Consider the following 109,758-nt stretch of genomic DNA (forward strand, 5'->3'; position numbering starts at 1 on the left):
TTTAAGTTTTTATCATCTGATGTGTCCCCCCGCTGCTTAAAACCTTTCAAGGTCAAAACAACTTCAATGTGTTCAACTGGTCTGAAAACCAAAACATTTAAAAGTATTGTTTTCAATTGCTTGACGGTTATATTTAAAAAATAATTCACCAGAATAATTGTTCTGCAAGAAGAGCCACCTTCCCTTTTCTCACGAGAGTTCAGCTGAGTATGGAGTGTTTTTGGAGTCCTCCACGTCACCAGGCTCAGGCATGGCCCTGCCCGGGTATTCTCTGAGAAGGCTGCCTGCTTGCCAAATGTAAATGACATAAATAACCCATATCGTAGTTTACATTACCATGAGCAGAAGGGCATTTTACCTGCTCAAGGCTGTGTGCTAGCTCGCCTGTACATATGTTTTGGTCTGTGCGGGAAGTGATGTTACTCTATTTTTTAGATTTAATTAATTTGTATGATCTATATAAAAGCCTTTTACCAATGTAATATTTAACATGTTGAAATAAAATATTTGCTAAAAATGTGTGGCTCTATGTATGAAAATTGTCTGTACTTGTATGAGTTGCTGTGAAATTAAAGTACCAGTGGTAGTTTGTAATTAAATGCTGGTCAGTTTTAGGTAGAAATGGATCTATTATGGTTCCTAATAATGTTTAATCATACAGTTCACTCATATTGATACAGATCCTGTACAAACAGAAACAGGGTCTGTAACAATATAATAAAACTGATCAAACATTATTCTGAATTTCCATGCTTCTACTTTTACTACTTATTTATTATTATTATTATTATTATTATTATTATTATTGTTGCTGTTGTTGTTGTTGTTATTCAGTGTTGGTGGTTGTGATAGTGTTGTACAATGCCATGCAGGCTATGGGAATAAGGTTTTGCTGCGCGTTTGCTGTGTCATCTGCACTGTCTGTTCTGTTTTTAGCTCCTACTGCACATCAGCAGGACATGCGAGCGAGACCCTGTGGAGATTTCACCGCTTCTTCCAGAATATTCCGCGGGCGTACACATGCCCTGTCCTCCTGCCTCCGCGATTGTGAGGGCCGGCGTGAAACGGAAAGGAAAAATCGGAAACCCGACGCTCGGAGGTTAACTGTCACATTGTATGTTTGGTCTCGCCTTGTTAGCTCTTCTCCGCGACATAGATTAGGCCACTTGTAATGCGCTACGAATGAGCCCAGTTACGCCGGAGCGGGAATACGACACCGACACTGACTCTGCTGCCGTACGTCCTGGAAGCATAGCCCACATTTCACATCGTGAAGAAAGAGCACCATAGAAAATGAGCCGGAGATGTTCCTCTCAACAACAAAATGGTTTGAAACATGGAATTAATGTCGCGCTTTTCCGCAAAGGCTATGTAGGGTGAGATTCTCAAGAGCGGAGAACCAGAAATATAAAAAAAGGGCGAGGGTTTGGTGCAGTAATTGTAAATTGTTTGAGTGAAATCAATGCGTTTCATTCAGCAGATGACACTTGACCCCATCCCATGCACAGCGTTTGAGTGCCCCCCCCCCCCCCCCCCCCCCGGCCTTCTTGGATGACGGCGCGGTTAGGGAGGGGAGTGTCTGGAAGCCTCCGTGGGGGCTGGTTCTGCCCGAGTTCCCCGCATTCAGCCGGAGTCAGGGGTCAGCAGCAGGCAGGGGCCTGGGGAGTGGCAGCTCATGTGCCGTATGCGCGACTGGACCCCCCCCTCGCCCCCCCACTGACCCCCCCCTCGCCCCCCCACTGACCCCCCCGCCCGACCAGCAGCCCTGCATGTTACTGGGGTCAGGGGTGGAACCAGGGCGTGACCGGGGGGGGGGGGGGGGGGGCGGGGGGCGGGGGGTGAGACGACACTTAGGCAACAGTCGGGCAATTAAACTGCTATAAACTAACATAACAGATTCTGGAAAAAGAACCCCTCACTAACCTAAAATATAACTGTCACACAAAGAGATGGCACTTACAGGTTCCTTGCTGCTGTTTGCCACTGAGAGAGAGAGAAAGAATGAGAGAGAAAGAGAGAGAGACATAGAGAGAAAGAAAGAGGGTGGGAGAAAGAGAGAGAGAGAGAGGGAGGGAGAAAGATAGAGAGGGAGAAAGAGAGAGAGACAGAGAAAGCACACACCAACACGAAATAAATGATGAAACTCCTCACCCCCTCCTCTCATGGGTTCCTGGCAAAAATAACGAGATGAAACAGAATGAAACACGGAATGCAGAGGAGCTGAGCGGAGTGGCAGTGTTTCAGCCCGCGGCTCTTCAGGGGTCCCTTCCGTCCTTCTGGCGCTGACGAACACGAAATAAAAACTCTGGCGCTGTGGAGACGGGCGCACTTTACACACCTGGCCTGAGTATTCACGGCAAACCCAGGTGTGGGACCTCCCTCCACCAGCAGGTGGGGCCGAGACAGTCCGCTTCTCCACCGCATCGAATCTCACGCATAACATTTTTAACATTTTTAAAATTCTGAAAAATGACAAAGAAAAGAGGGCATTTGTTTTGGCAAAGGACTGCTTGCATTGCGACATTAACATGCTAAAGATTAACGTAACCATGACAACAGGCCATTCGACAGCAAAGCTTTTTTCCTGCCACTTTTATCCTTCCACTAATGCTTACGCATGGTCTGGCCAGCTCAAGCTACGTCTGGGTCAGGATGTAGCTGGTCAACTCAAGCTGGCCATAGCTGGATTTTGCAGCAGGGTAGCTGGACAGTTAGCCTGGTCTGGTGTAGTGCGTTAGGCCTCGTCCAGCAGCGGGGGGAGGGGGGGGGGGGGTGAGGCAATGTTCGCCCTGTCAACACGCAGATTCTCAGCTCTGACCCACGACAGCTGTCCGACAGCCGCAACACGAGAGCGCACAAGTGCTGTGATTGGAGGAGGAAGCGGGGAGGACAAAGAGCTCTGAGAACGCTCCCTCCGGAGGGGGGGCGGGGGGGCGGGGGGCGGGGGGTGAGGGGTGAGGGGTGAGGATTAGCTGGTTATGGGGTTAAGTTGGGGGGTGAGGGAGGTGAGGATTGGCTGGTTATAGGGTTAAATTGGGGGGTAAGTTAGGGGGCGGGGGGGTGAGGATTGGCTGGTTATGGGGTTAAGTTGGGGGGTAAGTTAGGGGCCGGGGGGGTGAGGATTGGCTGGTTATGGGGTTAAGTTGGGGGGTGGGGGAGGTGAGGATTGGCTGGTTATGGAGGTAAGTTGGGGGGTGAGGGGGTGAGATTTGGCTGGTTAAGGAGGTAAGCTGGGGGGTAAGTTAGGGGGCGGGGGGGTGAGGATTGGCTGGTTACGGGGTTAAGTTGGGGGGTGGGGGAGGTGAGGATTGGCTGGTTACGGGGTTAAGTTGGGGGGTGGGGGAGGTGAGGATTGGCTGGTTACGGGGTTAAGTTGGGGGGTGGGGGAGGTGAGGATTGGCTGGTTATAGGGTTAAGTTGGGGGGTGGGGGAGGTGAGGATTGGCTGGTTATAGGGTTAAGTTGGGGGGTGGGGGAGGTGAGGATTGGCTGGTTACGGGGTTAAGTTGGGGGGTGGGGGAGGTGAGGATTGGCTGGTTATAGGGTTAAGTTGGGGGGTGGGGGAGGTGATGATTGGCTGGTTACGGGGTTAAGTTGGGGGGTGGGGGAGGTGAGGATTGGCTGGTTATGGGGTTAAGTTGGGGGGTGGGGGAGGTGAGGATTGGCTGGTTACGGGGTTAAGTTGGGGGGTGGGGGAGGTGAGGATTGGCTGGTTACGGGGTTAAGTTGGGGGGTGGGGGAGGTGAGGATTGGCTGGTTCAGCTCCTCTCTCCAGGGCCCCAGAACAAAGATTCCTGGCGCGCCTGAAGAGCTTCTGGCTGCAGGTGGCTCTTCACATTACATTACATTACATTACATTACATTAATGCCATTTGGCAGACGCTCTTATCCAGAGCGATGTACAGTTGATTAGACTAATCAGGAGACAATCCTCCGCTGGAGCAATGCAGGGTTAAGGGCCTTGCTCAAGGCTGTGCGGATCTTATTGTGGCTACACCGGGATTAGAACCACTGACCTTGCGTATCCCAGTCATTTACCTTAACCACTACGCTACAGGCCGCTCCTTACCAAAGTGACAGATGATCACACCCTCGCAACCCACTCAGAGCTCAGTACATTACTCTACATTATACTACATTATACTACACTGCACTACACTACTCCACATTACACTACATTATACTACACTGCACTACACTACACTACTCCACATTACAATACATTATACTACACTGCACTACACTACTCTACATTACACTACATTATACTACACTACACTACACTACTCCACATTACAATACATTATACTACACTGCACTACACTACTCCACATTACACTACATTATACTACACTACACTACATTACATTACACTACATTAAAACATACTACATTACACAATACGTCACCCAGCATTACATTACAACACATTACGATACATTACAATACATTATACTACACTGCACTACACTACACTACTCTACATTACAATACATTGTACTACACTACACTGCACTACACTACTCCACATTACAATACATTATACTACACTACACTACACTACTCCACATTACACTACATTATACTACACTACACTGCACTACACTACTCCACATTACAATACATTGTACTACACTACACTACTCTACATTGCAATACATTAAACTACACTACACTACACTACACTACATTACATTACACTACATTAAAACATACTACATTACACAATACGTCACCCAGAATTACATTACAACATATTACGATACACTACAATACATTATACTACATTAGAATACACTACAATACATGACATAACATTACAACAGATTACATTATATTTCACCACTAACTTTCTGTAAAGTGATCAATCACAGAGAACTTTCTGGAAAGTGATCAGTCACAGATCATTTTAACAGCCAACTTCTTTACATAAATATGACTGTTTTTTTTCACAACTTCCAGAAAAGTAAGTGTAATATGTGATCATGTAAGAAGGCTTTGTGAATGAGACACACACACACACACACACACTCTGTGTATTCCTCCTGCCTGGCAGCTGATCTGAGACCTGTGTTTGTTGCAGCCCCCTGTCCCTGCTGCTGCATCCTGCCAAAATTGTTTTGTTATTTTTTTAGACTCAGCAGTACAGGCGGAAGTAACGGTTTCAGATGTTAATGGGAGGTTATGTGACCGGACTCTAAAATAGTCACGCGTCTAAAAGAGAGACTACATGCTAACTTTGAACTTCCAAGAGGAGGTGGGCGTGCGTGTAACAGAGACCGTTGTAACTGGAAGTCCGTCACAACCCCGGACTATTCAGGGAATGCTTCAGAAAACCTCGGTCGGGCAGAGCTTCTTGAAGGTGCTCGTGTTCGGTCTCCAGATCGACTAGGAGGACCCGGCCTCTGTGCTCGACCGTTTCTAAATCATGACCGCGGGCGACGGAAATGCCTCCTCAGTTACCCCCGGGGGCTATTATTTTATGGGCAGACTTTTTTTGTCGACGCGTCCGTCTGGGTATAAGCTGCTCCTCTTCCGGCTTCCGAGGCCCCAGACGTGGAGGTCGGCCAGTGAATGCCGCGGGCCGGTCGTCTCCACCGGCTAAACGCTCCCCCTGACGGCCCCCGCCGAGGCCTTCCGCTCCTCCACGAGGCGATCCACACCCTCCCTCCTCCTCCCCCTTCCGCTCCTCCACGAGGCGATCCACACCCTCCCTCCTCCTCCCCCTTCCGCTCCTCCACGAGGCGATCCACACCCCGGCGTGCGGGGCCCGGGGCGGAAGCAGGGTCCTGCGCTGAGCTCTTTTGATTTGAGGCGTCCTCCCTCGACGCCGGCTCCAGTGACACCTCTCTCCTGCCCCTTCCATTTTGAGCTCTTCCCGGTGCTTCAACACTTCGTCAGATGAGCCGCCCGAAGACAAACGTCATCACTTCATTTGTTCCACCAAGCTCAGCGCAGCTGTGCTGTGTTCGTCTAGTGGCTACAATAGGTCATTTACAAATTCTAACGGTCAAGAGAGGAACAGCAGCAACAAACACCTTCAAACCGCAACACTGTTGATCCCTCCCCCTTCTCTGTAAATGTACTGGCATTGAAACGGCATTGGCTGTGGCAATTAGAACCAATTTTCATCCAATGAGCTTGAATTATTGCACAGTTATACAATGTTTTGGTATAGAGTGTCGAGCCATCAACTGTATGTCTTGAAACCCAAATTTAAGGGCTACAAACACAGGCAGAGGGTGAGTCAACATGTTAGTGAGCCTTTTTCAATGATAGGAAGGGATTTACAATGGTCTTGTATCAATGATTTAACACAAAAAACACGTAACTATTGTATCTTTAAGCGATAGATCGGTTTAGATATTTTAAATTCTTGGTTTGGGAAACTGGTGTGCTGTCCAGCCTGTCAGTGTGGTGTTTTTAAAGCCTTGGCAGTCAGGTGGTTATCAGAGTCCACAGCCTCAGATCAGATCCAGGCCATGCTGCTGTGTCTATTATTATTATTATTATTATTATTTATTATTGGCATTTGGCAGACGCTCTTATCCAGAGCGACATACAGTTGATTAGACTAAGCAGGAGACAATCCTCCCCTGGAGCAGTGCAGGGTTAAGGGCCTTGCTCAAGGGCCCAACGGCTGTGCGGATCTTATTGTGGCTACACTGGGATTAGAACCACCGACCTTGTGTGTCCCAGTCATTTACCTTAACCACTACGCTACAGGCCGCCCCCCTAGTGGCCCGCCCTCCCTCCCTCCCCTGGTGCAATGCAGGGTTTAAGGGCCTTGCTCAAGGGTCCAAATGCACAGATTTTAGAAATATTCCTGTTGGTAAAAAAAACCCATCCCTGAAGCAATTCATTTTTTATGTTTTATATTACACCTAAATTCTTAGATGCAGATGAAAAGTTTGGGGGTATTGATTTATTATATATTTGTGGAGTTTTTCACCTGCGGTAAGCAATCATTTAATCAACTAACTTTCTTTGTATCTTTTAGCCTTGACGATTGGTACTAGTTGTTGTCTGTACAGAAAAGATAGGAGATATTACGCCAATAGATAATAACGTGGCCATTTATACAGCACCTCTATCCAAACACTGTACAATTGATGCTTTTCGCACACACACACACACACACACACACACACACACACACACACACACACACACACACACACACACACACACACACACACACACACACACACACCTTTGCCGATTGGCTGCCATGCAAGGCACCAACCAGCTCACCAGGACCATTTGAGGGTCAGGGACGCTTCGACAGACCCAGGGAGGGGACTGCTCTTACCGCCCGAGCCAATGTTGCCTCTCTTGCTGTCTCTCAGCCCCGAATGTGCTCTCAGCTTTGTGAATGGCGTCTGCTCATTGGTGTGGAGAGTTCCGGAATGGGACCATTCCGGCTGTAAGGACCAATCAGAACAGGTGGAATAATTTACGCTTTGCATTTTCTGCAACCAACAGAAGAATGCTGCAGTTACTGTACGCTAAACAGCTACGCCTCTTCTATTCCCGCTCAAAAGCCCACACTTTGGCTTCAAATCAGTTACCATTTGTCCTTTATATTCAAGGAATAATACTTTGAAAAAACATGTTATTGTTATTATTATTATTATTATTATTATTATTATTGTTATTTATTTATTTATTTGTTTGTTTGTTTGTTTGATTTTCGTTTTAAATTTTTAAGTTCCATCTGTTCTATCACCAAAATTCACGCAACTGTTCTTGTGGAGGGAATAACATTTGTAATTATTCGGATGTCAAAATAAAAAAAATGTCCAACTTCCAATAATGAGCTCACAAGTAATAAATTCTGTTGTTTTTGATGAAGCAGTTAAACTGTATGACACCAGTTGATACCCAACAGAACCATTGTGACGTTCATTTCTGTACTTTGGACACCCCCTGGGGGCCAAGAAGAGAATTACAACTGGTCAGCCATCCCAAGGAGACAACGGCCATTTCCGAGTGGACACACTAGCCTACATTACATTACATTACATGTCATTTGGCTGACACTTTTATCCAAAGTGACTAACAGTTGATTAGACTAAGCAGAGACAATCCCCCCTGGAGCAATGCAGGGTTAAGGGCCTTGCTCAAGGGCCCAACAGCTGTGCGGATCTTATTGGGGCTACACCGGGGATCGAACCACCGACCTTGTCGAGTTGAGAAGTTGGTGAGCTTTTAGCCGCTTTTCACCCAAAACTTAAACACCTTTTTTTTTACCTCAAGAAAAAGTACAGTACGTTTTCTTCCCCTCTTCCAAATTTATATTATGGTGGAAACCCCCTTTATAAGGAAATATGAAAACAACATATTTGGGTGTGGTCATTCTCACCACTGCACTAAAACGGTTGAAATTCCCAGAAGCCACGACTCTAGGTAGAGACGTTTACAGCATTTACAGATAATTTGCAGCCGGGCAGTTTTGATCCCGAAGTGAACGATGTGTAACACGGGACCGGGAAGAGCATTTACTGCTGTGCGCGATCATCTAACTGTGCACAGGGATGGAGAATCCAGGTCGAGGAACTACGATTCCTCTTCAGTATTTTGTTCCAATCACCTGGATTTTCTAATCGTATTATTGGTTAATTATCTCCTTATAGAGGACAATAAAATCGTTCTGCTCACTGCTATCGCCATACAACCATACCGCACATTACATTACATTTACAGGTAGGGGAAATAGATAGAAATGACAGAAAGCCAGTATGTTCAATACATACCATTATTTTAATAAAGTACAAAAAAATGTTATTATAAAAATATAAAACTCAGGTATCTTCTGTAAATTCCACCCATTTCCCTGTCCTGTAAATGCACAAGATGTCTAATAATATACACTCATTTTAGGTATTTATTACACTTATGTCTTAGACTGAAACCTGCCACCAACAATCATTCCACGGTCAAAGTCACTTAGACTTTTCCCTATTCTGATGGTTGATGTGAACATTAACTGAAGCTCCTGACCCGTATCTACATGATTGTGTGCATTGCACTGCTGCCACACAATTAGCTGATTAGATAATCACATGAATAAGTAAGTGTAATAAAGTAAATATGTTCCTAATAAATTGCTCGGTGAGTGTATATATATATATTTTTTTCTTCATGCTATTTAATCTGATCCTAAACACAGCTGTTTGAATTGGTTCACAAATGAATGAGCTATCTTAATGTGTAACATAGCTGATTGGTTTGTCTGTACTAGCTCAATCATTTTATCAGTGTGCGGGAGTCTGTAATCAGCTCGTCACGAAGTGCATTGAAAATCTGTGTCAATACATTTCCATTTTCACGATGTTTCACGATGTGCAACAACTTTGAACAAATGTTGTCTATTGCCGATTCTATGAGAAATGAATAATAGTTTACTTGGTTTACGAGTTTTTATGCTTAGCATTAGTTGGTATTAAAACCGTCTGGGCCAATCAACATATATTACTGTAATATCCTTCTGAAAACTAAACTCTAAAAACCCGGATATTGAACTAGGCTATTCCTTCACATTGATATAAAAACGTTCCTTTAACCTCATGTTATTTGCTTGGGTTAATAATTGGTGTTGTTGAAGATATAAAACCGTTGCATTGTACCATTTTATTGTGGTCTAATTTACAAGTGAATCGTTCACGGTTCATATGGCTAGTTAGTTGATTGACCCTGGTGACAGCAAAAAAAAAAAAAAACACACGGGTCCTTCAGGACTGCATTTATATGAACCGATTGAAGAAGAAAAAAAAGACGGTACATTTTCTGATAAAACAACGATAATGACGCTGCTACACACAACCGGCTATTTTCGCTCTTTTCGTTAGACTGCGTAAGTTACCGCCACAGGTCAGCCCGCGCGCTGGGAAACGTCACCCGGGTGGAAAGCGGTGACACGATGTTATTGTTAGGTTACACGGCCGGGGCTTGCCGCCCTTCCGAACAGGTCGAGTAAACAGATCAAATTCTGTTTTTCGCCAGCAAAGGATTAATCCTGCTCTGACATTTGGATCACATCTGCTACCTGGATGCTGAATATGGAGCCTTTTAAAACAGGATAGCAGCCAGGGGGAGGGGGAGGGGGGGAGGGGGAGGGGGGGAGGGGGGGAGGGGGGGAGGGGGGAGGGGGGAGGGGGGGGAGGGGGGGGGGGGGGGGACACTCTGGCTTGTGATGTAAAGATGAATCACCCCACCATTTTGCGTCTTTCACGGTTATTGACGCATTACCCTTTATGGGAGAAGCAGAGTGTGTGAGTGTTTAAGAGAGCCTACAGTATGTGTGTGGTGTATGTATGTGTATGTGCGTGAGTGTGTGTGTGGGGTGCACACAGACTGAGAATCTCAGTGGAAAGGTGGATATGTTCACATGCACTAATACCCTCATTTGTACAGTTTTGGCGATACTCTGATTAATGATTTGGTGCATCGAGTCACCTTACTCTGATTCCTTTTGGCATTTTGAAACTGTACGTCAGGCGGAAGTCGAGGTGTCTCCACTGAGCATACAGTGATTATGGAAGGAATCCTCCAAAAGTGGCCATTGGAATGATCACACTACTCATATCCATGTCTGTGCAATAATCTGACCATTTGCTCACCCTGCTGAAAATAACAGCCCAAGCTAGGTTTGGAAACAGCTGGTAGCTGGTTGACCAGTTCAGACCAGCTCCCAGCTCGACATGGTTTAGCTGGTTGATCAGTTCAGACCAGCTCCCAGCTCGACATGGTTTCGTGGGTTGACCAGTTCAGACCAGCTCCCGGCTTGATATGGTTTGACCAGCTCAAGCTACGTTTGAGCACATGCTGGTTGACCTGCTCATACCCAGCTAGACCAGCTTCATGACCAGTTTGGCCAGGCTGGTTGACCAGCTCATACCTAGCTAGACCAGCTAGATCAGCTGGCATAGCTAGATCTGACAGCAGGAAACAGTGCTTTTTCTGCAGCAGGTCCAGGCCACTGCAGGTGACAGTGTGTGCTCCTGAAGTCACCATGGCCCTGTTTTTCGCAAGGCAGGACAACTGAGTTAGCTGGATAAGTGCACTCAGTAAAACCCGGAGCCCTCATAAATGTGGCACATGGACTGAAGTAAAAAGAGCGGTTCCGGACTTGACTCAGCTCAGTTATCTGGCTAACTCAGTAATCCAGCCTGTAGCGTAGTGGTTAAGGTAAATGACTGGGACACGCAAGGTCGGTGGTTCTAATCCCGGTGTAGCCACAATAAGATCCGCACAGCCGTTGGGCCCTTGAGCAAGGCCCTTAACCCTGCACTGCTCCAGGGGAGGATTGTCTCCTGCTTAGTCTAATCAACTGTATGTCGCTCTGGATAAGAGCGTCTGCCAAATGCCAATAATGTAATGTAATCCTGCTTTATGAAATGCTCCCCCGGCTGAAATCTTTTAAAATGCTCCTCAACGAAAGTAATCCATGTAATTGGTTTTAGTGCAAGCCGTTTTGAATGAACCGTCCAACGAACAGATTACTTGTTGTTTCGATTACTTTTCGTTGCTTGTGTAGCTATGTAGGTAGTGTGTAAACCTTGCTTTGCACTCAACAAAGCTGTGGTATTTATTTATTTTTGGATTAGGGGCAAAGACTTCCCTCAAAATCATTGAAAAAAAGAGTTGGACTTTGGCTAAAAAAATCTTCATACACTGGTCTGTTTTGAGGAGTACACGCCATCACCTCTTGAATATATTCAGCGGGCAAGTGATATCAACATTTGTTTTGATGCGTAATGCGCTCCACAAATGCATAGAAATCAGGTAATGAGAGTGAAGCTAAACGTATTTTAAAGAAGAAGAGTAGACCACATTCTCATGTTTCCGATAGAGTGTATTTATTCAAACCTTACGGCCGTATAAATACAGCCAGCGACACCAGAGAGTACCAAACACTATCGAACCTGCAGAGGAACAGATACTCAGCTACAAATCCAGAATATGGCATCAGGTGAGCGAAGCCGGTCTCACCCCGTTTGGGATGGCTGCAGGGAGCTGGTCACAGTGCGCGGGCTCAGACTCTTGCCGCTCCAGGGATTGTAAAGTTTTGAGGAGGCACCAGGGACACCGTGAGAAAAACAAAAAACCACGAAAGAGTCCACACGGCGATCGTCATTTGCACCTAGTTTCTCAAATGTTCAGATGTTTTATCCGGAAAACCGGTGAAACTTTACAATGAGGTTACGTGAAATGCCATTTACTAATGTAGTTGTTAACTAACTAACTAACTTCTGAGAAATGTATGATTAATATGTTAATGCCAATATCATGTTGGAATGAAAAAACAGATGGGTAAATTACGCGGGTGATAATGTGACGGAGGTGCTGTTTGAGAAGGCGGCTGGGGGAGACTTCTGGCCGCTGTTACGGGTGTTTCTAACGGCGTCTCTGCTCTTCGCCAGGTCTTCTTCTGTGGCCAGTGCTGCTGGTCAGCCTCTCGGTGAGCGCAGTGGAGCCCATCTCCCTGTACAACCTCTTCACCAGCGCCGTCAGCCGGGCCCAGCACCTGCACACGCTGGCGGCCGACATCTACAAGGAGTTTGTAAGCTCAGCGTCTCCTCCAGGACAGGGGTGCAAGGAGTAGATCGTTTTACATCGTTTCAGGTTATGGGGTTAACACCCTCACTGTAACATGAATTATAAACTATTGACAAAGCACCTTTCACGAGAATGCATCTCAAAATGCTGTACAATACAGCACAAAAGTAATACAGTAATAAAAGTCATAAATATCTTAAAATTAAATTTAAACAGTACCACAATAACTGAAATAAATAATGTTAGAAATATGTTTTCGGGGTGCTCCTTATGGTTGCTTTGATAGGGAAGATATTTTACTGTGATTTTTGTTTAAACACAGGTGAGAGAGTGTGGTTTTTGTACTGTTTGCATACAGGTGTGTGTGTGTTTTCTGTTCTCGTTGTGTACAGGTGTGTGTGTGTGTGTGTGTATGTGTGTGTGTTTTCTGTACACTTTATGTACAGGTGTGTGTGTGTGTTTTCTGTACTCTTTGCATACAGGTGTGTGTGTGTGTGTTTTCTGTACACCTTATGTACAGGTGTGTGTGTGAGTGTGTGTGTGTGTGTGTGTGTGTATGTGTGTGTGTGTGTGTGTGTGTGTGTTTGTGTATGTGTGTGCGTGTGTATGTGTGTGTGTGTGTATGTGTGTGTGTGTTTGTGTATGTGCATGTGTGTGTATGTGCATGTGTGTGTGTGTGAGTGTGTGTATGTGTGTGCATGTGTGTGTGCGCGTGTGTGTGTGTGTGTGTGTGTGCGTGTGTGTGTGTATGTGTGATTTTTATCCTTTGTTTGCAGGAGCGGAGCATTCCTCCAGAGGCCCACAGGCAGCTCAGTAAGACCTCCCCGTTGGCCGGGTGTTACTCTGACTCCATCCCCACTCCCACGGGCAAGGACGAGACGCAGGAGAAATCAGTGAGTCAAACCTTTTTTTCAATGTTTTACCTTGTGTAGGACAAAAAAACAAAACAAAAAAAACATGTGTAAGTAAATGAACATTCAGGAATTGATTTTATCCTGGTTAAGGATTGATGTTTTTTTGTTTAAACTGGACTCGCTCGTAAGTTTGTCGCCCTCTGCATTCCAGGACGGGTACTTGCTGCGCATCTCCTCAGCTCTGATCCAGTCGTGGGTGTACCCACTCAAGACCCTGAGCGACGCCTTCTCTAACAGCCTGATGTTCGGCACCTCCGACGGGATCTTCGACAAGCTGGAGGACCTGAACAAGGGCATCAGTGAGCTGATGAAGGTAAGGACCAGCCGATATCTTCTTTCGTCATGTACTGTGAGTCTCCACAAATAGGTAAAACCATTCAAAATAAATTTCAGCAAACTTCAGTAAAAAGAAATGTATTTTCCTCATTGTTTTCTTTTAGTGAAAGAAGCATTTGTAATTTAATCTGTTATGACAAATTAGTCCATATAGGCCCTGATTTACTCTGACCTTTGGCACATGCCAAACCTTTTAGCAAATGCAAAATCAATAACATGACCATTACTTTAAATAAGGTGTTAAACAAATATAAAACAGAGGTATGATTATTAGTGTGCATGAAACGTTTTGAACTTTTTTTCTATTCTATTATGTTTTGTTTTTGTATAGACTGAACCTAGAAGTGAAAAGGTTGAATGTGTGAATATGTTATGTAAAAAGGGTAGGTATAATAAGCTAAAGCTTCAACCTATACCTTTTTGGTCAATATTGTTATTAATTATTTATATGTTCATTCATTCTGTAAAATTGTTACTAAGGACCGAAATAAATAACTACGACTACTACTACTACTACTATTTGGTCATGGTATGTGTTTTGCACCAATCATTGGTTGTGTTCTCCATTTTTCCATATGAAAAACAGTATATTGAAGTTTACAATTTTATACTCATTATTTCATACAGTTACTTATTACAATTGTATAAAATTATCTTGGAATACTTGAAGTATAATTAAAGCATATATAAAGTACATTATTTTGTGAAATGGGTTGCACATGCTAAAAGATTTTGCATATGCTCAAGGTCTTGTATTGTAAAGAGTAAACAAGGCCTATAAGCTATGATGTGTGTAATCCTATCACATCACATATGTATAAATTACATAAGTTATCAAACTGTGTGAAATTGTATCCCCCCTAAACTGCAAGATACAAACACAGTTAAAAGCATATATTACAAATGTTAAAGGGACAATAGGTAAGATTTTTGTGTTAAAGCATTGTTACAAGACCATTGTAGATCCCTTACTATCATTGAAAAAGGCTCACTGGCATGTTGATTCACCCTCTGCCGGTGTTTATAGTCCTTAAATTTGGGTTTCAAAATCCAGTTGATGGCCCGACACTCTGTACCAAAACATTTTATAGCTGTACAATAATTCAAGCTCATTGGTTGAAAATTGGTTCTAATTGCCACAGCCAATGGCGTTTAAACATCAGCGTGTTTACAAAGAAGGGAGAGGGATAAACAGTGTTATGGTTTGTTGCTGCTATTCCTCTCTTGATGTTAGGAGTCCGAAATGACCTATTGTAAATAAATAAATAAATAAATAAAAATCAAACCTTTTCGGTCGTAATGAAGCCCAGACTGCAGGATCCCCATCATAGAGTGTTCGACCTTTGACCTCCCTCCTCCAGGTCGTCGGCGATGGCGGCGTTCACGTGGAGGACCTGAGGAAGCTCCGCTACGAGAACTTTGACGTGCAGCTGCGGAACGACGTGGCGCTGATGAAGAACTACGGCCTGCTGGCCTGCTTCAAGAAGGACATGCACAAGGTGGAGACGTACCTGAAGGTCACCAAGTGCCGCCGCTTTGTGGAGAGCAACTGCACTCTGTGAGAGTCCCCTGAGGCCTGGGGACACCCCCCCCCGTGAAGCCTGGGGACCCCCCGCTGGGCCCCGAGGCCAGGGCAGGGCCCACCATCAATGACCGCACACCACTAGTTTCGCTTTCTCCTTGCCCTCATCAACTATCGCACGTAGAGTTTTTGTTTGTTCTGCCAATCTGGGAGCCAGCTTCATTTTGAAAGGAAGTTCAAAATCAGATGTATTAATAAATGAAGACAAACGTATTTGCCGTTTATTTTTCTTTTTGGGAACTACTTTTTAATATTGGCATACCTGATAATTGAAAAACCCCCCCTGAAGCTTATGTTGGATATAGTTTCAGGTCATATGAGGTTTTGATCTTGGCTGTATTATTCATAAAAAATGCTTCATAACCAATCACCTAAATATACAACAAGATGTCTGGGAAACATTATACTATATTGGTGAAATGTTTCCCTGCCAGCTATTTGCTCTAGATATTACATTTAAATGTTTAAAATGTGTGACTGTCCTTCCTAATAAGGTCAACTGGCTCTCTGATTTGTGATTGTAAATATATTTAAATTTATTTTCGTATTGTGTTTTAATTTACGATCTGATCTGACTTTCCCAAAGGAATTGTTACTCTTTGTATCATTGTGTCATGCTAATTTTCATTAAAGCTGTTGTATACTGCAGAAAATGTGTTTGAATGGTGTTTTTCTTCGCCCTGTGGCTATACAATATCAACAAATAAAATATCTAATAATCTATCTCACAGTTGTCTGACAGACTAGAAGGATTATCAAAACTCGAATGCTATCTATCAACAAGCAACAGAAGGGAATACAGATATAAGAGTAAAACAATATAATCTCAGAAATATCAATAATAACTAATATTTTGATAAAATATTGAGATGATAAAATAATCTGTGGATAAAACTCAAGAGATTTACTTTATTGTCTTTCCACATTTTTATTGGCTAAGAAAGGATCCATCTGTTTAGCGTATGACGTATGTAACGCGGCCAATCCAAACTTGAGTCGACGTGAGACGTGCAACACGCCGGAATGTTGGGTGCGCTTTAGCTTGCAATAAACTGAAATCTTTGGTAGGCGGTTAGGTATGGACATTGAAGCAGTTGTTATCGAATTTAAAGTACCGAGTGAAAACAATATGACGCTGTTTATCTGGGATATTCTCCTAACGCTTCCAGAGGCTTTTGTTTACGTGAGTATGACCGGCAACAGCTGCACGACTAGTTATACACTCTTTACACTTTACTAGGTATACCTATAAACCAGCTTGTTAATGCAAATATTTAATCAGCCAATCATGTGGCAGCAACTAAATGCATGAAAGCATGCTGGCCTGGTCAAGAGGGTCAGCTGTTTTTCAGACCAGTGGATAGGCGACAGCAGCAGAAAACCAATAAGTCTAAGAAATAGGTCCTCTTTGCACTTGTTCTTGTGTTTAATTTGCACTTTGTTGTAGGTCGCTCTGGATAAGAGCGTCTGCTAAATGCCATGCAATGTAATGTAATGTAATGTAATGTAATGAAATATTACCTCTCACGTATCATATACGAAGTTAATTTGCAAAAATGGATAAAAGCCTCTCACAACGAATAAACAAACAGCTGTTTGATTGATGCTCCCTGGAGTGCCCAAAAAATATGATTTAGGATGATAAATATAAACGGAGATGTTGTAAAATAATCCCTCAAATATGTAGACGAATTGTTAAACAATACTTCATGTTATTAAATGTATTCTCATAAATAATATGGTGAACAGTCGGACAAATTACGCTGCACTGATGCCGTTTACAATGCGTCAGTCGGGCAGATACGAGTGCATAGTTTCATATATTGTTATCATATTCATAGATTATGTTTTATAATGTGTTTATTGTTATGGATTTTTGTTCGTTTTATCTCTTAATTGTGTAACTGTGTTTTCAATGGTGCTAGACAAATAACGTGTATTACTATTATTATTATTATTATTATTATTATTATTATTATTATTATTATTATTATTATTATTATTATCATCGTCATCGTCATCATCACATTCGTTGTGCAGAACTGTTCGTCATTTACAATCAATCAGGATAATTCCCACACCTGTAGCTTTTCAAAGGCAATCAAATGGCTGAAATCCCTTTTCTTGGCCTTCTTTTCAGCGTTTGCCATTGTCGTCTTCGTGAAATGCATATTCATTAGGGTCAGTCTTAACATACTTAGTTTATTGCAAATATTCTCAAACACAATAAATCACATGCAAGTCCAGAATCCATAAAATAACAACTTGCCAGACACGCCTTCATGAACAATAACGAATTAGCGTAGATAGCAGCAAGTTTTTTTTCCCCTAAAGTGCGTTATATTGTGAGACATGCGTTTCGTTTGGAGCAGCATACCGGTAGGCTCTCAAAAGATTTTCGCTTTGGTTTGGGACTGTGTGATTCTATTGCTAAATGTTGGGACTGATGGGCACTGAAATCTGGGTGGTTTTTGATGGTTCACTGTAAAGTTTTATGTAGTTGAAAGAGTGTCGGGATTTCCACCCGTCTGTTTATTGCGAGCCAAGGCAGCCGCTTTCATTCATTCATTGAACGTGCTCAGTGCTGTAAATACGTGGAAACCTTATTGCGTAGCCAAGTAGCCTAAATTGAGTTAATTTTTAATTTTGCCTGATTTACTTATTATTAAATTCGTAGGCTGGAATGCCTCGCGGCAACAATTGTGTTTAAATGTATACTGCTTCAGCCTTTGGCAAGCCTTTTAGCTTGAGAGCAACGTGTTGGAGACCCATGGTGTAGGACAACGACTTTTCATTGGCAACAGTATTAAACCAACCAACAATATAAAATATTAAGAAGAGCTCTTTTATTTCATTGAGTTAAATCGAAGCAATGTCTTCTAGTGCTCATGGACTGATTGCCCTACTGGTAGGCAATATTACCCCGGCTTGTATTTTTGTCCGAATCGGCTATTATCCGAGGCCCGGCTTCAAATAGAATCCCGGACACAATTTGATGATTTACTGTACTAGCGTAAGCATTTTATTTGAGACGCGCGATGACATCGCGGTCATCCGTGCCTTATGATATGGACTATTGATAAATTAGCCTAGTTAAAAAAGAAGTAACGTTCAACCACAGCTTAGGTGCTTCTATGACCCAAGTATTGCTGTGGGTAAATAATATTATGGCTGTTATAATCGCGCAAATTATGTCGTGCTTAAACAATAGACCGTCTAAACATCTTGTTTATTATTCATTATTTTAATTCTTTATCAAGTTTGCTCCCGGGAATTTCCAAATCAGACATCTCCCTATATCATACATACTATTAAATAAATGGCAGTAGGGATTAATACATTCAGCTGCTGTTCGTTATTATGACCAGCAGATGGTGCTCTTTCACTGCTGCGCGCCAGCGGCTGCCTCATGAATTAAGCATCGTTTCTCCGTGAATATTCCGTGTGATTTTACGGAACCTTGCATGGTGACATTGTCACTCAGTATCTTGTTAGGTTGGAGTATTGTGTTGTGTAAATTTCTCTTTGCGATGCTCTGTTTTATCAACATTTACCCACGCAGTTTCTTAGCAAAGGGACTACGCACACCTGTCATTATAAGTGGTTTGTTGAAGGGTTAGTATTCAGGCTGCTGTGAAAACCAGAAGCAGACCACAGGCCTTGGACGTTGCACGAGTGTGCGCTTGTTTTGATGATGGTTATGCGGTCAGCGCACACAGCCTGCCTCTCAGTACCACAGGGCCTGGAGCACTATTAATAACAGGTGAGTGAGAGAGTGAGAGAGTGAGAGAGTGAGAGCTCTGCCTGCCTCTCAGTACCACAGGGTCTGGAGCACTATTAATAACAGGTGAGTGAGAGAGTGAGAGAGTGAGAGAGTGAGAGCTCTGCCTGCCTCTCAGTACCACAGGGTCTGGAGCACTATTAATAGCAGGCCAGGGTGAATGCGCTCAGCCTGCTGGGTCCCCGTTTGTTGTACTTTTCTCACTTTCTCGTTTCGTTTTTCTCTCTCATTCTCACTTTCGAGGCAAGTTCGTTGGATGGCGCGCTGCCTGCGGTTATGTCTAAGGGGGGGGGGGGGGGGGGGAGGAGGGAGGAGGAAGGAGGATGTCAGAAGCATGACTAACACAGCGGATGTTGTGGTTTACACTTTTATGATTTCAGGAACGGTTTTTAATCTTACTATGAAATACATATTTCCATATTGTTCCATTTTATATGTTGTATATTTCTACATTTGTTGTTTTCATATTTGTTTAAAACAAATAGGGGTTGGACACAATTATGAAAACACTTAATAGTAACTAAAGTAACTAACAAGGTGAATGTCCACTCTTCATGTTCATAACATCTTGAAGCCTTCTTGGAGTGCTCGTTCTGAGCGGTGTGTCGTGGGATATTGGATCATTCTCCAACAGGAAAAGATTCCAGTCCGAAGGATGAAAAAGGGAAATGCACATCACTGCTTTTTTTTTTTTTCCCCAAGTATCAAAGTTATGTGCTCCTTAGTCCAGGTTGTGTCCTTGTGCATTAGCCTGTGATGCACAGGTAGTTTTATTGGTTTTTATAATTGCTTTACATTTTTAAATTCTTTTTCTTTTCTTTTTTTTAAACACACAATAATCATTTAAACAGGGACTTAAACTAATGAGAAAAGGACATCAAAAGAATGAAGAAAAACTTTAAGAAAAAGTGATTACAAATATTCCACAATAATAACCTTACAGAGCTAAACAAAATCTATTTCTACAATAAAGAAACTTAGGTGAATTAAAAGACAAGAAAATAGTAAAGAAAAAAGTCAATTTCACTCAGGTTTAGTTGTCCCGAGAGGCTTCTGTGTCTCTTCCGTGTCCCTTGGGGGGGGTGGACTATATGATGAGTTCAGTGGTCCACCCCCCACTTCTCTCTAGCCAGGTTCTTGCTGCTGTGCATGTCCACCAGAATGCCGTCCTGGAGGAGGTTTTGTATCCGGAGAGTGACCAGGTCTACAGATGTTTTCTGGTAGACCTTGATGCTCCTCGTCTCCCACAGGACCTGCTTCACGGTGTTTATGATCCTCCACTGACGCTGGAGCACGGTGGTCTTACATCCCCCCGGCGGAGGGACTGCGATTATGAGGTGCTGAAGGTGTATTTTATTTACAGTGATGAAAAAAAAAATAATAATAATAAACTAAGAAGGAAGATTTTAGAACAAACAAAAGAAAATGGTAATGAAAATGGTGTGTACTTGTGGCTGTGCCGCAAACCGTTGTCCCATTACACACCACACCCTCTCCATGTCTCAAACAAAAAAGAGAGCCCCCTCAGCTCTCTCCCGGAGCTATAAATGGGCATAGCCCCTCCCACCTGGCACCTTCCATGCACAAAAAATATATATATATAATCAATTAACAAAATAAAACAAAAAATGATCAAACAGAACATAACACACATGGCCATAACAAGAATAACAAACAGCTAAACACACAAGAATAACAAGGGGGTACTAAACAGAAATGTAAACAATCATTCATGTACGATTCAAATTCCCCCCTTGTCTAAATTAAACAGGTGGTAGTTCCCGCTAATCACCCTTCACCTTCATATCACCTGGTCCCCTTCACTTCCTGTTTGGTTGTGGGACCAGGATTGAACAGACCCAGGTAAGCCCTTTGTTTTATGTGGTAAAACGTTTTTAAAAGCACCCGCTGTGCGTTGTTTACTCAGTTTAAAATGTGAAGCGTGTTGTGTTGCGGTGTTTGTGTTCGATGTCTGTAACCGTGTTAGTCTCGTCGCGGCGCTAGTCCTTGACATTCACACTGCGTCTTGCAGTTTTTTTCCGCCCATAATTTTCATACCCCTCCCAGGAGTGTATCGTTTCGAAACCGGAAACCAAATGAGAAATAGAAACTGAAAGAGGAAACGTTATATGCAATGCGTAAAATATATGCAATAAACAAAAAGAAAAAATAAACACATTTATTTTTTAATATTTTTTTTAAAGATATGCGTTAAGATTTACCCCAATTCAAGGAAACGTACCGAGTGTACTCCGCAATTTTGCGAAGACTTGTGTGCTACAGCCTCAATTTTCAGCCTATTAGTCTTTCAGAGGTTGACGTCCGAGTTTGTCAAGGTAAAGACGTGTTGGCCTACTTTAGGTTGAGATTTAATAACAAACATTATTTCAAACTAGCGGGTACTTCCCATCGATCATTAATTATTTGTAAGCATAATGCATGTACAATATGTATGTGACATCATGAAATGTGTAGATCCTGAAAAATCGGCATTTAAAAGAGTCTATAAGAAGTCATTTAAATGAACCTAATCGCACGAATTTAAATGTCTCTCGAAAAGTCTTGATTTAAACATTTGCAATTATATTTAATGTAATTTCAGTGATGGTGATGCTGAGACTTATAGGTCAAGTATGAACAGACTTAGGTTATTTTATGCATGTTTTTTACAGACCGCTGATTATGAGCTGCTTAAATTAATTGTGATCATGACAGAAAAAATGAGTGACAATTTGAGAATGTCCTTCCGCTCTCAAAATGGCATCTCTAGGCTGTCATACAGGCATGAGCTCATGTTTCCGCTCTGCAGGCAACCGCACACCGTGAGAACAATGACAAAGCAGGCTCTTCACAATGAAATTCATGCACTTTATTAAGTTTAGGAAATATAAAAGATTTTGCAAATAAATAAGAAATAAATAAATACAGTAGAAAACACGTTTTACATTCATGTAAATAAATATATTAATACAGAAGAAAATATATGTTTCGCATGTTTGTACGAATAAATAAAATAATACATAAATCAATAAATAAATTCATAAATATTCAGATTAATACTGAAGGCACTGTCGATATCAGATCCATGGAGCTCATGTTCTTTTCGGCCAAAGCAAGCTGTCTGACTTGTGTTCGAGGATGAAAAGCAGGGTGCGGACAAGCTCCTTCCGCACGACTTCCCAGGCGCAGAAAGAGTTCTGAGGAGAGAGGAGAGACCGTTAATATTTTCTGTATCACTGAAAAACCTGAAACGTTGGATTGACGTTATTTTTCGTGTGCTCACATCTTAAAACTCGAATTGGACTCAAGTTAGTTAAATTGAATTTAAAAAATGAACGAGTATACGTACTTAAATGGAAGCTAGTTGTCTCGGATGAAAGATTTTAAATGTGGCCATTGAACACTCTCAAAATGCATTTTCTACACACTTGTTGTGTTACTATACTCTTCTGCTCCTTGAAACACATTTTGTGTTAAAGTTACTACTTGTATGATACGAATATACAATTCACGTGTTACAAATTGAATTTTTAACAGACTGTGTTGAAAGCAACAGAAAATGTGTTGTACTTATGTCTAGACACGGACGTGTGTTACAAAATCCCACGTTGTTCTGTTTTCAGAGTGAATTCGGTTTTTTCAAGTTGATCTCCAACCCTGATCCTGGAGGGCTACTGGGTCTGCTGGTTTTTGTTTTCACCTTAAAATCAGCACCCTTTGACACCCAGGTAACCAGGTGAGGTGAGTTAATTAATCCATTAGAGCAGTTGATCACAGTTAAGTGCAGGGTAACAAGAAAAACCAGCAGACCCAGTAGCCCTACAGAACCAGGGTTGGAGACCCCTGATCTAACGTCTCACTTTTTTCAGTGTAACAGACTGGTTTAATTGGAAATGAAGTCAAATGTTTGGTGAATATATGATTTTGTGGTGTTCTCTTATTCTTTCGACCATACCTTCTCTTGTAAAACCGCTGCCAGTCTCTCAAAATAATTTCTGAGTGTCGCACTTCTGGCAGAGACGTCCGTGTCGTCAGAACCGTCACTCCCTGGCTTGCTTCGTCCCACCTGAAATAATCATCCATGACCCACCGAACACAATCATTATTATTTTTATCCTTATTTCATACAGCTTACAGCAGACTTAAGTGCCTATTGTATTTTCACTATCAACCTTCAAATACAATCGTGGATCTGACCCAGATAAATTATTAAAGATGGCAAATTTCCTATTGAACCTCAAACGAGGACTAAAAGTAAAATATATATTGTGATTGCATCCAAGAAACTCGTATTATGTATTTTTTTCCCTCCTGCATTGGTCTCAGGAGGTTAATGGCAATTTCACGAATGATGAAAATATGTGACGGCTACAGCTGACAAATGCAGCCTAAATATATACGGAATATCTATAGTTAAAACATTTCATTATTTTAGTGGTCACTTACACATTTGTTTTTTTCAACCAGGCCGTTGATGATATTTTGGAAGTTGTTTAACTTAGATTCATCCCACTCCGTCGGTAAGTCGTGGTTTTCAAACAGGGAGTTGATGCTGTGCAGAGTTTGATAAACGGCAGTCCGGACGCTGTCGTTCTGCTGTGGTGGGGAAAGGGATCATCATGATGGAAGAGCGCGGTGCAGGTGGACTTAAATGCGACATGTTCGTTCCCTCAGCCTCAGGTGAAGGCCGCAGGTTTGAGAGCGCGCTCTTACCTCAGCGATTCCATTGGACGCAAAAGCGGACCCTGGAAAAGTTATGAGGACATTCTCATTGATGCATTCTCCTGGGAAAGTGCCCCCCTAAAATAGAAAGATGGGGAAAGGATGACCAATAAGTCTTTCTTCATGTCAGCAAACTTCAGAGAGGATATGAAAATACATATTTTAAAATGTACCATGTCTTTTAGAAGATTGTAGCAGGTCTGAATTCGGGTTCCATCCAGACGACAATTTATCGGCGCACTCAAAACCTGTGACACACAGAGCAGGGCGCACAGCCAGGCGCTGTTCTCGGGTGTCATGTTCATGGTGTGATGGATGACCTGTATCAAAAGAATATCGACACATTCAAATATTGGGCCCTGGAAAATGAAGCGCAATGACTATGAAGCATATTAAACAATAATTCGTTACCTTTGTGGTAGACTGTCCTTGATCTTCCCGCAATGTGGTCTGACTCCCGAATTCATGTCCTCCTGCGGTTTTTATACTTTAAAGATACATGTGTATGAAAAGTGAAAGAATTCAACACATATTTCATGAAAGTGAACGTAACTGGGAAGGTTCACCAAAGAAACCGCAGGGCATCCCTTTTCGAGTTGTTCAGTTCCCCTTCTTAACCTTAAAATAGATAGACGGTGCATCTGGTGCAGTTTGCTTTATTTTTGGTCATTATTTCCATGAAATATTTTATTGATAAAACGTTCTTGTGCTTCAGGTAGCGGAGGGAAACTTTGTTTCATTAAATGGTTCCTCTACGTAACCAGGCCGTCACTAACAGGAACCGTGTAAGCCCATGAACCGTTGGAGAAGATTTCTCGAGTCGAATTTGAAGGGCCAAGGATCCCATTAAAGAACTGGGAGAGGTGAAGATGCATCGGAGATGATATGCTACAGTTGGAGAGATGGGTGTTTGCGGCCTATATCTAATGTCATGGCATGTAAATATGAACTATAAATGTGGTATTGTCCTTGTTTGTGCGACATTGCGATTGAAGATGTATGCTGATGAAGCCCGTTCTCCAATATCCGATAAATACCATGAAGAAAAAACATTCTCGATTAAGGAAAGATAATTTATCATTAGACTGGACCTTTCAGCAATATGTATGGTAGCGAATCTTACTCAACGAAAACCGCATAATTAATTAGTGTTTTCCAATGTCTACCTCCGTTTGCGGACTTGCGGAAAATTACTAACCAAAGATGTAACCAAAGTGAGCGAATCAGGGAAAGTTAAGCAAAGAAGAAACCGCAGGGATTCCGTTTTCGAGTTTTTCAAATCCCCTTCTTAACCGTAAAACAGAAGATGCATCTGGTGCAGTTTGTTTTATTTTTGGTAATTATTTCTATGAAATATTTAATTCATAAAACGTTCTTGTGCTTCACTTAGCGGAGGGAAAGTTTAATGAAATGGTTCCTCTACGTAACCAGGCCGTCACCAGCAGGAACCGTGGAAGCCCAGAAAATCAATTGAGTCGGAAATGAAGGGCCAATGATACAACTAAAGAACTGGGAGAGGTGGAGATGCATCGGAGATGAAGTGCTACTGTTGGAGAGATGGGTGTTTGTGGCCTATATCTAATGCCATGGCATGTAAATATGAACTTGGTGGTATTGTCCCTTTGTCCTTTGTGGGACATTGCGATAGAATATGTATGCTGATGAAGTCAGTTTTCTCATAGCAGGTGAATATCATGAAAAAATATTCTCGATTAAGGAAAGATAAATTATCATTAGGCTGGACCTTTCGGCAATATGTCTGGTAACCGCATCATTTATTCGTGTTTTCCAATCTCCACCTCTGTTTGCGGACTTGAACCTGAGGGATAGTCGGGAGAGACTTGAATTGGAGAGCAGTGTGCAAGTGTACACCGAAGGATATAAATGGTCTTGGATGATGATGTGTGGAGGATTGATCAGTGCCTCCGATATGTTTTCCAGTCCCATTAAACACAACATAAGATGACCCCGTCGTGTTGTCGTTGCAAAGGGAGGATGCCCCAAGTACCATAACCAGGGTTGTGCATATGTGTGACATGTCTGCTAATATATTCATGACAAAGGTTCAATTTCTGTTCATTCTAGATACTCATTCACGTAGAATATTTCACATTCCACAGAGCTCCCTACTTTCGTTGTTTTTTCTTAGTTTTTGTCGAGGATGTGAATCATTTTGGAGGATACTATATACGCAGGAAATATGCATTGGTGTATAATATGCCGCAAAATCCCACAGTTTGAAAAAGTATTCATAATTTATTTGCAAAACAGATATCAGAGAATTTTCACATAAATAACAAAATAAATTAATATAAATACATAAATAAATCGGTGATCAAATAATGTTTTCCCAAAACGAATTGTGTTCAGATGCAGTCCCAAGTGTTCTGTGGATCAGTCCGTGGTTCTCCGGTGAGTAGCTCGCTCACTGTTTCTTTCTTCTTTCCAAAAACAGTTGGAGCTTCTCCAAGCTGTGACGAACTTCCTTCCTCACAACCTCCCATGCGCATGCGCTCTGGCTCTAGGAAACGTTGGATGAAAACAGGTCCAGCTTCAATATTAATGCGTAATTGAATTCATTTTTCATGAAAATAAAATGGTATTGCGCATTGACAGTTATTTGTATATATATTGGCGTAAAAAAAACAGTTAAACAGGCCACATTTCTAGGATAATGCAGTTGACATTTGTATGTTAGGATGAACATGTTTGGATACCTTTTCTTTTAAAAGCGTATTCAGCCTTTCAAAGTATGACTTCAGCCTCCCGTTGTCGTCTGAGGGACGCGTTCCATCCCCGGTGGATGTCATCTTGCTTCCAACCTTAATGAGACAAAGAAGATAATGAAAGCAGGAAGGCGTGTTGGATGTGTATACAATACACCGTGAGGACCGCGTACTTACGCATTGCTCCAAGTTTTCAGTTTGACGAGACAGCAGATTTTTCAAGAGCTCAAGCTTTTCAGGATCCCAAGATGTGGAAGACAGGTCATTGTAGAAGATCTTTTCCACGTCTCTCAGAGCATCATATGCTACTGATGCAACAACAGAATTCTAGAAAACAAATGATGGATATGCGTAAAACAAATTACAGCTAATAAACAGTTTCGACAGCGATATAATTCTTCACGCACTTTCAAAATAAAATATCCTAAGGCTTTGTTGAAATAATAATTTATCCTAACAGAAATACAAATAAACGTACTTGGAGTCTGTGCTCCTAAGTCGCTGATTGTGGCATCGGAACGTTTTACGCGTTACACATCATCAATATAAATGGTTGCCTTCTTGAATTTGTTTTTTGGCCTATTCGTCAAAGTTAAGGATGAGTGTTGATTGAATCCTGGCTTGCATCGGATCATATTCACATAATCATATATTGCATTTATATAATTACTGAGATTGCCAAACTACCTGAGGCTCGCTCGTGGTGTCGTAGGCACCCTCTGGAAACATGAGTTTGACGTTTTCTTTCAGGCATTCGGGTGGAAAACTTCCGCCCTGTAAGGGAATTGTTTTCATTATTGGCACAGAAAAGCTCAGAGTTGACCATGAATACACAACAATATTAAATTGTCCTCACCATGTCGGTCAGAAGCTGAATGCACTCTGCATTTAGTTTCCCCAGTTTATACTGCGTCCATTTGCATTGCAGTGAGAGGGAGTGGTCCAAGAAGAGCAGAACCGCGCAGATGCTCCAGAACTTCAGCAAACACATTTTCAGTGATTAAATGAGCGCCTTTGTGCAGTAGAGCAGATCAATGAAATGCGATCGTTTCTGTTGCAACTGATGCCTAGTGCTGATTGGCACCATATTTATCGAGCTCTTTTGGACTTTTTTAACCACTTTCTTTAATGTGGTTTAGTAGCTTACTGCATAGGAACTTTGGGGTTAAAAGTGGGTTTTTATTTTATTTTTTTGAATAGAGTAGTATTAATTCTTTATGAAAACATTCCCGTCAGGAAATTACCTCCTCTTTTGTCTGCTATAATGGGATTCGAATTAACGTTAGGTAACGTTTGCTTAAGTGTCAGTTGATTAAAGTGGTTAGTTTCATTACGCGAGGATTCTGATGAAGTCCTGCCCAAAATATTGTGGTAAAATGCACACCACGCGTTAATGCTTTAAATGTCTGTTAAATAATGATCTATTTTCGATGTTGGAAAACTGAGCAGGCCGGAACTGCTATGAACTGCCACATGTTACAAATATGAATTTATGTTATCGACTTACGAATGGCAACACAATTTCTCATAACTTGTCAAATGAAGAGGTATATTTTTTTATGAGAATTTCTTTTGAATTTGTATTTAATGCAGGTATAGGACAACTCAGAAAGCTGTCTCTCCAACAAAAACTGTGCAGTTCATCATTAATTATGTTAATAATATTTCTACTATTATAATTGTATTTTTTTGCACTAATGGTTGCATTTGATATGCGGAATCAAAAAGTAAAAGTAAAGTAGTTTATTCTGGTGGTCTAAATTGGAATGCAGGTGTGCGAGGAAAATGTATTTTTCTTTTGAAGAAGGAAAGTGCCCAACATGAGTAAATTCCCCCCAGGACATTTCTTTCTCTTTTGTCTGTTACAATGGAATTCGAATTAACGTTAGGTTAAGTGTCAGTTGATTAAACTTGTTAGTTTCATTTCGCGAGCATTCTGATGAAGTCCTGCCCAAAATATTGTGGTAAAATGCAGACCACACGTAAATGTTTAAACTTCTCTTGAGATTTCATATTTTGCGATCATATCCTGTAATTTCAGTAATACTCTACCCGGATGACAACTGTCATTGGCGCAACTCTGGCCCTCATTCTGACAATCTCCGATCACAGACTTCAAAGACAATCAGAAGCCGAGAATCAAGAATAGATACAGAAAGCGTTCTTATACCTGCACCAAGGAAGCTATTGAATTCATCTAATGAGAAACGGCTGAGAAGCCAACTGTTCAACAATTACTTTTCGGCCTTTCAATGTATGAAAAAGGCATGTAATGATCACCCGATATGGCTGTAAATACACTCAAATTAAAGGTACGATAGGTCATTTCGGACATCCAAAGGTAGAGAGAGGAATTGCAGTTGCAACAGCGCCCTCATACAACAACACTGTTTATCCCTCCCCCTTCTCTGTGAACGCGCTGACGTGTGGCAATTGACTGTGACAATTATAATTGACTGTGGCAATTATAACGAATTTTCAACCAATGAGTTTTAATTATTGTACATATTTTTAAACCGGAATTTAAGGACAGTTCACACGGGCTCATGTCAGTGAGCTTCTTTTTCAATGATAAGAAGGGATTTACAATGGTATTGTATCAATGTTTAACACATATTGCGTATGGTACCTTTAAAGGTAGTAGACTCTATTTCAATCTCATATACTTTTTTTCATTTAAAATCTAATATGCTGGAGTACAGAGGCAATGCAGTAATTGTACCACTGTACAAATGCTTTCGGACTGGACTGTAGGTTGGTATGTTGTCATAATATTGAACACCGCGACTTTTAATCTCCTAGCAGTTTTATTATTTTTAAAAATCTTTTTTTTTTTTTTTTTCTTGATTAAACGGAAGGGTTTAGCGCAGTCAGCTTTTTCCATTCAGAATTCGGACACTCTGTGTCTGGAGTGTAGAATTTGTAAACAGGAAACCAGAAGAGAAATGGAAACCGAAAGCGGAAATGTCACATGCATTACGTTGTATGCGGGTTATTTCACTTAAAAATGAAAAATTTTGATGGCAACACTCAATTCGTTGGCTACTTCTTCTCTAATTGCCATTTCTTGTTTTGTAATGAGTTGCCGTGAAATGTTTTGGAAAAAAAAAAATGTGGGTATTGCTCTTGCGTTTCCCCCACGTGCTTTTTTAAAAGATATGGACAGAAGATTTACCCAAATTCACGGAAACGAGGCGAGTTGACTCCCTCTTCGCAACTTCATGGAGAGTTGTGCGCGACAGCATCAATTTTCAGTCCTTATGGTTTTCAATCATATTTCCCCCAAAGGTATCTGCATTTGAAGTGACCCATCCTATTCTGCAGATTCAAGGGTTCTATTTTTACGCATGGCAATAAGATTTACCGTCAAATGGGAGCTAAAATATGACTTGTGTTTTGTTCTAGTGGACTGTTCATAGTGCTGAACCTAATAGGTCACGTACAGACTTATATTATTTCATGGATATTTTCTATCGACCCCTGATGAATATCTGAAATTAATTATGTGATCATGCCATTGGAAAAATGAGTGACAATTTGAGAATGTGCTTCCGCTCTCAAAATGTTATCTCTAGCCTGTACTCCAAGCATGAGCTCATGTTTCCGCTCTGCAGTAAACCGCACTCCGTGAGAACAATGACAAAGCCGGCTCTACACAATGAAATTCATGCTCTTTATTAAGTTTAGTAAATATAAAAGATTTTGCAAATAAATAATAAATAAATAAATACTGTAGAAAACACGCTTTACATTTATGTAAATAAATACATGAAAACTGAATAAAATGTATGTTTCGCATGTTTGTACGAATAAATAAAATAATACATAAATCTATAAATAAATTCATAAATATTCAAATGAATACTGCAAGGCACTGTCGGTGTCAGATCCATTGAGCTCATGTTCTTTTCGGCCAAAGCAAGCTGTCTGACTTGTGTTCGAGGATGAAAAGCAGGTTGCGGACAAGCTCGTTCCGCACGACTTCCCACGCGCAGAAAGACTTCTGAGGAGAGAGGAGAGACCGTTAATATTTTCTGTATCCCTGAAAAACCTCAAACGTTGGATTGACGTTATTTTTCGTGTGCTCACATCTAAAAACTCGAATTGGACTCAACTTAGTTAAATTGAATTTAAAAAATGAACGAGTATACGTACTTAAATATATACAAGTTGTCTCGGGTGAAAGATTTTAAATGTGGCCATTGAACTCTCTCAAAATGCATTTTCGACACACTTGTGTTACTGTACTCTTCTGCTACTTGAAACACATTTTGTGTTAAAGTTACTACTTGTATGATATAAATATACAATTAACGTGTTACCAATATAATTTTTAACAGACTGTGTTGAAAGCAACAGAAAATGTGTTGTCCTTATAACTAGACGTGGACGTGTGTTACAAAAATTACACACGCTGATCTGTTTTCAGAGTGTTTACGTTTTTTTCAAGTTGATCTAACGTCTCACTTTTTTCAGTGTAACAAGACTGCTTTAATTGGAAATGATGTCAAATGTTTGGTGAATGTATGATTTTGAGCATACCTTCTCTTGTAAAACCGCTGTCAGTCTCTCAAAATAGTTTTTGAGTGTCGCAGTTCTGGCAGAGACGTCGGTGTGGTCAGAACCGTCGCTCTCTGGCTTGCTTCGTTCGAGCTGAAATTAGCATCCACGACCCACCGAACAGACGCATTATTTTTTTTATCCTTATTTAATTCAGATAACAGCAGACTTAACTGCCTGTTGTATTTTCACCACCAAACTTCAAATACAATCGTGGATCTGACCCAGATAAATTATTAAAGATGGCAAATTTCCTATTTAACCTCAAATGAAAACTGAAAAAAAAAAAATATATATATGTTGACTGCATCCAAAAACTTGTATTATGTAAAATACTCTTTTTTTTTTTTTTTCTCCTGCATGGGTCTCAGGAGGTTCATGGCAATTTCACGAATATGTGACGCCTACAGCTGACAAATGTAGCCTAAACATATAGGGAATAGCTATAATTAATACATTTCAGTATTTTAGTGGGCACTTACACATTTGTTTTTCTCAACCAGGTCGTTGATGATATTTTGAAAGTCGTCTAACTTCATTTCATCCCACTCCGTCGGTAAGTCGTGGTTTTCAAACAGGGAGTTGATGCTGTGCAGAGTCTGATAAACGGCAGTCCGGACGCTGTCGTTCTGCTGTGGTGGGGAAAGGGATCATCATGATGGAAGAGCGCGGTGCAGGTGGACTTAAATGCGACATGTTCGTTCCCTCAGCCTCAGGTGAAGGCCGCAGGTTTGAGAGCGCGCTCTTACCTCAGCGGTTCCATTGGACGCAAAAGCGGACCCTGGAAAAGTTATGAGGACATTCTCATTGATGCATTCTCCTGGGAAAGTGCCCCCCTAAAATAGAAAGACGGGGCAAGGATGACCAATAAGCCTTTTTCACGTCAGCGTGGTTAAGAGAGGAAATGAGAATACGCGTTTTAAAATGTACCATGTCTTTTAGAAGATTGTGGCAGGTCTGAATTCGGGTTCCATCCAGACGACAATTTATCGGCGCACTCAAAATCTGTGACACACAGAGCAGGGCGCACAGCCAGACGATGTTCTCGGGTGTCATGTTCATGATGTGATGGATGACCTGTATCAAAAGAATATCGACACATTCAAATATTGGGCACTGGAAAATGAAGCGCAATGACTATGAAGCATATTAAACAATAATTCGTTACCTTTGTGGTAGACTGTCCTTGATCTTCCCGCAATGTGGTCTGACTCCCGAACTCATGTCCTCCTGCGGTTTTTATACGATAAAGATACATGTGTATGAAAAGTGAAAATTACTAGCCAAAGATGTAACCAAAGTGAACGAATCAGGGAAAGTTTATCAAAGAAGAAACCGCAGGGATTCCGTTTTCGAGTTTTTCAATTCCCCTTCTTAACCGTAAAACAGATAGAAGATGCATCTGGTGCAGTTTACGTTTTATTTTTGGTAATTATTTCCATGAAATATTTAATTCATAAAACGTTCTTGTGCTTCACTTAGCGGAGGGAAAGTTTAATGAAATGGTTCCTCTACGTAACCAGGCCGTCACCAACAGGAAGCCCAGAAAAATCTCTCGAGTCGGAAATGAAGGGCCAAGGATACCACTAAAGAACTGGGAGAGGTGGAGATGCATCGGAGATGAAGTTCTACTGGTGGAGAGATGGGTGTTTGTGGCCTATATCTAATGTCATGGCATGAAAATATAGGCCACAAACACCCATCTCTCCAACAGTAGCACTGATGAAGCCAGTATGCTGATAAAGCCAGTTTTCTAATATCCGGTGAATATCATGAACCTTAAGAGAAGAAACGATATTCTCGATTCAGGAAAGATAAATTATCATTAGGCTGGACCTTTCGGCAATATGTCTGGTAAGGGATTTTACTCAACGACAACCGCATCATTTATTCGTGTTTTCCAATGTCCACCTCTGTTTGCAGACTTGAACCTGATGAATTGTGGGGAGAGACTTGAATTGGAGAGCAGTGTGCAAGTGTACACCCAAGGATATAAATGATCTTGGATGATGTGTGGAGGATTGATCAGTGCCTCCGATATGTTTTCCAGTCCCATTAAACACAACATAAGATGACCCCGTCGTGTTGTCGTTGCAAAGGGAGGATGCCCCAAGTACCATAACCAGGGTTGTGCATATGTGTGACATGTCTGGTAATATATTCATGACAAAAGTTTCATTTCTGTTCATTCTAGATAATCATTCACGTAGAATATTTCACATTCCACAGAGCTGAAATACAGCTCCGTACTTTCGTTGTTTTTTCTTAGTTTTTGTCGAGGATGTGAATCATTTTGGAGGATACTATATACGCAGGAAATATGCGTTCGTGTATAATATGCAGCAAAATCCCACAGTTTGAAAAAGTATTCATAATTTATTTGCAAAACAGATTATATAAGATAATTTTCACATAAATAACAAAATAAATTAATATAAATACATAAATAAATCAGTGATCAAATAATGTTTTCCCAAAACGAATTTTGTTCAGATGCAGTCCCATGTGTTCTGTGGATCAGTCCGTGGTTCTCCGGTGAGTAGCTTCGCTCACTGTTTCTTTCTTCTTTCCAAAAACTGTTGGAGCTTCTCCAAGCTGTGACGAACTTCCTTCCTCACAACCTCCCATGCGCATGCGCTCTGGCCCTAGGAAACGTTGGACGAAAACAAGTCCAGCTTCAATATTAATGCGTAATTGAATTTATTCATTCACTCATTCATTCATTCATTCATTTTCCGAACCCGCTTATCCTGAACAGGGTCGCAGGGGGTTGGACCACCATCCGTGCCGCCCGTAAATGAATTTTTTTCTCATTTAAATAATATGGTCTTGCGCATTGACAGTTATTGGTATAGTTGCATACAAAATTGCATAAGAAGAGTTAAACATGCCTCATTTCAAGGATTTTACAGTTGACATTTCGAGTTGTGTGTCAGGCTGAACATGGTTGGATACCTTTTCTTTTAAAAGCGTATTCAGCCTTTCAAAGTATGACTTCAGCCTCCCGTTGTCATCTGAGGGACTCGTTCCATCCCCGGATGATGTAATCTTGCTTCCAACCTTCATGAAACAAAGAAGATAATGAATGCAGGAAGGCGTATAGAATGTGTATACAATACACCGTGAGAACCGCAAACTTACGCATTGCTCCAAGTTTTCAGTTTGACGGGACAGCAGATTTTTCAAGAGCTCAAGCTTTTCAGGATCCCAAGATGTGGAAGACAGGTCATTGTGGAAGATCTTTTCCACGTCTCTCAGAGCATCATATGCTACTGATGCAGCATCAGAATTCTGGAAAACAAATGATGGATTTGCGTAAACCAAATTACAGCAATTAACAGTTTCGACAGTGGTATAATTCTTCACACACTTTCAAAGTAAAATAGCCTAAGGCTTTGTTAAAATAATAATTGTCCCAACTGAAATACAAATAAACGTACTTGGAGTCTGTGGTCCTAAGTAGCTTCGCGAATTGTGCCATTGCAACGTTTAACGCGTTAAACATCATCAATAAAAAATAGTTGCCTTCTTGAATTTCTTTTTTGGCCTATTCGTCAAAGTTAAGCATGAGTGTTGATTGAATCCTGGCTTGCATCGGATCATATTCACATAATCATATATTGCATTTATATAATTACTGAGAGTGCCAAACTACCTGAGGCTCGCTCGTGGTGTCGTAGGCACCCTCTGGAAACATGAGTTTGACGTTTTCTTTCAGGCACTCGGCTGGAAAACTTCCGCCCTGTAAGGGAATTGTGTCCATTATAGGCACAGAAAAGCTCAGAGTTGACCATGAATACACAACAATATTAAATTGTCCTCACCATGTCGGTCAGAAGCTGAATGCATTCTGCATTTAGTTTCCCCAGTTTATACTGCGTCCATTTGCATTGCAGTGAGACGGAGTGGTCCAAGAAGAGCAGAACCGCGCAGATGCTCCAGAACTTCAGCAAACACATTTTCAGTGATTAAATGAGCGCCTTTGTGCAGTAGAGCAGATCAATGAAATGCGATCGTTTCTGTTGCAACTGATGCCTAGTGCTGATTGGCACCATATTTATCGAGCTCTTTTGGACTTTTTTAACCACTTTCTTTAATGTGGTTTAGTAGCTTACTGCGTAGGAACTTTGGGGTTAAAAGTGGAAAATTCTTAATTTTTAAAAAATGAATAGAGTCGTATTAATTATTTATTAAAACATTCCCGTGAGGAAATTACTTTCTCTTTTGTCTGCTATAATGGGATTCGAATTAACGGTAGGTAACGTTTGCTTAAGTGTCAGTTGATTAAAGTGTTTAGTTTCATTACGCGAGGATTCTGATGAAGTCCTGCCCAAAATATTGTGGTAAAATGCAGACCACGCGTTACTGCTTTAAATGTCTGTTAAATAATGATCTTTTTTCGATATTAAATTTGATGTTGGAAAACTGAACAGGCCGGATCTGCTATGAACCGACACATGTAACTAATATGAATTTATGTTATCGACTTACGAATGGGAACACAATTTCTCATAACTTTTCAAATTAAGAGGTATATTATTTTATGAGAATTTCTTTTGAATTTGTATTTAATGCACGTATAGGACAACTCAGAAAGCGGTCTCTCCAACAAAAACTGTGTAGTTTATCATTAATTCTGTTAATATTTCTACAATATATGAATAGACACACGACGTTGAATGAATTTTCAAGAATCCCTTTGAATTCCTTCAATAAGGTCATTTAAATAATCATTTCTTTTCGACGTTAAATTAGATGTTGGAAAACTGAACAGCCTGGATCTTCTATGAATTGCCAAATGTAACTCATATGAATGCAAGTTATCGTCTTACGAATGAGAACACAATTTCTCATAGCTTGTATATGTTGGAAGTATATTTTTATGAGATCTGTATTTAAAACAAGTATAGGACAACTATTCTATTGAAGAAGGAAAGTGCCCAACATGAGTAAATTCCCCCCAGGAAATTACTTTCTCTTTTGACTGCTATAATTGGATTCAAATTAACTTTAGGTAACGTTTGATTCAGTGTCAGTTGATTGAAGTGGTTAGTTTCATTACGCGATGATTCTGATGAAGTCCTACCCAAAATATTGTGGTAAAATGCAGACCACGCGTAAATGTTTAAACTTCTCTTGAGATTTCATATTTTGCGATCATATCCTGTAATTTGAGTAATACTCTACCCGGATGACAACGGGCTTCCTTGACTGTCATTGGCACAACTCTGGACCTCATTCTGATAATCTCCGATCACAGACCTCAAAGGCAATCAGAAGCCAAGAATCAAGGCTAGATACAGAAAGCGTTCTTATGACTGCACCAAGGAAGTTATTGAATTCACCTGACTGATCAGAAACGGCTGAGAAGCCAACTGTTCAACAAACACTTTTCGGCCTTTCAATGTAAGAAAAAGGCATGTAATTCCCACACTGATCACCCGATATGGCTGTAAATACGCTGAAATTAAAGGTACAATTGGTAATTTCGGACATCCAATGGTAAAGAGAGGAATTGCAGTAGCAACAGCGCCCTCAAACAACAACACTGATTGTCCCTGCCCCTTCTCTATGAACGCGCTGACGTGCCACCCCATTGGCTGTGGCAATTATAACCAATTTTCAACCATTCAGCCATTCATTCATTCATTCATTCATTATTCTAACCGGCTTATCCTGAACACGGTCGCAGGGGGGCTGGAGCCTATCCCAGCATACATTTAGACTCTTCAATCAGCCTAACCTGCATGTCTTTGGACTGTGGGAGGAAACCCACGTGAACACCGGGAGAAAATGCAAACTCCACACAGAGAGGCCCCGGCCGACGGGGATTCGAACCCAGGACCTTTTTTGCTGTGAGGCGGCAGTGCTACCCATTGCGCAAATTTTCAACCAATGAGTTTTAATTATTGTACTTATTTTTAAACCGGAATTTAAGCACAATAAACACAAGCAGAGGGTGAGTCAACATATGTTGAGGAAATATTTTTTGTCTCTTTTCCTCCTCGTCCCTTTTACGTGGGTGAATTTGTATTGGCAACAATGATGTTGAAGAAATATTCAGAGTCAATAGTTGCTCATTAAAAAATCTTTAGTTTAAAATAAAACAGATTAATCTGGGGAGTCTGTGTTCTCTGTGCAACACCTGATTATGTGTCCTCTGCACTTTCATAAAACAAACTGTACTTTGCAGCTCAATGTGTTTTAACAGACACACAGTGAGGACTGACTTAATCATTTTAACATCATTAAAATGATTCTTCAAACATTATGGTGTATCATTGTAGTACTAAACAGCATTTGAAATATAGTATATAGATATATAGTAACATTTAGGAAAAGGTATTTTTGCACATGATTCTATATTCTAACCATTTCACAGTTTTAATGAAAGTATTTAAATCAAACTTCATCATTCCTGGTTTTCAATGAGGGCCTTTTGATCAAACTTCAACACATGCCAGTGAGCCTCTTTTTAAGTGATAGGAAGGGATTGGTCTTGTATCAATGTTTAACGCAAATCATGCCTATGGTGCCTTTAAAGGTGATAGACTATTTCAATCTCATATATGTTGTTTCATTTAAAATCAAATATGCTGGAGTACAGAGGCAAAACAGTAATTGTACCACTGTACAAATGCTGTCGGACTGGACAGTAGGTTGGTATGTTGTCGTAATATTGAACACCGCCACTATTAATCTCCTTGCAGTTTTTTTCTTGATTAAACGGAAGGGTTTAGCGCAGTCAGCTTTTTCCATTCAGAATTCGGCCACTCCGTGTTCGGAGGGTAGAATTTGGAAACGGGAAACCAGAAGAGAAATAGAAACCGAAAGCGGAAATGTCACATACATTACGTTGTATGTGGCTTATGTGACTTCAAAATTAACATTTTTGATGACAACTCGATTCGTTGGCTACTTGTTCTCTAATTGCCATTTCATGTTTTGTAATTTGTTGCCGTGATGTATTTTGGAGAAAATATTTGTGCATTGCTCTTTCGTTTCCCCCACGTGCTTTTTTAAAAGATATGGACAGAAGATTTACCCAAATTCAAGGAATCGGAGCGAGTTGACTCCCTCTTCGCAACTTCATGGAGAGTTGTGCGCGACAGCATCAATTTTCAGTCCTTATGGTTTTCATTCATATTTCCCCAAAAAGTATCTGCATTTGAATATCTGCAGAATCGAGGGTTCTCCGGCATAGAAGAGTAGATGGCAACTAAAATATGACGTGTGTAGCTTTGTTCCTGTAAACTGTTCATCGTGCTGAAACTTTTGTAATTTGTTGCCGTGAAAAAATATTTGTGCATTGCTCTTGCGTTTCCCCCACGTGCTTTTTTAAAAGATATGGACAGAAGATTTACCCAAATTCAAGGAATCGGAGCGAGTTGACTCCCTCTTCGCAACTTCATGGAGAGTTGTGCGCGACAGCATCAATTTTCAGTCCTTATGGTTTTCATTCATATTTCTCCAAAAAGTATCTGCATTTGAAGTGACTCATCCTTTTCTGCAGAATCGAGGGTTCTCCGGCATAGAAGAGTAGATGGCAACTAAAATATGACGTGTGTAGCTTTGTTCCTGTAAACTGTTCATCGTGCTGAAACTTAGCTCCCGTACGAAGAGACTTATGTTATTTCATTGATCTTTTTTTTTTTTCTGTTATGAGTATCTGAAATGAATTATATGATGGAAAAATGAGTGATAATTTGAGAATGTCCTTCCGCTCTCAAAATGGCATCTCTAGGCTGTCATACAGGCATGAGCTCATGTTTCCGCTCTGCAGGCAACCGCACACCGTGAGAACAATGACAAAGCAGGCTCTTCACAATGAAATTCATGCACTTTAACTTTTGAAAATATAAACGATTTTGCAAATGAATAAGAAATAAATAAATACAGTAGAAAACACGTTTTACATTAATGGAAATAAATATATGAATTCAGAAGAAAATATGTTTCGCGTGTTTGTACGAATAAATAAAATAATACATAAATCAATAAATAAATTCATGAATATTCAAATTAATACTGAAGGCACTGTCGATGTCAGATCCATGGAGCTCATGTTCATTTCGGCCAAAGCAAGCTGTCTGACTTGTGTTCGAGGATGAAAAGCAGGGTGCGGACAAGCTCCTTCCGCACGACTTCCCAGGCGCAGAAAGAGTTCTGAGGAGAGAGGAGAGACCGTTAATATTTTCTGTATCACTGAAAACTCGAATTGGACTCAACTTAGTTAAATTGAATCAAAAAAATGAACGAGTATACGTACTTAAATGGAACCTAGTTGTCTCGGATGAAAGATTTTAAATGTGGCCATTGAACACTCTCAAAATGCATTTTCCACACACTTGTTGTGTTACTATACTCTTCTGCTCCTTGAAACACATTTTGTGTTAAAGTTACTACTTGTATGATACAAATATACAATTCACGTGTTACAAATGGAATTTTTAACAGACTGTTGAAAGCAACAGAAAATGTGTTGTCCTTATGTCTAGACACGGACGTGTGTGAATTCGGTTTTTTCAAGTTGATCTAACGTCTCACTTTTTTCACCGTAACAAGAATGGTTTAATTGGAAATGAAGTCAAATGTTTGGTGAATGTATGATTTTGTGGTGTTCTTATTCTTTCGACCATACCTTCTCTTGTAAAACCGCTGCCAGTCTCTCAAAATAATCTCTGAGTGTCGCAGTTCTGGCAGAGACGTCGGTGTGGTCAGAACCGTCACTCTCTGGCTTGCTTCGTCCCACCTGAAATAATCATCCATGACCCACCGAACACAATCATTATTATTTTTATCCTTATTTCATACAGATTACAGCAGACTTAAGTGCCTATTGTATTTTCACTATCAACCTTCAAATACAATCGTGGATCTGGACCCAGATAAATTATTAAAGATGTCAAATTTCCTATTGAACCTCAAACGAGGACTAAAAGTAAAATATATATTATGATTGCATCCAAGAAACTTGTTTTATGTATTTTTTTCCTCCTCCTGCATTGGTCTCAGGAGGTTAATGGCAATTTCACGAATGATGAAAATATGTGATGCCTACAGCTAAAAATGTAGCCTCAATATATACGGAATAGCTATAGTTAATACATTTCAGTATTTTAGTGGTCACTTACACATTTGTTTTTTTCAACCAGGCCGTTGATGATATTTTGGAAGTTGTTTAACTTAGATTCATCCCACTCCGTCGGTAAGTCGTGGTTTTCAAACAGGGAGTTGATGCTGTGCAGAGTTTGATAAACGGCAGTCCGGACGCTGTCGTTCTGCTGTGGTGGGGAAAGGGATCATCATGAATTCAAGAGCGCGGTGCAGGTGGACTTAAATGCGACATGTTCGTTCCCTCAGCCTCAGCCTCAGGTGAAGGCCGCAGGTTTGAGAGCGCGCTCTTACCTCAGCGGTTCCATTGGACGCAAAAGCGGACCCTGGAAAAGTTATGAGGACATTCTCATTGATGCATTCTCCTGGGAAAGTGCCCCCCTAAAATAGAAAGACGGGGCAAGGATGACCAATAAGCCTTTTTCACGTCAGCGTGGTTAAGAGAGGATATGAGAATACGCGTTTTAAAATGTACCATGTCTTTTAGAAGATTGTGGCAGGTCTGAATTCGGGTTCCATCCAGACGACAATTTATCGGCGCACTCAAAACCTGTGACACACAGAGCAGGGCGCACAGGCAGGCGATGTTCTCGGGTGTCATGTTCATGATGTGATAGAAGACCTGTATCAAAAGAATATCGACACATTCAAATATTGGGCCCTGGAAAATGAAGCGCAATGACTATGAAGCATATTAAACAATAATTTGTTACCTTTGTGGTAGACTGTCCTTGATCTTCCCGCAATGTGGTCTGACTCCCGAACTCATGTCCTCCTGCGGGTTTTATACTTTAAAGATACATGTGTATGAAAAGTGAAAGAATTGAACACATATTTCATGAAAGTGAACGTAACTGGGAAGGTTCACCAAAGAAACCGCAGGGCATCCCTTTTCGAGTTGTTCTGTTCCTCTTCTTAAGCGTAAAATAGATAGAAGGTGCATCTGGTGCAGTTTATGTTTTATTTTTGGTCATTATTTCCATGAAATATTTGATTGATAAAACGTTCTTGTGCTTCACGTAGCGGAGGGAAACTTTATTTCATTAACTGGTTCCTCTACGTAACCAGGCCGTCACTAACAGGAACCGTGTAAGCCCATGAACCGTTGGAGAAGGTTTCTCGAGTCGAATTTGAAGGGCCAAGGATCCCATGAAAGAACTGGGAGAGTTGAAGATGCACCGGAGATGATATGCTACAGTTGGAGAGATGGGTGTTTGTGGCCTATATCTAATGTCATGGCATGTAAATATGAACTATAAATGTGGTATTGTCCTTGTTTGTGCGACATTGCGATTGAAGATGTATGCTGATAAAGTCCGTTCTCCAATATCCGATACATATCATGAACCTTAAGAGAAGAAAAAACATTCTCTATTAAGGAAAGATAAATTATAATTAGACTGGACCTTTCAGCAATATGTCTGGTAGCGTATCTTACTCAACGAAAACCGAATAATTAATTTGTGTTAGTGTCCACCTCCGTTTGCGGACTTTAACCTGATGATTTGGAGAGCAGTGTGCAAGTGTACACCGAAGGATATAAATGGTCTTTAATGATGATGAGTGTGGAGGATTGATCAGTTCCTCCGATATGTTTTCCAGTCCCATTAAACACAATATAAGATGACCCCGTCGTGTTGTCGTTGCAAAAGGAGGATGCCCCAAGTACCATAACCAGGGTTGTGCATATCTGTGACATGTCCGGTATTATATTCATGACTTGAGAAGAGTTCAATTTCTGTTCATTCTACATAATCATTCACGTAGAATATTTCACATTCCACAGAGCTGAAATACAGCTCCGTACTTTCATTGTTTTTTCTTACTTTTTGTCGAGGATGTGAATCATTTTGGAGGATACAATAGAAGCAGGAAATATGCATTAGTGTATAATATGCAGCAAAATCGCACAGTTTGAAAAAGTATTCAAAATTTATTAGCAAAATAGATTATATGAGATAATTTTCAAATAAATAACAAAATAAATTAATATAAATACATAAATAAATCAGTGATCAAATAATGTTTTCCCAAAACGAATTTTGTTCAGATGCAGTCCCATGTGTTCTGTGGATCAGTCCGTGGTTCTCCGGTGAGTAGCTTCGCTCACTGTTTCTTTCTTCTTTCCAAAAACTGTTGGAGCTTCTCCAAGCTGTGACGAACTTCCTTCCTCACAACCTCCCATGCGCATGCGCTCTGGCTCTAGGAAACGTTGGATGAAAACAGGTCCAGCTTCAATATTAGCGCGTAATTGAATTCATTTTTCATGAAAATAAAATGGTATTGCGCATTGACAGTTATTAGTATATATATTTGCGTAAATTTCCACAGGAACAGTTAAACAGGCCACATTTCTAGGATAATGCAGTTGACATTTGTATGTTAGGATGAACATGTTTGGATACCTTTTCTTTTAAAAGCGTATTCAGTCTTTCAAAGTATGGCTTCAGCCTCCCGTTGTCGTCTGAGGGACGCGTTCCATCCCCGGTGGATGCCATCTTGCTTCCAACCTTAATGAAACAAAGAAGATAATGAAAGCAGGAAGGCGTTTAGGATGTGTATACAATACACCGTGAGGACCGCGTACTTACGCATTGCTCCAAGTTTTCAGTTTGACGGGACAGCAGATTTTTCAAGAGCTCAAGCTTTTCAGGATCCCAAGATGTGGAAGACAGGTCATTGTAGAAGATCTTTTCCACGTCTCTCAGAGCATCATATGCTACTGATGCAGCATCAGAATTCTACAAAACAAATGATGGATATGCGTAAAACAAAGGACAGCTAATAAACAGTTTCGACAGCGGTATAATTCTTCACGCACTTTCAAAATAAAATAGCCTAAGGCTTTGTTAAAATAATTTGTCCTAACTGAAATACAAATATACGTACTTAGAGTCTGTGCTCCTAAGTAGCTTAGCGAATGGTGCCATCGGAACGTTTTACGCGTTAAACATCATCAATATAAATGGTTGCCTTCTTGAATTAGTTTTTTGGCCTATTCGTCAAAGTTAAGGATGAGTGTTGATTGAATCCTGGCTTGCATCGGATCATATTCACATAATCATATATTCCATTTATATAATTCCTGAGATTGCCAAACTACCTGAGGCTCGCTCGTGGTGTCGTAGGCACCCTCTGGAAACATGAGTTTGACGTTTTCTTTCAGGCACTCGGCTGGAAAACTTCCGCCCTGTAAGGGAATTGTGTCCATTATAGGCACAGAAAAGCTCAGAAGTCCATTGAGACAATAGAATATAAAATTGTCCTCACCATGTCGGTCAGAAGCTGAATGCATTCTGCATTTAGTTTCCCCAGTTTATACTGCGTCCATTTGCATTGCAGTGAGAGGGAGTGGTCCAAGAAGAGCAGAACCGCGCAGATGCTCCAGAACTTCAGCATACACATTTTCAGTGATTAAATAAGCGCTTGTGTGTATCTGTTGCAACTGATGCCTAGTGCTGATTGGCACCATATTTATCGAGCTCTTTTGGACTTTTTTAAACCACTTTCTTTAATGTGGTTTAGTAGCTTACTGCGTGGGATCTTTGGGGTTAAAAGTGGAAAATACTTTTTTTATTGTTTATGAATAGAGTCGTATTAATTATTTATTAAAACATTCCCGTGAGGAAATTACTTTCTCTTTTGTCTGCTATAATGGGATTCGAATTAACGTTAGGTAACGTTTGCTTAAGTGTCAGTTGATTAAAGTGGTTAGTTTCATTACGCGAGGATTCTGATGAAGTCCTGCCCAAAATATTGTGTTAAAATGCAGACCACGCGTTAGTGCTTTAAATGTCTGTTAAATCTTGATATATTTTCGATGTTAAATTTGATGTTGGAAAACTGAACAGGCCCCATCTGCTATGAACTGCCATATGTAAATAATATGAATTTATGTTATCGACTTACCAATGGGAACACAATTTCTCATAACTTGTCAAATTAAGAGGTATATATTTTTTAAGAGAATTTCTTTTGAATTTGTATTTAATGCAGGTATAGGACAACTCAGAAAGCTGTCTCTCCAGCAAAAACTGTGCAGTTCATCATTAATTATGTGAATAATATTTCTACTATATATGGTATAGACACCCGACGTTGAATTAATTTTTAAGAATCCCTTTGAATTCCTTCAATAAGGTCATTTAAATAATCATTTCTTTTCGACGTTAAATTAGATGTTGGAAAACTGAACAGGCCGGAACTTCTATGAATTCACAAATGTAACTCATATGTATGTAAGTTATCGTCTTACGAATGAGAACACAATTTCTCATAACTTGTGTATGTCTGAGGTATATTTTTCTGAGATTTGTATTTAAAACAAGTATTGGACAACTCCGAAAGCTTTTCCCCCAGCAGACATTGTGCAGGTTATCATGATATTGTCATTATATTAAAAATATTCATACTATTTATACAGTTATTAAAATAAGAAAGGTTATTTATTCTGGTGGTGTAAATTAGAATGCAGAATATTTCTACTATTATTATTATATTTCTTTTTGCACAAATGGTTGCATTTGATATGCGGAATCAAAAAGTAAAAGTAAAGTAGTTTATTCTGGTGGTCTAAATTGGAATGCAGGTGTGCGAGGAAAATGTATTTTTCTATTGAAGAAGGAAAGTGCCCAACATGAGTAAATTCCCCCCAGGACATTTCTTTCTCTTTTGACTGCTATAATGGGATTCGAATTAACGTTAGGTTAAGTGTCAGTTGATTAAAGTGGTTAGTTTCATTACGCGAGGATTCTGATGAAGTCTTGCCCAAAATATTGTGGTAAAATGCGGACCACGCGTAAATGTTTAAACTTCTCTTGAGATTTCATATTTTGCGATCATATCCTGTAATTTGAGTAATACTCTACCCGGATGACAACGGGCTTCCTTGACTGTCATTGGCACAACTCTGGCCCTCATTCTGACAATCTCCAATCACAGACCTCAAAGACAATCAGAAGCCGAGAATCAAGGCTAGATACAGAAAGCGTTCTTATAACTGCACCAAGGAAGCTGTTGAATTCACCGGACTAATCAGAAACGGCTGAGAAGCCAACTGTTCAACCATTACTTTTCGGCCTTTCAATTTTATTTGTCCTTTATTCAATGTATGAAAAAGGCATGTATTTCCCACACTGATCACCCGATATGGCTGTAAATACGCTCAAATTAAAGGTACAATTGGTAATTTCGGACATCCAATGGTAAAGAGAGGAATTGCAGTAGCAACAGCGCCCTCAGAAAACAACACTGATTATCCCTGCCCCTTCTCTATGAACGCGCTGACGTGCCACCCCATTGGCTGTGGCAATTAGAACCAATTTTCAACCATTCAGCCATTCATTCATTCATTCATTCATTCATTCATTCATTATCCTAACCGGCTTATCCTGAACATGGTCGCAGGGGGGCTGGAGCCTATCCCAGCATACATTGGGCGAATGGCAGGAATACACCCTGGACAGGTCGCCAGTCCATCGCAGGGCACACACACACACTATTCACTCACACACTCATACCCACAGGCAATTTAGACTCTTCAATCAGCCTAACCTGCATGTCTTTGGACTGTGGGAGGAAACCCACGTGAACACCGGGAGAAAATGCAAACTCCACACAGAGAGGCCCCGGCCGACGGGGATTCGAAGTGAGGCGGCAGTGCTACCCATTGCGCAAATTTTCAACCAATGAGTTTTAATTATTGTACTTATTTTTATACCGGAATTTAAGCACAATAAACACAAGCAGAGGGTGAGTCAACATATGTTGAGGAAATATTTTTTGTCTCTTTTCCTCCTCGTCCCTTTTACGTGGGTGAATTTGTATTGGCAACAATGATGTTGAAGAAATATTCAGAGTCAATAGTTGCTCATTAAAAAATCTTTAGTTTAAAATGAAACAGATTAATCTGGGGAGTCTGTGTTCTCTGTGCAAGAACACCTGATTATGTGTCCTCTGCACTTTCATAAAACAAACTGTACTTTGCAGCTCAATGTGTTTAAACAGACACACAGTGAGGACTGACTTAATCATTTTAACATCATTAAAAATGATTCTTCAAGCATTATGGTGTATCATTGTAGTACTAAACAGCTTTTGAAATATAGTATATAGATATATAGTAACATTTAGGAAAAGGTCTTTTTGCACATGATTCTATATTCTAACCATTTCACAGTTTTAATGAAAGTATTTAAATCAAACTTCATCATTCCTGGTTTTCAATAAGGGCCTTTTGATCAAACTTCAACACATGCCAGTGAGCCTCTTTTTAAGTGATAGGAAGGGATTGGTCTTGTATCAATGTTTAACACAAATCATGCCTATGGTGCCTTTAAAGGTGATAGACTATTTCAATCTCATACATTTTGTTTCATTTAAAATCAAATATGCTGGAGAACAGAGGCAAAACAGTAATTGTACCACTGTACAAATGCTGTCGGACTGGACAGTAGGTTGGTATGTTGTCGTAATATTGAACACCGCCACTACTAATCTCCTTGCAGTTTTTTTCTTGATTAAACGGAAGGGTTTAGCGCAGTCAGCTTTTTCCATTCAGAATTCGGCCACTCCGTGTTCGGAGGGTAGAATTTGGAAACGGGAAACCAGAAGAGAAATAGAAACCGAAAGCGGAAATGTCACATACATTACGTTGTATGTGGCTTATTTGACTTCAAAATTAACATTTTTGATGACAACTCGATTCGTTGGCTACTTGTTCTCTAATTGCCATTTCATGTTTTGTAATTTGTTGCCGTGAAAAAATATTTGTGCATTGCTCTTGCGTTTCCCCCACGTGCTTTTTTAAAAGATATGGACAGAAGATTTACCCAAATTCAAGGAATCGGAGCGAGTTGACTCCCTCTTCGCAACTTCATGGAGAGTTGTGCGCGACAGCATCAATTTTCAGTCCTTATGGTTTTCATTCATATTTCCCCAAAAAGTATCTGCATTTGAAGTGACCCATCCTTTTCTGCAGAATCGAGGGTTCTCCGGCATAGAAGAGTAGATGGCAACTAAAATATGACGTGTGTTGCTTTGTTCCTGTAAACTGTTAATCGTGCTGAAACTTAGCTCCCGTACGAAGAGACTTATGTTATTTCATTGATCTTTTTTTTTTTTTTTTTCTATTATGAGTATCTGAAATGAATTATATGATGGAAAAATGAGTGACAATTTGAGAATGTCCTTCCGCTCTCAAAATGGCATCTCTAGGCTGTCATACAGGCATGAGCTCATGTTTCCGCTCTGCAGGCAACCGCACACCGTGAGAACAATGACAAAGCAGGCTCTTCACAATGAAATTCATGCACTTTATTAAGTTTAGGAAAAATAAAAGATTTTGCAAATAAATAAGAAATAAATAAATACAGTAGAAAACACGTTTTACATTAATGGAAATAAATATATGAATTCAGAAGAAAATATGTTTCGCGTGTTTGTACGAATAAATAAAATAATAGATAAATCAATAAATAAATTAATGAATATTCAAATTAATACTGAAGGCACTGTCGATGTCAGATCCATGGAGCTCATGTTCATTTCGGCCAAAGCAAGCTGTCTGACTTTTGTTCGAGGATGAAAAGCAGGGTGCGGACAAGCTCCTTCCGCACGACTTCCCACGCGCAGAAAGAGTTCTGAGGAGAGAGGAGAGACCGTTAATATTTTCTGTATCACTGAAAACTCGAATTGGAATCAAAAAAATGAACGAGTATACGTACTTAAATGGAACCTAGTTGTCTCGGATGAAAGATTTTAAATGTGGCCATTGAACACTCTCAAAATGCATTTTCCACACACTTGTTGTGTTACTATACTCTTCTGCTCCTTGAAACACATTTTGTGTTGAAGTTACTACTTGTATGATACAAATATACAATTCACGTGTTACAAATTGAATTTTTAACAGACTGTGTTGAAAGCAACAGAAAATGTGTTGTCCTTATGTCTAGACACGGACGTGTGTTCAAAAATCCCACGTTGATCTGTTGAGTGAATTCGGTTTTTTCAAGTTGATCTAACGTCTCACTTTTTTCACTGTAACAAGAATGGTTTAATTGGAAATGAAGTCAAATGTTTGGTGAATGTATGATTTTGTGGTGTTCTCTTATTCTTTCGACCATACCTTCTCTTGTAAAACCGCTGCCAGTCTCTCAAAATAATTTCTGAGTGTCGCACTTCTGGCAGAGACGTCGGTGTCGTCAGAACCGTCACTCTCTGGCTTGCTTCGTCCCACCTGAAATAATCATCCATGACCCACCGAACACAATCATTATTATTTTTATCCTTATTTCATACAGATTACAGCAGACTTAAGTGCCTATTGTATTTTCACTATCAACCTTCAAATACAATCGTGGATCTGGACCCAGATAAATTATTAAAGATGGCAAATTTCCTATTGAACCTCAAACGAGGACTAAAAGTAAAATATATAGTATGATTGCATCCAAGAAACTCGTATTATGTATTTTTTTTCTCCTCCTGCATTGGTCTCAGGAGGTTAATGGCAATTTCACGAATGATCAAAATATGTGACGCCTACAGCTAAAAATGTAGCCTCAATATATACGGAATAGCTATAGTTAATACATTTCAGTATTTTAGTGGTCACTTACACATTTGTTTTTTTCAACCAGGCCGTTGATGATATTTTGGAAGTTGTTTAACTTAGATTCATCCCACTCCATCGGTAAGTCGTGGTTTTCAAACAGGGAGTTGATGCTGTGCAGAGTTTGATAAACGGCAGTCCGGACGCTGTCGTTCTGCTGTGGTGGGGAAAGGGATCAGCATGATGGAAGAGCGCGGTGCAGGCGGACTTAAATGCGACATGTTCGTTCCCTCAGCCTCAGGTGAAGGCCGCAGGTTTGAGAGCGCGCTCTTACCTCAGCGGTTCCATTGGACGCAAAAGCGGACCCTGGAAAAGTTATGAGGACATTCTCATTGATGCATTCTCCTGGGAAAGTGCCCCCCTAAAAGAGAAAGATGGGGAAAGGATGACCAATAAGTCTTTCTTCATGTCAGCAAACTTCAGAGAGGATATGAAAATACATGTTTTAAAATGTACCATGTCTTTTAGAAGATTGTGGCAGGTCTGAATTCGGGTTCCATCCAGACGACAATTTATCGGCGCACTCAAAACCTGTGACACACAGAGCAGGGCGCACAGGCAGGCGATGTTCTCGGGTGTCATGTTCATGATGTGATGGATGACCTGTATCAAAAGAATATCGACACATTCAAATATTGGGCCCTGGAAAATGAAGCGCAATGACTATGAAGCATATTTAACAATAATTCGTTACCTTTGTGGTAGACGTCCTTGATCTCCCCGCAATGTGGTCTGACTCCCGAACTCATGTCCTCCTGTGGTTTTTATACTTTAAAGACACATGTGTATGAAAAGTGAAAATTACTAGCCAAAGATGTAACCAAAGTGAACGAATCAGGGAAAGTTAAGCAAAGAAGAAACCGCAGGGATTCCGTTTTCGAGTTTTTCAATTCCCCTTCTTAACTGTAAAACAGATAGAAGGTGCATCTGGTGCTGTTTACGTTTTATTTTTGGTAATTATTTTCGATTAAATATTTAATTCATAAAACGTTCTTGTGCTTCACTTAGCTGAGGGAAACCAGGCCGTCAACAACAGGAACCGTGGAAGCCCAGAAAAATCTCTCGAGTCGGAAATGAAGGGCCAAGGATACCACTAAAGAACTGGGAGAGGTGGAGATGCATCGGAGATGAAGTGCTACTGTTGGAGAGATAGGTGCCTATATCTAATGCCATGGCATGAAAATATAGGCCACAAACACCCATCTCTCCAACAGTAGCACTGATAAAGCCAGTATGCTGATAAAGCCAGTATGCTGATAAAGCCAGTTTTCTAATATCCGGTGAATATCATGAACCTTAAGAGAAGAAAAAATATTCTCGATTAAGGAAAGATAAATTATCATTAGGCTGGACCTTTCGGCAATATGTCTGGTAACCGCATCATTTATTCGTGTTTTCCAATGTCCACCTCTGTTTGCGGACTTGAACCTGATGAGAAGTCTGCAGAGACTTGAATTGGAGAGCAGTGTGCAAGTGTACACCGAAGGATATAAATGGTCTTGGATGATGTGTGGAGGATTGATCAGTGCCTCCGATATGTTTTCCAGTCCCATTAAACACAACATAAGATGACCCCGTCGTGTTGTCGTTGCAAAGGGAGGATGCCCCAAGTACCATAACCAGGGTTGTGCATATGTGTGACATGTCCGGTAATATATTCATGACAAAGGTTCAATTTCTGTTCATTCTAGATAATCATTCACGTAGAATATTTCACATTCCACAGAGCGGAAATACAGCTCCGGAATTTCGTGGTTTTTTCTTACTTTTTGTCGAGGATGTGAATCATTTTGGAGGATACTATATACGCAGGAAATATGCATTAGTGCATAATATGCAGCAAAATCCCACAGTTAGAAAAAAGTATTCAAAATTTATTTGCAAAATGAGTTGTAAAAGAGCATTTTCACATAAATAACAAAATAAATTAATATAAATACATAAATAAATCAGTAATCAAATAATGTTTTCCCAAAACGAATTTTGTTCAGATGCAGTCCCATGTGTTCTGTGGATCAGTCCGTGGTTCTCCGGTGAGTAGCTTCGCTCACTGTTTCTTTCTTCTTTCCAAAAACTGTTGGAGCTTCTCCAAGCTGTGACGAACTTCCTTCCTCACAACCTCCCATGCGCATGCGCTCTGGCTCTAGGAAACGTTGGATGAAAACAGGTCCAGCTTCAATATTAATGCGTAATTGAATTCATCCATCCATCCATTATCTGAACCCGCTTATCCTCAACAGGGTCGCAGGGGGGCTGGAGCCTATCCCAGCATACATTGGGCGAAAGGCAGGAATACACCCTGGACAGGTCGCCAGTCCATCGCAGGGCACACACACCATTCACTCACACACTCATACCTACGGGCAATTTAGACTCTCCAATCAGCCTAACCTGCATGTCTTTGGACTGCGGGAGGAAACCGGAGTACCTGGAGGAAACCCACGCAGACACGGGGAGAACATGCAAACTCCACACAGAGAGGCCCCGGCCGACGGGGATTCGAACCCAGGACCTCCTTGCTGTGAGGCGGCAGTGCTACCCACTGCACCATCCGTGCTGCCCGTAATTTAATTCATTTTTCATGAAAATAAAATGGTATTGCGCATTGACAGTTATTAGTATATATATTTGGGTAAATTTCCACAGGAACAGTTAAACAGGCCACATTTCTAGGATAATGCAGTTGACATTTGTATGTTAGGATGAATATGTTTGGATACCTTTTCTTTTAAAAGCGTATTCAGTCTTTCAAAGTATGGCTTCAGCCTCCCGTTGTCGTCTGAGGGACGCGTTCCATCCCCGGTGGATGTCATCTTGCTTCCAACCTTAATGAGACAAAGAAGATAATGAAAGCAGGAAGGCGTGTAGGATGTGTATACAATACACCGTGAGGACCGCGTACTTACGCATTGCTCCAAGTTTTCAGTTTGACGGGACAGCAGATTTTTCAAGAGCTCGAGCTTTTCAGTATCCCAAGATGTGGAAGACAGGTCATTGTGGAAGATCTTTTCCACGTCTCTCAGAGCATCATATGCTACTGATGCAGCATCAGAATTCTGGAAAACAAATGATGGATATGCGTAAAACAAATGACAGCTAATAAACAGTTTCGACAGCGGTCTGTGCTCCTAAGTAGCTTAGCGAATGGTGCCATCGGAACGTTTTACGCGTTAAACATCATCAATATAAATGGTTGCCTTCTTGAATTTGTTTTTTGGCCTATTCGTCAAAGTTAAGGATGAGTGTTGATTGAATCCTGGCTTGCATCGGATCATATTCACATAATCATATATTGCATTTATATAATTCCTGAGATTGCCAAACTACCTGAGGCTCGCTCGTGGTGTCGTAGGCACCCTCTGGAAACATGAGTTTGACGTTTTCTTTCAGGCACTCGGCTGGAAAACTTCCGCCCTGTAAGGGAATTGTGTCCATTATAGGCACAGAAAAGCTCAGAGAAGTCCATTGAGACAATAGAATATTAAATTGTCCTCACCATGTCGGTCAGAAGCTGAATGCATTCTGCATTTAGTTTCCCCAGTTTATACTGCGTCCATTTGCATTGCAGTGAGAGGGAGTGGTCCAAGAAGAGCAGAACCGCGCAGATGCTCCAGAACTTCAGCATACACATTTTCAGTGATTAAATGAGCGCTTGTGTGTATCTGTTGCAACTGATGCCTAGTGCTGATTGGCACCATATTTATCGAGCTCTTTTGGACTTTTTTAACCACTTTCTTTAATGTGGTTTAGTAGCTTACTGCATAGGAACTTTGGGGTTAAAAGTGGGTTTTTATTTTATTTTTTTGAATAGAGTAGTATTAATTCTTTATGAAAACATTCCCGTCAGGAAATTACCTCCTCTTTTGTCTGCTATAATGGGATTCGAATTAACGTTAGGTAACGTTTGCTTAAGTGTCAGTTGATTAAAGTGGTTAGTTTCATTACGCGAGGATTCTGATGAAGTCCTGCCCAAAATATTGTGGTAAAATGCACACCACGCGTTAATGCTTTAAATGTCTGTTAAATAATGATCTATTTTCGATGTTAAATTTGATGTTGGAAAACTGAGCAGGCCGGAACTGCTATGAACTGCCACATGTTACAAATATGAATTTATGTTATCGACTTACGAATGGCAACACAATTTCTCATAACTTGTCAAATGAAGAGGTATATTTTTTTATGAGAATTTCTTTTGAATTTGTATTTAATGCAGGTATAGGACAACTCAGAAAGCTGTCTCTCCAACAAAAACTGTGCAGTTAATCATTAATTATGTTAATAATATTTCTACAATTATTATTATTGTATTTTTTTGCACTAATGGTTGCATTTGATATGCGGAATCAAAAAGTAAAAGTAAAGTAGTTTATTCTGGTGGTCTAAATTGGAATGCAGGTGTGCGAGGAAAATGTATTTTTCTTTTGAAGGAGGAAAGTGCCCAACATGAGTAAATTCCCCCCAGGACATTTCTTTCTCTTTTGTCTGTTACAATGGAATTCGAATTAACGTTAGGTTAAGTGTCAGTTGATTAAACTTGTTAGTTTCATTTCGCGAGCATTCTGATGAAGTCCTGCCCAAAATATTGTGGTAAAATGCAGACCACACGTAAATGTTTAAACTTCTCTTGAGATTTCATATTTTGCGATCATATCCTGTAATTTCAGTAATACTCTACCCGGATGACAACTGTCATTGGCGCAACTCTGGCCCTCATTCTGACAATCTCCGATCACAGACTTCAAAGACAATCAGAAGCCAAGAATCAAGAATAGATACAGAAAGCGTTCTTATACCTGCACCAAGGAAGCTATTGAATTCATCTAATGAGAAACGGCTGAGAAGCCAACTGTCCAATGACTTTTCGTCCTTTCAATGTATAAAAAGGCATTCCCAAACCGATCACCCGATATGACTAAATACTCTCAAATTAAAGGTACGATAGGTCATTTCGGACATCCAAAGGTAGAGAGAGGAATTGCAGTTGCAACAGCGCCCTCATACAACAACACTGTTTATCCCTCCCCCTTCTCTGTGAACGCGCTGACGTGTGGCAATTGACTGTGACAATTATAATTGACTGTGGCAATTATAACGAATGAGTTTTAATTATTGTACATATTTTTAAACCGGAATTTAAGGACAGTTCACACAGGCTCTGAGTCATGTCAGTGAGCTTCTTTTTCAATGATAAGAAGGGATTTACAATGGTATTGTATCAATGTTTAACACATATTGCGTATGGTACCTTTAAAGGTAATAGACTCTATTTCAATCTCATATCCTTTTTTTCATTTAAAATCTAATATGCTGGAGTACAGAGGCAATGCAGTAATTGTACCACTGTACGAATGCTTTCGGACTGGACTGTAGGTTGGTATGTTGTCATAATATTGAACACCGCGACTTTTAATCTCCTAGCAGTTTTATTATTTTTAAAAATCATTTTATTTTATTTTTTTTCTTGATTAAACGGAAGGGTTTAGCGCAGTCAGCTTTTTCCATTCAGAATTCGGCCACTCTGTGTCTGGAGTGTAGAATTTGTAAACAGGAAACCAGAAGAGAAATGGAAACCGAAAGCGGAAATGTCACATGCATTACGTTGTATGCGGGTTATTTCACTTAAAAATGAAAAATTTTGATGGCAACACTCAATTCGTTGGCTACTTCTTCTCTAATTGCCATTTCTTGTTTTGTAATGAGTTGCCGTGAAATGTTTTGGAAAAAAAAGAATGTGGGAATTGCTCTTGCGTTTCCCCCACGTGCTTTTTTAAAAGATATGGACAGAAGATTTACCCAAATTCACGGAAACGAGGCGAGTTGACTCCCTCTTCGCAACTTCATGGAGAGTTGTGCGCGACAGCATCAATTTTCAGTCCTTATGGTTTTCAATCATATTTCCCCCAAAGGTATCTGCATTTGAAGTGACCCATCCTATTCTGCAGATTCAAGGGTTCTATTTTTACGCATGGCAATAAGATTTACCGTCAAATGGGAGCTAAAATATGACTTGTGTTTTGTTCTAGTGGACTGTTCATAGTGCTGAACCTAATAGGTCACGTACAGACTTATATTATTTCATGGATATTTTCTATCGACCCCTGATGAATATCTGAAATTAATTATGTGATCATGCCATTGGAAAAATGAGTGACAATTTGAGAATGTGCTTCCGCTCTCAAAATGTTCTCTCTAGCCTGTACTCCAAGCATGAGCTCATGTTTCCGCTCTGCAGTAAACCGCACTCCGTGAGAACAATGACAAAGCCGGCTCTTCACAATGAAATTCATGCTCTTTATTAAGTTTAGTAAATATAAAAGATTTTGCAAATAAATAATAAATAAATAAATACTGTAGAAAACACGCTTTACATTTATGTAAATAAATACATGAAAACTGAAGAAAATGTATGTTTCGCATGTTTGTACGAATAAATAAAATAATACATAAATCTATAAATAAATTCATAAATATTCAAATGAATACTGCAAGGCACTGTCGGTGTCAGATCCATGGAGCTCATGTTCTTTTCGGCCAAAGCAAGCTGTCTGACTTGTGTTCGAGGATGAAAAGCAGGGTGCGGACAAGCTCGTTCCGCACGACTTCCCACGCGCAGAAAGACTTCTGAGGAGAGAGGAGAGACCGTTAATATTTTCTGTATCCCTGAAAAACCTCAAACGTTGGATTGACGTTATTTTTCGTGTGCTCACATCTAAAAACTCGAATTGGACTCAACTTAGTTAAATTGAATTTAAAAAATGAACGAGTATACGTACTTAAATATATCCAAGTTGTCTCGGGTGAAAGATTTTAAATGTGGCCATTGAACTCTCTCAAAATGCATTTTCGACACACTTGTGTTACTGTACTCTTCTGCTACTTGAAACACATTTTGTGTTAAAGTTACTACTTGTATGATATAAATATACAATTAACGTGTTACCAATATAATTTTTAACAGACTGTGTTGAAAGCAACAGAAAATGTGTTGTCCTTATAACTAGACGTGGACGTGTGTTACAAAAATTACACACGCTGATCTGTTTTCAGAGTGTTTACGTTTTTTTCAAGTTGATCTAACGTGTCACTTTTTTCAGTGTAAGAAGACTGCTTTAATTGGAAATGATGTCAAATGTTTGGTGAATGTATGATTTTGAGCATACCTTCTCTTGTAAAACCGCTGTCAGTCTCTCAAAATAGTTTTTGAGTGTCGCAGTTCTGGCAGAGACGTCGGTGTGGTCAGAACCGTCACTCTCTGGCTTGCTTCGTTCCAGCTGAAATTAGCATCCACGACCCACCGAACAGACGCATTATTTTTTTTATCCTTATTTAATTCAGATAACAGCAGACTTTACTGCCTATTGTATTTTCACCACCTAACTTCAAATACAATCGTGGATCTGACCCAGATAAATTATTAAAGATGGCAAATTTCCTATTTAACCTCAAATGAAAACTGAAAAAAAAAAAAAAAAATATGTTGACTGCATCCAAAAACTTGTATTATGTAAAATACTCTTTTTTTTTTTTTCTCCTGCATTGGTCTCAGGAGGTTCATGGCAATTTCACGAATATGTGACGCCTACAGCGGACAAATGTAGCCTAAACATATACGGAATAGCTATAATGAATACATTTCAGTATTTTAGTGGGCACTTACACATTTGTTTTTCTCAACCAGGTCGTTGATGATATTTTGAAAGTCGTCTAACTTCATTTCATCCCACTCCGTCGGTAAGTCGTGGTTTTCAAACAGGGAGTTGATGCTGTGCAGAGTCTGATAAACGGCAGTCCGGACGCTGTCGTTCTGCTGTGGTGGGGAAAGGGATCATCATGATGGAAGAGCGCGGTGCAGGTGGACTTAAATGCGACATGTTCGTTCCGTCAGCCTCAGGTGAAGGCCGCAGGTTTGAGAGCGCGCTCTTACCTCAGCGGTTCCATTGGACGCAAAAGCGGACCCTGGAAAAGTTATGAGGACATTCTCATTGATGCATTCTCGTGGGAAAGTGCCCCCCTAAAATAGAAAGACGGGGCAAGGATGACCAATAAGTCTTTCTTCACGTCAGCGTGGTTAAGAGAGGATATGAGAATACGCGTTTTAAAATGTACCATGTCTTTTAGAAGATTGTAGCAGGTCTGAATTCGGGTTCCATCCAGACGACAATTTATCGGCGCACTCAAAATCTGTGACACACAGAGCAGGGCGCACAGCCAGACGATGTTCTCGGGTGTCATGTTCATGATGTGATGGATGACCTGTATCAAAAGAATATCGACACATTCAAATATTGGGCCCTGGAAAATGAAGCGTAATGACTACGAAGCATATTAAACAATAATTCGTTACCTTTGTGGTAGACTGTCCTTGATCTTCCCGCAATGTGGTCTGACTCGCGAACTCATGTCCTCCTGCGGTTTTTATACGATAAAGATACATGTGTATGAAAAGTGAAAATTACTAGCCAAAGATGTAACCAAAGTGAACGAATCAGGGAAAGTTTATCAAAGAAGAAACCGCAGGGATTCCGTTTTCGAGTTTTTCAATTCCCCTTCTTAACCGTAAAACAGATAGAAGATGCATCTGGTGCAGTTTACGTTTTATTTTTGGTAATTATTTCCATGAAATATTTAATTCATAAAACGTTCTTGTGCTTCACTTAGCGGAGGGAAAGTTTAATGAAATGGTTCCTCTACGTAACCAGGCCGTCACCAACAGGAACCGTGGAAGCCCAGAAAAATCTCTCGAGTCGGAAATGAAGGGCCAAGGATACCACTAAAGAACTGGGAGAGGTGGAGATGCATCGGAGATGAAGTTCTACTGTTGGAGAGATGGGTGTTTGTGGCCTATATCTAATGTCATGGCATGAAAATATAGGCCACAAACACCCATCTCTCCAACAGTAGCACTGATGAAGCCAGTATGCTGATAAAGCCAGTTTTCTAATATCCGGTGAATATCATGAACCTTAAGAGAAGAAACGATATTCTCGATTCAGGAAAGATAAATTATCATTAGGCTGGACCTTTCGGCAATATGTCTGGTAAGGGATTTTACTCAACGACAACCGCATCATTTATTCGTGTTTTCCAATGTCCACCTCTGTTTGCAGACTTGAACCTGATGAATGGTCGGGAGAGACTTGAATTGGAGAGCAGTGTGCATGTGTACACCCAAGGATATAAATGATCTTGGATGATGTGTGGAGGATTGATCAGTGCCTCCGATATATTTTCCAGTCCCATTAAACACAACATAAGATGACCCCGTCGTGTTGTCGTTGCAAAGGGAGGATGCCCCAAGTACCATAACCAGGGTTGTGCATATGTGTGACATGTCTGGTAATATATTCATGACAAAAGTTTCATTTCTGTTCATTCTAGATAATCATTCACGTAGAATATTTCACATTCCACAGAGCGGAAATACAGCTCCGTACTTTCGTTGTTTTTTCTTCGTTTTTGTCGAGGATATGAATCATTTTGGAGGATACTATATACGCAGGAAATATGCGTTCGTGTATAATATGCAGCAAAATCCCACAGTTTGAAAAAGTATTCATAATTTATTTGCAAAACAGATTCTATAAGATAATTTTCACATAAATAACAAAATAAATTAATATAAATACATAAATAAATCAGTGATCAAATAATGTTTTCCCAAAACGAATTTTGTTCAGATGCAGTCCCATGTGTTCTGTGGATCAGTCCGTGGTTCTCCGGTGAGTAGCTTCGCTCACTGTTTCTTTCTTCTTTCCAAAAACTGTTGGAGCTTCTCCAAGCTGTGACGAACTTCCTTCCTCACAACCTCCCATGCGCATGCGCTCTGGCTCTAGGAAACGTTGGATGAAAACAAGTCCAGCTTCAATATTAATGCGTAATTGAATTCATTTTTCATGAAAATAAAATGGTATTGCGCATTGACAGTTATTAGTATATATATTTGCGTAAATTTCCACAGGAACAGTTAAACAGGCCACATTTCTAGGATAATGCAGTTGACATTTGTATGTTAGGATGAACGTGTTTGGATACCTTTTCTTTTAAAAGCGTATTCAGTCTTTCAAAGTATGGCTTCAGCCTCCCGTTGTCGTCTGAGGGACGCGTTCCATCCCCGGTGGATGTCATCTTGCTTCCAACCTTAATGAGACAAAGATGATAATGAAAGCAGGAAGGCGTGTAGGATGTGTATACAATACACCGTGAGGACCGCGTACTTACGCATTGCTCCAAGTTTTCAGTTTGACGGGACAGCAGATTTTTCAAGAGCTCAAGCTTTTCAGGATCCCAAGATGTGGAAGACAGGTCATTGTAGAAGATCTTTTCCACGTCTCTCAGAGCAGCATATGCTACTGATGTAGCATCAGAATTCTAGAAAACAAATGATGGATATGCGTAAAACAAAGGACTGCTAATAAACAGTTTCGACAGCGGTATAATTCTTCACGCACTTTCAAAATAAAATAGCCTAAGGCTTTGTTAAAATAATGTCTTAACTGAAATACAAATAAACGTACTGAGAGACTGTGCTCCTAAGTAGCTTAGCGAATGGTGCCATCGGAACGTTTTACGCGTTAAACATCATCAATATAAATGGTTGCCTTCTTGAATTAGTTTTTTGGCCTATTCGTCAAAGTTAAGGATGAGTGTTGATTGAATCCTGGCTTGCATCGGATCATATTCACATAATCATATATTGCATTTATTTAATTCCTGAGATTGCCAAACTACCTGAGGCTCGCTCGTGGTGTCGTAGGCACCCTCTGGAAACATGAGTTTGACGTTTTCTTTCAGGCACTCGGCTGGAAAACTTCCGCCCTGTAAGGGAATTGTGTCCATTATAGGCACAGAAAAGCTCAGAAGTCCATTGAGACAATAGAATATTAAATTGTCCTCACCATGTCGGTCAGAAGCTGAATGCATTCTGCATTTAGTTTCCCCAGTTTATACTGCGTCCATTTGCATTGCAGTGAGAGGGAGTGGTCCAAGAAGAGCAGAACCGCGCAGATGCTCCAGAACTTCAGCATACACATTTTCAGTGATTAAATGAGCGCTTGTGTGCAATAGAGGAGATCAAGGAAATGCGATTGTATCTGTTGCAACTGATGCCTATGCCTAGTGCTTGGCACCATATTTATCGAGCTCTTTTGGACTTTTTTAACCACTTTCTTTAATGTGGTTTAGTAGCTTACTGCGTGGGATCTTTGGGGTTAAAAGTGGAAAATACTTTTTTTATTTTTTATGAATAGAGTAGTATTAATTATTAATTAAAACATTCCCGTGAGGAAATTACTTTCTCTTTTGTCTGCTATAATGGGATTCGAATTAACGTTTGCTTAAGTGTCAGTTGATTAAAGTGGTTAGTTTCATTACGCGAGGATTCTGATGAAGTCCTGCCCAAAATATTGTGTTAAAATGCAGACCACGCGTTAGTGCTTTAAATGTCTGTTAAATCATGATATATTTTCGATGTTAAATTTGATGTTGGAAAACTGAACAGGCCGGATCTGCTATGAACTGCCATATGTAACTAATATGAATTTATGTTATCGACTTACGAATGGGAACACAATTTCTCATAACTTGTCAAATTAAGAGGTATATATTTTTTATGAGAATTTCTTTTGAATTTGTATTTAATGCAGGTATAGGACAACTCAGAAAGCTGTCTCTCCAGCAAAAACTGTGCAGTTCATCATTAATTATGTGAATAATATTTCTACTATATATGAATAGACACCCGACGTTGAATTAATTTGTAAGAATCCCTTTGAATTCCTTCAATAAGGTCATTTAAATAATCATTTCTTTTCGACGTTAAATTAGATGTTGGAAAACTGAACAGGCCGGATCTTCTATGAATTCACAAATGTAACTCATATGTATGTAAGTTATCGTCTTACGAATGAGAACACAATTTCTCATAACTTGTGTATGTCTGAGGTATATTTTTCTGAGATTTGTATTTAAAACAAGTATTGGACAACTCCGAAAGCTTTTTCCCCAGCAGACATTGTGCAGGTTATCATGATATTGTCATTATATTAAAAATATTCATACTATTTATACATTTATTAAAATAAGAAAAGTTATTTATTCTGGTGGTGTAAATTAGAATGCAGAATATTTCTACTATTATTATTATATTTCTTTTTGCACAAATGGTTGCATTTGATATGCGGAATCAAAAAGTAAAAGTAAAGTAGTTTATTCTGGTGGTCTAAATTGGAATGCAGGTGTGCGAGGAAAATGTATTTTTCTATTGAAGAAGGAAAGTGCCCAACATGAGTAAATTCCCCCCAGGACATTTCTTTCTCTTTTGACTGCTATAATGGGATTCGAATTAACGTTAGGTTAAGTGTCAGTTGATTAAAGTGGTTAGTTTCATTACGCGAGGATTCTGATGAAGTCCTGCCCAAAATATTGTGGTAAAATGCGGACCAAGCGTAAATGTTTAAACTTCTCTTGAGATTTCATATATTGCTATCATATCCTCTAATTTGAGTAATACTCTACCCGGATGACAACGGGCTTCCTTGACTGTCATTGGCACAACTCTGGCCCTCATTCTGACAATCTCCGATCACAGACCTCAAAGGCAATCAGAACCCAAGAATCAAGGCTAGATACAGAAAGCGTTCTTATAACTGCACCAAGGAAGCTATTGAATTCACCTGACTAATCAGAAACGGCTGAGAAGCCAACTGTTCAACAATTACTTTTCGGCCTTTCAATGTATGAAAAAGGCATGTAATTCCCACACTGATCACCCGATATGGCTGTAAATACGCTCAAATTAAAGGTACAATTGGTAATTTCGGACATCCAATGGTAAAGAGAGGAATTGCAGTAGCAACATCCATCCATCCATCCATTATCTGAACCCGCTTATCCTGATCAGGGTCGCAGGGGGGCTGGAGCCTATCCCAGCATACATTGGGCGAATGGCAGGAATACACCCTGGACAGGTCGCCTGTCCATCGCAGGGCACACACACACTATTCACTCACACACTCATACCCACAGGCAATTTAGACTCTTCAATCAGCCTAACCTGCATGTCTTTGGACTGTGGGAGGAAACCCACGTGAACACCGGGAGAAAATGCAAACTCCACACAGAGAGGCCCCGGCCGACGGGGATTCGAACCCAGGACCTCCTTGCTGTGAGGCGGCAGTGCTACCCATTGCGCAAATTTTCAACCAATGAGTTTTAATTATTGTACTTATTTTTAAACCGGAATTTAAGCACAATAAACACAGAGGGTCAACATATGTTGAGGAAATATTTTTTGTCTCTTTTCCTCCTCGTCCCTTTTACGTGGGTGAATTTGTATTGGCAACAATGATGTTGAAGAAATATTCAGAGTCAATAGTTGCTCATTAAAAAATCTTTAGTTTAAAATAAAACGGATTAATCTGGGGAGTCTGTGTTCTCTGTGCAAGAGCACCTGATTGTGTCCTCTGCACTTTCATAAAACAAACTGTACTTTGCAGCTCAATGTGTTTTAACAGACACACAGTGAGGACTGACTTAATCATTTTAACATAATTAAAAATGATTCTTACAACATTATGGTGTATCATTGTAGTACTAAACAACATTTGAAATATAGTATATAGATATATAGTAACATTTAGGAAAAGGTATTTTTGCACATGATTCTATATTCTAACCATTTCACAGTTTTAATGAAAGTATTTAAATCAAACTTCATCATTCCTGGTTTTCAATAAGGGCATTTTGATCAAACTTCAACACATGCCAGTGAGCCTCTTTTTAAGTGATAGGAAGGGATTGGTCTTGTATCAATGTTTAACACAAATCATGCCTAAGGTGATAGACTATTTCAATCTCATATATATCCTGCTTTTTCTTGAGAGTTAAATGTTGTTTGATTCTTACTAACTACTACTTATCAAGGTTGTGTACAGTACTAGTCCGATTAATACACTTACTGTCTGTCTAACTAACTAACTAACTAACTAACAATCACTTTTATTGGGGAGTTTAGAAATATTCACGAAACTAACTCACTAACGCTATCTCTTAGTATTTCTGCTCTGTTCTATAACTCCGCCTCCCTATGCTATCCCTGATTACTCGTTTAGTTTCAGCGAAGTGTTCGCACCTGTCTCTAACTATCACTACGTCTTCTAACTAAGCAAATGTCTACTCCCTAATCCGGAGCCGTATGTTTTGCATGTTTTGTTTCGTGCATCCAGTCCGCGTTTTCGTCTCCCTCCCGTTATTATGTCATTACCCTATTGTGTTTCCCCACCTGTTGTCCATTTGTCTAGCCCACCTTTTCCTCTGCCCCGCCTAGATTGTCACCTTCCCTCTTGTATTTAAACCTCAGTCTCAGTATGCTTCGTTGTCAGAACGTTGATCTTGATAAGTGCCGATTGTTTGTAAGCCTTGTTATAGAGATTCTTGAAAGACACCCCTTTGCCTTGACTTCGACTTTGCTTTTGCCCTGCTGTACCTTCGCCCTGTGATTTTCTGGATTTTGACCTCTCGCTTGTTTTTCGACTATTCTTTTGCTTTTCGTTTTTGGCTGTGTTTTGGATCTCTTGGCTTGTGACTACTGGACATTAAAACTACTCTTTTGGATTATCCTGTGGTCTGCGTCTGGGTTCCCTGGACCGTACATAACAAATATTTGTGCATTGCTCTTGCGTTTCCCCCACGTGCTTTTTTAGAAGATATGGACAGAAGGTTTGCCCAAATTGAAGGAATCGGAGCGAGTTGACTCCCTCTTCGCAACTTCATGGAGAGTTGTGCGCGACAGCATCAATTTTCCCTATGGTTTTCATTCATATTTCCCCAAAAAGTATCTGCATTTGAAGTGACCCATCCTTTTCTGCAGAATCCAGGGTTCTCCGGCATAGAAGAGTAGATGGCAACTAAAATATGACGTGTGTAACTTTGTTCCTGTAAACTGTTCATCGTGCTGAAACTTAGCTCCCGTACGAAGAGACTTATGTTATTTCATTGATCTTTTTTTTTTTTTTTTTCTATTATGAGTATCTGAAATGAATTATATGATGGAAAAATGAGTGATAATTTGAGAATGTCCTTCCGCTCTCAAAATGTTATCTCTAGCCTGTACTCCAAGCATGAGCTCATGTTTCCGCTCTGCAGGCAACCGCACACCGTGAGAACAATGACAAAGCCGGCTCTTCACAATGAAATTCATGCACTTTATTAAGTTTAGGAAATGTAAAAGATTTTGCAAATAAATAATAAATAAATAAATACAGTAGAAAACACGTTTTACATTAATGGAAATAAATATATGAATTCAGAAGAAAATATGTTTCGCGTGTTTGTACGAATACATAAAATAATACATAAATCAATAAATAAATTCATGAATATTCAAATTAATACTGAAGGCACTGTCGATGTCAGATCCATGGAGCTCATGTTCTTTTCGGCCAAAGCAAGCTGTCTGACTTTTGTTCGAGGATAAAAAGCAGGGTGCGGACAAGCTCCTTCCGCACGACTTCCCAAGCGCAGAAAGAGTTCTGAGGAGAGAGGAGAGACCGTTCATATTTTCTGTATCACTGAAAACTCGAATTGGACTCAACTTACTTGAATTGAATCAAAAAAATGAACGAGTATACGTACTTAAATGGAAGCTAGTTGTCTCGGATGAAAGATTTTAAATGTGGCCATTGAACACTCTCAAAATGCATTTTCTACACACTTGTTGTGTTACTATACTCTTCTGCTCCTTGAAACACATTTTGTGTTAAAGTTACTACTTGTATGATACAAATATACAATTCACGTGTTACAAATTGAATTTTTAACAGACTGTGTTGAAAGCAACAGAAAATGTGTTGTCCTTATGTCTAGACACGGACGTGTGTTCAAAAATCCCATGTTGATCTGTTGAGTGAATTCGGTTTTTTCAAGTTGATCTAACGTCTCACTTTTTTCACTGTAACAAGAATGGTTTAATTGGAAATGAAGTCAAATGTTTGGTGAATGTATGATTTTGTGGTGTTCTCTTATTCTTTCGACCATACCTTCTCTTGTAAAACCGCTGCCAGTCTCTCAAAATAATCTCTGAGTGTCGTAGTTCTGGCAGAGACGTCGGTGTGGTCAGAACCGTCACTCTCTGGCTTGCTTCGTCCCACCTGAAATAATCATCCATGACCCACCGAACAATATCATTATTATTTTTATCCTTATTTCATACAGATTACAGCAGACTTAAGTGCCTATTGTATTTTCACTATCAACCTTCAAATACAATCGTGGATCTGGACCCAGATAAATTATTAAAGATGGCAAATTTCCTATTGAACCTCAAACGAGGACTAAAAGTAAAATATATATTATGATTGCATCCAAGAAACTTGTATTATGTATTTTTTTCCTCCTCCTGCATTGGTCTCAGGAGGTTAATGGCAATTTCACGAATGATCAAAATATGTGACGCCTACAGCTGACAAATGTAGCCTCAATATATACGGAATAGCTATAGTTAATACATTTCAGTATTTTAGTGGTCACTTACACATTTGTTTTTTTCAACCAGGCCGTTGATGATATTTTGGAAGTTGTTTAATTTAGATTCATCCCACTCCGTCGGTAAGTCGTGGTTTTCAAACAGGGAGTTGATGCTGTGCAGAGTTTGATAAACGGCAGTCCGGACGCTGTCGTTCTGCTGTGGTGGGGAAAGGGATCATCATGATGGAAGAGCGCGGTGCAGGCGGACTTAAATGCGACATGTTCGTTCCCTCAGCCTCAGGTGAAGGCCGCAGGTTTGAGAGAGCGCTCTTACCTCAGCGGTTCCATTGGACGCAAAAGCGGACCCTGGAAAAGTTATGAGGACATTCTCATTGATGCATTCTCCTGGGAAAGTGCCCCCCTAAAATAGAAAGATGGGGAAAGGATGACCAATAAGTCTTTCTTCATGTCAGCAAACTTCAGAGAGGATATGAAAATACATGTTTTAAAATGTACCATGTCTTTTAGAAGATTGTGGCAGGTCTGAATTCGGGTTCCATCCAGACGACAATTTATCGGCGCACTCAAAACCTGTGACACACAGAGCAGGGCGCACAGGCAGGCGATGTTCTCGGGTGTCATGTTCATGATGTGATGGATGACCTGTATCAAAAGAATATCGACACATTCAAATATTGGGCCCTGGAAAATGAAGCGTAATGACTATGAAGCATATTAAACAATAATTCGTTACCTTTGTGGTAGACTGTCCTTGATCTTCCCGCAATGTGGTCTGACTCCCGAACTCATGTCCTCCTGCGGTTTTTATACTTTAAAGACACATGTGTATGAAAAGTGAAAATTACTAGCCAAAGATGTAACCAAAGTGAACGAATCAGGGAAAGTTAAGCAAAGAACAAACCGCATGGATTCCGTTTTCGAGTTTTTCAATTCCCCTTCTTAACTGTAAAACAGATAGAAGGTGCATCTGGTGCAGTTTACGTTTTATTTTTGGTAATTATTTTCGATTAAATATTTAATTCATAAAACGTTCTTGTGCTTCACTTAGCTGAGGGAAACCAGGCCGTCAACAACAGGAACCGTGGAAGCCCAGAAAAATCTCTCGAGTCGGAAATGAAGGGCCAAGGATACCACTAAAGAACTGGGAGAGGTGGAGATGCATCGGAGATGAAGTGCTACTGTTGGAGAGATGGGTGTTTGTGGCCTATATCTAATGCCATGGCATGAAAATATAGGCCACAAACACCCATCTCTCCAACAGTAGCACTGATAAAGCCAGTATGCTGATAAAGCCAGTTTTCTAATATCCGGTGAATATCATGAACCTTAAGAGAAGAAACGATATTCTCGATTCAGGAAAGATAAATTATCATTAGGCTGGACCTTTCGGCAATATGTCTGGTAAGGGATTTTACTCAACGAAAACCGCATCATTTATTCGTGTTTTCCAATGTCCACCTCTGTTTGCGGACTTGAACCTGATGAATGGTCGGGAGAGACTTGAATTGGAGAGCAGTGTGCAAGTGTACACCCAAGGATATAAATGATCTTGGATGATGATGTGTGGAGGATTGATCAGTGCCTCCGATATGTTTTCCAGTCCCATTAAACACAACGTAAGATGACCCCGTCGTGTTGTCGTTGCAAAGGGAGGATGCCCCAAGTACCATAACCAGGGTTGTGCATATGTGTGACATGTCTGGTAATATATTCATGACAAAAGTTTCATTTCTGTTCATTCTAACCCTGCTTACTTCCCTCCACTGGCTGCCTGTCATGGCTCGCATCAAATTCAAAACATTGGTGCTAGCCTTCCAAGCAGTTAAAGGGTCTTCCCCAGCTTATCTGCAAAAAATCATCAGACCCTACACCCCTGCCAGACCTCTTCGTTCAGCCTCCACAGGCCGCTTGGCACCTCCCCCTCTCAGAACCTCCACCTCACGCTCACGACTACTGTCTGTTCTGGCTCCACGGTGGTGGAACGAACTCCCCGTTGAGGTCAGAACTATAGAATCCCTCCCCACCTTCAAGCGCAAGCTGAAGACACACCTCTTCAAACAGCACCTCTCCCCATCCCTCCCTACCTCCCTGTGAACCTTAATTGTTGTCTCTGTGACTTGTGTATCAGTATTTTAGTTGGCTAGGTAAGCAGTGTTTGGATAGTTAACTTTGGTGACTTTTGCTCTGTTTGTTTGTTTAAAAAAAAAAAAAAAAAAAAAAAAAAATGGCCCCTGTCCTTATCTTTCTTGTACAGGTAGCAGTTGAAATTGTACTTACCTCTAGGGTCTTTCAGCGAACTTATCCCTGGTTATGGGTATGCACTTTGTTGTACGTCGCTCTGGATAAGAGCGTCTGCCAAATGCCAATAATGTAATGTAATGTAATGTAATGTAGATAATCATTCACGTAGAATATTTCACATTCCACAGAGCTGAAATACAGGTCCGTACTTTCGTTGTTTTTTCTTCGTTTTTGTCGAGGATGTGAATCATTTTGGAGGATACTATATACGCAGGAAATATGCGTTCGTGTATAATATGCAGCAAAATCCCACAGTTTGAAAAAGTATTCAAAATTTATTTGCAAAACAGATTATATAAGATAATTTTCACATAAATAACAAAATAAATTAATATAAATACATAAATAAATCAGTGATCAAATAATGTTTTCCCAAAACGAATTTTGTTCAGATGCAGTCCCATGTGTTCTGTGGATCAGTCCGTGGTTCTCCGGTGAGTAGCTTCGCTCACTGTTTCTTTCTTCTTTCCAAAAACTGTTGGAGCTTCTCCAAGCTGTGACGAACTTCCTTCCTCACAACCTCCCATGCGCATGCGCTCTGGCCCTAGGGAACGTTGGATGAAAACAGGTCCAGCTTCAATATTAATGCGTAATTGAATTCATTTTTCATGAAAATAAAATGGTATTGCGCATTGACAGTTATTAGTATATATATTTGCGTAAATTTCCACAGGAACAGTTAAACAGGCCACATTTCTAGGATAATGCAGTTGACATTTGTATGTTAGGATGAACATGTTTGGATACCTTTTCTTTTAAAAGCGTATTCAGTCTTTCAAAGTATGGCTTCAGCCTCCCGTTGTCGTCTGAGGGACGCGTTCCATCCCCGGTGGATGTCATCTTGCTTCCATCCTTAATGAGACAAAGAAGATAATGAAAGCAGGAAGGCGTGTAGAATGTGTATACAATACACCGTGAGGACCGCGTACTTACGCATTGCTCTAAGTTTTCAGTTTGACGGGACAGCAGATTTTTCAAGAGCTCGAGCTTTTCAGTATCCCAAGATGTGGAAGACATGTCATTATGGAAGATCTTTTCCACGTCTCTCAGAGCATCATATGCTACTGATGCAGCATCAGAATTCTGGAAAACAAATGATGGATATGCGTAAAACAAATGACAGCTAATAAACAGTTTCGATAGCGGTCTGTGCTCCTAAGTAGCTTAGCGAATGGTGCCATCGGAACGTTTTACGCGTTAAACATCATCAATATAAATGGTTGCCTTCTTGAATTAGTTTTTTGGCCTATTCGTCAAAGTTAAGGATGAGTGTTGATTGAATCCTGGCTTGCATCGGATCATATTCACATAATCATATATTGCATTTATATAATTCCTGAGATTGCCAAACTACCTGAGGCTCGCTCGTGGTGTCGTAGGCACCCTCTGGAAACATGAGTTTGACGTTTTCTTTCAGGCACTCGGCTGGAAAACTTCCGCCCTGTAAGGGAATTGTGTCCATTATAGGCACAGAAAAGCTCAGAGAAGTCCATTGAGACAATAGAATATTAAATTGTCCTCACCATGTCGGTCAGAAGCTGAATGCATTCTGCATTTAGTTTCCCCAGTTTATACTGCGTCCATTTGCATTGCAGTGAGAGGGAGTGGTCCAAGAAGAGCAGAACCGCGCAGATGCTCCAGAACTTCAGCATACACATTTTCAGTGATTAAATGAGCGCTTGTGTGTATCTGTTGCAACTGATGCCTAGTGCTGATTGGCACCATATTTATCGAGCTCTTTTGGACTTTTTTTAACCACTTTCTTTAATGTGGTTTAGTAGCTTACTGCGTGGGATCTTTGGGGTTAAAAGTGGAAAATACTTTTTTAATTTTTTATGAATAGAGTAGTATTAATTATTTATTAAAACATTCCCTTGAGGAAATTACTTTCTCTTTTGTCTGCTATAATGGGATTCGAATTAACGTTAGGTAACGTTTGCTTAAGTGTCAGTTGATTAAAGTGATAGTTTCATTACGCGAGGATTCTGATGAAGTCCTGCCCAAAATATTGTGTTAAAATGCAGACCACGCGTTAGTGCTTTAAATGTCTGTTAAATCATGATATATTTTCGATGTTAAATTTGATGTTGGAAAACTGAACAGGCCGGATCTGCTATGAACTGCCATATGTAACTAATATGAATTTATGTTATCGACTTACGAATGGGAACACAATTTCTCATAACTTGTCAAATTAAGAGGTATATATTTTTTATGAGAATTTCTTTTGAATTTGTATTTAATGCAGGTATAGGACAACTCAGAAAGCTGTCTCTCCAGCAAAAACTGTGCAGTTCATCATTAATTATGTGAATAATATTTCTACTATATATGAATAGACACCCGACGTTGAATTAATTTTTAAGAATCCCTTTGAATTCCTTCAATAAGGTCATTTAAATAATCATTTCTTTTCGACGTTAAATTAGATGTTGGAAAACTGAACAGGCCGGATCTTCTATGAGTTCACAAATGTAACTCATATGTATGTACGTTATTGTCTTACGAATGAGAACACAATTTCTCATAACTTGTGTATGTCTGAGGTATATTTTTCTGAGATTTGTATTTAAAACAAGTATTGGACAACTCCGAAAGCTTTTTCCCCAGCAGACATTGTGCAGGTTATCATGATATTGTCATTATATTAAAAATATTCATACTATTTATACAGTTATTAAAATAAGAAAGGTTATTTATTCTGGTGGTGTAAATTAGAATGCAGAATATTTCTACTATTATTATTATATTTCTTTTTGCACAAATGGTTGCATTTGATATGCGGAATCAAAAAGTAAAAGTAAAGTAGTTTATTCTGGTGGTCTAAATTGGAATGCAGGTGTGCGAGGAAAATGTATTTTTCTATTGAAGAAGGAAAGTGCCCAACATGAGTAAATTCCCCCCAGGACATTTCTTTCTCTTTTGACTGCTATAATGGGATTCGAATTAACGTTAGGTTAAGTGTCAGTTGATTAAAGTGGTTAGTTTCATTACGCGAGGATTCTGATGAAGTCCTGCCCAAAATATTGTGGTAAAATGCGGACCACGCGTAAATGTTTAAACTTCTCTTGAGATTTCATATTTTGCGATCATATCCTGTAATTTGAGTAATACTCTACCCGGATGACAACGGGCTTCCTTGACTGTCATTGGCACAACTCTGGCCCTCATTCTGACAATCTCCAATCACAGACCTCAAAGACAATCAGAAGCCGAGAATCAAGGCTAGATACAGAAAGCGTTCTTATAACTGCACCAAGGAAGCTATTGAATTCACCGGACTAATCAGAAACGGCTGAGAAGCCAACTGTTCAACAATTACTTTTCGGCCTTTCAATGTATGAAAAAGGCATGTATTTCCCACACTGATCACCCGATATGGCTGTAAATACGCTCAAATTAAAGGTACAATTGGTAATTTCGGACATCCAATGGTAAAGAGAGGAATTGCAGTAGCAACAGCGCCCTCAAAAAACAACACTGATTATCCCTGGCCCTTCTCTATGAACGCGCTGACGTTCCACCCCATTGGCTGTGGCAATTAGAACCAATTTTCAACCATTCAGCCATTCATTCATTCATTCATTCATTCATTCATTCATTCATTCATTCATTCATTCATTCATTCATTCATTCATTCATTATCCTAACCGGCTTATCCTGAACATGGTCGCAGGGGGGCTGGAGCCTATCCCAGCATACATTGGGCGAATGGCAGGAATACTCCCTGGATAGGTCGCCAGTCCATCGCAGGGCACACACACACACTATTCACTCACACACTCATACCCACAGGCAATTTAGACTCTTCAATCAGCCTAACCTGCATGTCTTTGGACTGTGGGAGGAAACCCACGTGAACACCGGGAGAAAATGCAAACTCCACACAGAGAGGCCCCGGCCGACGGGGATTCGAACCCAGGACCTCCTTGCTGTGAGGCGGCAGTGCTACCCATTGCGCAAATTTTCAACCAGTGAGTTTTAATTATTGTACTTATTTTTAAACCGGAATTTAAGCACAATAAACACAAGCAGAGGGTGAGTCAACATATGTTGAGGAAATATTTTTTGTCTCTTTTCCTCCTCGTGCCTTTTACGTGGGTGAATTTGTATTGGCAACAATGATGTTGAAGAAATATTCAGAGTCAATAGTTGCTCATTAAAAAATCTTTAGTTTAAAATGAAACAGATTAATCTGGGGAGTCTGTGTTCTCTGTGCAAGAACACCTGATTATGTGTCCTCTGCACTTTCATAAAACAAACTGTACTTTGCAGCTCAATGTGTTTTAACAGACACACAGTGAGGACTGACTTAATCATTTTAACATCATTAAAAATGATTCTTCAAGCATTATGGTGTATCATTGTAGTACTAAACAGCTTTTGAAATATAGTATATAGATATATAGTAACATTTAGGGAAAGGTATTTTTGCACATGATTCTATATTCTAACCATTTCACAGTTTTAATGAAAGTATTTAAATCAAACTTCATCATTCCTGGTTTTCAATAAGGGCCTTTTGATCAAACTTCAACACATGCCAGTGAGCCTCTTTTTAAGTGATAGGAAGGGATTGGTCTTGTATCAATGTTTAACACAAATCATGCCTATGGTGCCTTTAAAGGTGATAGACTATTTCAATCTCATATATTTTGTTTCATTTAAAATCAAATATGCTGGAGAACAGAGGCAAAACAGTAATTGTACCACTGTACAAATGCTGTCGGACTGGACAGTAGGTTGGTATGTTGTCGTAATATTGAACACCGCCACTATTAATCTCCTTGCAGTTTTTTTCTTGATTAAACGGAAGGGTTTAGCGCAGTCAGCTTTTTCCATTCAGAATTCGGCCACTCCGTGTTCGGAGGGTAGAATTTGGAAACGGGAAACCAGAAGAGAAATAGAAACCGAAAGCGGAAATGTCACATACATTACGTTGTATGTGGCTTATTTGACTTCAAAATTAACATTTTTGATGACAACTCGATTCGTTGGCTACTTGTTCTCTAATTGCCATTTCATGTTTTGTAATTTGTTGCCGTGAAAAAATATTTGTGCATTGCTCTTGCGTTTCCCCCAAGTGCTTTTTTAAAAGATATGGACAGAAGATTTACCCAAATTCAAGGAATCGGAGCGAGTTGACTCCCTCTTCGCAACTTCATGGAGAGTTGTGCGCGACAGCATCAATTTTCAGTCCTTATGGTTTTCATTCATATTTCCCCAAAAAGTATCTGCATTTGAATATCTGCAGATATTCTCGAGGGTTCTCCGGCATAGAAGAGTAGATGGCAACTAAAATATGACGTGTGTAGCTTTGTTCCTGTAAACTGTTCATCGTGCTGAAACTTAGCTCCCGTACGAAGAGACTTATGTTATTTCATTGATCTTTTTTTTTTTTTCTATTATGAGTATCTGAAATGAATTATATGATGGAAAAATGAGTGACAATTTGAGAATGTCCTTCCGCTCTCAAAATGGCATCTCTAGGCTGTCATACAGGCATGAGCTCATGTTTCCGCTCTGCAGGCAACCGCACACCGTGAGAACAATGACAAAGCAGGCTCTTCACAATGAAATTCATGCACTTTATTCACTTTTGTAAACATAAAAGATTTTGCAAATAAATAAGAAATAAATAAATACAGTAGAAAACACGTTTTACATTAATGGAAATAAATATATGAATTCAGAAGAAAATATGTTTCGCGTGTTTGTTCGAATAAATAAAATAATACATAAATCAATAAATAAATTCATGAATATTCAAATTAATACTGAAGGCACTGTCGATGTCAGATCCATGGAGCTCATGTTCTTTTCGGCCAAAGCAAGCTGTCTGACTTTTTTTCGAGGATGAAAAGCAAGGTGCGGACAAGCTCCTTCCGCACGACTTCCCACGCGCAGAAAGAGTTCTGAGGAGAGAGGAGAGACCGTTAATATTTCTGTATCACTGAAAAACCTCAAACGTTGGATTGACGTTATTGTTCGTGTGCTCACATCTAAAAACTCGAATTGGACTCAACTTAGTTAAATTGAATCAAAAAAATGAACGAGTATACGTACTTAAATGGAAGCTAGTTGTCTCGGATGAAAGATTTTAAATGTGGCCATTGAACACTCTTAAAATGCATTTTCTACACACTTGTTGTGTTACTATACTCTTCTGCTCCTTGAAACACATTTTGTGTTAAATTTACTACTTGTATGATACCAATATGCAATACACGTGTTACAAATGGAATTTTTAACAGACTGTGTTGAAAGCAACAGAAAATGTGTTGTCCTTATGTCTAGACACGGACGTGTTTTACAAAAATTACACAGTCTGATCTGTTTTCAGAGTGAATTGGTTTTTTCAAGTTGATCTAACGTCTCACTTTTTTCACTGTAACAATAATGGTTTAATTGGAAATGAAGTCAAATGTTTGGCGAATGTATGATTTTGTGGTGTTCTCTTATTCTTTCGACCATACCTTCTCTTGTAAAACCGCTGCCAGTCTCTCAAAATAATTTCTGAGTGTCGCAGTTCTGGCAGAGACGTCGGTGTGGTCAGAACCGTCACTCTCTGGCTTGCTTCGTCCCACCTGAAATAATCATCCATGACCCACCGAACACAATCATTATTATTTTTATCCTTATTTCATACAGATTACAGCAGACTTAAGTGCCTATTGTATTTTCACTATCAACCTTCAAATACAATCGTGGATCTGACCCAGATAAATTATTAAAGATGGCAAATTTCCTATTGAACCTCAAACGAGGACTAAAAGTAAAATATATATTGTGATTGCATCCAAGAAACTCGTATTATGTATTTTTTTTCCCTCCTGCATTGGTCTCAGGAGGTTAATGGCAATTTCACGAATGATGAAAATATGTGACGGCTACAGCTGACAAATGCAGCCTAAATATATACGGAATATCTATAGTTAAAACATTTCATTATTTTTGTGGTCACTTACACATTTGTTTTTTTCAACCAGGCCGTTGATGATATTTTGGAAGTTGTTTAATTTAGATTCATCCCACTCCGTCGGTAAGTCGTGGTTTTCAAACAGGGAGTTGATGCTGTGCAGAGTTTGATAAACGGCAGTCCGGACGCTGTCGTTCTGCTGTGGTGGGGAAAGGGATCATCATGATGGAAGAGCGCGGTGCAGGCGGACTTAAATGCGACATGTTCGTTCCCTCAGCCTCAGGTGAAGGCCGCAGGTTTGAGAGCGCGCTCTTACCTCAGCGGTTCCATTGGACGCAAAAGCGGACCCTGGAAAAGTTATGAGGACATTCTCATTGATGCATTCTCCTGGGAAAGTGCCCCCCTAAAATAGAAAGATGGGGAAAGGATGACCAATAAGTCTTTCTTCATGTCAGCAAACTTCAGAGAGGAAATGAAAATACATGTTTTAAAATGTACCATGTCTTTTAGAAGATTGTGGCAGGTCTGAATTCGGGTTCCATCCAGACGACAATTTATCGGCGCACTCAAAACCTGTGACACACAGAGCAGGGCGCACAGCCAGGCGCTGTTCTCGGGTGTCATGTTCATGGTGTGATGGATGACCTGTATCACAAGAATATCGACACATTCAAATATTGGGCCCTGGAAAATGAAGCGCAATGACTATGAAGCATATTAAACAATAATTCGTTACCTTTGTGGTAGACTGTCCTTGATCTTCCCGCAATGTGGTCTGACTCCCGAATTCATGTCCTCCTGCGGTTTTTATACTTTAAAGATGCATGTGTATGAAAAGTGAAAGAATTCAACACATATTTCATGAAAGTGAACGTAACTGGGAAGGTTCACCAAAGAAACCGCAGGGCATCCCTTTTCGAGTTGTTCAGTTCCCCTTCTTAAGCTTAAAATAGATAGACGGTGCATCTGGTGCAGTTTGCTTTATTTTTGGTCATTATTTCCATGAAATATTTTATTGATAAAACGTTCTTGTGCTTCAGGTAGCGGAGGGAAACTTTGTTTCATTAAATGGTTCCTCTACGTAACCAGGCCGTCACTAACAGGAACCGTGTAAGCCCATGAACCGTTGGAGAAGATTTCTCGAGTCGAATTTGAAGGGCCAAGGATCCCATTAAAGAACTGGGAGAGTTGAAGATGCATCGGAGATGATATGCTACAGTTGGAGAGATGGGTGTTTGCGGCCTATATCTAATGTCATGGCATGTAAATATGAACTATAAATGTGGTATTCTCCTTGTTTGTGCGACATTGCGATTGAAGATGTATGCTGATGAAGCCCGTTCTCCAATATCCGATAAATACCATGAACCTTAAGAGAAGAAAAAACATTCTCGATTAAGGAAAGATAATTTATCATTAGACTGGACCTTTCAGCAATATGTCTGGTAGCGAATCTTACTCAACGAAAACCCGCATAATGAATTAGTGTTTTCCAATGTCTACCTCCGTTTGCGGACTTGCGGAAAATAACTAGCCAAAGATGTAACCAAAGTGAACGAATCAGGGAAAGTTTACCAAAGAGGAAACCGCAGGGATTCCGTTTTCGAGTTTTTCAATTCCCCTTCTTAACCGTAAAACAGATAGAAGATGCATCTGGTGCAGTTTGTTTTATTTTTTGGTAATTATTAACATGAAATATTTAATTCATAAAACGTTCTTGTGCTTCACTTAGCGGAGGGAAAGTTTAATGAAATGGTTCCTCTACGTAACCAGGCCGTCACCAACAGAAACCGTGGAAGCCCAGAAAAATCTCTCTAGTCGGAAATGAAGGGCCAAGGATACCACTAAAGAACTGGGAGAGGTGGAGATGCATCGGAGATGAAGTGCTACTGTTGGAGAGATGGGTGTTTGTGGCCTATATCTAATGCCATGGCATGAAAATATAGGCCACAAACACCCATCTCTCCAACAGTAGCACTGATAAAGCCAGTATGCTGATAAAGCCAGTTTTCTAATATCCGGTGAATATCATGAACCTTAAGAGAAGAAACGATATTCGATGGTTGTTTGTGGCCTATATCTAATGCCATGGCGTGAAAATATGAACTATACATGTGGTATTGTCCTTGTTTGTGGGACGTTGCGATTGAAAATGTATGCTGATTAAGCCAGTTTTCTAATATCCGGTGAATATCATGAACCTTAAGAGAAAAATAATATTCTCGATTAAGGAAAGATAAATTGTCATTAGACTGGACCTTTCAGCAATATGGCGACCGCATCATTTATTCATGTTTTCCAATGTCCACCTCTGTTTGTGGACTTGAACCTGATGAATAGTATAGAGAGACTTGAATTGGAGAGCAGTGTGCAAGTGTACACCGAAGGATATAAATGGTCTTGGATGATGTGTGGAGGATTGATCAGTGCCTCCGATATGTTTTCCAGTCCCATTAAACACAACATAAGATGACCCCGTCGTGTTGTCGTTGCAAAGGGAGGATGCCCCAAGTACCATAACCAGGGTTGTGCATATGTGTGACATGTCTGGTAATATATTCATGACAAAGGTTCAATTTCTGTTCATTCTAGATAATCATTCACGTAGAATATTTCACATTCCACAGAGCGGAAATACAGCTCCGGAATTTCGTGGTTTTTTCTTAGTTTTTGTCGAGGATGTGAATCATTTTGGAGGATACTATATTCGCAGGAAATATGCATTCGTGTATAATATACAGCAAAATCCCACAGTTTGAAAAAGTATTCATAATTTATTTGCAAAATAGATTATATAAAGAGAATTTTCAAATAAATAACAAAATAAATTAATATAAATACATAAATAAATCAGTGATCAAATAATGTTTTCCCAAAACGAATTTTGTTCAGATGCAGTCCCATGTGTTCTGTGGATCAGTCCGTGGTTCTCCGGTGAGTAGCTTCGCTCACTGTTTCTTTCTTCTTTCCAAAAACTGTTGGAGCTTCTCCAAGCTGTGACGAACTTCCTTCCTCACAACCTCCCATGCGCATGCGCTCTGGCCCTAGGAAACGTTGGATGAAAACAAGTCCAGCTTCAATATTAATGCGTAATTGAATTCAGTCATTCAGTCATTCAGTATCCTAACCCGCTTATCCTGAACAGGGTCGCAGGGGTTTAGACAACCATCCGTGCCGCCCGTAATTAAATTTTTTTCTCATTAAAATAATATGGTCTTGCGCATTGACAGTTATTGGTATAGTTACATACAAATTTGCACAAGAAGAGTTAAACATGCCTCATTTCAAGGATTTTGCAGTTGACATTTCGATTTGTGTGTCAGGCTGAACATGGTTGGATACCTTTTCTTTTAAAAGCGTATTCAGCCTTTCAAAGTATGACTTCAGCCTCCCGTTGTCGTCTGAGGGACGCGTTCCATCCCCGGAGGATGTAATCTTGCTTCCAACCTTAATGAGACAAAGAAGATAATGAAAGCAGGAAGGCGTGTTGGATGTGTATACAATACACCGTGAGGACCGCGTACTTACGCATTGCTCCAAGTTTTCAGTTTGACGGGACAGCAGATTTTTCAAGAGCTCAAGCTTTTCAGCATCCCAAGTTGTGGAAGACAGGTCATTGTAGAAGATCTTTTCCACGTCTCTCAGAGCATCATATGCTACTGATGCAACATCAGAATTCTGGAAAACAAATGATGGATATGAGTAAAACAAATGACAGCTAATAAACAGTTTCGACAGCGGTATAATTCTTCACGCACTTTCAAAATAAAATAGCCTAAGGCTTTGTTAAAATAATTTGTCCTAACTGAAATACAAATATACGTACTTAGAGTCTGTGCTCCTAAGTAGCTTAGCGAATGGTGCCATCGGAACGTTTTACGCGTTAAACATCATGAATATAAATGGTTGCCTTCTTGAATTTGTTTATTGGCCTATTCGTCAAAGTTAAGGATGAGTGTTGATTGAATCCTGGCTTGCATCGGATCATATTCACATAATCATATATTCCATTTATATAATTCCTGAGATTGCCAAACTACCTGAGGCTCGCTCGTGGTGTCGTAGGCACCCTCTGGAAACATGAGTTTGACGTTTTCTTTCAGGCACTCGGCTGGAAAACTTCCGCCCTGTAAGGGAATTGTGTCCATTATAGGCACAGAAAAGCTCAGAGAAGTCCATTGAGAGAATAGAATATAAAATTGTCCTCACCATGTCGGTCAGAAGCTGAATGCATTCTGCATTTAGTTTCCCCAGTTTATACTGCGTCCATTTGCATTGCAGTGAGAGGGAGTGGTCCAAGAAGAGCAGAACCGCGCAGATGCTCCAGAACTTCAGCATACACATTTTCAGTGATTAAATTAGCGCTTGTGTGCAGTTGAGCAGATCAATGAAATGCGATTGTATCTGTTGCAACTGATGCCTATGCCTAGTGCTTGGCACCATATTTATCGAGCTCTTTTGGACTTTTTTAACCACTTTCTTTAATGTGGTTTAGTAGCTTACTGCGTGGGATCTTTGGGGTTAAAAGTGGAAAATACTTTTTTTATTTTTTATGAATAGAGTAGTATTAATTATTAATTAAAACATTCCCGTGAGGAAATTACTTTCTCTTTTGTCTGCTATAATGGGATTCGAATTAACGTTAGGTAACGTTTGCTTAAGTGTCAGTTGATTAAAGTGGTTAGTTTCATTACGCGAGGATTCTGATGAAGTCCTGCCCAAAATATTGTGTTAAAATGCAGACCACGCGTTAGTGCTTTAAATGTCTGTTAAATCATGATATATTTTCGATGTTAAATTTGATGTTGGAAAACTGAACAGGCCGGATCTGCTATGAACTGCCATATGTAACTAATATGAATTTATGTTATCGACTTACGAATGAGAGCACAATTTCTCATAACTTGTGTATGTCTGAGGTATATTTTTCTGAGATTTGTATTTAAAACAACTATTGGACAACTCCGAAAGCTTTTTCCCCAGCAGACATTGTGCAGGTTATCATGATATTGTCATTATATTAAAAATATTCATACTATTTATACAGTTATTAAAATAAGAAAAGTTATTTATTCTGGTGGTGTAAATTAGAATGCAGAATATTTCTACTATTATTATTATATTTCTTTTTGCACAAATGGTTGCATTTGATATGCGGAATCAAAAAGTAAAAGTAAAGTAGTTTATTCTGGTGGTCTAAATTGGAATGCAGGTGTGTGAGGAAAATTTATTTTTCTATTGAAGAAGGAAAGTGCCCAACATGAGTAAATTCCCCCCAGGACATTTCTTTCTCTTTTGACTGCTATAATGGGATTCGAATTAACGTTAGGTTAAGTGTCAGTTGATTAAAGTGGTTAGTTTCATTACGCGAGGATTCTGATGAAGTCCTGCCCAAAATATTGTGGTAAAATGCGGACCACGCGTAAATGTTTAAACTTCTCTTGAGAGATCGTATTTTGCGATCATATCCTGTAATTTGAGTAATACTCTACCCGGATGACAACGGGCTTCCTTGACTGTCATTGGCACAACTCTGGCCCTCATTCTGACAATCTCCAATCACAGACCTCAAAGACAATCAGAAGCCGAGAATCAAGGCTAGATACAGAAAGCGTTCTTATAACTGCACCAAGGAAGCTATTGAATTCACCTGACTAATCAGAAACGGCTGAGAAGCCAACTGTTCAACAATTACTTTTCGGCCTTTCAATGTATGAAAAAGGCATGTAATTCCCACACTGATCACCCGATATGGCTGTAAATACGTTGAAATTAAAGGTACAATTGGTAATTTCGGACATCCAATGGTAAAGAGAGGAATTGCAGTAGCAACAGCGCCCTCAGAAAACAACACTGATTATCCCTGCCCCTTCTCTATGAACGCGCTGACGTGCCACCCCATTGGCTGTGGCAATTAGAACCAATTTTCAACCATTCAGCCATTCATTCATTCATTCATTCATCATCCTAACCCGTTTATCCTGAACAGGGTCGCAGGGGGGCTGGAGCCTATCCCAGCATACATTGGGCGAATGGCAGGAAAACACCCTGGACAGGTCGCCAGTCCATCGCAGGGCACACACACACTATTCACTCGCACACTCATACCCACAGGCAATTTAGACTCTTCAATCAGCCTAACCTGCATGTCTTTGGACTGTGGGAGGAAACCCACGTGAACACCGGGAGAAAATGCAAACTCCACACAGAGAGGCCCCGGCCGACGGGGATTCGAACCCAGGACCTCCTTGCTGTGAGGCGGCAGTGCTACCCATTGCGCAAATTTTCAACCAATGAGTTTTAATTATTGTACTTATTTTTAAACCGGAATTTAAGCACAATAAACACAAGCAGAGGGTGAGTCAACATATGTTGAGGAAATATTTTTTGTCTCTTTTCCTCCTCGTCCCTTTTACGTGGGTGAATTTGTATTGGCAACAATGATGTTGAAGAAATATTCAGAGTCAATAGTTGCTCATTAAAAAATCTTTAGTTTAAAATAAAACAGATTAATCTGGGGAGTCTGTGTTCTCTGTGCAAGAACACCTGATTATGTGTCCTCTGCACTTTCATAAAACAAACTGTACTTTGCAGCTCAATGTGTTTTAACAGACACACAGTGAGGACTGACTTAATCATTTTAACATCATTAAAAATGATTCTTCAAAAATTACGGTGTATCATTGTAGTACTAAACCGCATTTGAAATATAGTATATAGATATATAGTAACATTTAGGAAAAGATATTTTTGCACATGATTCTATATTCTAACCATTTCACAGTTTTAATGAAAGTATTTAAATCAAACTTCATCATTCCTGGTTTTCAATAAGGGCCTTTTGATCAAACTTCAACACATGCCAGTGAGCCTCTTTTTAAGTGATAGGAAGGGATTGGTCTTGTATCAATGTTTAACACAAATCATGCCTATGGTGCCTTTAACCCATTTAATCCCACCGGTCACAATAGTGACTGAAAAAAACTTTGTCAGTCATAAGACTCTAAACATATCACTGAATGATGTATCAATGCAGTTCCAACAAATATTGAAAGAATAAAGGGTCACAATGAAATGTGTGCAGTGTCACATGTTCACTGTAATTTGTCACATGACCAGAGCTGTTTACTTCCTGTTTACACCATGATAAGAGGATGGCAGCATCAAACCTCTCAAAGAAAAGGTTAGTAAAGTATGTTAACATCAAGATAGGGATAAGATGTTTGGTAGACATCATGACTGAGGTGTCTAGTATTGATATGTGTATTTTAATTTGCTCAATTTTGTTCAGTGTGGTCACAGAATGAGTACAAATGTCAACGGCAACAATAGTGACCGGTGGGATAACACAGTGTCTCTTGGTATACACATAATTATACATATACATACAGTAGTTATTGAGTTATTGTACTACCCAACTTTCTACTGTGTTCTTTCTCTTAGTTTAACTATGTCTGAAATCCTGGATTTGTTGGATTGAGAAAGATGCAGTCCTCAGTGATTGCGATAGTGATGGGTCAGATGGGGACTATGGGGGGGATGCAGGCCATTTGCCAGCCAGGCTGTTGAATGCGCATGCTGAAGTTATGCACACAGATCATGAGTGGAATAACATTGCCAATGAAGATGACCTCCCCTTCACCACCATTGGGAGGGACCATTGACCTGCTCAATATTTATATAAGGCTTATTGATGTTTAAAATATTCACACTACAATGTGATGGAGCATTTTAGTGGCAATGCTGGGACTGCCAGTGTCAGAGTTTAATTTGTGTTAAAGAATAGTATTTAATCTATAAGGAATTTAATAACTGCTTAAGAGGAATAAGGTAAGTCAATCTAGAAATGTAGATACAACACGTTATCCCACCGGTCACAATTGTGACCAACCATAAAATACACTTTTTCACCCACTTCTCAGTGGAAATTTTTAAAAAATAAGATTGATTATTTCAAAGGGTTGCTAATGACACCTGATTTGGATATTTTCATGTTTGGGAAAAATTCGGGATTAAACGGGTTAAAGGAGATAGACTATTTCAATCTCATATATTTTGTTTCATTTAAAATCAAATATGCTGGAGTACAGAGGCAAAACAGTAATTGTACCACTGTACAAATGCTGTCGGACTGGACAGTAGGTTGGTATGTTGTCGTAATATTGAACACCGCCACTATTAATCTCCTTGCAGTTTTTTTCTTGATTAAACGGAAGGGTTTAGCGCACTCAGCTTTTTCCATTCAGAATTCGGCCACTCCGTGTTCGGAGGGTAGAATTTGGAAACGGGAAACCAGAAGAGAAATAGAAACCGAAAGCGGAAATGTCACATACATTACGTTGTATGTGGCTTATTTGACTTCAAAATTAACATTTTTGATGACAACTCGATTCGTTGGCTACTTGTTCTCTAATTGCCATTTCATGTTTTGTAATTTGTTGCCGTGATGTATTTTGGAGAAAATATTTGTGCATTGCTCTTGCGTTTCCCCCACGTGTTTTTTTAAAAGATATGGACAGAAGATTTACCCAAATTCAAAGAATCGGAGCGAGTTGACTCCCTCTTCGCAACTTCATGGAGAGTTGTGCGCGACAGCATCAATTTTCAGTCCTTATGGTTTTCATTCATATTTCCCCAAAAAGTATCTGCATTTGAAGTGACCCATCCTTTTCTGCAGAATCGAGGGTTCTCCGGCATAGAAGAGTAGATGGCAACTAAAATATGACGTGTGTAGCTTTGTTCCTGTAAACTGTTCATCGTGCTGAAACTTAGCTCCCGTACGAAGAGACTTATGTTACTTCATTGATCTTTTTTTTTTTTTTTTTCTATTATGAGTATCTGAAATGAATTATATGATGGAAAAATGAGTGACAATTTGAGAATGTCCTTCCGCTCTCAAAATGGCATCTCTAGGCTGTCATACAGGCATGAGCTCATGTTTCCGCTCTGCAGGCAACCGCACACCGTGAGAACAATGACAAAGCAGGCTCTTCACAATGAAATTCATGCACTTTATTAAGTTTAGGAAAAATAAAAGATTTTGCAAATAAATAAGAAATAAATAAATACAGTAGAAAACACGTTTTACATTAATGGAAATAAATATATGAATTCAGAAGAAAATATGTTTCGCGTGTTTGTACGAATACATAAAATAATACATAAATCAATAAATAAATTCATGAATATTCAAATTAATACTGAAGGCACTGTCGATGTCGGATCCATGGAGCTCATGTTCTTTTCGGCCAAAGCAAGCTGTCTGACTTTTGTTCGAGGATGAAAAGCAGGGTGCGGACAAGCTCCTTCCGCACGACTTCCCACGCGCAGAAAGAGTTCTGAGGAGAGTTCATATTTTCTGTATCACTGAAAACTCGAATTGGACTCAACTTAGTTAAATTGAATCAAAAAAATGAACGAGTATACGTACTTAAATGGAACCTAGTTGTCTCGGATGAAAGATTTTAAATGTGGCCATTGAACACTCTCAAAATGCATTTTCTACACACTTGTTGTGTTACTATACTCTTCTGCTCCTTGAAACACATTTTGTGTTAAAGTTACTACTTGTATGATACAAATATACAATTCACGTGTTACAAATTGAATTTTTAACAGACTGTGTTGAAAGCAACAGAAAATGTGTTGTCCTTATGTCTAGACACGGACGTGTGTTCAAAAATCCCACGTTGATCTGTTGAGTGAATTCGGTTTTTTCAAGTTGATCTAACGTCTCACTTTTTTCACTGTAACAAGAATGGTTTAATTGGAAATGAAGTCAAGTGTTTGGTGAATGTATGATTTTGTGGTGTTCTCTTATTCTTTCGACCATACCTTCTCTTGTAAAACCGCTGCCAGTCTCTCAAAATAATCTCTGAGTGTCGCAGTTCTGGCAGAGACGTCGGTGTGGTCAGAACCGTCACTCTCTGGCTTGCTTCGTCCCACCTGAAATAATCATCCATGACCCACCGAACACAATCATTATTATTTTTATCCTTATTTCATACAGATTACAGCAGACTTAAGTGCCTATTGTATTTTCACTATCAACCTTCAAATACAATCGTGGATCTGGACCCAGATAAATTATTAAAGATGGCAAATTTCCTATTGAACCTCAAACGAGGACTAAAAGTAAAATATATATTATGATTGCATCCAAGAAACTTGTATTATGTATTTTTTTTCCTCCTCCTGCATTGGTCTCAGGAGGTTAATGGCAATTTCACGAATGATCAAAATATGTGACGCCTACAGCTAACAAATGTAGCCTCAATATATACGGAATAGCTATAGTTAATACATTTCAGTATTTTAGTGGTCACTTACACATTTGTTTTTTTCAACCAGGCCGTTGATGATATTTTGGAAGTTGTTTAACTTAGATTCATCCCACTCCGTCGGTAAGTCGTGGTTTTCAAACAGGGAGTTGATGCTGTGCAGAGTTTGATAAACGGCAGTCCGGACGCTGTCGTTCTGCTGTGGTGGGGAAAGGGATCATCATGATGGAAGAGCGCGGTGCAGGTGGACTTAAATGCGACATGTTCGTTCCGTCAGCCTCAGGTGAAGGCCGCAGGTTTGAGAGCGCGCTCTTACCTCAGCGGTTCCATTGGACGCAAAAGCGGACCCTGGAAAAGTTATGAGGACATTCTCATTGATGCATTCTCCTGGGAAAGTGCCCCCCTAAAATAGAAAGATGGGGAAAGGATGACCAATAAGTATTTCTTCATGTCAGCAAACTTCAGAGAGGATATGAAAATACATGTTTTAAAATGTACCATGTCTTTTAGAAGATTGTGGCAGGTCTGAATTCGGGTTCCATCCAGACGACAATTTATCGGCGCACTCAAAACCTGTGACACACAGAGCAGGGCGCACAGGCAGCCGATGTTCTCGGGTGTCATGTTCATGATGTGATGGATGACCTGTATCAAAAGAATATCGACACATTCAAATATTGGGCCCTGGAAAATGAAGCGCAATGACTATGAAGCATATTAAACAATAATTCGTTACCTTTGTGGTAGACTGTCCTTGATCTTCCCGCAATGTGGTCTGACTCCCGAACTCATGTCCTCCTGCGGTTTTTATACTTTAAAGACACATGTGTATGAAAAGTGAAAATTACTAGCCAAAGATGTAACCAAAGTGAACGAATCAGGGAAAGTTAAGCAAAGAACAAACCGCAGGGATTCCGTTTTCGAGTTTTTCAATTCCCCTTCTTAACTGTAAAACAGATAGAAGGTGCATCTGGTGCAGTTTACGTTTTATTTTTGGTAATTATTTTCGATTAAATATTTAATTCATAAAACGTTCTTGTGCTTCACTTAGCTGAGGGAAACCAGGCCGTCAACAACAGGAACCGTGGAAGCCCAGAAAAATCTCTCGAGTCGGAAATGAAGGGCCAAGGATACCACTAAAGAACTGGGAGAGGTGGAGATGCATCGGAGATGAAGTGCTACTGTTGGAGAGATGGGTGTTTGTGGCCTATATCGAATGCCATGGCATGAAAATATAGGCCACAAACACCCATCTCTCAAACAGTAGCACTGATAAAGCCAGTATGCTGATGAAGCCAGTTTTCTAATATCCGGTGAATATCATGAACCTTAAGAGAAGAAACGATATTCTCGATTCAGGAAAGATAAATTATCATTAGGCTGGACCTTTCGGCAATATGTCTGGTAAGGGATTTTACTCAACGAAAACCGCATCATTTATTCGTGTTTTCCACCTCTGTTTGCAGACTTGAACCTGATGAATGGTCGGGAGAGACTTGAATTGGAGAGCAGTGTGCAAGTGTACACCGAAGGATATAAATGGTCTTTAATGATGATGAGTGTGGAGGATTGATCAGTTCCTCCGATATGTTTTCCAGTCCCATTAAACACAATATAAGATGACCCCGTCGTGTTGTCGTTGCAAAAGGAGGATGCCCCAAGTACCATAACCAGGGTTGTGCAAATCTGTGACATGTCCGGTATTATATTCATGACTTGAGAAGAGTTCAATTTCTGTTCATTCTACATAATCATTCACGTAGAATATTTCACATTCCACAGAGCGGAAATACAGCTCCGTACTTTCATTGTTTTTTCTTACTTTTTGTCGAGGATGTGAATCATTTTGGAGGATACAATAGAAGCAGGAAATATGCATTAGTGTATAATATGCAGAAAAATCCCACAGTTTGAAAAAGTATTCAAAATTTATTAGCAAAATAGATTATATAAGATAATTTTCAAATAAATAACAAAATTAATTAATATAAATACATAAATAAATCAGTGATCTAATAATGTTTTCCCAAAACGAATTTTGTTCAGATGCAGTCCCATGTGTTCTGTGGATCAGTCCGTGGTTCTCCGGTGAGTAGCTTCGCTCACTGTTTCTTTCTTCTTTCCAAAAACTGTTGGAGCTTCTCCAAGCTGTGACGAACTTCCTTCCTCACAACCTCCCATGCGCATGCGCTCTGGCTCTAAGAAAAGTTTGATGAAAACAGGTCCAGCTTCAATATTAAAGCCTAATTGAATTTATTTTTCATGAAAATAAAATGGTATTGCGCATTGACAGATATTAGTATATATGCGTGAATTTCCACAGGAACAGTTAAACAGGCCACATTTCTAGGATAATGCAGTTGACATTTGTATGTTAGGATGAACGTGTTTGGATACCTTTTCTTTTAAAAGCGTATTCAGTCTTTCAAAGTATGGCTTCAGCCTCCCGTTGTCGTCTGAGGGACGCGTTCCATCCCCGGTGGATGTCATCTTGCTTCCAACCTTAATGAGACAAAGAAGATAATGAAAGCAGGAAGGCGTGTAGGATGTGTATACAATACACCGTGAGAACCGCGTACTTACGCATTGCTCCAAGTTTTCAGTTTGACGGGACAGCAGATTTTTCAAGAGCTCAAGCTTTTCAGGATCCCAAGTTGTGGAAGACAGGTCATTGTAGAAGATCTTTTCCACGTCTCTCAGAGCATCATATGCTACTGATGCAGCATCAGAATTCTGGAAAACAAATGATGGATATGCGTAAAACAAATTACAGCTAACAGTTTCGACAGCGGTATAATTCTTCACGCACTTTCACAATAAAATAGCCTAAGGCTTTGTTAAAATAATTTGTCCTAACTGAAATACAAATATACGTACTTAGAGTCTGTGCTCCTAAGTAGCTTAGCGAATGGTGCCATCGGAACGTTTTACGCGTTAAACATCATCAATATAAATGGTTGCCTTCTTGAATTTGTTTATTGGCCTATTCGTCAAAGTTAAGGATGAGTGTTGATTGAATCCTGGCTTGCATCGGATCATATTCACATAATCATATATTCCATTTATATAATTACTGAGATTGCCAAACTACCTGAGGCTCGCTCGTGGTGTCGTAGGCACCCTCTGGAAACATGAGTTTGACGTTTTCTTTCAGGCACTCGGCTGGAAAACTTCCGCCCTGTAAGGGAATTGTGTCCATTATAGGCACAGAAAAGCTCAGAGAAGTCCATTGAGACAATAGAATATTACATTGTCCTCACCATGTCGGTCAGAAGCTGAATGCATTCTGCATTTAGTTTCCCCAGTTTATACTGCGTCCATTTGCATTGCAGTGAGAGGGAGTGGTCCAAGAAGAGCAGAACCGCGCAGATGCTCCAGAACTTCAGCATACACATTTTCAGTGATTAAATTAGCGCTTGTGTGCAGTTGAGCAGATCAATGAAATGCGATTGTATCTGTTGCAACTGATGCCTATGCCTAGTGCTTGGCACCATATTTATCGAGCTCTTTTGGACTTTTTTAACCACTTTCTTTAATGTGGTTTAGTAGCTTACTGCGTGGGATCTTTGGGGTTAAAAGTGGAAAATACTTTTTTTATTTTTTATGAATAGAGTAGTATTAATTATTAATTAAAACATTCCCGTGAGGAAATTACTTTCTCTTTTGTCTGCTATAATGGGATTCGAATTAACGTTAGGTAACGTTTGCTTAAGTGTCAGTTGATTAAAGTGGTTAGTTTCATTACGCGAGGATTCTGATGAAGTCCTGCCCAAAATATTGTGTTAAAATGCAGACCACGCGTTAGTGCTTTAAATGTCTGTTAAATCATGATATATTTTCGATGTTAAATTTGATGTTGGAAAACTGAACAGGCCGGATCTGCTATGAACTGCCATATGTAACTAATATGAATTTATGTTATCGACTTACGAATGGGAACACAATTTCTCATAACTTGTCAAATTAAGAGGTATATATTTTTTATGAGAATTTCTTTTGAATTTGTATTTAATGCAGGTATAGGACAACTCAGAAAGCTGTCTCTCCAGCAAAAACTGTGCAGTTCATCATTAATTATGTGAATAATATTTCTACTATATATGAATAGACACCCAACGTTGAATTAATTTTTAAGATTCCCTTTGAATTCCTTCAATAAGGTCATTTAAATAATCATTTCTTTTCGACGTTAAATTAGATGTTGGAAAACTGAACTAAAACAAGTATTGGACAACTCCGAAAGCTTTTTCCCCAGCAGACATTGTGCAGGTTATCATGATATTGTCATTATATTAAAAATATTCATACTATTTATACAGTTATTAAAATAAGAAAGGTTATTTATTCTGGTGGTGTAAATTCGAATGCAGAATATTTCTACTATTATTATTATATTTCTTTTTGCACAAATGGTTGTTTTTGATATGCGGAATCAAAAAGTAAAAGTAAAGTAGTTTATTCTGGTGGTCTAAATTGGAATGCAGGTGTGCGAGGAAAATGTTTTTTTCTATTGAAGAAGGAAAGTGCCCAACATGAGTAAATTCCCCCCAGGACATTTCTTTCTCTTTTGACTGCTATAATGGGATTCGAATTAACGTTAGGTTAAGTGTCAGTTGATTAAAGTGGTTAGTTTCATTACGCGAGGATTCTGATGAAGTCCTGCCCAAAATATTGTGGTAAAATGCGGACCACGCGTAAATGTTTAAACTTCTCTTGAGATTTCATATTTTGCGATCATATCCTGTAATTTGAGTAATACTCTACCCGGATGACAACGGGCTTCCTTGACTGTCATTGGCACAACTCTGGCCCTCATTCTGACAATCTCCAATCACAGACCTCAAAGACAATCAGAAGCCGAGAATCAAGGCTAGATAAAGAAAGCGTTCTTATAACTGCACCAAGGAAGCTATTGAATTCACCTGACTAATCAGAAACGGCTGAGAAGCCAACTGTTCAACAATTACTTTTCGGCCTTTCAATATATGAAAAAGGCAATGTAATTCCCACACTGATCACCCGATATGGCTGTAAATACGTTGAAATTAAAGGTACAATTGGTAATTTCGGACATCCAATGGTAAAGAGAGGAATTGCAGTAGCAACAGCGCCCTCAAAAAACAACACTGATTATCCCTGCCCCTTCTCTATGAACGCACTGACGTGCCACCCCATTGGCTGTGGCAATTAGAACCAATTTTCAACCATTCAGCCATTCATTCATTCATTCATTCATTCATCATCCTAACCCGTTTATCCTGAACAGGGTCGCAGGGGGGCTGGAGCCTATCCCAGCATACATTGGGCGAATGGCAGGAATACACCCTGGACAGGTCGCCAGTCCATCGCAGGGCACACACACACTATTCACTCACACACTCATACCCACAGGTAATTTAGACTCTTCAATCAGCCTAACCTGCATGTCTTTGGACTGTGGGAGGAAACCCACGTGAACACCGGGAGAAAATGCAAACTCCACACAGAGAGGCCCCGGCCGACGGGGATTCGAACCCAGGACCTCCTTGCTGTGAGGCGGCAGTGCTACCCATTGCGCAAATTTTCAACCAATGAGTTTTAATTATTGTACTTATTTTTAAACCGGAATTTAAGCACAATAAACACAAGCAGAGGGTGAGTCAACATATGTTGAGGAAATATTTTTTGTCTCTTTTCCTCCTCGTCCCTTTTACGTGGGTGAATTTGTATTGGCAACAATGATGTTGAAGAAATATTCAGAGTCAATAGTTGCTCATTAAAAAATCTTTAGTTTAAAATAAAACAGATTAATCTGGGGAGTCTGTGTTCTCTGTGCAAGAACACCTGATTATGTGTCCTCTGCACTTTCATAAAACAAACTGTACTTTGCAGCTCAATGTGTTTCAACAGACACACAGTGAGGACTGACTTAATCATTTTAACATCATTAAAAATGATTCTTCAAGCATTATGGTGTATCATTGTAGTACTAAACAGCATTTGAAATATAGTATATAGATGTATAGTAACATTTAGGAAAAGGTATTTTTGCACATGATTCTATATTCTAACCATTTCACAGTTTTAATGAAAGTATTTAAATCAAACTTCATCATTCCTGGTTTTCAATAAGGGCATTTTGATCAAACTTCAACACATGCCAGTGAGCCTCTTTTTAAGTGATAGGAAGAGATTGGTCTTGTATCAATGTTTAACACAAATCATGCCTATGGTGCCTTTAACCCATTTAATCCCACCGGTCACAATAGTGACCGAAAAAAAACTTCATCAGTCATAAGACTCTAAACGTATCACTGAATGATGTATCAATGCAGTTCCAACAAATATTGAAAGAATAAAGGGTCACAATGAAATGTGAGCAGTGTCACATGTTCACTGTAATTTGTCACATGACCAGAGCTGTTTACTTCCTGTTTACACCATGATAAGAGGATGGCAGCATCAAACCTCTCAAAGAAAAGGTTAGTAAAGTATGTTAACATCAAGATAGGGATAAGATTTTTGGTAGACATCATGATTGAGGTGTCTAGTATTGATATGTGTATTTTAATTTGCTAAATTTTGTTCAGTGTGGTCACAGAATGAGTACAAATGTCAACGGCAACAATAGTGACCGGTGGGATAACACAGTGTCTCTTGGTATACACATAATTATACATATACATACAGTAGTTATTGAGTTATTGTACTACCCAACTTTCTACTGTGTTCTTTCTCTTAGTTTAACTATGTCTGAAATCCTGGATTTGTTGGATTGAGAAAGATGCAGTCCTCAGTGATTGCGATAGTGATGGGTCAGATGGGGACTATGGGGGGGATGCAGGCCATTTGCCAGCCAGGCTGTTGAATGCGCATGCTGAAGTTATGCACACAGATCATGAGTGGAATAACATTGCCAATGAAGATGACCTCCCCTTCACCACACCCCCTACCCCTCACCCTCCCCCCTCCCCCACCCACCACCATTGCTCCCCTACCCTCCTCCATAACAATGAAGAACTACAAGCTTCTAGCCACCAGCGGGGCCAGCCAGAAGAGCCAAGAGCCTCTAGCTACCAGAGGGGCTAGCCAGAAGACCCAAGAGCCTCTAGCTACCAGAGGGGCCAGCCAGAAGAGCCAAGAGCCTCTAGCTACCAGAGGGGCCAGCCAGAAGAGCCAAGAGCCTCTAGTACCAGAGGGGCCAGCCAGAAGACCCAAGAGCCTCTAGCCACCTGCGGGGCCAGCCAGAAGAGCCAAGAGCCTCTAGCTACCAGAGGGGCCAGCCAGAAGACCCAAGAGCCTCTAGCTACCAGAGGGGCCAGCCAGAAGACCCAAGAGCCTCTAGCCACCAGAAGGGCCAGCCAGAAGAGCCAAGGGAAAAGCTAAAGGTGGGCAAAAATAAAGATAGAGTGTTCAAACGTTCAAAGAGGCCAACCACTGCTGTTATTCCAGAACACATAGTATACAGCCTGAATGCTGCAGAATGTGTAAAACAAAGCTGCCCCAACCCAATGGATGTTTTCCTACTAATGTACCCACCCACCCTAAGAGAAATGACCATTGAAATGTCCAATCTCTACTCAACCCAGACCAAGGGCAAGCAACTGAATCTGAGTATGGATGAGCTCCTTACCTTTTATGGGATCCTTTTCACAAGTGGGTACAGCTCTGTTCCAAGAAGACACATGTACTGGTCAAGTGACAATGATGTGCACAATGAAAGCATTTCAGGTGCAATGCGGAGAAATCGCTTTGACGAAATAATGGCCTCAATTCATGTGGTTGACAACACAAAGATCACTCATGACCCATTTTTCAAGGTTAGACCCATCTTCTCTGAACTGAATCAGTCATACAAAATCATGCCATTTCAGGAATGGCTGTCAGTGGATGAGAGCATGGTCCCATACTATGGCCGACATGGATGTAAGCAATTTATAAGAGGTAAACCAATCCGGTTTGGTTCCAAGCTATGGAGCCTCGCTTCATCTAGTGGTTACATGTATCACATGGAACCATATGGTGGATCCCACACTCTCCTCCCTGAAACAGAGCTGGATCAGGGACCCAGCGTTGTTCTTGGTCTTTCAGAGCAAGCTCAGGTGACAACCTCTTCACATCACTTGCACTCCTTGATGAGATGACAAAAATATGATATGGGAGCTCTGGAACAATGAGGCAGAATCGCCTGTTTGATGTCCCTTTCATGCCACAGAAGGACTTCATGAAGTTACCTCGGGGAACCGCTGAGGTTCTGACCCAAGGAGAGAAGCTGCTGGTCCGGTGGAAAGACAATAACATTGTCACAGTGGCAACAAACGTGGAGGAGAAATACAGTGAGGTCACTGTCAAGAGATGGAACAAGGAGCGGCATGCCTTTGATAAAGTCCAACAACCAAAATGCATCACCAAATACAATGAGTCCATGGGTGGTGTAGACCTTCACGACCAACTAGTTTCAAGATACCATATCTCAATCAGGTCTAAGAAGTGGTGGTGGCCCATCTTTGCATGGTCTCTCAACATTGCACTTGTAAACAGCCGTCTCTTTTACAGAGATGTTATGGGAGGGACCATTGACCTGCTCAATATTTATATAAGGCTTATTGATGTTTAAAATATTGTAGGGACTACAACTTCCACATTCCCACAGGAAAATTCTGCGACGTCCACCACGAATGACGTCTCACTTGGTTCAGCCAATCCCGTAATGGCGGGAGCAATAAACGGTCCCGTATAAGAGCAAGACACGTTCTTGGGATCTCTCTTCTGCTTTTTCTGCTTCTTCTGCTTCTCCTCTTCGACGCACCCTTTTTTGCCATTCGCTTCAGCTCATCTGCTCCGAGACTCGGACAGAGGCTGAATGCTGCACAGCGCACTACCAGGCCTACTGACACACCCAGTTACCTCGCGGTAACTACGTGGCCTATAGTGAGTGGAAATTGTTGTACGCAGAACGCTACATCAGTTTACCCCAATAAAGCTCAACAACGAAACAGCAACGAACTTTTACACCTGGAAAAGGACCAGCGGATCAGACGACAACGCGCTGCTAAGACGGGAACACCCCAGCCTGCTCATCTCTCCCGGACACCATTCACAGCACCATCGCCGCTTCTACAAGGACAGCATGTCTTTTGGATCCAGCAATGCGTATGGACTCAGTAAGAAAACAAACATTCAGGCATAGCCAGTGTTTAGTTTAGTCTTAACTGTTTTTGTGAATCTGTGTTTCAATATTTACCATCCAACCATTGTATTTTGTTAGCTTTATATGTACGTGAATTGATTCGCCGTCTTTTGCGCATATACAGAGTAAAACTACGCAAGTAGTCCCTTCTCACAGCTAACTCTAACTCATTACCACACCCAGAACTCTAGCTTACTCAAGCTAGCTACTCCCACCTTTCCTTTGTTCAAGCGACACGCGCGCTTGCGCGCGCCACACACACGCGCACACACACATACCCAACTACATTTCCTTACTAACTTCCCGTTAGTTTATCTGTTCTGTATTTTAAGTTTGTTTAATAAATATATTTTATTAAACCCCGGTGTCCGTTTTGGAATCACATAGACATGAGAGCCGAGTTAAAGCAGTCTTTCGAAGAACTTCCAACCTTCAGGTTATCGGTATGTTTAATCATTAATATTGGTTATTTTAATTATTAATTAAAATACTACATTTGTGGTTAGATATTTCTGATAATAGTAATTTTATGAGACTGATTAATTTTTGCAGTTATACTGCTACACAACGTTTAACTGGCGCCCCGGTTTCGTAGAGAGTAAAATCCCTGCGTTATTTGGCGGCCCGTGCGAGGACCCTACATAATTTGGAGTCCCGTGCGAGGACCCCTACAATATTCACACTACAATGTGATGGAGCATTTTAGTGGGAAAGCTGGGACTGCCAGTGTCAGAGTTTAATTTGTGTTAATGAATAGTATTTCATCTATAAGGAATTTAATAACTGCTTAAGAGGAATTGGTAAATCAATCTATAAATGTAGATACAACACGTTATCCCACCGGTCACAATTGTGACCAACCATAAAATACACTTTTTCACCCACTTCTCAGTGGAAATAAGATTGATTATTTCAAAGGGTTGCTAATGACACCTGATTTGGATACTTTCATGTTTGGGAAAAATTCGGGATTAAACGGGTTAATCTCCTTGCAGTTTTTTTCTTGATTAAACGGAAGGGTTTAGCGCAGTCAGCTTTTTCCGTTCAGAATTCGGCCACTCCGTGTTCGGAGGGTAGAATTTGGAAACGGGAAACCAGAAGAGAAATAGAAACCGAAAGCGGAAATGTCACATACATTACGTTGTATGTGGCTTATTTGACTTCAAAATTAACATTTTTGATGACAACTCGATTCGTTGGCTACTTGTTCTCTAATTGCCATTTCATGTTTTGTAATTTGTTGCCGTGATGTATTTTGGAGAAAATATTTGTGCATTGCTCTTACGTTTCCCCCACGTGCTTTTTTAAAAGATATGGACTGAAGATTTACCCAAATTCAAGGAATCGGAGCGAGTTGACTCCCTCTTCGCAACTTCAGGGAGAGTTGTGCGCGACAGCATCAATTTTCAGTCCTTATGGTTTTCATTCATATTTCCCCAAAAAGTATCTGCATTTGAAGTGACCCATCCTTTTCTGCAGAATCGAGGGTTCTCCGGCATAGAAGAGTAGATGGCAACTAAAATATGACGTGTGTAGCTTTGTTCCTGTAAACTGTTCATCGTGCTGAAACTTAGCTCCCGTACGAAGAGACTTATGTTATTTCATTGATCTTTTTTTTTTTTCTATTATGAGTATCTGAAATGAATTATATGATGGAAAAATGAGTGATAATTTGAGAATGTCCTTCCGCTCTCAAAATGGCATCTCTAGGCTGTCATACAGGCATGAGCTCATGTTTCCGCTCTGCAGGCAACCGCACACCGTGAAAACAAAGACAAAGCAGGCTCTTCACAATGAAATTCATGCACTTTATTAAGTTTAGGAAATATAAAAGATTTTGCAAATAAATAAGAAATAAATAAATACAGTAGAAAACTCGTTTTACATTAATGGAAATAAATATATGAATTCAGAAGAAAATATGTTTCGCGTGTTTGTACGAATAAATAAAATAATACATAAATCAATAAATAAATTAATGAATATTCAAATTAATACTGAAGGCACTGTCGATGTCAGATCCATGGAGCTCATGTTCATTTCGGCCAAAGCAAGCTGTCTGACTTTTGTTCGAGGATGAAAAGCAGGGTGCGGACAAGCTCCTTCCGCACGACTTCCCACGCGCAGAAAGAGTTCTGAGGAGAGAGGAGAGACCGTTAATATTTTCTGTATCACTGAAAACTCGAATTGGAATAAAAAAAATGAACGAGTATACGTACTTAAATGGAACCTAGTTGTCTCGGATGAAAGATTTTAAATGTGGCCATTGAACACTCTCAAAATGCATTTTCCACACACTTGTTGTGTTACTATACTCTTCTGCTCCTTGAAACACATTTTCTGTTAAAGTTACTACTTGTATGATACAAATATACAATTCACGTGTTGAATTTTTAACAGACTGTGTTGAAAGCAACAGAAAATGTGTCCTTATGTCTAGACACGGACGTGTGTTAAAAAATCCCACGTTGATCTGTTGAGTGAATTCGGTTTTTTCAAGTTGATCTAACGTCTCACTTTTTTCACTGTAACAAGAATGGTTTAATTGGAAATGAAGTCAAATGTTTGGTGAATGTATGATTTTGTGGTGTTCTCTTATTCTTTCGACCATACCTTCTCTTGTAAAACCGCTGCCAGTCTCTCAAAATAATCTCTGAGTGTCGCAGTTCTGGCAGAGACGTCGGTGTGGTCAGAACCGTCACTCTCTGGCTTGCTTCGTCCCACCTGAAATAATCATCCATGACCCACCGAACACAATCATTATTATTTTTATCCTTATTTCATACAGATTACAGCAGACTTAAGTGCCTATTGTATTTTCACTATCAACCTTCAAATACAATCGTGGATCTGACCCAGATAAATTATTAAAGATGGCAAATTTCTAAAAAAGTAAAAAGTAAAAGTAAACTAAAAGTAAAATATATATTATGATTGCATCCAAGAAACTTGTATTATGTATTTTTTTTCTCCTCCTGCATTGGTCTCAGGAGGTTAATGGCAATTTCACGAATGATGAAAATATGTGACGCCTACAGCTAACAAATGTAGCCTCAATATATACGGAATAGCTATAGTTAATACATTTCAGTATTTTAGTGGTCACTTACACATTTGTTTTTTTCAACCAGGCCGTTGATGATATTTTGGAAGTTGTTTAACTTAGATTCATCCCACTCCGTCGGTAAGTCGTGGTTTTCAAACAGGGAGTTGATGCTGTGCAGAGTTTGATAAACGGCAGTCCGGACGCTGTCGTTCTGCTGTGGTGGGGAAAGGGATCATCATGATGGAAGAGCGCGGTGCAGGTGGACTTAAATGCGACATGTTCGTTCCTTCAGCCTCAGGTGAAGGCCGCAGGTTTGAGAGCGCGCTCTTACCTCAGCGGTTCCATTGGACGCAAAAGCGGACCCTGGAAAAGTTATGAGGACATTCTCATTGATGCATTCTCCTGGGAAAGTGCCCCCCTAAAATAGAAAGATGGGGAAAGGATGACCAATAAGTCTTTCTTCATGTCAGCAAACTTCAGAGAGGATATGAAAATACATGTTTTAAAATGTACCATGTCTTTTAGAAGATTGTGGCAGGTCTGAATTCGGGTTCCATCCAGACGACAATTTATCGGCGCACTCAAAACCTGTGACACACAGAGCAGGGCGCACAGGCAGGCGATGTTCTCGGGTGTCATGTTCATGATGTGATGGATGACCTGTATCAAAAGAATATCGACACATTCAAATATTGGGCCCTGGAAAATGAAGCGTAATGACTATGAAGCATATTAAACAATAATTCGTTACCTTTGTGGTAGACTGTCCTTGATCTTCCCGCAATGTGGTCTGACTCCCGAACTCATGTCCTCCTGCGGTTTTTATACTTTAAAGACACATGTGTATGAAAAGTGAAAATTACTAGCCAAAGTTGGAACCAAAGTGAACGAATCAGGGAAAGTTAAGCAAAGAAGAAACCGCAGGGATTCCGTTTTCGAGTTTTTCAATTCCCCTTCTTAACTGTAAAACAGATAGAAGGTGCATCTGGTGCAGTTTACGTTTTATTTTTGGTAATTATTTTCGATTAAATATTTAATTCATAAAACGTTCTTGTGCTTCACTTAGCTGAGGGAAACCAGGCCGTCAACAACAGGAACCGTGGAAGCCCAGAAAAATCTCTCGAGTCGGAAATGAAGGGCCAAGGATACCACTAAAGAACTGGGAGAGGTGGAGATGCATCGGAGATGAAGTGCTACTGTTGGAGAGATGGGTGTTTGTGGCCTATATCTAATGCCATGGCATGAAAATATAGGCCACAAACACCCATCTCTCCAACAGTAGCACTGATAAAGCCAGTATGCTGATAAAGCCAGTTTTCTAATATCCGGTGAATATCATGAACCTTAAGAGAAGAAACGATATTCTCGATTCAGGAAAGATAAATTATCATTAGGCTGGACCTTTCGGCAATATGTCTGGTAAGGGATTTTACTCAACGAAAACCGCATCATTTATTCGTGTTTTCCAATGTCCACCTCTGTTTGCAGACTTGAACCTGATGAATGGTCGGGAGAGACTTGAATTGGAGAGCAGTGTGCAAGTGTACACCCAAGGATATAAATGGTCTTGGATGATGATGTGTGGAGGATTGATCAGTGCCTCCGATATGTTTTCCAGTCCCATTAAACACAACATAAGATGACCCCGTCGTGTTGTCGTTGCAAAGGGAGGATGCCCCAAGTACCATAACCTGGGTTGTGCATATGTGTGACATGTCTGGTAAAACATTCATGACAAACGTTTCATTTCTGTTCATTCTAGATAATCATTCACGTAGAATATTTCACATTCCACAGAGCTGAAATACAGCTCCGTACTTTCGTTGTTTTTTCTTAGTTTTTGTCGAGGATGTGAATCATTTTGGGGGATACTATATACGCAGGAAATATGCGTTCGTGTATAATATGCAGCAAAATCCCACAGTTTGAAAAAGTATTCAAAATTTATTTGCAAAACAGATTATATAAGATAATTTTCACATAAATAACAAAATAAATTAATATAAATACATAAATAAATCAGTGATCAAATAATGTTTTCCCAAAACGAATTTTGTTCAGATGCAGTCCCATGTGTTCTGTGGATCAGTCCGTGGTTCTCCGGTGAGTAGCTTCGCTCACTGTTTCTTTCTTCTTTCCAAAAACTGTTGGAGCTTCTCCAAGCTGTGACGAACTTCCTTCCTCACAACCTCCCATGCGCATGCGCTCTGGCCCTAGGGAACGTTGGATGAAAACAAGTCCAGCTTCAATATTAATGCGTAATTGAATTCATTTTTCATGAAAATAAAATGGTATTGCGCATTGACAGTTATTAGTATATATATTTGCGTAAATTTCCACAGGAACAGTTAAACAGGCCACATTTCTAGGATAATGCAGTTGACATTTGTATGTTAGGATGAACATGTTTGGATACCTTTTCTTTTAAAAGCGTATTCAGTCTTTCAAAGTATGGCTTCAGCCTCCCGTTGTCGTCTGAGGGACGCGTTCCATCCCCGGTGGATGTCATCTTGCTTCCAACCTTAATGAGACAAAGAAGATAATGAAAGCAGGAAGGCGTGTAGGATGTGTATACAATACACCGTGAGGACCGCGTACTTACGCATTGCTCCAAGTTTTCAGTTTGACGGGACAGCAGATTTTTCAAGAGCTCGAGCTTTTCAGTATCCCAAGATGTGGAAGACATGTCATTGTGGAAGATCTTTTCCACGTCTCTCAGAGCATCATATGCTACTGATGCAGCATCAGAATTCTGGAAAACAAATGATGGATATGCCTAAAACAAATGACAGCTAATAAACAGTTTCGACAGCGGTCTGTGCTCCTAAGTAGCTTAGCGAATGGTGCCATCGGAACGTTTTACGCGTTAAACATCATCAATATAAATGGTTGCCTTCTTGAATTTGTTTTTTGGCCTATTCGTCAAAGTTAAGGATGAGTGTTGATTGAATCCTGGCTTGCATCGGATCATATTCACATAATCATATATTGCATTTATATAATTCCTGAGATTGCCAAACTACCTGAGGCTCGCTCGTGGTGTCGTAGGCACCCTCTGGAAACATGAGTTTGATGTTTTCTTTCAGGCACTCGGCTGGAAAACTTCCGCCCTGTAAGGGAATTGTGTCCATTATAGGCACAGAAAAGCTCAGAGAAGTCCATTGAGACAATAGAATATTAAATTGTCCTCACCATGTCGGTCAGAAGCTGAATGCATTCTGCATTTAGTTTCCCCAGTTTATACTGCGTCCATTTGCATTGCAGTGAGAGGGAGTGGTCCAAGAAGAGCAGAACCGCGCAGATGCTCCAGAACTTCAGCATACACATTTTCAGTGATTAAATGAGCGCTTGTGTGTATCTGTTGCAACTGATGCCTAGTGCTGATTGGCACCATATTTATCGAGCTCTTTTGGACTTTTTTTAACCACTTTCTTTAATGTGGTTTAGTAGCTTACTGCGTGGGATCTTTGGGGTTAAAAGTGGAAAATACTTTTTTTATTTTTTATGAATAGAGTCGTATTAATTATTTATTAAAACATTCCCGTGAGGAAATTACTTTCTCTTTTGTCTGCTATAATGGGATTCGAATTAACGTTAGGTAACGTTTGCTTAAGTGTCAGTTGATTAAAGTGGTTAGTTTCATTACGCGAGGATTCTGATGAAGTCCTGCCCAAAATATTGTGTTAAAATGCAGACCACGCGTTAGTGCTTTAAATGTCTGTTAAATCATGATATATTTTCGATGTTAAATTTGATGTTGGAAAACTGAACAGGCCCCATCTGCTATGAACTGCCATATGTAACTAATATGAATTTATGTTATCGACTTACCAATGGGAACACAATTTCTCATAACTTGTCAAATTAAGAGGTATATATTTTTTATGATAATTTCTTTTGAATTTGTATTTAATGCAGGTATAGGACAACTCAGAAAGCTGTCTCTCCAGCAAAAACTGTGCAGTTCATCATTAATTATGTGAATAATATTTCTACTATATATGAATAGACACCCGACGTTGAATTAATTTTTAAGAATCCCTTTGAATTCCTTCAATAAGGTCATTTAAATAATCATTTCTTTTCGACGTTAAATTAGATGTTGGAAAACTGAACAGGCCGGATCTTCTATGAATTCACAAATGTAACTCATATGTATGTAAGTTATCGTCTTACGAATGAGAACACAATTTCTCATAACTTGTGTATGTCTGAGGTATATTTTTCTGAGATTTGTATTTAAAACAAGTATTGGACAACTCCGAAAGCTTTTTCCCCAGCAGACATTGTGCAGGTTATCATGATATTGTCATTATATTAAAAATATTCATACTATTTATACAGTTATTAAAATAAGAAAGGTTATTTATTCTGGTGGTGTAAATTAGAATGCAGAATATTTCTACTATTATTATTATATTTCATTTTGCACAAATGGTTGCATTTGATATGCGGAATCAAAAAGTAAAAGTAAAGTAGTTTATTCTGGTGGTCTAAATTGGAATGCAGGTGTGCGAGGAAAAATGTATTTTTCTATTGAAGAAGGAAAGTGCCCAACATGAGTAAATTCCCCCCAGGACATTTCTTTCTCTTTTGACTGCTATAATGGGATTCGAATTAACGTTAGGTTAAGTGTCAGTTGATTAAAGTGGTTAGTTTCATTACGCCAGGATTCTGATGAAGTCCTGCCCAAAATATTGTGGTAAAATGCGGACCACGCGTAAATGTTTAAACTTCTCTTGAGATTTCATATTTTGCGATCATATCCTGTAATTTGAGTAATACTCTACCCGGATGACAACGGGCTTCCTTGACTGTCATTGGCACAACTCTGGCCCTCATTCTGACAATCTCCAATCACAGACCTCAAAGACAATCAGAAGCCGAGAATCAAGGCTAGATACAGAAAGCGTTCTTATAACTGCACCAAGGAAGCTATTGAATTCACCGGACTAATCAGAAACGGCTGAAAAGCCAACTGTTCAACAATTACTTTTCGGCCTTTCAATGTATGAAAAGGGCATGTAATTCCCACACTGATCACCCGATATGGCTGTAAATACGCTCAAATTAAAGGTACAATTGGTAATTTTGGACATCCAATGGTAAAGAGAGGAATTGCAGTAGCAACAGCGCCCTCAGAAAACAACACTGATTATCCCTGCCCTTCTCTATGAACGCGCTGACGTGCCACCCCATTGGCTGTGGCAATTAGAACCTATTTTCAACCATTCAGAAATTCATTCATTCATTATCCTAACCGGCTTATCCTGAACAGGGTCGCAGGGGGGCTGGAGCCTATCCCAGCATACATTGGGCGAATGGCAGGAATACACCCTGGACAGGTCGCCAGTCCATCGCAGGGCACACACACACTATTCACTCACACACTCATACCCACAGGCAATTTAGACTCTTCAATCAGCCTAACCTGCATGTCTTTGGACTGTGGGAGGAAACCCACGTGAACACCGGGAGAAAATGCAAACTCCACACAGAGAGGCCCCGGCCGACGGGGATTCGAACCCGGGACCTCCTTGCTGTGAGGCGGCAGTGCTACCCATTGCGCAAATTTTCAACCAATGAGTTTTAATTATTGTACTTATTTTTAAACCGGAATTTAAGCACAATAAACACAAGCAGAGGGTGAGTCAACATATGTTGAGGAAATATTTTTTGTCTCTTTTCCTCCTCGTCCCTTTTACGTGGGTGAATTTGTATTGGCAACAATGATGTTGAAGAAATATTCAGAGTCAATAGTTGCTCATTAAAAAATCTTTAGTTTAAAATAAAACAGATTAATCTGGGGAGTCTGTGTTCTCTGTGCAAGAACACCTGATTATGTGTCCTCTGCACTTTCATAAAACAAACTGTACTTTGCAGCTCAATGTGTTTTAACAGACACACAGTGAGGACTGACTTAATCATTTTAACATCATTAAAAATGATTCTTCAAGCATTATGGTGTATCATTGTAGTACTAAACAGCATTTGAAATATAGTATATAGATATATAGTAACATTTAGGAAAAGGTATTTTTGCACATGATTCTATATTCTAACCATTTCACAGTTTTAATGAAAGTATTTAAATCAAACTTCATCATTCCTGGTTTTCAATAAGGGCCTTTTGATCAAACTTCAACACATGCCAGTGAGCCTCTTTTTAAGTGATAGGAAGGGATTGGTCTTGTATCAATGTTTAACGCAAATCATGCCTATGGTGCCTTTAAAGGTGATAGACTATTTCAATCTCATATATTTTGTTTCATTTAAAATCAAATATGCTGGAGTACAGAGGCAAAACAGTAATTGTACCACTACAAATGCTGTCGGACTGGACAGTAGGTTGGTATGTTGTCGTAATATTGAACATCGCGACTATTAATCTCCTTGCAGTTTTTTTCTTGATTAAACGGAAGGGTTTAGCGCAGTCAGCTTTTTCCATTCAGAATTCGGCCACTCCGTGTTCGGAGGGTAGAATTTGGAAACCGGAAACCAGAAGAGAAATAGAAACCGAAAGCGGAAATGTCACAGGCATTACGTTGTATGTGGCTTATTTGACTTCAAAATTAACATTTTTGATGGCAACACTCGATTCGTTGGCTACTTGTTCTCTAATTGCCATTTCATGTTTTGTAATTTGTTGCCGTGAAAAAATATTTGTGCATTGCTCTTTCGTTTCCCCCACGTGCTTTTTTAAAAGATATGGACAGAAGATTTACCCAAATTCAAGGAATCGGAGCGAGTTGACTCCCTCTTCGCAACTTCATGGAGAGTTGTGCGCGACAGCATCACTGTTTAGTCCTTATGGTTTTCATTCATATTTCCCCAAAAAATATTTGCATTTGAAGTGACCCATCTGCTTATTCGAAGAATAGACGGCATCTAAAATGTATAGGTTTGTTCCTGTAAACTGTTCATCGTGCTGAAACTTAGCTCCCGTATGAAGAGACTTATGTTATTTCAATGATCTTTTTTATCGACCGCTGATTATGAGTATCTGAAATGAATTATATGATCATGACATTGAAAAAAATGAGTGACAATTTGAGAATGTCCTTCCGCTCTCAAAATGGCATCTCTAGGCTGTCATACAGGCATGAGCTCATGTTTCCGCTCTGCAGGCAACCGCACTCCGTGAGCACAATGACAAAGCAGGCTCTTCACAATGAAATTCATGCACTTTATTAAGATTAGTAAATATAAAAGATTTTGCAAATAAATAAGAAATAAATAAATACAGTAGAAAACACGTTTTTCATTTATGTAAATAAATATATGAATACAGAAGAAAATATGTTTCGCCTGTTTGTACGAATAAATAAAATAATACATAAATCAATAAATAAATTCATAAATATTCAGATTAATACTGAAGGCACTGTCGATGTCAGATCCATGGAGCTCATGTTCTTTTCGGCCAAAGCAAGCTGTCTGACTTGTGTTCGAGGATGAAAAGCAGGGTGCGGACAAGCTCCTTCCGCACGACTTCCCACGCGCAGAAAGAGTTCTGAGGAGAGAGGAGAGACCGTTAATATTTCCTGTATCGCTGAAAAACCTGAAACGTTGGATTGACGTTATTTTTCGTGTGCTCACATCTAAAAACTCGAATTGGACTCAACTTACTTAAATTCAATTTAAAAAATGAACGAGTATACGTACTTAAATGTATCCAAGTTGTCTCGGGTGAAAGATTTTAAATGTGGCCATTGAACTCTCAAATGCATTTCCGACACACTTGTGTTACTGTACTCTTCTGCTCCTTGAAACACATTTTGTGTTAAAGTTACTACTTGTATGATATACATATACAATTAACGTGTTACCAATATAATTTTTAACAGACTGTGTTGAAAGCAACAGAAAATGTGTTGTCCTTATAACTAGACGTGGACGTGTTACAAAAATTACACACGCTGATCTGTTTTCAGAGTCAATACGTTTTTTTCAAGTTGATCTAACGTCTCACTTTTTTCAGTGTAACAAGACTGGTTTAAATAAAAATGTTTGGTGAATGTATGATTTTGTGGTGTTCTCTTATTCTTTCGAGAATACCTTCTCTTGTAAAACCGCTGTCAGTCTCTCAAAATAGTTTCTGAGTGTCTCAGTTCTGGCAGAGACGTCGGTGTGGTCAGAACCGTCACTCTCTGGCTTGCTTCGTTCCATCTGAAATAATCATCCATGACCCACCGAACAGACGCATTATTTTTTTTATCCTTATTTAATCCAGATTACAGCAGACTTATCTGCCAATTGTATTTTCACCATCGGAATAGCTATAATTAATACATTTCTGTATTTTAGTGGGCACTTACACATTTGTTTTTCTCAACAAGGTCGTTGATGATATTTTGAAAGTCGTCTAACTTCATTTCATCCCACTCCGTCGGTAAATCGTGGTTTTCAAACAGGGAGTTGATACTGTGCAGAGTTTGATAAACGGCAGTCCGGACGCTGTCGTTCTGCTGTGGTGGGGAAAGGGATCATCATGATGGAAGAGCGCGGTGCAGGTGGACTTAAATGCGACATGTTCGTTCCCACAGCCTCAGGCGAAGGCCGCAGGTTTGAGAGCGCGCTCTTACCTCAGCGGTTCCATTGGACGCAAAAGCGGACCCTGGAAAAGTTATGAGGACATTCTCATTGATGCATTCTCCTGGGAAAGTGCCCCCCTAAAATAGAAAGACAGGGAAAGGATGACCAATAAGTATTTCTTCATTTCAGCAAACTTCAGAGAGGATATGAAAATACATGTTTTAAAATGTACCATGTCTTTTAGAAGATTGTAGCAGGTCTGAATTCGGGTTCCATCCAGACGACAATTTATCGGCGCACTCAAAACCTGTGACACACAGAGCAGGGCGCACAGGCAGGCGATGTTCTCGGGTGTCATGTTCATGATGTGATGGATGACCTGTATCAAAAGAATATCGACACATTCAAATATTGGGCCCTGGAAAATGAAGCGAATGACTATGAAGCATATTAAACAATAATTCGTTACCTTTGTGGTAGACTGTCCTTGATCTTCCCGCAATGTGGTCTGACTCCCGAATTCATGTCCTCCTGCGGTTTTTATACTTTTAAGATACATGTGTATGAAAAGTGAAAATTATTCGCCAAATATGTAACCTAAGTGAACGAATCTGGGAAAGTTCACCAGAGAAGAAACCGCAGGGATTCCGTTTTCGAGTCCCCCTCCACATCCTTTTGATATATACAAGACGCATCTGAGGGAGTTTTTTTATTTTATTTTAATTTAATTTATTTTCTCGATACTTCCATTGAATAATTCATTGATGAAATGCCCTCGTGCTTCACGTAGCGGAAGACGGTTTTGTTGGGAGGCAGGTGCATCAATGTGACGTAATTGTTTAAATAATGATCCGACGTAACCAGGCCGTCACTAACATGGAACCCACTCCGAACCGTGGAACACCCATGAACCGTTGGAAGAGGTTTCGAGTCGGAAATGAAGGGGCAAAGATACCACTAATGCACTGGAGTAAGCAGACCAGAACGGAGAGAGAGAGATGCACCATCGATGCCATGTGCTCCATCTAAATGGCATGAAACCTTTGAACATACTAACAGAAATACTCAATTAAGAACAGTGCAGCTGGAGATCCAGAAAATGATACGGCCCTCCTTGCCCACGCTTGAATTGAGCCCTCGGATTTAAGCCCTCGGTGAGGAAGGGCTCTCCTTTTGGGCCCATGCCATGATATCCCCAACCAGGGTTATTGCCGCTTGAAGACCGGCAGGTTAAATCCACAGTTGCATTTTCCAGTGAGGTAATTGAGGTGCGACTTCAGAGAAAACGTTCTCTCCTATTTTGTTGCCCAATAATGATGTTGTCTAATGCATATTTCGCTAGCAACGTGTGAAAGTAAACTTCAGTAGTCTCCCTGTACAAATGGACACCTGTGTTGAAATATGGTACTGGAGCCTTGATTTGATCCCATGGGTGTATTGGCACCGATTGATCCTGGCGCTGTTTTTAACCTGAATAAATTCTAAGGAATTGCACTCTTGGAAAGAGTTGGACCTTTCACCAACATGTCTGGTAGCGTATCTTAGACTCAACGAAGACCGCGTCATTCATTCCTGTTTTCCAATGACCACCTCTGTTTGCGGACTTGAACCTGATGAGAAGTCTGCAGAGACTTGAATTGGAGAGCAGTGTGCAAGTGTACACCGAAGGTTATAAATGGTCTTGGATGATGATGTGTGGAGGATTGATCAGTGCCTCCGATATGTTTTCCAGTCCCATTAAACACAACGTAAGATGACCCCGTCGTGTTGTCGTTGCAAAGGGAGGATGCCCCAAGTACCATAACCAGGGTTGTGCATATGTGTGACATGTCTGGTAATATATTCATGACAAAAGTTCAATTTCTGTTCATTCTAGATAATCATTCACGTAGAATATTTCACATTCCACAGAGCTGAAATACAGCTGCGTACTTTTGTTGTTTTTTCTTCGTTTCTGTCGAGGATGTGAATCATTTTGGAGGATACTATATACACAGGAAATATGCATTAGTTTATAATATGCAGCAAAATCCCACAGTTAGAAAAAAGTATTCAAAATTTATTTGCAAAATGAGTTGTATAAGAGCATTTTCACATAAATAACAAAATAAATTTATATAAATACATAAATAAATCAGTGATCAAATAATGTTTTCCCAAAACGAATTTTGTTCAGATGCAGTCCCATGTGTTCTGTGGATCAGTCCATGGTTCTCCGGTGAGTAGCTTCGCTCACTGTTTCTTTCTTCTTTCCAAAAACTGTTGGAGCTTCTCCAAGCTGTGACGAACTTCCTTCCTCACAACCTCCCATGCGCATGCGCTCTGGCCCTAGGGAACGTTGGATGAAAACAAGTCCAGCTTCAATATTAATGCGTAATTTAATTTATTCATTCACTCATTCATTCATTCATTTTCCGAACCCGCTTATCCTGAACAGGGTCGCAGGGGGTTGGACCACCATCCGTGCCGCCCGTAAATTAATTTTTTTCTCATTAAAATAATATGGTCTTGCGCATTGACAGTTATTGGTATAGTTGCATACAAATTTGCATAAGAAGAGTTAAACATGCCTCATTTCAAGGATTTTACAGTTGACATTTCGAGTTGTGTGTCAGGCTGAACATGGTTGGATACCTTTTCTTTTAAAAGCGTATTCAGCCTTTCAAAGTATGACTTCAGCCTCCCGTTGTCGTCTGAGGGACGCGTTCCATCCCCGGATGATGTAATCTTGCTTCCAACCTTCATGAAACAAAGAAGATAATGAATGCAGGAAGGCGTATAGAATGTGTATACAATACACCGTGAGAACCGCAAACTTACGCATTGCTCCAAGTTTTCAGTTTGACGGGACAGCAGATTTTTCAAGAGCTCAAGCTTTTCAGGATCCCAAGATGTGGAAGACAGGTCATTGTGGAAGATCTTTTCCACGTCTCTCAGAGCATCATATGCTACTGATGCAGCATCAGAATTCTGGAAAACAAATGATGGATTTGCGTAAACCAAATTACAGCAATTAACAGTTTCGACAGTGGTATAATTCTTCACACACTTTCAAAATAAAATAGCCTAAGGCTTTGTTAAAATAATAATTGTCCCAACTGAAATACAAATAAACGTACTTGGAGTCTGTGGTCCATAGAACAAGTACTGGACAACTCCGAAAGCTTTTTCCCCAGCAGACATTGTGCAGGTTATCATGATATTGTCATTTTATTAAAAATATTCATACTATTTATACAGTTATTAAAATAAGAAAAGTTATTTATTCTGGTGGTGTAAATTAGAATGCAGAATATTTCTACTATTATTATTATATTTCTTTTTGCACAAATGGTTGCATTTGATATGCGGAATCAAAAAGTAAAAGTAAAGTAGTTTATTCTGGTGGTCTAAATTGGAATGCAGGTGTGCGAGGAAAATGTATTTTTCTATTGAAGAAGGAAAGTGCCCAACATGAGTAAATTCCCCCCAGGACATTTCTTTCTCTTTTGACTGCTATAATGGGATTCGAATTAACGTTAGGTTAAGTGTCAGTTGATTAAAGTGGTTAGTTTCATTACGCCAGGATTCTGATGAAGTCCTGCCCAAAATAGTGTGGTAAAATGCGGACCACGCGTAAATGTTTAAACTTCTCTTGAGATTTCATATTTTGCGATCATATCCTGTAATTTGAGTAATACTCTACCCGGATGACAACGGGCTTCCTTGACTGTCATTGGCACAACTCTGGCCCTCATTCTGTCAATCTCCGATCACAGACCTCAAAGGCAATCAGAAGCCAAGAATCAAGGCTCGATACAGAAAGCGTTCTTATAACTGCACGAAGGAAGCTATTGAATTCACCTGACTGATCAGAAACGGCTGAGAAGCCAACTGTTCAACAATTACTTTTCAGCCTTTCAATGTATGAAAAAGGCATGTAATTCCCACACTGATCACCCGATATGGCTGTAAATACCCTCAAATTAAAGGTACAATTGGTAATTTCGGACATCCAATGGTAAAGAGAGGAATTGCAGTAGCAACAGCGCCCTCAAACAACAACACTGATTATCCCTGCCCCTTCTCTATGAACGCGCTGACGTGCCACCCAATTGGCTGTGGCAATTAGAAG

General features: G+C 39.9%; 15 protein-coding genes across 15 annotated transcripts; 1 reads left to right on the forward strand and 14 right to left on the reverse strand.

Moving 5' to 3' along the window:
• The first annotated feature begins 11,963 nt into the window (after positions 1 to 11,963).
• Positions 11,964 to 15,372, forward strand: gh1 (growth hormone 1). The gene is made up of 5 exons (XM_061224595.1): positions 11,964 to 11,973; positions 12,425 to 12,564; positions 13,337 to 13,453; positions 13,626 to 13,787; positions 15,172 to 15,372. Exons 1-5 carry the CDS (start codon positions 11,964 to 11,966, stop codon positions 15,370 to 15,372), a joined length of 630 nt encoding a protein of 209 aa, XP_061080579.1.
• Positions 15,373 to 22,265: 6,893 nt separating this feature from the next.
• Positions 22,266 to 24,194, reverse strand: LOC133114905 (interferon alpha-4-like). Its single transcript, XM_061224597.1, has 5 exons — positions 24,069 to 24,194; positions 23,887 to 23,973; positions 23,620 to 23,769; positions 23,129 to 23,239; positions 22,266 to 22,370 (listed from the first exon to the last, which is right to left on the reverse strand). The coding sequence occupies exons 1-5, from the start codon at positions 24,192 to 24,194 to the stop codon at positions 22,266 to 22,268; spliced, it is 579 nt and encodes a 192-aa protein (XP_061080581.1).
• A 6,325-nt stretch (positions 24,195 to 30,519) lies between these two features.
• Positions 30,520 to 32,237, reverse strand: LOC133114906 (interferon beta-like). Its single transcript, XM_061224598.1, has 5 exons — positions 32,112 to 32,237; positions 31,931 to 32,017; positions 31,664 to 31,813; positions 31,164 to 31,274; positions 30,520 to 30,624 (listed from the first exon to the last, which is right to left on the reverse strand). Exons 1-5 carry the CDS (start codon positions 32,235 to 32,237, stop codon positions 30,520 to 30,522), a joined length of 579 nt encoding a protein of 192 aa, XP_061080582.1.
• Positions 32,238 to 33,730: 1,493 nt separating this feature from the next.
• LOC133114907 (interferon a3-like) lies at positions 33,731 to 35,140 on the reverse strand. The gene is made up of 5 exons (XM_061224599.1): positions 35,006 to 35,140; positions 34,837 to 34,923; positions 34,323 to 34,472; positions 34,137 to 34,241; positions 33,731 to 33,826 (listed from the first exon to the last, which is right to left on the reverse strand). Exons 1-5 carry the CDS (start codon positions 35,138 to 35,140, stop codon positions 33,731 to 33,733), a joined length of 573 nt encoding a protein of 190 aa, XP_061080583.1.
• A 4,108-nt stretch (positions 35,141 to 39,248) lies between these two features.
• LOC133113887 (interferon alpha-4-like) lies at positions 39,249 to 40,896 on the reverse strand. The gene is made up of 5 exons (XM_061223010.1): positions 40,771 to 40,896; positions 40,590 to 40,676; positions 40,316 to 40,465; positions 39,823 to 39,933; positions 39,249 to 39,347 (listed from the first exon to the last, which is right to left on the reverse strand). The coding sequence occupies exons 1-5, from the start codon at positions 40,894 to 40,896 to the stop codon at positions 39,249 to 39,251; spliced, it is 573 nt and encodes a 190-aa protein (XP_061078994.1).
• Positions 40,897 to 42,401: 1,505 nt separating this feature from the next.
• On the reverse strand, positions 42,402 to 43,506 carry LOC133114908 (interferon a3-like). Its single transcript, XM_061224600.1, has 4 exons — positions 43,399 to 43,506; positions 42,887 to 43,036; positions 42,701 to 42,805; positions 42,402 to 42,497 (listed from the first exon to the last, which is right to left on the reverse strand). Exons 1-4 carry the CDS (start codon positions 43,504 to 43,506, stop codon positions 42,402 to 42,404), a joined length of 459 nt encoding a protein of 152 aa, XP_061080584.1.
• Positions 43,507 to 58,645: 15,139 nt separating this feature from the next.
• LOC133114910 (interferon alpha-6-like) lies at positions 58,646 to 59,748 on the reverse strand. The gene is made up of 4 exons (XM_061224602.1): positions 59,641 to 59,748; positions 59,131 to 59,280; positions 58,945 to 59,049; positions 58,646 to 58,741 (listed from the first exon to the last, which is right to left on the reverse strand). Exons 1-4 carry the CDS (start codon positions 59,746 to 59,748, stop codon positions 58,646 to 58,648), a joined length of 459 nt encoding a protein of 152 aa, XP_061080586.1.
• Positions 59,749 to 64,334: 4,586 nt separating this feature from the next.
• LOC133114912 (interferon alpha-4-like) lies at positions 64,335 to 66,015 on the reverse strand. The gene is made up of 5 exons (XM_061224603.1): positions 65,890 to 66,015; positions 65,708 to 65,794; positions 65,441 to 65,590; positions 64,947 to 65,057; positions 64,335 to 64,439 (listed from the first exon to the last, which is right to left on the reverse strand). The coding sequence occupies exons 1-5, from the start codon at positions 66,013 to 66,015 to the stop codon at positions 64,335 to 64,337; spliced, it is 579 nt and encodes a 192-aa protein (XP_061080587.1).
• A 2,128-nt stretch (positions 66,016 to 68,143) lies between these two features.
• Positions 68,144 to 69,353, reverse strand: LOC133114913 (interferon a3-like). Its single transcript, XM_061224604.1, has 5 exons — positions 69,219 to 69,353; positions 69,050 to 69,136; positions 68,621 to 68,778; positions 68,443 to 68,539; positions 68,144 to 68,239 (listed from the first exon to the last, which is right to left on the reverse strand). The coding sequence occupies exons 1-5, from the start codon at positions 69,351 to 69,353 to the stop codon at positions 68,144 to 68,146; spliced, it is 573 nt and encodes a 190-aa protein (XP_061080588.1).
• A 4,152-nt stretch (positions 69,354 to 73,505) lies between these two features.
• On the reverse strand, positions 73,506 to 75,238 carry LOC133114914 (interferon alpha-4-like). The gene is made up of 5 exons (XM_061224605.1): positions 75,113 to 75,238; positions 74,931 to 75,017; positions 74,664 to 74,813; positions 74,172 to 74,282; positions 73,506 to 73,610 (listed from the first exon to the last, which is right to left on the reverse strand). The coding sequence occupies exons 1-5, from the start codon at positions 75,236 to 75,238 to the stop codon at positions 73,506 to 73,508; spliced, it is 579 nt and encodes a 192-aa protein (XP_061080589.1).
• A 2,324-nt stretch (positions 75,239 to 77,562) lies between these two features.
• LOC133115376 (interferon a3-like) lies at positions 77,563 to 78,958 on the reverse strand. Its single transcript, XM_061225256.1, has 5 exons — positions 78,824 to 78,958; positions 78,655 to 78,741; positions 78,143 to 78,292; positions 77,957 to 78,061; positions 77,563 to 77,658 (listed from the first exon to the last, which is right to left on the reverse strand). The coding sequence occupies exons 1-5, from the start codon at positions 78,956 to 78,958 to the stop codon at positions 77,563 to 77,565; spliced, it is 573 nt and encodes a 190-aa protein (XP_061081240.1).
• An 8,038-nt stretch (positions 78,959 to 86,996) lies between these two features.
• Positions 86,997 to 88,289, reverse strand: LOC133115378 (interferon a3-like). The gene is made up of 5 exons (XM_061225258.1): positions 88,155 to 88,289; positions 87,986 to 88,072; positions 87,478 to 87,627; positions 87,292 to 87,396; positions 86,997 to 87,092 (listed from the first exon to the last, which is right to left on the reverse strand). The coding sequence occupies exons 1-5, from the start codon at positions 88,287 to 88,289 to the stop codon at positions 86,997 to 86,999; spliced, it is 573 nt and encodes a 190-aa protein (XP_061081242.1).
• Positions 88,290 to 96,099: 7,810 nt separating this feature from the next.
• Positions 96,100 to 97,748, reverse strand: LOC133114915 (interferon alpha-4-like). Its single transcript, XM_061224607.1, has 5 exons — positions 97,623 to 97,748; positions 97,441 to 97,527; positions 97,174 to 97,323; positions 96,677 to 96,787; positions 96,100 to 96,198 (listed from the first exon to the last, which is right to left on the reverse strand). Exons 1-5 carry the CDS (start codon positions 97,746 to 97,748, stop codon positions 96,100 to 96,102), a joined length of 573 nt encoding a protein of 190 aa, XP_061080591.1.
• Positions 97,749 to 99,226: 1,478 nt separating this feature from the next.
• On the reverse strand, positions 99,227 to 100,436 carry LOC133114916 (interferon a3-like). The gene is made up of 5 exons (XM_061224608.1): positions 100,302 to 100,436; positions 100,133 to 100,219; positions 99,712 to 99,861; positions 99,526 to 99,630; positions 99,227 to 99,322 (listed from the first exon to the last, which is right to left on the reverse strand). The coding sequence occupies exons 1-5, from the start codon at positions 100,434 to 100,436 to the stop codon at positions 99,227 to 99,229; spliced, it is 573 nt and encodes a 190-aa protein (XP_061080592.1).
• A 4,081-nt stretch (positions 100,437 to 104,517) lies between these two features.
• LOC133114917 (interferon alpha-4-like) lies at positions 104,518 to 106,002 on the reverse strand. Its single transcript, XM_061224609.1, has 5 exons — positions 105,877 to 106,002; positions 105,695 to 105,781; positions 105,428 to 105,577; positions 105,168 to 105,278; positions 104,518 to 104,622 (listed from the first exon to the last, which is right to left on the reverse strand). Exons 1-5 carry the CDS (start codon positions 106,000 to 106,002, stop codon positions 104,518 to 104,520), a joined length of 579 nt encoding a protein of 192 aa, XP_061080593.1.
• Positions 106,003 to 109,758: the final 3,756 nt, after the last annotated feature.

Source organism: Conger conger, chromosome 16 (genome assembly GCF_963514075.1).
Source record: "Conger conger chromosome 16, fConCon1.1, whole genome shotgun sequence".
Taxonomy (NCBI): Eukaryota; Metazoa; Chordata; class Actinopteri; order Anguilliformes; family Congridae; genus Conger; species Conger conger.

Coding starts and splice junctions, on each gene's coding strand:
- LOC133114912 (XM_061224603.1), bottom strand. CDS start 66,015: ATGACACCCGAGAACATCGCCTGCCTGTGCGCCCTGCTCTGTGTGTCA. Junction 65,795..65,889: donor ACAATCTTCTAAAAGACATG/GTACATTTTAAA, acceptor TTTCTATTTTAG/GGGGGCACTTTCCCAGGAGA. Junction 64,440..64,946: donor CAGCGGTTTTACAAGAGAAG/GTATGGTCGAAA, acceptor CTCTCTCCTCAG/AACTCTTTCTGCGCTTGGGA.
- LOC133114908 (XM_061224600.1), bottom strand. CDS start 43,506: ATGGACACAATTCCCTTACAGGGCGGAAGTTTTCCAGCCGAGTGCCTG. Junction 43,037..43,398: donor ACACCACGAGCGAGCCTCAG/GTAGTTTGGCAA, acceptor TTTGTTTTGTAG/AATTCTGATGCTGCATCAGT. Junction 42,498..42,700: donor ATACGCTTTTAAAAGAAAAG/GTATCCAAACAT, acceptor AACGTTTCCTAG/AGCCAGAGCGCATGCGCATG.
- LOC133114916 (XM_061224608.1), bottom strand. CDS start 100,436: ATGTGTATGCTGAAGTTCTGGAGCATCTGCGCGGTTCTGCTCTTCTTG. Junction 100,220..100,301: donor TTCAGCTTCTGACCGACATG/GTGAGGACAATT, acceptor ATTCCCTTACAG/GGCGGAAGTTTTCCAGCCGA. Junction 99,631..99,711: donor CTGAAAACTTGGAGCAATGC/GTAAGTACGCGG, acceptor TGTCTCATTAAG/GTTGGAAGCAAGATGACATC.
- LOC133114914 (XM_061224605.1), bottom strand. CDS start 75,238: ATGACACCCGAGAACAGCGCCTGGCTGTGCGCCCTGCTCTGTGTGTCA. Junction 75,018..75,112: donor ACAATCTTCTAAAAGACATG/GTACATTTTAAA, acceptor TTTCTATTTTAG/GGGGGCACTTTCCCAGGAGA. Junction 74,283..74,663: donor TGGTTGAAAAAAACAAATGT/GTAAGTGACCAC, acceptor TGATTATTTCAG/GTGGGACGAAGCAAGCCAGA.
- LOC133114917 (XM_061224609.1), bottom strand. CDS start 106,002: ATGACACCCGAGAACATCGCCTGCCTGTGCGCCCTGCTCTGTGTGTCA. Junction 105,279..105,427: donor TTGTTGAGAAAAACAAATGT/GTAAGTGCCCAC, acceptor TGATTATTTCAG/ATGGAACGAAGCAAGCCAGA. Junction 104,623..105,167: donor CAGCGGTTTTACAAGAGAAG/GTATTCTCGAAA, acceptor CTCTCTCCTCAG/AACTCTTTCTGCGCGTGGGA.
- LOC133114907 (XM_061224599.1), bottom strand. CDS start 35,140: ATGTGTTTGCTGAAGTTCTGGAGCATCTGCGCGGTTCTGCTCTTCTTG. Junction 34,242..34,322: donor CTGAAAACTTGGAGCAATGC/GTAAGTTTGCGG, acceptor TGTTTCATGAAG/GTTGGAAGCAAGATTACATC. Junction 33,827..34,136: donor ATACGCTTTTAAAAGAAAAG/GTATCCAACCAT, acceptor AACGTTTCCTAG/GGCCAGAGCGCATGCGCATG.
- LOC133114906 (XM_061224598.1), bottom strand. CDS start 32,237: ATGACACCCGAGAACATCGTCTGGCTGTGCGCCCTGCTCTGTGTGTCA. Junction 31,814..31,930: donor CGTCCAATGGAACCGCTGAG/GTAAGAGCGCGC, acceptor TCCCCACCACAG/CAGAACGACAGCGTCCGGAC. Junction 30,625..31,163: donor CAGCGGTTTTACAAGAGAAG/GTATGCTCAAAA, acceptor CTCTCTCCTCAG/AAGTCTTTCTGCGCGTGGGA.
- gh1 (XM_061224595.1), top strand. Junction 13,454..13,625: donor ACGAGACGCAGGAGAAATCA/GTGAGTCAAACC, acceptor TCTGCATTCCAG/GACGGGTACTTGCTGCGCAT. Junction 13,788..15,171: donor GCATCAGTGAGCTGATGAAG/GTAAGGACCAGC, acceptor TCCCTCCTCCAG/GTCGTCGGCGATGGCGGCGT.
- LOC133115378 (XM_061225258.1), bottom strand. CDS start 88,289: ATGTGTATGCTGAAGTTCTGGAGCATCTGCGCGGTTCTGCTCTTCTTG. Junction 88,073..88,154: donor TTCAGCTTCTGACCGACATG/GTGAGGACAATG, acceptor ATTCCCTTACAG/GGCGGAAGTTTTCCAGCCGA. Junction 87,628..87,985: donor ACACCACGAGCGAGCCTCAG/GTAGTTTGGCAA, acceptor TTTGTTTTCCAG/AATTCTGATGCTGCATCAGT.
- LOC133114915 (XM_061224607.1), bottom strand. CDS start 97,748: ATGACACCCGAGAACATCGCCTGCCTGTGCGCCCTGCTCTGTGTGTCA. Junction 96,788..97,173: donor TGGTTGAAAAAAACAAATGT/GTAAGTGACCAC, acceptor TGATTATTTCAG/GTGGGACGAAGCAAGCCAGA. Junction 96,199..96,676: donor CAGCGGTTTTACAAGAGAAG/GTATGGTCGAAA, acceptor CTCTCTCCTCAG/AACTCTTTCTGCGCGTGGGA.
- LOC133113887 (XM_061223010.1), bottom strand. CDS start 40,896: ATGACACCCGAGAACATCGCCTGCCTGTGCGCCCTGCTCTGTGTGTCA. Junction 40,677..40,770: donor ACAATCTTCTAAAAGACATG/GTACATTTTAAA, acceptor TTTCTATTTTAG/GGGGGCACTTTCCCAGGAGA. Junction 39,348..39,822: donor CAGCGGTTTTACAAGAGAAG/GTATGGTCGAAA, acceptor CTCTCTCCTCAG/AACTCTTTCTGCGCCTGGGA.
- LOC133114905 (XM_061224597.1), bottom strand. CDS start 24,194: ATGACACCCGAGAACAGCGCCTGGCTGTGCGCCCTGCTCTGTGTGTCA. Junction 23,770..23,886: donor CGTCCAATGGAATCGCTGAG/GTAAGAGCGCGC, acceptor TCCCCACCACAG/CAGAACGACAGCGTCCGGAC. Junction 22,371..23,128: donor CAGCGGTTTTACAAGAGAAG/GTATGGTCGAAA, acceptor CTCTCTCCTCAG/AACTCTTTCTGCGCCTGGGA.
- LOC133115376 (XM_061225256.1), bottom strand. CDS start 78,958: ATGTGTATGCTGAAGTTCTGGAGCATCTGCGCGGTTCTGCTCTTCTTG. Junction 78,293..78,654: donor ACACCACGAGCGAGCCTCAG/GTAGTTTGGCAA, acceptor TTTGTTTTCCAG/AATTCTGATGTTGCATCAGT. Junction 78,062..78,142: donor CTGAAAACTTGGAGCAATGC/GTAAGTACGCGG, acceptor TGTCTCATTAAG/GTTGGAAGCAAGATTACATC.
- LOC133114913 (XM_061224604.1), bottom strand. CDS start 69,353: ATGTGTATGCTGAAGTTCTGGAGCATCTGCGCGGTTCTGCTCTTCTTG. Junction 69,137..69,218: donor TTCAGCTTCTGACCGACATG/GTGAGGACAATT, acceptor ATTCCCTTACAG/GGCGGAAGTTTTCCAGCCGA. Junction 68,779..69,049: donor ACACCACGAGCGAGCCTCAG/GTAGTTTGGCAA, acceptor TTTGTTTTCCAG/AATTCTGATGCTGCATCAGT.
- LOC133114910 (XM_061224602.1), bottom strand. CDS start 59,748: ATGGACACAATTCCCTTACAGGGCGGAAGTTTTCCAGCCGAGTGCCTG. Junction 59,281..59,640: donor ACACCACGAGCGAGCCTCAG/GTAGTTTGGCAA, acceptor TTTGTTTTCTAG/AATTCTGATGCTACATCAGT. Junction 58,742..58,944: donor ATACGCTTTTAAAAGAAAAG/GTATCCAAACAC, acceptor AACGTTTCCTAG/AGCCAGAGCGCATGCGCATG.